Source organism: Cyprinodon tularosa, unplaced genomic scaffold (genome assembly GCF_016077235.1).
Source record: "Cyprinodon tularosa strain WSP-4 unplaced genomic scaffold, ASM1607723v1 ctg878, whole genome shotgun sequence".
NCBI classification, from domain to species: domain Eukaryota; kingdom Metazoa; phylum Chordata; class Actinopteri; order Cyprinodontiformes; family Cyprinodontidae; genus Cyprinodon; species Cyprinodon tularosa.
In genome coordinates, this window is record NW_024039649.1 from 78,220 (window position 1) to 213,951 (window position 135,732).

The 135,732-nt window shown below is 40.9% G+C and overlaps 1 protein-coding gene across 3 annotated transcripts; it reads right to left on the reverse strand.

Annotated features, from left to right (window-relative positions):
* Window positions 1-3,852: 3,852 nt before the first annotated feature.
* LOC119775559 (potassium voltage-gated channel subfamily C member 1-like) lies at window positions 3,853-114,176 on the reverse strand. Of its 3 annotated transcripts, none has more exons than XM_038273578.1 (5): window positions 113,634-114,176; window positions 60,251-60,382; window positions 58,778-59,639; window positions 51,858-52,070; window positions 3,853-5,659 (listed from the first exon to the last, which is right to left on the reverse strand). In XM_038273578.1, the coding sequence occupies exons 1-5, from the start codon at window positions 114,174-114,176 to the stop codon at window positions 5,646-5,648; spliced, it is 1,764 nt and encodes a 587-aa protein (XP_038129506.1). In that variant the 3' UTR covers window positions 3,853-5,645. The 3 variants fall into 3 exon arrangements, with proteins under 3 accessions (XP_038129506.1, XP_038129505.1, XP_038129504.1); XM_038273577.1 differs by lacking the exon at window positions 3,853-5,659 and adding an exon at window positions 11,030-11,380; XM_038273576.1 differs by lacking the exon at window positions 3,853-5,659 and adding an exon at window positions 12,683-13,542.
* Window positions 114,177-135,732: the final 21,556 nt, after the last annotated feature.

The window sequence follows — 135,732 nt, forward strand, 5'->3', positions numbered from 1 at the left end:
AGATTGAAACAATCGGGTTATTGATCTGAAGTTAGCTTCGACATTCTTGAAAATATATACAGCAGTATCATAATATTTCACATTGTATGTCTGGTTTTTATTACAAAATATTCCTGAGAAAGCTGCTCTCTGCTGATTTTTTGTCATTATGCCATTTTTAAAAGCATCTGATACAAAGAAAACTGCAATAAATAGCAACATAAAATGACACAGTTCAAGCAATCATTCAGCCACCCTGGTTGCATATGAACTAAATGCTACAGCTTACGTTTTGCAGATATGACATAACGTTTAAGTTTGCAAACCTCATTGAACTCCTGTTTCCAAATTTCAGAACCTGAAAGTCGTCGTTCTGCTCGCCGAAGCAAGATTGCAATTATCCCATCACATTAAAAGGTGCAAAGCTCACCTGTTTCCAGTATGACCACCAACAAAGCTAGATGTTTGTTCGTTTTACCCAGAATCCACCCTGATCTCAATATTTTTATAAACTTTCAATGCAAAAGAATTAGGAAATACTATCAGAGTATGTTTAGCAAAAATACTGCAATTCTAGAAAGACTTCTTTAGCCCTTAGCAGGAAAAATATTTTACATTTTTGTTTATTACTGCCAAGACATTTTTCAACATGATTTCCTGAACTTATTTAAGGAAAGCAAGCAGTTTGGGAGGAACGAATACATTCACACCGCACACGCTTTGGGCAGCAGAAGCATCCGCTTTACATGCTAGGTCAATGGTTGCTGCACATCAAGGCGCGTCATAAGGTCCTGCAGCGCCTCATGAGCTTCTGAGGAACGTGACGCGCTTCACAAGCAGCAGATACTGGAGTTGGAAAAACTGAACTGTAGCTTCTGGACGCGCCGCATCAACCAATCAGAGAAGCAGATCTGGGAGCTGGCAGGGAGTCAGACGCAGCACTGCTGATGCAGAGCGCTATGATCACTCCTCTGAAACAGTTTATTAACGCCTAAATTAACTTCAAATGTAGAAACCTGCCGGCAGAATATGTTGGCTTTTATTATCCTGCTGCCTGCAGTTTGTAGCACAGACCTGAAAAACGCTAACATCTACTTCCAGCTGCCACCAACAAGAGGGGAAAACCCTGGAGAGGCGAGCGGGCCTGAGGCAGCTGCTGCTGGGGATTCCCAGTGACAGCGCAGCGCCGGTATGTGGGGGTCTGAGCGGCTCCCACAGAGAAATAATCTTTGAAGGCAGGATGGTAATCTGGATGAACTGACTGCACAGACCATGTTTTCAGGAGGACTTTCTCACTTCAACATAGATTCTAACTACTTTTTACCCGCTGATCACAGCTAATATAGCAAAGCTGCTCTCTGGCATCGAACACAGGAGCAGCAGAAGCATCTGGACTCACTTTACTGGACGGCTGACCTTAATGAGAAAAAGCCTTAAAAATAAAGCAGCAGAAGCTTTTTTGTTGCTCAAAGTGCGTGCGGCGTGAATGTAGCATTAGGCTACATAGTTGGACAGTGTGTCGAAGCTTACCCTCGCGATAAAAGAACAAAAAAGCACAAAATACTTAAAATATCATCAAACTTCAGGTCAAAACAAACCGTCTCTAGATTAAACCCAGATTCAAACCCATGAGCTGCTGCATATTTTCCTCCAAGCTCTGATCAACAACCTAACTATGAGCTAATGTCCGATTCACTGGAAAAACAATCTAGAAATAAGTTAACATTTCCTAAATTAAGTGTATTTACCCTTAATTTGAGTAGGTAAGTTAGATAGTTTGCCAATAGGATGAGTATTTTTACTCTTAAAATAAGATCATTAGATAATATACACTTTAAATAAGAAAACACAATGCTTTGTCTAATTTTAAATGTAAATTGTCTTGTTCCATTGGCAAAATGTCTCTTTTACCTCCTCAATCCAAGAACAAATGCACTTATTTTAAGAAAAAAATGACTTATCTAGATTTGGATTTTTTTTCCAGTGGTTTTAAGTCTGAAACAGCTGAATCAACATTTGCAGTCAGTTCATTATGAAGAGAAGTAGCTTTAAAAAGGATGATTTGACATCTAATCCAATGTTTTTATATATAAGGGCTTAAAACTGCACCATGTCTCTTCTGTTGCCCCATTTCTGCCCGTTGACCCAACCTTTAATCAGCTTCCTGCTGCCCAGGATTATTTCCAGACTATGGAAAGGCTTCGATCACAGAAAATGACTTCACATCATTAGTTGGTGAAGCAGAGATGAATGCAGAGCATGAAACGGTCAAACTCCACTTTTATACTATGAAAAAAAGGGGAGATTTGAAAACATTAATTAAGGAGAAGCTCCGCCTCCTTGTTGTCCCACAACTTTGAAGCTGAATACAGCTTTGCTGATGTTCAAAGCACCGTCAGGAGAAGCTCATGGCTCAGAAAAACATGAAGAAATCATGCTGTGAAATTATGGAACCAACGAATCCAAAAAAATACGTTCCTCTGATATAAACTTTTCTTAAACTGAGTTTTCATCCAAACTGATCGCCTATCCCAGACATCCTTTCTTTTTTTACTTTTTAAATCAACATCTCTGCCTCTTATGTCATTTTTCCATCTAGTATCTCATTAATTTGCTGCATTTGAACAAATTAGCAGCTCAGACACGCAACTAATCTCAATAAAATGAAATAAAAAGCTCCGTTCTGATCCTTTCTGCACTGCTAAAACCATCTAGAATTAAGTAAACAAATTCTTAAATTGAGTGTATTTACCCTTAACTTTAGCAGATAATTAAGATGCTCTGCCGACGGAATGAGTATTCTTACTCCTAAAACAAGATAATTAGATAATATGCACTTGAAATAAGACGAAGCAATTCTTTTTTTCTTATTTTAAATGTAAAATGTCTATTTCCATTGGCAAAGTATCACATTTATCTCCTCAATTCAAGAAAAAATGCACTTAATTTAAGCAAAAAATACTCAATTTTTTGCAGCGTGCAGAGACGATCTGTTCAATAAAACCAACAACTTCTTCAGCTTCCTGAAACCAAACCTGTCCTGTTTTTGTGTTTATTACTTATTTTCAAACTACGTTTATGGTGCAGTAAGCAGCAGTATGGGGAAACGCCCGCCTGTTACCAGGAAACATCTGAGTTGATCTTATTTCACTAAAAATCTCCCTGCAATTCCAAAGCCTGTTTGACAGCAAAGAAACGAGCTCCTCTGAGTGCTGGCAGCAACATTTACTTTAAATATGTCTTTATTTTAGATCTAAAGCTTTATTTATGGATATCTAGAACGAGGTTCTCAAAGTGGGGGTCATGAAATGGTTTCTTGAATCATTGTGGAAGTATAAAGAGTATGGAAGTAAATAGATGTATTAATGTATCTAACACATGATTTAAGTGTTAAATATACCATGAAAATCTGAAATGTAGCATTAAATACTTAAAATACATTAAAAATCATGAACTTAATATCAGAAAATTAAGTTTGTATAAAAATGAATGTCAATATTAAATCAAAACATTGACATAATTTTCAGACTTTTAAAAAAGGGCAAATCTGTTGTTTTGATATCTTTGGCGTCAGAAACTGAAATGTTTGGAAATCCCTGATCTGGATTTACCACTTTAGGCGAATAAAGTAAATACACTGCAAAAAAAACTAAATATTTCTTCTTAAAATATGTTCATTTGTTCTTGAATTGAGGAGGTAAAAGAGACATTTTGCCAATGGAAGAAGACAATTTACACTTAAAATAAGAAAACACAATTACATTGTCTTATTTCAAGTGCATATTATCTAATTATCTTACTTTAAGAGTAAAATTACTCATTCCATTGGCAAACTATCTCATTTACATACTCAAATTAAGGGTAAATAAACTTAATTTGAGAAATCTTTACTTATTTCTAGATCGTTTTTGCAGTGTAAAAGTTTTAATAATCTGAAAAATATTTTAATTCTCCTTTTCATGCCAGATTTCTCAGTTAGATTAGTGTGTTTGTTTCCCATCAGGGCCTTTCTATCATTTCATGTCACCAGAAATCAGCTTTATTATGGTATTTGAGTTATTTTAGCTGATTTCCGACACGTTGTAGAGTCAAACCAAAGGAAATCAGAAGCCAAACGATGAGAAAACAACAAAAAAAGGAAGATTAGGATAAAGGGAGCGCAGACACTCGAGCGATCAGTGGAAGCACAGTTTAGTCTGATCGGGTAGGCTCGCCTGTTACTGGCACAGACACACAGCTGCCATCGGATAGTCCAAGGTGTTGAAAAAGGCTACAAGAAGAAGAAAGAAAGGAGGAAGAGGAAAGCAGCCATGTTGGAAGTAGTGGTAGCAACAGAACGACGGTCCAGTACGACCACAATAAATGTTTGCATTGTTCTTTTTTGAAACAAAGGGTCTCCTTGTTACGATGAAGCGCTCTCCTGGTTTGTCATCATTTTTTAAGCGTGGAGATCTTATTAAATAAAAAAGACAGTCTGTGGTTTTTAAACACAAAGTAAACACATTTGAATATTTCAAACTGTTATTAATAAGGAGAGATCAGAGTGGCTTGCAGAAGTCATGCAAAGTATTCATGCTGGTAAACAATGCCTGTTCGTCATTGTCATGTCTGTCCCTAGAAAAGCATAGCATAGATGTTCTCCTAGTATGGCTGATGACCTGCTGTTCTGTCGTCTTCCACGTCCTGGAGGAGAACGGTTCTGCAGGGCGTCTCTTCCTCTTCGCTCACTTAAAGGACGCGTGTCTTCATTCATTACGTCTCCAGAAAGTGCTGTTTCCTGTACAATATCTTCTTTTTTCACCAGCAAGTCAAAGGGGTTCAAGGCAAATGATGCATCTTTTTCTAAAGGTACTTAGTAGAAAAAAATAGATTTAATCCCTCCATGACATCTCATTTTTATTCATCCTTCTGATTGCGTTTTTCTGGATTCAGTTGTTATAATTCATGCCATGCAACATTTGCTAGAGAGGCGGAGCAGTTTCAGCGCTGAGAGAGGGAGCGGAGGAGGTGCGGGAAACATGGAGGAACATCCGGGAAAGACCTTTCAGCTAGCCGTGGAAATGTGAATGTTCCTGCTTGTTCCATCTCATATGTTCATCCAAGCGTCTTTCTTTGGTTGGAAGTTGGAGAAAAATGGAAGAGATCGTGACTTTTTTTAAATTTTACAGGAAACCAGCAAAGGCTGAGGAGATTGCTTCATCTTCTTCCAGCTGCTACCCTTCAGTTCTCTCCTATGGGTCCTTTAGCTGAGTGCAGGAAGCTTTGCAAGAAGCAGTACCTGTAATTCGTCTGCGTTCATACAGATTCAACAGTTAAAGGAACTAAAACACACTGGTGGGGTTTACTTCAAATCAAACACGTCATCATTAAAGCAATAATGCTACAAAACTGTGGAAACGTTGACTTCCTGGTTGATGATCTGTAGAGACGTGAAACTGTGAAGCTTCTTCTGTGCTTTGCTTCAACGTCTGCTTGGAAAGAGATTAAAGGTCTCATAGCTTTAAAATGTTGGGTTTTCTTCCTGTTTGAGAACAAAAGCAAACTCTTTTCTCTTCTTTGAGCTTTTCTTTCAGTTTCTACATGGAGACATATGAGGGGGGAAGTGGAACAACAGAGCTGGAGAGATTGACTGTTTTCCTCTCCATGATGAGGAGGCGGAGGTGGAGTTAGAAGCTCAGCACTGCAGGGAGAAATTAAGACAAACATCAGTCAGAAAGAACAGAATCAGAACTCTTTATCCTTTAAACACCAGACTGAAGGGAAATGCCATTTTTTCATAGTAGTAAAGTCAAATTTTTTTTTTTTTTTATCCATTGTTGAAAAAATCACAATGTGTTTCCTTTGGTTGAATTTTAGCTGAAAATAAATGGCATCCAGTTCTGGTGTAGATAAAGGTCCGATAAAGGGACACTTGGATGATGAAAGTGGGTAAAATAAAGCTTTGTTTTTTTTTGACTTATTATGGAAAATATATAGTGAAGTTAAATAGTTTGGCAGCAAAGATAAAGACTAAAAATATGCTAAATATCTGAACGCATCTAATTGCTGCCACCAAATACCAATCAGACCCAGAGAGTCAAAAACATTGCAATTATTTTATCCACCATCACATCAATTATTGCCTCAGCTGTAAAAACAACACCCAGTATGAAACCACAAAACATGCAAGACTTTTTGCCAGAAGCATCAAACCTAGGTTCAATTTTGTTTCTCACTATAAAGAGATTTTATGCTAAAGTTTGGGAACACTTGATAAAGATGATGATTAAAAAGCTTTGAAATAAAAACATTTCATTATATTCTGTTTAATCTCACACTGTAAAAAAAATCCAACCTTCTCTCTGGAGGATTTTTGCTTTGTTGTGAGCAGAGCATTTAAACGGAGCGCCGCGCGATTCCCGCTCACCACTAGGAGGAGTTCGCTCAATCGCTCCGCCTCTCGAAGTTGCGCCAGGACGCTCCATGCACACTGAGAGGCTGATGGCCCCTCGTTACCCCCCCCGTATACTACACGACGCACGATCAGGCGGAAAGTCGACCCAATCTAATAATTCTCGCACGACTGGAAAAATCGTCCCGAAAAGGGCAAAAAATCGTACAGTGTACGCCCGGCTTAAATGTTCAGAAAGGCTGAACGGCTCAGGCACACCTTTTTTCTGGAAGCTCAGGCCCCGTCCACACGAAGCCGAACCCTGGCCTAAACGCACAAATTTTTCACCAAACCAGCCTCTCATCCGTACGAAGCCGGCGTTTCGGGGGTCTGTAAACGATCTTTTTTTTATTCAGCCTTCAGAGTGGGAAGATTTTGAAACGCCGTTTTCGCGTTTCCATCTTTAAGCTCTAACCGCATTTTTTTTTTTTCACGCATGCGTCATAGCGTCGCCTCTAAACACGCATGCGCGACACAGTATCGCAACAACAATGGCGCCGTACTGTGTTGAATGGTTGCTGCTAATGCTACTCACCCTGCTGTCGGGCTTACAACAGAATCTTCTTCTTCTGGAATATCTCCAGGAAGAACAGAGCAATATCGACGACATAGTTCAGCACCTGAATTTGACTGAACCACCAAAATGGACCCGCAGGGCAACCATGTATAAATATTAGTGCGCATGCCCAACATTTCGTCGCCTATTTTTGCTTTGGCACCACAGCGCCACTTACAGGCCTGGCATACATTTTGCAGCGTTTTCATGCATTCGTGTGGACGATCACATTTATTTTACGTCTCCGTCTTTACCACAAACGTTCTGAAAAATATTAGTGTTTCGTGTTCGTTTTGACTTCGTGTGGACGGGGCCTCAGTTATTTAATTAAATTCTCCCTAAAACATATTTTTTTTTTTTTTTTTTTTATAATCACTCCTTCGCTGCAAAGAGACGTTTAACCAGGAGGCGTCACTCTTTCAGCAGGAGTTTTCCCTGTTTTCCTCCAACCATGTTTCTGTTAGACATTAAAATTAGATCTGTTTGCTGAAACAGAAGCTGATTTTAGCTGCACTGCAAAAATCGGAAATCTAAAGAGGTCATTTTGTCTTGAATTGATGAGAAAACTTTGCCAATGGGATAAGAAAATTTACATTTACAATAAGAAAAAATATTCCATTGTCTTATATCAAGTGGATATCATTTTATTATCTAATTTTAAGAGTAAAAATCCTCATTCCATTGGCAAATAAATTTATTTACCTGCTCAAATTAAGGGTAAATACACTTAATTTAAGAAAATGTTACTTATTTCTGAATCTTTAGCTCCAAAATAAAATGTTTTATCATCAAAATAACAACAAGTAGTTCCATCACGTCAGACATTTTTCAGACAAACTTTTCATTCTTAATCTGATAATTTCCTCCTCATACGTTTGAACTCAAAGTAAAGGTAGGATCAGTGTGAGATCAACCAAAGTAACTCACTATTCACATCTTTATCAACATTTAGTTAAACTAACTCTAAACTGGAGAGATGCTGCTGGCAAAGAGTCCGTTGTGATAATTACAAAGCTAAAGAAAAATACAGAATTGCATTTTTACTTTACCACAGGCACACATCTTTAGAATGATTGTTCAAGAAGCATCGCTTTTATAATCTGGTTAAAAACCAAAGTAACAAGGAAGGAAATTGGCTGCTGATAATAAGCTGATTCCAATGCAGAGGTTTTGTGTTATTGTGTGACCTTTGTGGCATTATAGTAAAATAAAAAATGACCTCAGTACGAAGCTCCCAAAGCAAACCCGGCATGCAGGAACACCAGAAACAAAGCTTGGCTGTTACACGGGTTAATGCCTCTCTACGCCACACAAAGAATTCAAATGCAGAAGTCATTGAGGCGGCCGGTCAGTTCTCTGAGAGGACGACAAAGACCAAAATCTACCAAACTGCATCAGAGTTCAGTTTTTATACCAGAGGACTTCAGCCGACCAGAACCAGGTTGAAGAAAATAAACCCAGTAGATGGAGGGATGATAGATTAAAGTAGTGGAAGAGCTGCGGCTGTAAGCCCGAACTGCATCACGTCAGTGATCGGCTTTAGTTTGGTTTGCTCACATGACCTTCTGCAATCAATCAACCTGCCACCGTGAGATGGAACAAGCTGGAGGTGGAGTTTGGGAAAAGCTGTTTGGTCCTGGTTCGGAGCAAACAGAGGAAAGGAAAAGGACAATGAACACGAAACCAAATGAAGGGAAACTAAAGTGCAACGGCAGAACACGACCACAAACACGAGGTGAGGACATACAACGGAAACAGTGTGCTTTCCATTCTTACATGACGGGGCGCCAATTTCCCTTTGTTTTCTTTCACTTTTCCTTCTTCCTCTCCTTTCTTCCCTGTTGCTCCGTTGACAGGATACTCAGAACACATCAGTTTAAAAGCACCGCTCTCCTTCTTCAGTAACATTTCAGTCCAGTCCATCATCACTTTTTCCCTTCCTGTCTCCTCCTTTGTTTAGTCCCCTTTTTATTGGACATCTTTTCCTTGTGCAAAGCATTCATGCTACTGTTAAATGGTTTCTATCTGTATGAAAGGCAGGAGTCTAACAAAAGTAATATTCTGTGATTTGTGGAGGGAAATCAAGGGGACTTCACAAGAGGCCAGGAGGCAGGATGCATACATGTACAGTGAAGGTGACATTGATCTGGCATAAACATGCAAACATGTTTATTTTCTTACATATGATGCATCATTTGGGGAATTTTACAGAAAAAAAATAACATTAAAAGATATGTACCTGAGTTATCAATGCATGAAAACAAAAGAAGCTGAAGAGTAACTGCCTTAAACCGCCTTCCAGCAATGCATCTTAGTTCCTGCAGAAACTACTACAAATACAACGTTTATATTATCTAAGACATTTTTTTATCTTTATCACATCCAGGATCAAACATTTAAAGTCTGTTTAAATTTTGGCAGAACTGTGGCCAACAGTCAGAGGTAACAAAACGCTGCAAACTTCTTCTAAATCAAATCAAAATGACAGAGAAAAATAAGAAGAGCAGTAAAATGGAAAAGAACCCAGATCTGCCTCAGAAAAACCAAACAGTTTCCTCTTCTAACACTCTATTAGCAACAAAGAGTGAAGTCTGATGAACTCTTCCATGGCTGTACAATATTTCAGCATTAAAGTGAATAAATGAAGGAAGCAGGAGAGTAAAAGCAAATAAAACGATGAACGATTTAAGAGGAAACTTTGTTGAGAAGCGGCGTCGGAAGGAGACAGTTTTCTCTTTAACTTGCAGCAGAGGATTAGAGATGACATTTTTTTTTCTTCTTTTAAAGTTTCTTTAGTTTCTTTACATTAGATTTCAGCTTTTTTCTTTTTCTAGCATATATCCAAAAAAATAAATAACTTTCTGAACAGTTTTTCTTATATAGAAAAAGCAAATAAAAAGTATCTCAACAGCAATAACAAAGCAGCTTCATAGCATTTACTAGAAATAGTGCCCCTTCCCATCCTAAAAAAATAATTTAACCCCCCCCCCCCATGTCCCTATCCCCGTTACAGTATCTAGGCTGATCTGCTCCCACCAGCATGCATAACTTCCAGTCGTCCCTCTTTTTCTTGCATTCACTAAGGTTACTTTGTTCCGCATGCCGCTGAATGTTGCACGACGCTTTAACGTCTAAATGTTCTATAGAAATTCCTTATGCTTGAAACTAAAACGTCGAACCTGCTTACGTTATTATTCACATATTGGTGTACCTGTTGCTCGCGTTGGAAGACCATGCAGAAGCTACATATTTACAGAGCTGCAACAAGCAGAGCCATCTGGTAAAGTGACCACCGTCGTCATGACGACCAGTTTAGCGGAAGACAAGAGCCGAAAAAAAAAAAAAAGGAAAACTGGAATTTTTGAGAACTAAAAAATAAACAAACTGAGTGTAAAAATATAATCCTCTAAATAAACTGAATTTATATCTGATTTAAGATTCCTAATGATTTGTAGAAATCTGGTGTCCAACTGTTTAAAAAAACACAGGTTTGTATGTTTATTTATATTTTATCTGTTTCTATGACATATTAAATCATAGATTTAATAAAACACAAAAAAGAAATGAGCTTTTTCTTGCATATCTAGTTCTAATATTTCTGGTGGAGGTTTCTTCCTGTTCAAAGGGAGTTTTTCCTCTCCACTGTCGCTACAAGCATGCTTAGTGTGAGGGATGGCTGAAGAGTCAACGAGTCGATGCAATCAGCTGGTTTTCCTTAGATAGAAAACTTTGAATCAATCTGACTGGATGAACTGGTTGAACTGGAAAGTGACCTGAGATGACATGATGTGAATTGGCGCTATAGAAATAAACTGAATAGAATTGAATACTGTTTAACTCTATAAATCATCTTGCTGTAAACTGTTCCTAATGGATGAGTTTAGCCCGGCTGGCGTTCCACACCGTGGCATAATTAGCTGTTCAATTAGCCGTTTTTTAACATCGGTATTAAATTTTTAACCCTTTTTTTAACCTTTAGTTTTATTATTTTAGGTCTATGTCTCTGATAAACATTAACAAATGTTTACCTTATTTAAAACTGATTCTTTTTCTCCCAGAACAGAAGAACAAAAATTAAGAGTTGGTCAATTTTAGTCATCAAGTCTGATTAAACAAAAAAATTGTACCAAAATTTAAACATCAGAGAAAAAAAACACAGTAAATTAAAGGTGAGACAAATGGATGCTACTGAAGGTCAAAGGTCAGTTTTTCAGTAAAAGAAGGTTGCATCTCTGTTGAGAGGTAGATGCAGGTCAGGATTCCCCTCAATCTGCTGTAATCCCTTTAATCTCAGCTGCTTTTCAAATATTGCTCCTTGTTGTTTCCTTCTTCTTCTTCTTCTTCTTCTGCTGTGTGGATCCTGCTCTTCTTCTACCAGGGGCTGTCGCTCCAGTAGCCATTCATGGCTCCTCCGACTAAAGCAGTCGCACCCGGAAAAAAAAAAAAGACAAGATGGACAGACAAAAAAAAAAGGAAGGGTGGGGGGATGGGGGGTAGAGTTTGGGGTAAAAACAGGGGAAGACAGAGAAGCCATAAAGGGAGAAAACAAAAAAATTCTGATTCTGGTTGCAGATTCCAGCAGTAATGCTCAGCATGGCAGTGGTGGGAAGTGAAATGTAGATCAACTCAGACCTGTGGAAAAACCTAGCTTCCCTCCCCAATGCTGAGCTGTACGCTCTGAAAACGTTAGAGCATGTTTACGTCTGTTTGAAGGACGAGCAGAAAATCAGACTGGAGCTAAAACAGCAGCTAAGACGGAGGATCGATTCCCCGGATTAACAGGAACGTCGCCTGATGCAACTCGCCTTAACCTCTTACACCCTCAGGGGGTATAAATACATTTCTGCCTGACAAAAACACACAAAAGTAAATAACTTATAGCCTCACAGCTATTAGATTTAAGAAGAAACTTTTGGTACGTCTGTAAAGGTAAGATGTCATAGAATGGTTTTCTGGTCAGCACCATTGTAGCTTTGACCCTGCCTGAACTATTAGGGACAAAATAAAAAATATTTTGCATTTTTTGAACCTCGCCAAAATTTTCTTTGAAATAAACATTGCAAAACACTACCAAAATATTATTTATAGCACAAAAAAGTAGTACAGACTTTTAAATCTAAATGTTGTGTAAAAATATACCAAATTTGGACTCAATCAGATGAATCATATTTATTTTAGAATGGTATTAGTGAGAAATTTCTTAGGCGGAGAGGCCATTTTGGCACATTTATCCATAAATGTCACCAAACTGTGCCAAATATGTTTTTTACATCAATACTGGGGGTTTGGTAAAATTACGAGGTCACGTAGCAGCTGGACCCACCGGTGGGTCCGTAGGGTTCAAGGGGTTAACGAGACATCAGGCTGAAACCAATCGTCATGTGACCACCTGTACAGCTCAGCGTGTGGAGGCGTGCTCAGGTGAGAGGGCAGCTGATGGGGGTGGAGCTCTGATAAATATCTGTCGATACATGAATGCACTGAATATGTTCCTGTGTTTCCCAGTGGGAATAAAAAGGAATGTTGCATGCACCAGCTCTGCAGTGTTAACCCCTCTCCACATTAAATCCTAACAGCTTGTGACACACAAGAAAAAGCTCCTCAGCTCTCCCTATCCATCAACCCATTAACCCTCAATAAAATGCTTGTTTCATTAAATATTTTAATTCTAACTCAGATATAATTAAACCTGCTCAGACTTTGTGGCTTTTGTCTCCATAACATAAAATAATTTCCTCTAAAACCTTCATCTGCTGCTGTTTGGATGGTTTAATATTTATCAGCTAATGTTGGAGTTTTTTTTTATTTTTTTAGGAAAAACAAAACTTCCTTTGACTCGTCTCCATTTTACTGCATCACCGTAGCAACAAACAATCATAAACTATTGTCTTATTTAAGGTGCTGAGGTGCTTCAGTTAAGAGGTTTCATCCCTAAACGGTCTCAGTTTTTAATCTCCACTACTATATATATATATACACCGTTACTTTGAAAATGCAGCTAACATACCGTAGTTATTTGTTAGTTTCCTCTGAGTCTCAGTATTAATCATAGATTCTTTTTTTTTCTAAATTCACATCTTATTTTGAAGTATTTCAGTTATAGTATTCTTGCTTTTTGGGGTCATGGGAGGTCAGAAAAAGGCAAGAATGAGTACAGATTGACTACAGGAGAGCTTACTGTTTTTAATCCTAGCTAACCAAGGCTATATCCCTGTGAGTGTTTCAGTTACTGAGTGTATTTTCGAATACATCTGCAATCGTTTATATCCTTATTTTGTCTTACAGCTAATCTCTAGAAGTAAACAGTTAAATACAGCTCTGGCTCAGATGTTTATGTTCTGAAGCAAATAAAGAATGAAAGTTTTATTGCTTTTTGTCTTCATTTGCCGTGTTTTCTTCCCTGCCGGGTTTGTTTTTTGGCCAAGCTACAGGATGGAGGGGATGGGGGAGTGGCATCGCCTCAGGCCAGACGGCTCAAAGGTCTCAAAGGTGGAGTTGGTGATCGGCGTGAGGCGCAGCGGGACCCCCATCGTCCCGGAGATGTTATTCAGACTGCGGGACTTCTCATAACCTGTGACTGCATCCGGTCCGCGGGGCCAAAGGCAATGGTAGAAGCAGAGTGAAGGTCGTTCGGGACAGATATTAGAGGGTGATTATGGGAAACCCAAGGTTTGGAATGGAGAATATTTATTGATGTGATGTTATGATGGCGTTGCATATCAAATACAGGAACCATTTGTTACATATGAAAGAAAAAACAAAACAAAAGTTCCATTCAAAGCACATTTGTTCCAGATTGAAAAGGGGTATTTGTTGAAAAAAGACAGATGGATGGAAGGACAAACAGATGAGAGACAAACACAGACAGACAGACAGACAGACAGAGACAGGACAATCTGTCAGTTGCCATTATATTAGAGAGCTAAGCAGAAATGGCACACTGCAGACCAAAGGTGTGTGTTGAAGGCGGCCGATGCTTCGTCAACATGGAAGCATTCACATATTTTCATTAGTTTAGGCTCTTAGGTGGCATCTTAGAGGAGACGGGCACACTGGAGCATTTAAATCATTCAAAGAACTGTTATTAACTTTTCTTTCCACTGTTTTAGCATCTAGAAAAAAAATGGAGGAAAAAAAAACTCACTTTGAAAAACAATGAACAGGATGGAAGGACAGACAGAGAGAAGAAAAGACAGACAGACTGACTCCTCACTGTGAAAAAACACCAGCGGGATCCACATTATAGCAATTATCCCAAATTCTTCTCTTTTCTGGTTTAGGTTTTATACTTTTTGTTTTGATCAAACGAAAACTGAATGACTAGCTAAATGTAATATTTGGAAAAAAATATTTTGTTACTTAGAATAAGATGCTCAAACGAACAAAAACAAAACAAAAAACAAAGAAAAGGATCAAAAGAACAACTCAGATGTTTGTATTTTTAATTTATTATTGTTCAGATGAATGGATGTTAAATATTTTTTTATCTTAAGGAAGGGAGCTGCAAGTGGAAGCACAAAGACTGAAGACGTTTTCAGTCTGATGCAGATTGTTTATGTTTACCATGTTGATGCTTTTCCTGAAGAAAAACTGCTGTGAAACCCCAAGTTACCTCTAGGGGGCAATGAACCATCTGCTGACTGGCTTTAATATTGCATTGCTCCTTATTTTCTTAATAATAATGAACCAGCTGATGCTAAAATGCACTTGAATTGAAGGACAAGCAAAGCATGCAAAAACAGTTACATGCAGTGGCAGCTGGCCAATAGAGGGCGCTAGGTGCCAATAGAGGGCGCCGCCCCACTCACTCAATGACCCTGATTAAGACATAAAAAACACATAAAAATTTTAATATAAAATTAAAAATATTTCGAAATATATTAATATATATTTTTAGGTGTGTAAGATAAATATTTAATTTTTAATCACGAGTGATGCTGTTTTATTCGTTGTCTGATTAGTGACGTATCCAAAGTAGTGCAAAAACCTTCACCCAATAGACTCTGGTAAAATGTTTTCTATGCGCAGCAGCTGCTTTTCAAAGCAAAGATAGGAGCGTCCTGATGAGCAACTTTATTTTAAACCTCCTCCCTCCACAGCGCTGACGTCACATCCGTCTGTTATAAACTGCAGCTGATTGACAGGTTTATAGAATTATTTAGCTACAAGGCTAGGCTAACTGCATGCAGCGAGGCTAAGGCTTTATTCTGATTTCCCTGCCTCCTTTTAATAATCCCAGGATCTGACCCAGTCCTTATCTATGCTGAGCTAGCATAGATAAGGACAGCTACAGTAGCAGCCTTTCAAAATGGCCCTTTCCAGTCAAACGGCAGCTGAACAGCAGCCCACTTCCCAACAAATCACAGAGGAATTTTTATTCTGACTCCAACCTTTCACTGAATTACAGGGTCTGACCAGGAGATGGCGCTTCTCTAATAATGCCTAAAAATCATGACAGAAAGAATATTTTACGACAAAGATTGATGTTTAAATATGAATCATAGGGAACCAGCCAAGGAAATTGTGGAAGTTTTGAATGGCTACTACTGTATGACTGATTTAAAGCACTTTTCAGAACATTTTAGAATTTATTATTTTTTTTGTTGTGCTACCTTAGTATACATTTATACTAAGGCGACAGTGGCGTTGGATGTTCGAGTTTGCCCTGAAATCGAAGGGTTGACGGTTCAAGCCCCGACTCTGACTTTCAGTGTCGTTGTGTCCTTGGGCAAGACACTTCACCTGCGTTGTCTACTGATGGTGGTCAGAGGGCCCGTTGGCGCCAGTGTACGGCAGCCCCGCTTCTGTCAGTGAGCCCCAGGGCAGCTGAGGCTACAATGTAGCTTACCACCATCAGTGGGTGTGTGAATGACTGAATGACTGTAGTGTAAAGCGCTTTGGTCAAGTCTCCTGACTTAAAAAAAGGCGCTATATTAGTACATGCCATTTACTATTTTACATTTTATTGGTTTTTGGTATACGTCTGCTTTGGAGCTATAGCGCCCCCTTGAGGAATCTCCACCCTCCCCACTGATTACATGTACTCAGCTGCATTGCACCATTTTTTTGAACTGATAAAATGCAATTTGGTTAAATTTTGTTGAATTAAAAAAGGAACCTAACTGAAGGGTGAAGTGTACTGTGTCGAATCAAATGATTGCTGTTCATGTTTTTAACTGCTGGGCGTTTAGTGATGGATGCTTTCTATAGGAAAGTAAAGCGGTCCGAGCCATCCCTGAGACAGTCAACACCACTTTTATTTTATTTATTTTTGTTGTTGTTGAAGGAACCAAGGGCAGGCAGGAGGTCCGAGGAGCATTGGGAGTTTTATGAAAAAACAAAACAAAAACAAGGCTAGAGAAAAAGAAAAAAACAAAACAACCAAAACTAAGTTGGTGAGACTAATAGGTGTGACACCTATGACAGGAGGAACATTTTAAGATAAGTGCATGAAAGAAATCAGCATTTATAGGCTACATCCACACAAAGCCGAATAACAAAAGTTTTTTGTAAAGATGAGAGTAATAGGCGTTGTAATACTTCTGCCACGCCACTGGGTGGCATACCAATTGTTTTGCCCAAGGTTAGTTAGAAATATTTCTTAATAATTTAGTTTAAAAAGAAACTACAGTATTGGGTTATCTGTATTTTATGTTGAAGGCTGATTTTGAGTTAGCAGTGCATTGAGGGTAGCAGAGGCAGTGGCAGTTAGGAACAGAGAGAAAGCCTGCCTATTAATGTAGAAACTTCGCCTCCTGTGTCGTCAATCTTTGCTAAAACTTCTGAAAGCAATGGCTTTTCACTCAAAGCTTCCATTGAGCTTCACACAAAATTAAATAAAATTGTAAGAAGACAGTAATAAAGGAGCAAGACGCTTGGCTTCCTGGCTCATGAAAATTGAGTTTGACTTGCTGTTAATCTGGGTTAAAATACACAGTGTATCCAACACGTAGTGATAACAGTAAACCAGGTCAACCAGTAAACCAGGAGGTAAAGCAAGAAGAAACGGGGATTAAACAATGAAAGCAGAAGAACAAACGCAGAGACAGAAAAGCTAAATGTATACGTTTATAATCCATGATAAACTAAATAGATTCTGAAACAGGAATTTCAAAACTGCAGCTCTGCAGTCCACTGTGCTCTGCATGTAGGCGGTGCTGAGGTCTATGTTTGCAGCAGGTTGTGATGATAGGGGTGTCAGGATAAAGGTGCTGCGGGGCATTGGAGGGTCCATAACAGAACAAGAAAAGATGCAAAAACTGCTATGACAAACCAAAGACCACCGGGACAACAACACTTAGATCTGCCAAAGAAGCTATCGCAAAAAAAAATCCCAAAATCCAAATGATCGTACCTATCTGCATCCATGGAGGCCAAGAAATGGGACAATTGCTGCATTTAGTATGGTTTCGTCAGTCAGTTGGTCGGTCGGTTGGTTGGTCAGTCGGTTGGATGGTCAGTTGGTTGGTTGGTCGGTCAGTTGGTCGGTCGGTTGGACGGTCGGTCGGTCAGTTGGTAGGTCAGTTGGTCGGTTGGTTGGTCAGTTGGTTGGTTGGTTGGTCAGTTGGTCGGTCGGTCGGTTGGACGGTCGGTCGGTCAGTTGGTCGGTCAGTTGGTAGGTCAGTTGGTTGGTTGGTCAGTTGGTCGGTTGGTTGGTTGGTCAGTTGGTCGGTTGGTTGGTCGGTTGGTTGGTCGGTCAGTTGGTCGGTCGGTTGGACGGTCGGTTGGTCAGTTGGTCGGTCAGTTGGTAGGTCAGTTGGTTGGTTGGTTGGTCAGTTGGTCGGTTGGTTGGTCAGTTGGTCGGTTGGTTGGTCGGTTGGTTGGTCGGTCAGTTGGTCGGTCGGTTGGACGGTCGGTTGGTCGGTCAGTTGGTCGGTCAGTTGGTTGGTCAGTTGGTCGGTTGGTTGGTCGGTCAGTTGGTCGGTCAGTTGGTTGGTCAGTTGGTCGGTCGGTCAGTTGGTCGGTCGGTTGGACGGTCGGTTGGTCAGTTGGTCGGTCAGTTGGTTGGTTGGTTGGTCAGTTGGTCGGTTGGTTGGTCGGTCAGTTGGTTGGTCGGTTGGTTGGTCGGTCAGTTGGTCGGTCGGTCAGTTGGTCGGTCAGTTGGTTGGTTGGTTGGTCAGTTGGTTGGTTGGTTGGTCGGTCGGTTGGTTGGTCGGTCAGTTGGTTGGTTGGTCAGTTGGTCGGTTGGTTGGTCGGTCGGTCAGTTGGTCGGTCAGTTGGTTGGTCAGTTGGTCGGTCGGTCAGTTGGTCAGTTGGTCGGTCGGTTGGACGGTCGGTTGGTCAGTTGGTCAGTCAGTTGATCGGTCAGTTGGTCGGTCAGTTGGTTGGTCGGTCAGTTGGTTGGTCGGTCAGTTGGTCGGTTGGTTGGTCGGTCAGTTGGTTGGTCGGTCAGTTGGTCGGTTGGTTGGTCAGTTGGTTGGTCAGTTGGTCGGTCAGTTGGTCGGTCAGTTGGTCGGTCAGTTGGTCGGTCGGTCGGTTGGTTGGTCAGTCGGTCGGTCAGTTGGTCGATCAGTCGGTTGGTCAGTTGGTCGGTCAGTTGGTCAGTCAGTTGGTCGGTCAGTTGGTCAGTCGGTCGGTCGGTCGGTCAGTTGGTCAGTCAGTTGGTCAGTCGGTCGGCTGGTTGGTTGGTCGGCAGTGTTGTTTTTTTTGTCAACAATGACAGTTACTTAATTGACCCTCCTTTTCTATATATATAAATCAGTTATCGCTATATATAGCGATAACTGATGAGCTAAAGATGGATCTTTGATGACGAAAACATGACGACTCATGAGTGAGTTTTCGTTGCTAAGACTAAATAAAAAGTCAGCAGGTGGTCAAATGTTTAAAATGGATGATTGTGCTGTAGACAAGCTGTTAGACAAGTTCAGCAGTATTAGCTTTGCTCCTGTTTGGCCACGCCCACCACCTGCCGTGCAGCGGTTCACATTCTGCATGACCACAGATGGACCTTGGCAGCAGCAGAGGTTGTAAAAGTAGGCTGGAATAGTCCGGTCCGCTATTAAATTCGTTTTTGAGCGGCTTAGCTCAGACTGCATTGTACGCTCCCCCCTTATGGTTCGCTCTCAGCAGTATGGCTCTTCCTGCTCTCGCTGCTTAATAAACTATATGTGGCTGATCATCCTCTGCGAAGCAAAAAAAATCCCTTTGTCTAACTATCTAGATTTTTTTTTTATCCAGCTCCCAAGAGGTGATGCAAGACCATCTTTAATTTCTACCTAAATTGTATCAAAAGCAAATATTTCATTGCATTCAGTATTTTTTTAGATAAAGACCCGAGATTCTTTTTTAGAGTAATTAAAATCTTATTGATCTGTGTGTAATGCATAATTCATAGTAGATCAGGAAGTGTTTGCTTTTGGATGGAAGTCTTTTTTTTCTAAAACTATTCCTTTATTGTACATTTTGTTAGCACTTCCTTGTTATTTTAACAACTTTTGTGAGACACATGAAGTACTAAGTAATTACACTTTCACTGAGGGACCTGTATTTTTTCTGTAAGAATTTTAATCATTTGAAAAGTCCTGTATTAGATTGAGGACTCTAAGAGCTGTTTTAGTAGCAGGAACCGACCTCTTCATCGCTGTAGAACAGACTGGAAATGAGATTCAATGCTGCATCATGTATGGAAAAGAAACCTGAGACTCATTCCTCTTCAGCATTGATCTTTCTTTCTAATGCCTCTCTTAACCCATCTCCCACTTCTAGAAATGGACATTAATCCAATTCCAAAACAGCCTGTTGCTTTGCCTTTAAAGGTTCTGTAGTTGGACGTATGAGCCTAGATAAAAAGCACAGGGGTTGTGCCATGTATTGGTTTGGTTGCTTTCTGACAAACTCTTTAATGGTTGTTGAACATCTTATGAAACAGCTACTTTTTGCTCACTTTGTGGTTTTCCTTGAATGTTATGTCTGATGATAGATGGTCAAACTGGTTGCAGTGGCTGGGCAGGAGTGAACATATGGACAAAACTGTTGGTACCCTCTTCATAATGAAATAAATGCCCACAATGGTTACAGGTATAACTTAAAACTGAAAAAAGTAACAGAAAATAAAAACTCCATAAAAATAAACAAATGAAAATCAAACATCGTTTTTAACCGTGCTTTAAATGAACCCATGAAACAGGCCTGGACAAAATGACCAAAGGGACGTGTTAAATCTAGGTGTTTCCACTAATTAGCATCAGATATGTCTACAATTTAGTGATCAATAGATCAGAGGAGGGAAAGAAAACTACTGACACTGATGTTAAAGGTAGACTATCAGACCATCTCCAGGCAGATTGTTGTTCCTGTAGCTTCAGCTGCACAGATTATTCAGGAATTCCAGATCCATGGGACTGTAGCCAAACTCCCTCCCTCAAATAATAAACAAAGCCAGACTGGAATTAATCAAAAAATTTGTTGAAAGTCAACAAAGCTTCAGGGCGAACATCCTACAGATGAGTAACATCAGCTCTATGTTATAAAGATCACTGTCCCTACTCTAAAGCATGGAGGAGGCTGTATTATGTTCTGGGGCTGCTATGCTTCATCTAGCACAGGGTGTCTTCAAACTCTGCGAGGTTCAAAGAAATTGAAAGACTATCAAGCGATTGTAGAGAAAATGTGCTGCAGTGTCAGAAAGCTTGGTCTTGCAGGTCATGAGTCTTGAACAAGATAATGACCTAGAAACGAACGGCTGACAGGAAAACTCAGTAAAAGCTTAAAAAAACAATCCACTGGACTTGGTTTCCAAGATTTGAAGACGTTTCTCCACCTCTCCAGGAAGCTTTCTCAATTCAAATGTCTGGATCCGCAGTGAGTTTGAGTCTTATATAGACAAAGCCTTGTATCGCTTGGAAACATGCAAATGGACACCAATGAGTGGGTCGTTTGGTTCCATCGTTAGCCTGCAATATCTGAAACCTGTCTATGATTCTGAAGGTCGGTCGTTAAAGGGGGGGATTTTCTCCTGTAACACCATAGACAGGTTTCAGATATTACAGGCTAACAATGGAACCAAACGACCCATTCATCGGTTTCAATTTGCATGTTTCCAATCAATACAAGGCTTTGTCTATATAAGACACAACCTCACTGCGGATCCAGACATTTGAATTGAGAAAGCTTCCTGGAGAGGTGGAGAAACGTCTTCAAATCTTGGAAATCAACTCAAGTTGATTGTTTTTTAAACTTTTACGGAATGACTATGACCTGGATGACTGGGAATCTTCATCAGCATACTGACAGGAAAACAATGAACTGTTCTCTACGAACTCTGACCTCAAACCTACTGAGCATCTTTGGAAAGAGCTGAAGGCAGCCTTCAAAGCTGAGACTCCTGGAGAAGGAACAGAATAGCTGCTGAGAGGAGCAGAGGTCTGACTTACAGGAACAGGAACCATTAATGGCTGCAGGTCGCTACCCGGTGCCGGTAGCACGATCCGTACCTTCAGCTCATTTGCACAACCAGATCACCCTCGATTTCATTTTGTACAGAAGACCTAAATTACGTTTTTTCCTCCCTAAAAATAGTAAGCATACTAAACTATAATGCGTTAAAGGTTTAATAATATATCTTCTTAGAAAATAAATGTATGTATTAAAATCCTTTCTGTTTTATCACTCCTCTGTTCCTGATCTATAAATGAAATGGGATCCTACGCTACTTCCTAGAGCTAATTTTTTTAGCTTTGGATTTAAACATACAGTAAGTTTAGTCTTTTTGAGCTGTATTTTTTCCTTTCATGTTAACATTATGGTATACAGTGCATAATCTAAATAAAGAAACTACTAAAGTGCAAATAAACTAACCTGACTCCGCCAGATGGATTTGCTCCGCATATCCATCTGGAAACCTTCCGTTGAAGTAATTTTGGGAAGGGGCGAAAATACTGGTTAGCTGATTGGCCTATGCTGGTGATAGACGGGCCAAATAAACCAATCAGATCAACGAAGCATATGACGTACTAACAGAGCGACGACGAAGAGGAGCCAATTGATAGATCAAACTCTTGCCGAAACCAGTCGGGAGAAGAGCAAAAACATCTTTTCCTCTGAGAAAAGCCTCCAGAGCAGTGTTTTGCTCTTCTTTCAGTGAAGAAATACTCTGTAATTCCCATAAAACGTGCTTGATAGCCACGCTGACGCTAGTTTCATCGGCTGAAGCCGCCATGTTCTTTAGACTGAACTGTCGCGCTTCTCGTTGCGTCACACATCAACCCGCCTCAAAGCCAACGCTGATTGGACGTTCGTTTGGTGAACGGCTCCAAATTGTCTTCAACGGAGAGTCTCCAGACTGACTAGCGAGTGAAACCTTGAAAGCTCGCGAGATCAGGATGGTCTCGCGAGGCTACAAATAAACATGGTTCAATCATATTTTGCCGGACTGCACTGAACATGTACAATGAGATGTAGAGAGAAATGTGTATTAGATTTCTTTAGTAATTTAAGGACAGAACCAAGTCATTTTAAAACCATAGTTACATTATTTATGGCGACATGGATGAATATCTGCTTGCACCTGGGCAATGAGCTGATGGTACGAACTGTGCTATGGGTACAGATCAGGTACTACCAGCATCCATCCATCCATCCATCCATTTTCTTCCTCTTTATCCGGGGCCAGGTCGTGGAGGCAGCAGTCTATGCAGAGATGCCCAGACTTCCCGATCCACCCCCACCTCCTCCAGCTGCTCTGGGGGGTCCTGAGGCGACACCAGGCCAGCTCAGAGACGTAGTCCCTCCAGCGTGTCCTGGACGTTCCAGAGGCCTCCTTCCAATGGGACATGCCTAGAACACCTCCCGAGGGAGGCGACCAGGAGGCATCCGGAACAGATGCCCGAGCCTCCTCAGCTGGCTCCTTTCCACGTGGAGGAGCAGCGACTCTACTCCGAGCTCCTCCCGGGTAACTGGGCTACTCACTCGATCTGGAAGGGTGCCCCCATTTTGGCCACTTGTATTCACGATCATGTCCTTTCGATCATTACCCAGATCTCATGACCATAGGTAACAGGGGGGGAACGTAGATCGATCGGTAAATCGAGAGCTTTGCACCCCCAGACTCAGTTCCCTCTTCACAACTACAGTCCGATCACTGCTGACGCCGCACCGATCCGTCTATCGACCACACGCTCCATCCGTCCCTCAGTCCTGAACAACTACTGTTGGTTCGCCTCCAGCAGCGAAGCAACATATTTGTCCAGGCCTGTTTCATGTTTGTTTTTAATTGTTTATCATGTTGATCCCTGGTTGAGAAGTAAAGTCTGACTTTTATTTTGTCCATTTTCCTACATTTTTATTTATCATTGTCAGATTCAAGTTACTTCTGCCACCATTGTGGGTTTATCTGAAATAAGCTTAGGACATCAGGTGGTAATATTCTTCTGCTCTTACTATTTCACCTTGAATCTTGCCTTTGCTTTGTCCTCCAAGTGTCATGAATCACACCTGTTTGGATTTTTATTGTTTGCACTTCCCTGTTTTCCGTGTTGCCCATCACCTCCCATTTGTATTTAGGTTGCTGATCCTACTATCTTCTTCCTTGGTTCTTTTTTATCATCACCAGTTTCTTTTGCATCTGTATGTTCATTGTTCTTCATTTTAAAAATGCATTAAACAATTAAACAAAGAGAGGAACAAGGCAACAAGTTTAGAGGCCATCGTTGCATTTCAGTAATTCAAAGAGAGAAAAATATCCTTGGGGTAAGAAAATGAGGTAGCAGCTATCACCATTCTTGAGGTTAAAGCTATTGATTCTACCTCCAACTAGAATGCTGTTTGTGCATCAGGGGTGCAGTAATAAACTGCGTGCCATGCAGGCAGTCTCCGAGTCTAACACCTTACCCCGCTGAGTGCAAGGATCAGCAAACCCTCGCACTGGCACACCTCCAGCCTGCTTCATGGCTTCAGGAAGGACAGCGGCTCTTTTGTCTGGTTAAATGGTTGAGTTGACCTTGTCTTTGAAATACCAACACCTGCTGTATGCTGCCTCCAACTCTTGTGTTCAGACCGGGCACATTTTCAGCATCCAAACGTCTGATTTACAAAGACTATGGAGGACGGTGGTGGGAGGTGCAGCGCTGCGTCCGAGTGTCAGGAGCATCGCATCGGAGCGTTCTGGCATCAGAACGTTCAATGGTGGAGTTCACTAAATTTAACTTCAACATCTAAATTTAGATGTCTGCCTGTTTTCCAGTGTAGTCCTGTTTCTCTGACTGTGACTAACTGGATGTGCTCTCTTCATCCTCTGACATGGGAGCTGGCTCGGAGCTCGTCTTTTGTATGCTTTTATCTGCCTGTACAGTGTCCTTGGGTGTTGTGATAAGGCGCTTTCAAATAAAATGTATTATTATTATTATTATCGTCTTTTGTATGCATTTTGTATCTATGCTTCTTTTTCTATGTCTGCTTCTGTCTCCTTGAACCCCAGTGGGCCTCAGCAGATGGCGCTCACACTGAGCCTGGTTCTGCTGGAGGTTTCTTCCTGTTCAAAGGGAGTTTTTCCTCTCCACTGTCGCTACAAGCATGCTTAGTGTGAGGGATTGCTGAAGAGTCAATGAGTCGATGCAATCAGCTGGTTTTCCTTAGATAGAAAACTTTGAATCAATCTGACTGGATGATCTGGTGAACTGGAAAGTGTCTTGAAATGAGGTATGTTGTTAATTAACGCTATAGAAATAAACTGAATTATATTGAACGCCGGAGCATCAACCAATCAGAAAAGCTGATCCAGGAGTTTGTTGGGAGAGACAGACTCTACCTGCAAGCTGTCCTCGCTTCTGCAGCATTCTGCAGATGAAAAATAAATAAATATCAAGGCATTAAACTCAACAAGTTAAAATAAAGCTGGAAGAATAGATTGTTATGTGTAAGAACACAGAGCAGCTCTGATCATTATTGCTGCACTAAAAAATTTTTTTTTCCTGAACTAAGGAGAAACTGTTTATAAATACCCAAATTAAGTAGAAATTAGGGCTGGGCAATTAATTTGCAATAAAATCACAATTTAGCATAATGCTAATTTTCAAATTGCAAAGGCACTCATTTTAGTCACATTACATTTAACAATAATATTGATTTAACTTTATTAATGTCACACTGGAGAAATTCCCCTCTGCATTTGATACATCCCCTTGGGGAGCAGTGGGCTGCCATTGTGCGGCGCCAGGGGAGCAGTCTTTGCTCAGGGACCGAGAGTTGCTGTCTGTGGGTGTGGGGCTTGAACTCAGAACCTCTGGGGGCCAAGCGCAACGCCCTAACCACTAGGCTGCCACTTCCCTTAATAGTAAGAGAAATTAGGCAGCCTTTTAGGTGGCAGCTTAAAATAGTTTTCCCACGACACAGAAGGAAAGAGACAGTTGCAGGAAGTAGGAACTTTTTCACAGAAAGTTTACAGTAAAGTCCTGCAACAAGATAATGAAAGAACTGAAACTCTCTAGTGAAACATCTACATATTTGTGCTTAGTGTGAAGGGCTATCGCAGTGAAATTGGCTGAAATTAATCGGAATTTAGAGTTTTGGAAAAATAATTCAGCCCTACTAAAATTGTCAACAACCAGCCAATGAAAAATATTCAATTGTACATTCTGGTACTTGCAGTTTTTACCAAAAAATGTTAAAAACTCTTTCTATTCACTTCCAGTCAATAGGAACGATAGCAGGAAATCCCCCACATTTCCAGCGCTGTTTCCCGGTGATACGCTGGAGGTCTGGAGCTCCCAACAAGAACTGCAGATTTTAGTGGGATTTTAATCCTGATGAACGGATGAACAGAGGATGTTTTGGAGGTGGACTTTTTCACTTCTAAATGGGTTAAAACTATCTAAAACTCTCTAGCTTGAAGCTAGCAGCAAAACATGTGCCTTAGGAATATCCTGAGATTCCAGCTAAGCAAACTTCCTGTCTTTTTCTATGACTTCGCTTGTCTGTCCTGTATTTTTCCCCAGCATGCACCAGATGCACTTGGAACACTGTGTGGTATTGATATCAATGGCACCATGTCCTCCAGTCTGCTGTGTACTGGTGTAAGTATAGCCTTGATTAAAGTTGAGAGCACAGCACTTTATTCAGTCTAGATTTCTGCTGCTCACAGTGGTTGCACGCAGGACTGCCTCTGCCAGTTTGACTGCTTAGATTCTATAAATTAAAGTTTTCTTTTTGGATTTTTCTCCATATTTTTCTCAGTTAAAGGCTCCTCCAGGTTCAGTGTAATACAGATAACTACAGGAGATCCCTTCTACCTACAGCCAATAACACGTACAATCCACATTTACCGTATTTTCACGACTATAAGGCGCACTTAAACGTCTTTTTTTTCCCTCAAAATGTGCAGTGCGCCCTATGGTGCGGTGCGCCCTATGTGGGTTGTAACTGCGACTTTTGAGACCACCTCATTGAGGAGATGATGAAAGAGTGGCTGAATGTAAGGAGACCAGGTGTTTTATTTTTTCCACTCATCACCATCGCTGTTAATATGTAACTCCATGCGTGCCCATCTCACAGCTGATGTGAAAAACATGGGGAAACAAATTAACGCTGTGCTCGCTGTTCAACCGCTCGACATCGGTGTGAACCGGACCCAGCAGGTGCAGCAGAAGCAGCGAGTTTACATGCAAAGTCAATGGTTGACGCGCGTATAGGCGCAGCAAAAAGTCCCGCAGCGCGTTTTGAGCAGCAGGAGCGTTTAAGCATCTGCCAACGCGCTGCTGCTGCTCGAGATGGAAAAATTGAAGTTTTGCTGCTGGACGCGCCGCATCAACCTCAGACCCCCACATACCAGCGGTGCGCCGACAGGAGAAATCCTTTCATCAGCAGCCTCTAGGCTGGGCAGCCTCCGGGTTCACGCGGTGGATGGTAGGTGTTTTTCATCTAAATAATTTAAACTGCAGGCACCCATAAAAGCGAACATATTCCGTCGACAGGTTTCAGGATTTTAAGTTAATTTAGGAGTGATCACAGCGCTGTGTCATCTGCGATGTGTCTGTCTCACGGCCAGCTGCCAGGTTTGATTAATACTTTTTAATAAATACATGAATAAAGCACAGTCATACTCAGTTTTGCCCCCGCTGTATTTTTAAATACGCAGTAGAGGTATTTAAAGGTAGTAGAGGACATGTACCTGTATATAAAAAACGCGCCCTATAGTCCGGTGCGCCTTATGTGTGTGTTAAATACAGAAATGGGACACATAACTGAGACTGCGCCTTTTAGTACGGTGCGCCTTATGGTCGTGAAAATACGGTAAAAGTCCTATGAGATACGATACGATAGCATTTAATTTCCCTTTGGGGTCAATAAATACATTTTTCATTGAACTGAAATGAAAAAGCCCTGACTCTGTTTGACTTTCTGACAATACCTGCAGACGGGGGCATAAAGAAGGGTGGCAAAAGCAAAGCAGGTGGATTAGTAGTGCTTGTGAACAACAAATGTTGTCCTCCAGGACAGTCTAGATATTGAACTGTTGCCAGGAACTTTTCATCCATAATATCTACTTTCACCATTATTCTTGCAACTGCCTAAGTTCCATCATTAGCCGCTGCTGAAACTGCGTGCAACGCCTTTAGCACAGATGGTGCTGAGCTGAAAACAGCTAAACATATTTGTGGCAATAACTATATGGACTAATGTGGTCAGAAATAAAGAAAGTAATCAACAATTCTTTTATGGATCAAACCGATTGAAATCAGGAAAGAGCAATCACTAGGTTCAGTTAAGGAACATCCTCAGCATTCTTCTCTCCTGCCCAGAGTCAAACAGATATCCCACCCTCCTTTGACCCCATGCTTCCCCATCACACCTGAAATGTTTTATCTTTCATTTGTGGATCTTTGTGTTTTGTCTGTCCTCTAGTGGGTGGCCACTAGAGGACAGACCACTGGAGATTGACTGAACCTGCCATGTCCACACATACATGTTTAATGGCTGATATATACTGGCGTGTTGGGATGTAGCACTGGTCTGTGCATACTGTGTGTGAGTCCATAGAAGCTCTGTTCCCTTTTATATGTTAGGAATCCAGTTTGTATGGTCTTTTTGTGTGTTTCCTTATCTCCACCACCAGGAGGTGCCCTGTCTTCGTTGGGCCTCCCTGCACACCTGCGGCTCATTGGACTATTATCTGGAGGAGTATTTGAGGAGTAGGCTGTCACTACCTCAACATGAGAGTTTGCCAGTTTTGGGTACTCTGGCCAAGCTGAGATTAGCAGAGTCTAACCTGAGCTTTGTTTCTCTGAGACTTATGTTGTTTTTGTCTTTGTTCTTTGACAGGAAGCCTTCCTGCACTACTGGATACCTGGACCTTCTCCCCCTTGAAGGAAAAACTGTGTTCAAACTGAGAAGGGAAAAACCTCCACATAATCTGTTCAAGTTCCCAGCGGAAATCCGGGTGACAGTCCGCTCCTCCGGGTCCTTCATGCAGCTTGCTTCTATGCTTCAGGGTTACAGATAGCTATCCTCTCAGACCGGCTCCAATATGCGCCCATATCCTGTGTACTCTTAAAGACACCAAGGCTGTCTTGATTAGATGACCTCCATACACACCCTGACATCCACAATGTGAAGGAAGGCCATCTACTCTGTCTAATCTGACTAACAAAATAACAATGCACATGATGTATAAAAGAATAAACCTAAGAAACGAATGTCTACTTGTCCGCTCTCCTACGTGTTTCCTATTCTCTGGATAATCCCACGTAGACTGGATTCAAGGATTGACAAGAGCCCCCTCAAACGTGAGTCCCTCTCCTGCGTATATTTAACAGCAGCCAAAATTCCCTCGGTCCCTGAACTGATCTCTGTGATCTAACCCTTCTGACTTCCAGTTCCGGTTCACCAGTTCACTGAGTTCTAGATCCAACCCCAGGCCTCATACCACAAATAAACCTGTTAAACTTTTCTCCGTGGTCTCTGAGTGGTTTCTCTGCATTCGGGTCAGATTCCTTAAACTGATCGTGACATTATAGTTGGAACAGATGTAGATGCAGTACTCACGTAAACCACAGAGGGACAGTGATAAACATAACGAGCAGAAAGGCAGAAAAAAGAGAAGAAGCAGTAAATGCACTTTCAAAATGGCTGCACACAGAATTCTTTATTTAAGAATTTATGATTATTGAAGAATAGCAGCTGTGTTTATGGCAGCTACACAGAAATATACAGGGGAATAAAATGGTAGGTTTACCTGATGCTTCATTACCTTGAGTAGAAATGTTGGCTATCCAAACTAGACAACTTTTTACCTCTACTTCTTACATTTTTTGCAATTATCTCTACTTTGTACTTCTTACATTTTAAAAATAGACTCATTAGTTTTGTTTCATTTAAGATTATTTCTTTTATGGCCTGAGAATGTTGTGACTTTATTCTCATAATGTTATGACTCTAGCCTGCCTGTATTACGCCATTGCAGTGGCCGCTGGACAAAAGAGGGCGCTAGGGCACCGCGTCACCCACCCAATGACCATGATTAACACATAAAAATTTTATATATATATATATATATATAAAACTTAATTTTAAATTAAAAATGTAAACATCTCGAAATATTAATATATAGTTTTAAGATGTGCAAGATAAATATTGAATCTTGTATGACTACTAAAGTGTCATTTCATTTTTCGTCGGATTAGGGATGTATTTCCGCCCTGGGGTGCAATAATCTTTGCCCATTGACTCTCATTAATTGTCTCTCCTCTGCAATACAACCATATAGGATGGCCCTGAGCGCATCTAAGCAGGAACCTGAGGTGACAGGAAGTGTATTTGCTAATATCTCCCTCCAGAGCACAAATTCCTTTTGCGGGTGATTGACAGGTCGAGTGGAAGGATTTGGAGAGGCATTGGAGAGAGACAGAGAAATGGTGCAAGAAACGTCCTTTTCCAGGAACTAGTTTAGTTCCAAGGCTAGGCTAACTGCATGCAGCGAGGCTAAGGCTTTATCCTGCTTTCCCTGCCTCCTTTTTTAGCCGTCAGGATCTGATCCAGCCTGGATAAAGACAGCTAGGACTGATTTAAAGCACTTTGCAGAAAAGGCCAAGAAGAATGAACAATCTGGGATTCACATGGACAATAATAGAATATAGTCGACTTTTTCTAGCCTGGGTGCCATTCCGAACTTAGTCCTGCCTGCAACGTTTGAGGTCGGGAAGTTCGGTCTGGCATTGCTCAATAGTAGCGCTAGTATGCTAGCACAATGTCTGGCGGGCCAATCAAATTGTCAGGGCGGGCTTTATACGATGATGGACAGATGATCAACAGTAACGTAATCAACCACGTCACCAAAGCGCGCTTGGGTGACAACAACAATGGCTGCCGCTGGAGAGTTTGGGTGAGTAGATTCTGCTATTAGGTCTGTTCTAGAAGATATCGACAGCAAATAAATTTTAACAGGAACAGAGAAACGCGATCACGGCTCATCTTCTTATTCTAGGCGTTCAACTGCACGCTTTGATTTTTGTGGACAACAACTATGCCTCGCTTAACATACGTCACGCACTCCGTTGCTCTTATTGGTTGTAGGTCTATCCAATTGAGTGCAGAGGCATTTTTTCCAGGTTCGTTCGAAACACGCCCCATAATCACAGCTCTATGGAGCAGTATCAGACTCATTCTGACTAGAATTGAGTAGGACTACGTCAGGCTATACTTTTTCTAGATGTTTGATAGTTTGCATAGTTGCTCTTAAATAAGCACATTCTCAGAAAATAAATAGTTTTTATATATATTAAAAAATACAAAGCTGACTAATTATTAAACCGGTTCATTTTTTTTTCACAAAGCCTCAGAAGGGCAAGATGTATGTACAAAGAGTAAACCTGTACAAAAAATTATGTTTTAAATGTTTTTATGATGTTTTTTGTTGTTGACATTCATATAAATATACTGGTGTGATAACTTAGTATATGTTTGATTGGTTTTAGGTGTACGTCTGTTTTGAATTTATAGTCTCCACCAGCGGCCACTGCGCCGTCGTAACATTTAGTAGATTCATTTGGAACAATAAAAAACGTAGATCAAGACTTCACCTGCTGTATCTACCATATGAGAGAGTGGGATTACAGCTTCCTAATCTTAGACTGGATTACAGGACTGCACAGCTGCAGTCAGGTATCTTCTATTTCTCAACTGATGCACCATAAAAAGTGAACAATTCATGACAAACCTTATATCAAATCTGTATCTATATTCTGCAGGCCCAAAGCAATTGAAAGAAATGGCAAAAAAAAAAAAAAACCTATGAAAGGTACTTCTCCCATCTCTCCTTTTTCACCTATTTGGGGAAACTCACACTTTACGGCAGGAGGAGCTGATGGTGGTTTTAAAAATTAGGCAGATAAAGGTGAAAGAAAAACGGGCAAACCTTTATAAGGATGGAAACCTTAGCAGTTATGGCAAACATAAAACATTTTTAAAAACATTTCATTATGACGGTCTAAAAACAGAGTGAATCTGAACCACCACTGTCAGACCTAGAGAATATTGTCATATCTCTCTATTCTATGCAGCTTTATTAACATATGATGAGGAATCTAGATGCATGGAGGTCTGACATCCAAGAAGAAATGCAAGTGGCAGACTGGGAAAATGGCTGCTTAAAAGCAGTCAATTAAAACCAGGATGAAACGTATCCAGTATAAGTGGTGGATAAGAACCTACGTAACCACGCTTAAATGAAATCACAGCTCACCTGACATCCCAGAGAGCTATATTAAATGTTTAGAAGAAAAGGGCACTTCCTCTTTCACTGTGAGTGGGCCTGTCCAGACGTACAGCAGAATTGTCAAAGATTGATGGAGCAAATGTACTTGCTGAGGCTGAAAGGTGTGCTTTGGGTTTACATCCAAAGAACGGGGGTTTTAGTACCAACCAGGTAATACTCACTGATCGGACTCCTGCAGGAGAGCGGTTTATTCACCCATGTATTGGAAGCAAAGTGATATACCACCTCCTTCACTTGTGGGTGAAGGAGATGGCTTGATGCAGCGTACGTGAAAGAGGAGAGGAAGTGGAATTTGAAGAAATATGGTCGCCTTTAACTGAGTTTCTCAGACATTATCCTTTTGCTTAGTGCCGAGGTCTTTTTTTAAATTTGTGTTTATTTAATTCCTTTTTTTATTGAGTGCTGTGTATTTTATTTTTAACCCTTTCTTATTTAGATTTGTAAACCTTGGGGATGTGTTTAACCGTATTTAACATAAATCTTGTTGATTGTGTCAATATCATTTGCGTTCACTGAAATATAAAAATTAAATAAATATAGTGTTAAAAAACAAGTATATATTTCTTTAAAAGTTTTAAGTGAAGAAAAAAGTTCTTGGCTCTCAGCTGACAGTTGCCAGAATTTCTCAACTTATAGCTTTTTATTACAGAGACGTATTTTGCTAAGTGTGTATTTTTGCAAAGTCTTTCAGCAGCCTTGATCTGAGCAGAAAGTTTGATTTTGTTTTTTGTTTTTTTAATCTAATCGTCTGGCTGTAGTTTAACCTTACCTCCACCAAGGAGGTTATGTTTTTACGGCTGTCTGTCTGTGGGTCTGTCTGTCTACAGGATAACTTGAAAAGTTATGGACGGATTTTAATGCATTTTTGTCAGAGGTTTCCCTCATGCTAAGTGACAATCCATAACTTTGTGATCCAACGAGGATCCACTGAGGATCCAATAAAGATCCACTGTGGATCCACTTAAGATTTACTGGGGGTCCACTTAGAATCCACTGAAAATCCATTGAGGATTGAAGATCCACTGAGGATCCACTGAAGATCCACTGAGGATCAAAGATCCACTGAAGAACCACTGAAGATCCACTGAAGAACCACTGAAGATCCACTGAGGACCCACTGAAGACCCACTGAGGACCCACTGAAGATCCACTGAGGATCTACTGAAAATTCACTGAGGATCAAAGATCCACTGAGGATCCACTGAGGATCCACTGAAGATCCACTGGAAATCTACATAAGATTTACTGAAGATGCATTAAATATCCAATGAAGATCCACTGGAGATACAACGAGGATCCACTGAGGATCCAATAAAGATTTACCGGGTGTCCACTTAGGATCCGCTGAAAATCCATTGGGGATAAAAGATCCACAGAAGATCCACTGATGATCCACTGAGGATCCACTAAAGATCCACTGAAGATCCACTGAGGATCCACTGAAGATCCACTGAGGATCCACTTAAGATCCACTGAAGATCCACTGAGGATCGAAGATCCACTGAGGATCCACTGAGGATTTAAGATCCACTGAGGATCCACTAAAGATCCACTGAAGATCCACTGAGGATCCACTGAAGATCCACTGAGGATCGAAGATCCACTGAGGATCCACTTAAGATCCACTGAAGATCCACTGAGGATCGAAGATCCACTGAGGATCCACTGAGGATTTAAGATCCACTGAGGATCCACTAAAGATCCACTGAAGATCCACTGAGGATCCACTGAAGATCCACTGAGGATCGAAGATCCACTGAGGATCCACTAAAGATCCACTGAAGATCCACTGAGGATCCACTGAAGATCCACTGAGGATCGAAGATCCACTGAGGATCCAATAAAGATCCACTGAAGATCCACTGAGGATCGAAGATCCACTGAGGATCCACTGAGGATCGAAGATCCACTGAGGATCCACTGAAGATACACTGAGGAGCTAATGATCTTCAGTGGATCTTCAGCCCTACTTGCTATTTCACATTCTGCCCCCCGATGGAGCCTCAGAACGTACTCGGTGGATCCAGTGCAACACCCCAGACTCTGATAATTTTATTGGCTTTAATTTGGTGCTAATTAATTTCTACTGAATTGTCCTCAGCCATTAACTATTCTCCCTCCCTTGTAGCAAATCCTGACTGTTTCCTGACATCAGAACTTTAACTTTTAATAAATCCTTTGAAATTGCTCCCCTTGTCTGGCTGAATTTTCTCTGTCATTATCAATTCTTGTAAAAACTGCAGGGTAAAGTTGAATTAAATGTAAAAGATTAGATAAAATGAATCTTTATTCAAGTCACTAATGAAATCTACTCCGTAAAGCTATTAATAACATCTCCTAAGTCATGAGAAACACACCAAAATAAAATCAACTTTGCATATAAACAGCATATATATCTTTTTTTTTCCATCTACCAGCATCATGTATTATAGATGAATAAAATGTCAACAAATATTTAATAGTAAGTGAATATATTTCACCAAAATACAAGTAAGTTATTCAATTGTAGAACATTGCTATAATATTGCCCTTTTTTTGACGGCTCCACTTGGCTTGGTTCTATTCCGCCTCTCCAATTTTCAAATGCCCTGACATAAGGACAGAAAAAAAAGACATGGAAACATTTGAAAATCGGTGAGGTGGGTTAGAACGAGGTCAACTGGAAAAGTAACATAATACAATGGATTTGTTAGTTTACTCAAGTTACAAAAACCATTTTGCGTTGGCATGCGACAGCTTGGCAGAATGTAAATCTTTATAAAGAGCAGCCTCTTTGCACATAACTGAGAGATCCTCCTTCTGTTCAGCACAATCAACATTTTTTAGCATGTCTGAAACTAACTTGCTGATACTGCAGCAAAAACCTTCAGGTGGCATGATTGTTTATTTAAGCCATAGTCAGAGCCGAATAAAAGCAAGCGCAAAAATGATACTGGCTGTAGGTATTACTGCACATAGCTTAAGCCACAAGGTTAGCTCTGGCTCCAAAACATTCTTACATTTTATCAGGTTTTAACCATCAGTTTTTTCAAAAGAAACGCAAGAGCCAAAGCTTATATTGGCAGCAGATCTGCAGTGCTGTGACATGCACATACCTCCACTGGTCAGACTTTAGTAACACAACGTAGATGAAGAGACTGAGGGGGATAGCCTGAAGACGGAACGATACAGGAATGTTAGAAGTTCGTGGGAAAGAGGCGACACTTGGGAAGATACAGGGGTTAAGGTCATTGGAAAGTGAATCAGTGTGCCTGTCAGGTGAAACCAATCATAAATCAGTTTCTCTTCTTCAGTAGAAGGCAGACCTTTTTTAAAAAGCAAATAATACATTTGGAAATCATTTGGCCTTTCAATTACAAAAGACTCGCAGAGAAAGTGAAAAGTGGTTTCTGGCGTACCAGATTCAGAAATGGTTTGTAAGGCAAGGCAAGGCAAGGCTAATTTATTTGTATAGAACAATTCAGTACAAAGAAAACACAAAGTGCTTTACATGATTCAAATATATGAAAATAAAACAGAATCAAAGCAAGTAGGGAAAAAAATGTACTCGTCATTAACGTCATGTAGCTCAGGTATGAGCTACATTCATATGTTGTGGCTGGTGAAGGATCGATTCTAATTAAGTCACTCAGTGAACACCTTACAATCTGAAACTAGACCATCTGACAGGTTGGAAGTGACTATCAGAAGCTAGACAAGTGCTTAGTTCTAATTCAGCAACTGCGTCCTCCGAAGGCCAGATTCGTCAGCCGGTTACATCCCTGCTTGAGATTCTTTATAAATAAGATTAATGTTATTAAAAATAAGATCATTAGCACTCCTCTATCTATGATTGGTTTATCTCTGGAAGGTGAGACAGCATTGAGGTAGCCATAGAATCTGAACCGGGTTTTAGACTGCTTTGATCCAGTTGAACTTTCAGAGTTAGCAAAATTATTGTCTTCATCTAAGCCTTCAACTTGTATGTTAGATCCAGTTCCAACCAGGTTATTTAAGGAGGTATTCCCTTTGATCTCCTCCTCCATTTTAGATGTGATTAATCTATCTCTGTTCCAGGGATATGTACCAAAGGCTTTTAAGGTTGCTGGTATTAAACCTTTGCTTAAGAAACCGTCTCTTGACCCAGATGACTTGGTCAATTATAGACCTATATCCAATCTTCCTTTCTTATCCAAAATTCTTGAGAAAGTAGTTGCCAAACAAGTGTGCGATCACTTACACCATAATGAACTTTTTGAAGAGTTTCAGTCTGGCTTTAGAGCTCATCATAGCACTGAAACAGCTCTGGTGAAAGTCACTAATGATATTCTCATGGCCTCAGATAATGGACTTGTATCTGTGCTCGTCCTGTTGGATCTTAGTGCTGCATTTGATCCAGTTGACCATAATATTCTTTTAGAAAGACTTGAATATTTTGTTGGAATTAAAGGAACAGCACTAGACTGGTTTAAATCTAATCTATCTGATCGATTTAGTTTGTTCATGTTAATGATAGATCTTCAACACGCTCAAAGGTTACCTGTGGAGTACCACAGGGATCAGTGCTAGGACCAATTCTCTTTACTTTATACATGCTCCCAATTGGTAGAATTATTAGACAGCATGGGATTAATTTCCACTGTTATGCTGATGATACCCAGCTATATCTGTCTATAAATCCAGATGAAGCTAACCCATTACATAGATTACAGGCATGTCTTGAAGACATAAAAACCTGGATGACTCTTAACTTTCTCCTTCTGAATGCAGATAAAACAGAAGTTATAGTCTTTGGACCAGAGTCTCTGAAAAAGAAGCTGATTAGTCAGTCATTTCATCTGGATGGGATTAAACTGATTTCAGATAATAAAGTAAAAAAATCTTGGTGTTGTTTTTGATCAGGACCTGTCATTTAAATCCCATATCAAAGAGGTTTCTAGAATTTCGTTCTTTCATCTGAGGAATATTGCAAAAATGAGAAATCTCCTGTCCAGGGGTGATGCTGAGAAACTAGTCCATGCATTTGTTACTTCAAGGCTGGACTATTGTAATTCTTTACTATCAGGAAGTCCACAAACTGTAGTTAAAAGCCTTCAGCTGATCCAAAATGCTGCAGCCAGAGTTCTGATGAAAATGAAAAAGAGAGATCATATCTCTCCTATCCTGGCTTCTCTTCATTGGCTTCCTGTTAAATCCAGAATAGAATTTAAAGATAGAATAAATAGCACCCAGAACAGTAATGAAAAGTTCGGTATCCATTATTTGCCTGCTTGTTGTGTCAACTGTAACGGTTGCTATGCAACAGAGCGTACAGACCGTAAAACCTGGAGAAGGCTGGACCTGTTTGAATCCATAGCCAAAACTCCTCCAGTCTCCTTATTTTCATGGACCTCCAAGGACCAGGTTTACCTGGACTGGGTCCTCAGAGGACGCAGCCGCTGAAATCAAGCACAACCAAGTAATCCTTGACACCGGGAAAAATAGATAGCAGAGAAACTCAGTAATACTCAAGACTGAAGAAACTTTTTTGAGTTGATCTGTGATGATGCGTTCAACCCAAATGAAACAACAATAAAATGGCACTTCAAAAAGGTATGTATGTTTCATAATTAGAGATTAGAGTTTACAGAGACGTTTTGCTTGAACACCAGTCATAGGTAGTCTGAAAGGGAATACAAGTGTGTGTGACTGGTAAGGCCCACTGTCACAACTGTGTAGTAACTTTTAAGTGAGTAAGGAGCTTTATTTGGGGTAACTGACCAGACCCTGATGGGAGGATAGTAGCCAGTAGTGTGTACCCATCATTACTTAAAGGACAACGAGATGTTTTGGGGATAAACATCTTGAGACAATGAAGACAGAGCTATGGAGAAAGACAATGAGCTTGTCAGGACTCCTGTTTTTGTGTTTCTGTGTTTGTCTCCCTTCATCCACCAGGAGGCGCCTGGTTCTGGTCTGCCTCCTCACACACCTGCTGATGGTTTCCTCGTTAAACGGAGCGTTCTTAAGCTGCTGACTGCCACTACCTCGACACCAGAGTGTTTGCCAGTTTTGGGTACTCTATCCAAGCTGAGTTTTTTGCTGAGTCAAGCTGAGCTTTTGTCAACCTGAGTTTAACTTTGTTTTTGTCTTTGCCTCTTGGCAGGAAGTCATCCTGCAAACTGGATTTCTCGTACCTTCTCTCCCTGGAAGGATCAACTGAGCTTCAAACTGAGCTGGTGATCAAACAGGAGCTTTGGATCCACTTTCCCCAAGAGATTGTTTGAGCTTCACACTGAGAAAGGGATTATTCTCCACTACGACCCGATCAAGTACCGCAGGAAATCTGAGTGGCAGTCAGTTTCTCAGTTCACCAACTTTCAAACGCATTCTGGGTAAACCCTATTCCGCCCTCCACCGAATCAGACAAACACTGGAACTACAGCATACAGACTGAAGTAAAGGATTCAACAACTTCTCTGGAAACGTGAGTCAGCAACCAAATCCTCTTCCCCAAATTCTCGAGTCAAATTCCCCACTGAGCCTGAACTAACCGCTGTGTCTTCCCCTCACTTTACAGTTCCGGTTGAGCAGTGTTCAGAGCAACACTTCTCCCTCTGCTAAACTTCTTCAATAAAACTCGTTAAACCTTTTCCCCTGGTCTCTCTGAATTGGTTACTCTGCATGTCCGAGCTTTAGATAAAATCATCACAGCTTCCAGAGTCGCAGGAGAATGGGGCTAACGCAGATCAACTCACGATGCCTACTTTCAAAGCTGCACCGACTTCCCATCCAGCAGGCACTAAAAGGGACGAATACCAGACATTGGCATTATGAGTAAAGATGTTCCAAGGAGCATGACCAGTGCCTCGCATCAAGACAGTTGGAGCATCTGCTGATTTATCATCCCAAGGAAAAAGGCATACACTTCGATGTGAAAACATGGCACAGGGTTAGACTGGTGCTGGTGCCTATTCGTACCAATGTCTAAAAAAAGTAAATGGATAAAATGGTGGGCTAAAAAAAATGACAGCATACAGCACAATGGTGAAGTATCAGAAAAGGCGGGGCTTAATTGGTACCTGATAGATAAGAGATTGCTGCAGACCTGAACTGAAGGGCCAGCTCACATTGAAAAACATGAAACAAGCAGTTTTAAAACAAAGACAGCTACAACCAACTGCACCCAAACCCGATCCAGTGAGGGGAACCAAACCATCGACCAGACGGAGAGAAGCAAGGATGAGAACTCATGGGATCAAGGTGAGGACCACCAGAGGTGTCAAGAAACTAAGTATAAATACTTACTTACCTTACTTAAGTAGAAATGTTGGCTAACTATACTTTACTGGAGTAATTATTTTTTACAGAAATTTTTTGTTCTACTCCTTATATTTTTTGCAAATATCGAGTCAATTTAAAAATAGACTTGTTAGTTTTGTTTCATTTAAGCTCATTTTCGTTATGGCCTGTTGGTAGTTAAAAAAAAACACCTAAAAAATTAGTTTTCAAGATAATACAAAGTTAAATTAGACACTTTTACCATTAGTTATAAAATGAACAAATGAAGTCTAAGGAAATTATCTTCTAGAACTTTAGAAAAATGTTCCTTTAGATAAAACAAATCTGTCTAAATTTGTCTTTAATAGGGTAGTGCAGTAAAGCTTCTGTCCTTAAGATTTTCCTGCATTACTTTTACTTTCATATTTTAAGTTGTCATGATCTTGGTGCTGATGGCTGGCTTGATTGCTCATTTCATTGTCTTGGATGACACGCCACTTCGCAACATCGCATAAAGGTCCGGGTCAGTGACCCTAGACTGGCAGACCGGGGGCGGTGGTTCCCCTGCTTAAGTGTCCGGCTGATGGTTGAACCTTGGCTTCAGAACTGCCAATGGGGTTTTCCTCCTGGCCCTGGAACAGTGGACCATCTCTACAGCCTCTGCAGAGTACTTGAGGGTTCATGGGAATTTGCCAAACCAGTCCACATGTGAAATACAGAGTCGGGGGCCATTTACTAGGGGCCATCCGGTCTCTGTGTAAGCACAGCAGAGCCTGGTCTGCATTGCCAGCATTATGGCTGACCTGTTACAGTTCATGTTGGACTCTGCCATAGCTGTCCACTGTCAGCAGTCCTGTTCATAACCTTAATGTACAGGATTTCTAGGTGCAGCAAAGGGCCGAAGGGGGTCTGGTTCGGGTACCAGCAGATCTCATCCCTGCTTTTTGCAGATGAAATAGTTCTGCTGGCTCCCTCCTGCCCAGATCTTCGGCATTGGGGTGGTTCACAGCCGAGTGTGAAGCGGCCAGGATGAGAACAAGCTCCTCCAAGTGCAAGGCTACTCTCCTGACAGGAAAGAGGTGGCTTGTCCCCTTCATGTTCGATGAGAGTTCCTGCCTCAACTGGAAGTGTTTAAGTATAATGGGGTCCTGTTCATGAGTGAGGAGAGAATGGAGCGGGCATTGATAGATGGATCAGTGAGGCTGCTGCTATAATGCAGATGCTGCAACAGTTTGTCATGTTGAAAAGAGAGCCAAGCAAACTGAATTCTGTCAGATAAATAATATGTAAACTAGCCTAGTTTGGTTCTCATCATTCCTATAAAATGCTCAAGCCTTTGCAAAAGAATGTTATAATAAACTGTCTCAAATGTAGCACTGAGATCTAACAGGACAAGTACAGATTATTTGATGTCAGATTATCAATGGATTATCAAGTCTATAAGGTGAGGCCATGGGAATATCATTAGTGACTTTAGTGCAATGGTGAGCTCTAAAGCCAGACTGAAACACGTCATATAGTTCATTATGGTTTAAGTCGTCACACCCTTGTTTGGTAAAGACTTTCTCAAGAATTTTAGATAAGAAAGGAAGTTTGGATATAGGTCTATAATTGACCAAGTCATCTGGGTCAATATTACAGCTACCTTTAATGCCTGAGGTACATATCCCTGTAATAGGGATAGATTAATCACATCTAAAATTGAGCAGGATATCAAAGGGAATACTTCGTTAAACAATTTGGTTTTAACTGGATCTAAAATACAACTTGGAGGCTTAGATGAAGACAATAATTTTGCTAACCCCAAAAAGGGAAAAAACACAACATACAATGTTCTATGTACAATGGTGCAGTTCAAGAAATAGGAAAAACGTCACAAATCTCTTTTGTCCAGAGACAAACAGATGTCCCTCCTTATTTAGTAACAGTAATAATAATAATGTTCTTTATACAAAGACGCCTTTCAGAGCTCTCAAGGACTCTGTAATGCGCCTCATCCATTAAACTGAAGCCTATTTTGAATAGTTATGCTTTTCTTTTTTTTAAGCAGCATAAGAATGCAAAAACAAGATAAAAACAGCACTAATTATAAATCACCTGAACAGGCAGTTAAAGAGACTATGCACGTTTGGAACAGATGGGTTTAGACGTGAATAAAAAAAAGGTTGGAACATTGCCTAGTCCAGAGGGAAAGAATTCCAGAGTTTGGAGCAGAACGAGGGAGAGCTCTGTCCCACTATTATGCTAAGCCAGGCAGTAGGAACATAAAGATAATAATAGATGAGGAAGATCTAAGGATGCAGGAGGGCATACCGATGTGAAGGAGATTAGAAGGCTAGGGGGTAAGCAAGATTGTGGCAGCTAGCCAATAGAGGGCGCTAGGGCGCCGCCCCACTCACCTAAGGACTTCGATTAAGACATAAGAAAAACCAATAAAAATAAAATTATAAAATTAAAGTATTTTAAAAAAATATTGATATATTTTTTAGATGCGCAAGATAAATATTTAATCTTTATTCACTAGTGAAGCTGTTTCATTTGTTTTTTTAGATTTCCCCCGAATTTAAATGTCATATTTAAATGTAAAATCATTATGGCTTAAACATGTATATAAATGTAATCTTTATCAGACCATATTGTCCCAAAAGTTAGAAAATTTCTATTTAAAAAAGAAATCCTGTCTTAAAATCTGTGGGTGTTTTTTTTCCGTTATCTTCTGCAGGCCAGTTAGTTCTACGTCAGCCTGAACACCTAAATTCGGCCAATCATATATCAACGTAGCCTCGTGAGACCATCCTGATCACGCGAGCTTTCAAGGTTTCACTCGCGAATCAATGGAGACTCTCCGTTAGAGAAAATTTGGAGCCGTTCACCAAACGAACGTCCAATCAGCGTTGGCTTTGAGGCGGGTTGAGGTGTGACCTGTCTGGGTTCAGTTTGTCAAGAATAGCCCACTTTTAAGTCACTAACAAAGTGACTTAAAAGTGGGCTATATCCCTGGCTTTAGGTCGGTGTGTGCTGCCTACTGAGGCGGATATGGACCTCAGTGATCTCGGGCTAATTGCAGCCATAATGTCAGCCAAATAATCAATCAATCAATACCCGTTAATCAAAAAGTGACTTTTAGATGTTTTTAAGTACACCTTAAAAGATTATCTGTGTAATAATTTCATCAAGATTATGATTGTGCCTCTAAATAGGTTTAGACCAGTCTGTCTGCTAAGTAGCTAAGCTAACCGGGCGGCAGTAGGAATTTCCTACTGTCTGTATTATTTAGGTAGCCTCGTGAGACCATCCTGATCTCCCGAGCTTTCAAGGTTTCACTCGCAGATCAGTCTGGAGACTCTCCATTAAAGAAAATTTGGAGCCGTTCACCAAACGAACGTCCAATCAGCGTTGGCTTTGAGGCGGGTTAAGGTGTGACGCAACGAGAAGCGCGACAGTTCAGTCTAAAGAACATGGCGGCTTCAGTCGATGAAACTAGCGTTAGCGTGGCTATCGAGCAAGTTTTATCGGAATTACAGAGTATTTCTTCACTGAAAGAAGAGCAAAACACTGCTCTGGAGGCTTTTCTCAGAGGAAAAGATGTTTTTGCTCTTCTCCCGACTGGTTTCGGCAAGAGTAGCCTGGCTTGTGGTTGTTTTTTCATCGTCGCTCTGTTATTACGTCATATGCTTCGTTGATCTGATTGGTTTATTAGGCCCGTCTATCACCAACATAGGCCAATCAGCTAACCAGTATTTTCGCCCCTTCCCAAAATTACTTCTACGGAAGGTTTCCAGATGGATATGCAGAGCAAATCCATCTGGCAGAGTCAGGTTAATATCAACGGTCATCTGTCAATCAAATTTTTTTTTCGGTCATAGCATCTAGATTCATGTGTCGCAACTAATATACGCAACGGTTGAAACCAGAATCCTTTCCTTTCCCATTGAGTTGCGTCCCAGTGTTCACGGGGATGGACGTCTGTGTCTTCGGCAGGCGTATAGCTAACAGAACTGGCAGCGTTGCGAGGCAAGGGCTCAAACATGTACGGCTGGAAGCCTTCTACACCAAACCAAGCTTCTGCCGCCCTGGCGTCCTCTTCCACAACATCTTCGTCCCCGCTTTCCTCCTTTAAATAAAAAATGGATGACGGAGGAGACTCATCCACGACCTCCGACACTAAACTCTCCTCCTCTTGCATGTTTCCGCTGTCCATAGCGTTCCTTGACAGCGTCGTTTCTAAGTCACCAATTTAGTGCTACTTGGTCCCAATGGAATTTTCCATTGGGAACCTGCTAGTACTAAGTTGCTAACTGGTTAGCAAGATGCTTCCCACAAACCGGCCGCAACCAAACTTGCTTGCGGACCTTCGGTCACAATAATCCCGCCCCCTTGATAATCGACCAATCACATTCACTTTATTCACTCGTGTAAAGTCGGGCACCACTGGGAGAATTCGGAAATGCAACCGTTGGAACAGCTGCTTCCCTACGACTTTAAAAGTTGTCCATGCGCAGCATCAAAAGATAGGACCATCCTGGGGAGCAGCTCTCTTGCTCCCAGAGCTGAAGGCAAATTTATTTGCACGCCACCTCCCGCCAAAGCCCTGACGTCACAACCGTCTGTAAGAAAGTGCAGCTGATTGACAGGTTTATAGAATTATTTAGCAACAAGGCTTGGCTAACTGCATGCAGCGAGGCTAACGCTTTATTCTGCTTTCCCTCCCTCCTGTTTCAAACATAATTCATGTTAATACCTTGATATACATTTGATAGATTTTTGCTATACACCTTTTTTGAAGTTATAGCCCCCCTGGAGAAAACTCCACCAGCCGCTGTGAGTGTAGAGCTACCGGGATGTGACTAGAACAGGATTCAAAAATGAAAACTACATTCTGGAAAATTTGTAGTGTCCATAGTCAAGGCAAGAAGAAACAAAGCTGTGAATAAGAGCAGATGCAGAGTACCAAAGGAAGAAAGGCACAAAGACAATTCATATTATGAGGATGAAAAAAGGCAGAAATTTAATATTTGTGGGATGACAGGTAGGAGTTCAAGAATGACACACTGACTCTTATCCTGGAGTAAAGGAAGGTCTGGGGAACTGTCAAGTAGAGAAACTGTGGTAATATGATTTTGTTTGCTCCAAAGATGATCTATTTTTTTTTACTTTTCAGTTAAAGAAATGTTCTAGGAGAATCCTGGTTACTGGGGGTTATGGAGGAGGGTGTTGAAATGTTTTATGTTCCATTTGTTCTCAACCAAATTTGGGAGATATTGTTGCTTCCTTTACCACCCGCTTACACCTGTCTGTCTCCAGAGGCCAGGTGAAAATACATATGGTCAAATATTATAGACCTTATGTCTTCAAATTCTACACACCAGGGTAAATTGGGAGTTATTTAAAGTGCCTTTACTTTATGAAGCAAAGTAATGCTGTGTAGTAATTGCAAAAATGAGAAATCTCCTGTCCAGGGGTGATGCTGAGAAACTAGTCCATGCATTTGTTACTTCAAGGCTGGACTATTGTAATTCTTTACTATCAGGAAGTCCACAAACTGTAGTTAAAAGCCTTCAGCTGATCCAAAATGCTGCAGCCAGAGTTCTGATGAAAATGAAAAAGAGAGATCATATCTCTCCTATCCTGGCTTCTCTTCATTGGCTTCCTGTTAAATCCAGAATAGAATTTAAAATCCTCCTTCTCACATATAAAGCCTTAAATGGCCAAGCTCCATCTGATATCAGAGATCTGATTGTTCCTTATGTTCCTAACAGAGCACTTCGCTCTCAATCTGCAGGTTTACTAGTGGTTCCTAGAATTTCTAAAAGTAGAATGGGAGGCAGATCTTTTAGTTCTCAGGCTCCTCTCCTGTGGAACCAACTACCAGTTTTAGTCCGTGAGGCAGACACCCTGTCTACTTTTAAGGCTAGGCTTAAAACTTTCCTTTTGATAACGCTTCTAGTTAGAGTGGCTCAGGTTATCCTGAGCTATCTCTATAGTTATGCTGCTATAGGCTTAGACTGCTGGAGGACATAGGGACCCCTTTTTCATTATTCTATCTCTATTCTATCACTCTGCAGAATCTGTTTGTTCAATCTCTAACGTTCTGCTCTCTCTGCTTTTTCTCATAGTAGCTTCATCTGGTCTGTTCCTGTTTGGCTGTGACTGCATCCTGGAGAGAAATATCAGCTGTGCTGCTGCCATCAACACCTTTGTTTCTAGATGTTGGAGATCAGCCTGTTTTCCAGTGCAGTCCTGTTTCTCTTTTTCTATGTCTGCTTCTGTCTCCTTGAACCCCAGTGGGCCTCAGCAGATGGCCGCTCACACTGAGCCTGGTTCTGATGGAGGTTTCTTCCTGTTCAAAGGGAGTTTTTCCTCTCCACTGTCGCTACAAGCATGCTTAGTGTGAGGGATTGCTGAAGAGTCAATGAGTCGATGCAATCAGCTGGTTTTCCTTAGATAGAAAACTTTGAATCAATCTGACTGGATGATCTGGTGAACTGGAAAGTGCCTTAAGATGACATGATGTGAATTGGAGCTATAGAAATAAACTGAATTTAATTAAATAGTAGCCTTTTCATGTTTTGGCATCCTTTTTATTTTCATTGTTGAATGCAGAAGAAAAGTTAGTTCACATAAATGGTAGGTGCAGTGTCGTGTTACATCACTACAAATAATATGAATATTTTTACATGGAGGGAGTGGGCAGTGGGCTGAATTGTTCAACTGGAATTATTCAGGAACGCTTCAATGTTGGTGGAGAATATCAAGCCTTTAAATCAAATAATTTAAGTTTGAGGGAATCACTAGCAGATGGTGTGAAAGTCCATGAACTGAATGTCCGCCCTAACCCCTAAATCCCTCCATCACTATATAGAGCGGGAAATGAACATGAACTCAGTTAACTGACCGTTGGAACCGTTGGCCATGTAACTCCGCCTCCTTGCAAGGCGCCTGCACCATTTTTGTTATTTGTCGCTGTCACAACAAATCCCATGATGCTTTGCGAGGAGAGCTCTCCCAAAGCATTCCAGAATACATATGCTACTACTTTTCAAGGTGCATTGTGGGAAATTTCAATTCCACCACTTTTTCATCCACTAGACATTCATCCACTATCTAAATTAGAGTAACCACTATATAGTGCCCAGTATAGTGATCAGGGCGGACGTTCGGAAAAAAGCCCTTTGTCTAACAATTCTAACAATCTTTTGTGATTTTATTAAATGGAGTCTAAAGTAAATGAATCTGCGACTCAGGTCTAGACTTGATTTTATTTACAGGTGTAACATGGATTTCGGTACAAGCGCTTAAATAGCAGAGGTTTGTTGAAATCGATCAGCATCTGTTGGTGTGCTGAAACGGTAGAATTATAAACAAATGTAGAAATGTTCCTTCACCAGGGTGTTCTGCAAGAACACTTGGCAGATAACTGACTAACGACTGGTTCCTCAAATCCCACATCTAGGAACTAGAGTTTGGTGGAAGGCCTTTAGAAACCGAACACATCTTTAAGACCCTCTTTAATGACGCCGCAGTAAGCAACTGATCAATGTCTCACATGATGACAGCAAAATATTATTTGATTCTGGCTGCTGATAGGTAACAGAAGAGTAATAAATAAAAAAAAGGATAAATACCAAAAAGCATAAATCAGCCAAAGTTATGGAGGAGTTTGCTTCAGCCATTTAAAGCTACTGTTCCTCCACCAGCGTGTCTTAAACCCAAAGTCCCTGCTGATCTACATTACTTGTGGGGGTTCACTGTATGTGTGATGGAGGAAAATGTTTCTAGTGTGAAAACACTCTCAGATGGTGGTTAAAGTAGAAAACTTGAATACGTTTTGTTCATTCATTTAGGTAGAGGTGAGAGTCGGGGGGATTGATTAAAGATTTGGGATATTAGTTAGGGTGATCATGTTGACATGCATGTATAACAGATCTAATCCAGAGGTGTGTCGGATGCAGAGTGTGTGGAGAATAAAGAGACTGATCCTACAAAAAAAAAAGGAGGAATAAACAGGGATTACTTATTTCTATAAGACTTCCACTACTCTTCCTAATCAAGAAGGACAGTTTTTGTGAAAGTTGTGAAACTTCTAATCACTTCTGATGAAGGTAATTTCCCAAGCCCATAAAAAGAGCCATATTAGGCCAAAAAAACAACAAAAAGATCTGTCTGGAGCCGCAAAAAAGTAAAAGTCCTATATAAGCCTCCTAAGGGCTCTAAGTATCTATGCTTCTTTTTCTATGTCTGCTTCTGTCTCCTTGAACCCCAGTGGGCCTCAGCAGATGGCCGCTCACACTGAGCCTGGTTCTGCTGGAGGTTTCTTCCTGTTCAAAGGGAGTTTTTCCTCTCCACTGTCGCTACAAGCATGCTTAGTGTGAGGGATTGCTTAAGAGTCAATGAGTCGATGCAATCAGCTGGTTTTCCTTAGATAGAAAACTTTGAATCAATCTGACTGGATGATCTGGTGAACTGGAAAGTGACCTGAGATGACTTGTGTTGTGAATCGGTGCTATAGAAATAAACTGAATTGACTTAAGTATATATTAGCCCTCTATCAAAATGACTAAGTAGGCTTAAATACAAAAGCATTCATGATTAAATGTTTATCCTTTGGAAAATGACCAGAGATGGGAAGTAACGAAGTACAAATATTTCGTTACTGTACTCAAGTAGATTTTTCTGATATTTTTACTTTACTTTACTACTTATTTTTAAGCCGACTTTTTACTTCTACTCCTTACATTTTTACACAAATATCTGTACTTTCTACTCCTTACATTTTAAAAAATTGGCTCGTTACTTTAGTTTTGAATCATTTCAATGGAGTTACCGTTATTATTTTTCACGTCATCAATACCAAATTCAATCTAATTGGATGGGAATCTACGTTGCATTTGACGCACCACTACAAGATGAATCGACAGATTCGGCGGTATTCATTGGCGTCAAATCATTGCAGCTTGGTGGCGGTGGCGTTAGCATAGTAGCATGGACGACGAGATGATTGAAAATGAACACAACGGAGATCTAGTCCTATTGGCAGACATCCATTTAAAATGTAGGCAACGGCATGAAAAAAGTGGTTTCTACTTTTACTTTTATACTTTAAAGGAGAATTCCGGTTTTTAACGCTTTTAGCCCATTTTCTGTAGTGTCCAGGATGAAATCGAATGATCGACACCAAAATTTTGACAATTGGTCCTGTCTCTGCTTTTTGGCTCATGCAGAATCCCCCCCTGGCTGCTTCAGAATGGCTTCCATAGTGCATGTCCGATAATGTCCTTAAAACAACCTTAAACGTTCTTTTTTTAAAATATGCTACTCACCGGGTCGTCAGCGCTGTTCAATGACGTTCCAAAAAAAGTTTCGTGAAGAAAAACCGTTCCTGTCTTGTTTTATTTAGCATTTTGTAAATCCCAGAACTATTTTTTCCGATACATCACAACCGCTTATAAACTTCCGCTTCCCGTTCGAATCTGAAGCGTTGCACACTCCAGACCACTAGTTGGCGACGGTATCCTCTACCGTCAAACTCAAAGTCCAATATGTCCTCCTCAAGAATCCACCTTTCGTATTCCATTTTCAGAGTTTTTTAAAGTGTTTAACAGAGACGTTAGCACCTCGACGTCGGAGTACACAGAGTGAAGCAGAAACACTTGGGCCTTGCGAAAAGACTACAACTAAGCGTAAACAGGCCCCATTTCTGTTTCCGGTGGCGGAGGGATATTGACTATTCCAACAGAACTCAATGGGATTTACAAAATGCTAAATAAAACACTACAGGAACGTTTTTTCTTTACGAAACTTTATTTGGAACGTCATTGAAGAGCGCTGACGACCCGGTGAGTAGCATATTTTAAAAAAAGAACGTTTAAGGTTGTTTTAAGGACATTATCGGACATGCACAATGGAAGCCATTCTGAAGCAGCCAGGGGGGGATTCTGCATGAGCCAAAAAGCAGAGACAGGACCAATTGTCAAAATTTTGGTGTCGATCATTCGATTTCATCCTGGACACTACAGAAAATGGGCTAAAAGTGTTAAAAACCGGAATTCTCCTTTAAGTAAATTTACAAGCCTGTACTTTGTTACTTTTACTTCAGTAAAGAGGTTTAATCAGTACTTCCACTTTCGCCAGAGTATTTTTTAACACAGGTATCTGTACTTTTACTCAAGTACGGAAAGTGAGTACTTTTGCCATCTCTGAAAATGACACCATGTGACTAATCTATTTGCAGCTTTAAGTTTACCTAACCTTACCGTATTAATGAATTATAATTTCTTGCATCGATGGAATTCCAGAAATAAAGAAAATACTAAAAAAAAAAACTGAATTTTCAGTATTTGAAAAAAAAATGGAATATACCTAATAGGACTCCTGTAATTTCAAATCTACACGTGGAAATAAATTGCAGTCCTCTTCAAACCACAGTAACGATTCAATCCTCATTTTCCCTCCTTATCGGGGCAACAGCGCAATAAAATGCAGCGTGCAGCAGCAGCACTTTGATAAGGTAAGTAGGCTATGGAGACCAAAATATTATTTAATCACAGGTCTCTGGTCTTTTTTACAACAGCCACCTGCCTGACACCGTGCCGCGCCGTGACACAGGCTATGACGCAAACTTTGTTGACAGGAATGTTAACATTTATTGTTAAATTGTTTTGTTTAAATGTATTTTTATACACATTTTTACACCATTAGAAACATAAAGACGTTTTTTTCACCTCCTGCACTCTATATAAAAAAATAAAATAGCCCTAAAGGGGGTGCTAAAGAGCCACATGTAGCTCCGGGGCTGTGGGTTGCCAACCCCCGGCATGGGGGGACTGATACGCAAGCTTTAGGGATTTTCAAATCGAACATTAATTATTAACCTTATTTATATTCAGTATCAATGTACATGCTTCATTTTATTTAGATGTGCTTTCTGATCATTATTTTTTTTCCTTTTTCCTTTTTTTTTTTTTTAACAGTGTCTTGTCTGGCAATGTGGCAATAAGAATAACTGTCTTGATGCCAAAAAAAGGGCCAAAAAAGATTTTGCTTTCTGATGATCTTTCATCCATGTTAATCTCTCCAGATTACTGTAATCCATATATTTGCTGCTCAAAGCAGGGTTCCTGCAGCAGAAGGCAAGTTAAATTCAAGACTTTTTAATGCCACTTGAAGTAAAAATTTAAGACCAAATTCACAAGAAACACAAGAAAAACCTGCTTGCGACAACTTAACCCAAAGGTTTATTTTAACATAAACCACTGCACTAATGTTACAAATTTTGAAAAGCTTATGACAGATATATTTGAACAATTATTTAACTGAATTCACAAACTTTGTTATAGCAGGGAACAAAACTAATCCGTTTTAAAGCCCCAACATAACCAGTGCTAAGTCTTTTTAGCAGCTATTTTTCTTTGTATGGTTTTCTTAGTATGTTTGATTTGGTGATAAGTGGAGGCGTTGCAGAGACAAGGGTGGAACTAAACTGAGAAATACCGGCTGTTTCTCTGTAACTCCATTTTGACGCTTTGTGTTTCGTGCTTCGCATGTGCGACTCCACTGCCTTAATTCCCATCGTTCTGAGCTTGAATGACTTCTTGCATAAATCCACTGAGCCTCATGTATGTTCCCTGGTTTTAGCCATGGAGAAAACTCTTGGCTGGAGACAATTTTGGTTACATTTACACTTGCTCATATTTTCCAGACAAAAAGTTAATGGCGCATCTCCCAAATGTCCCGACAGCAACAACGCTTTATTGGTTCCGCTATCGGGACGGAACCAATAATGGAGAGCCGTTATTTTTATTTTTTCCCCCCCAATTTTAATGTTTTTTTTTAGATTCCAAAAATAAATCATAATAAAAATTATCATATTTATAATGTTTTAAAAATTAAGACCTACGAAAGACTGATTTAAGACATTTTAATACCAATTAAGGCCTTAGTTTTATTTTGAAGAATTCAATGCCTTTTAAGACTTTTTAAGGACCTGCGGGAACCCTGTCAAAGGTAAGATCAATAATCTTTAAAATATGGATTTTAAGACACTGTGAAGATACAAAAGACATTGTGCATCCTTTAAAATGTATTTAGTTATCTTATGTATCTTAATTTAATTTCCATTTGATCTTTCTGTGTAATAAATAATTATTTTGTTGAATGTGTGATTTGTGCTTCATCAAAGGAAAGACAAAAAAAAAAGTGCTAAATACCAAATTATGTCCAAATAATTACAGAGGATTTATATTGTTTTTCACTCTGATTTAAAAAATGCTCTGCTTGTCCAAAATACTAAGAATGCTTGACATGGGAAGACATTCATATCATGTATTTTTAATTGCTGGTAATTCCTGCGTCACAATTTTAAGTGATTCTCCCAAACCCAGCTAAGCTCTTTGCTCTCGGTTCTTATCCCAACACCTCACAAGGTTTAAGGAATGTTCTTTTAATATATATTCTAATATTATCACCAAAGTCTTGTTTAACTTAAGTTAGGTATTGAAACGTAAGTGCTAAAGCTAGTATGAGTTTAATGGATTACTACAGAACTTCTAAATTAATCTTAGATATTTATTTTCAGGGCAGAAAGACAGAAAGAAAACTTTTCATTTTTGAATAATTCTGTTTGTGTCACAAGATGGGGCGTGTTAGGTGGAGTGGTCTCAAGGGAGTCACACTGATTTAGGTGAGCTGTTACACATAAAGATGGTTCTTGGTAGAGAACTGTGATCAGGTATGTATTAACAGAGCTTCTATAGTAAAAAGCAGCTTCATTTTATAGAATATGTTTATCTCAGGATGTAGGTATAATATTTGGAATCTGCTCTTGTCCTGTTTTGTGTTTTACTACATAAGCATGTTTGTTCACAGTACATGTAGAGTACGTATTAATAAAGACATGCATGTTGTACCTGTTTAATGTTCTTAGTCTGGTTTCCCTCTTCCTCTCTTACCTTTCCGAACATTCCCATCGGTGGTTCGCTGAAACTCCCCAGCACTCAGAAGAAAACAGGCACGGTCGTGTGGGTATCGTTCACGGCTGGTGTTGGAGCCAAGTCCTCCGGTGACCGGACTGCGCTCGTCCCCAAGAACCTGGTCTATGGTAGGACAGTCCTCATTGGCCAGAGCTGCTGCATTAGTGGCTGCGTCGCCATTCTGCTTAGAGTCTTAGAAAAAAGGGGTAAAGGAGATGATGGCAGTCAATGAGCCAAAGCAATCTGATGGTTATCCTTAAAAAGATAGCTCTTAACCAATCTGACTGAATGGGCAATATTAAATAAACTTAATTATATTAAACTGACAAAAGGACAAATAATCAGTTGCCAAAAGAAAATGGATAAAAGACTAAATTAAAGTTTAAAGAGAAAAAAGAAATAATTGCAATGTTGCTCTGACTCAGTTTTCATTTATTTAATGAGTTACTCTATATTGTAATAGTGATAGGAAGGATCTCCTGTTGAGGTCTGTATCGCACCGGTTCAGGAGAATCTTTGACTGAAGACATTCTGTTGCTGTTTAATTGTTGCCTGATGAGGATAAAACTATGGGTTGTTAACAATGTTCTTTGTTTTATAAAGAATTTTTCTTTGTGAAATCATCTCCAGAGTTTCTTGAACAGAGCTTTTTGAGCTTTTTTCAGCCTCTGATGCTGTTATGCCAGGCGGTGATGACAGAAGAGATCAGACTCTCCATAACAGACTGATAGAGCTGATTTAATAGTCCAAATAGCTATGGTTTCCTGCCAAGTTCCAAATTCCCACCGCTGGAGTGGCTCCCTTCTTTCTGCTGGGATTGTTAGTGTTTACTGTAACTCCACCAATTTATTGAAATACAGAGTATAACAGGTTTGCACTCTGGAAGCTTGGGGTGTGGCCTAATGACAGATCCGACCCTAGTGACATACCAATGGACCAGTCGGTTACGTCGGAGGACCTGGCAAGTACCCGTCATGGGCCAGTTAAGGACCAATCACGGAAACGGGGGAACTTTTTTAATCGCTTCTACTGCAGCATGTTTCTGCAAACACAGCTTCCTCTAGAAGTCCAGTCTGCTCTGTCCCTTTTTGGAGACAGCTTCCCGGTTGTGTCTCCAGTCCAGGTTGTTGTCCAGGTCAACACCAACGGATTTCTACTCCTCCTCCACTTCTCCTCCCAGGATGTTAACAGGATTTAAGTTGTTCCTGTTTCTTCTGAAATCTAAAATGTTTTGTTGACATTCAGGATCAGATGATTGTTTCCACACCATGCCACAAAGCGCTTCACCAGCTCTCTGTACTCATCTTCTGCTCGTTCTTTGATGCTCCCAATGACTGCAGAGTCATCCAGTATTTCTGCAGATGACAGGACTCTGTCTGGTCCTGGAAGTTAGAGGTAAACAGAGGAAAAAGGAATGGAGAGAGTACCGTCCCCTGTTCTCCTGACCACCTGGTTAGATACCTGACCCTTCAGTCTCACAAATTGTGGACTGTTTGTAAGATATTCGTACATCCAGCCAGTTGTTGATGCCTCTGCCTGACTCTTCAAGAGTTTCTGACAGAGTAAATAAGGATGAATCAAGTTAAATGCACTGGAGAAATCAAAGAACAGGATCCTATCAAATGCTGTCTGCCTTGTCTACGGTCAGTCAATATGCTGCTATAGGCTTAGGCTACTGGAAGACATTGGACACTTCATTGTTCTACTTCATTCCATCTCTATTGTCCAGTTCTGCAGTATTTGTTTGTTGAAACCAGTGTTGTGGTCAAGACCACCTAACCCGAGACAAAGACAAGACTTTTAGTGTCCGAGACCAAGTCAAGACCAAGACCAAGGGAAGTCGAGACCGAGTCAAGACCAAGACCAGCGCCAGTATGTGACAATAAAATGTGAAACATGATCAAAATCACAAAAATTGATCTAAAAGACCCACATTCACATAAAAGCACCTAGATATTTAACACAGAGAACTGGACTAAACATTAACATCTTCATTTAGTACTTCTGTGTAGTAATCACAGAATTTCAAACAATTAATCAAAGTCGATCAAAATTGTATTTTCTCTGCCGTTCATGAACAGTACATACATTTATGTTGTTTTTAAATATGCTATTTCAAAACAATGTGCAAAATTCTGTAAAATGTGTAAAACTGAAAAAAGAGCCAATAATTTTCTTGTTTTTCTCTCATATACAGATTAAAGCTATATTATATAACTTTCCTTAAATAAATCTATATCTGTCACCAAGTTGTGAAATATGTTATGAGACAGATAATTTGTTGAAAGAAATAGATTGATCTCCTTCACTGCATTTACCAATGAGACGGGTTATTGCTTGGATTTGAATCCAAGCATCCAATAAAAAGAAGGATCTTAAAGAAACTGATAATATTCTGATGATTAGCGTTATTTCCACAGTTGTGGTCTTGAGTCCTCAGCGCCCGAGACCGAGACCAAATGCGGTCAAGTCCGAGACAAGACCGAGACCATCAAAAAATGGTCTCGAGACCAAGACAGGTCTCGAGTACTACAACACTGGTTGAAACCATAACTTTCTGTCCTCTTTTCTTTTTCTTGTGATAGCAGCTTCATTGTGCATGGTTCTGTCTAGCCGTGACACCATTTAGTCCCAGTTCTCTCCTAGTCATAGCTATGCCCTCAGCTTTTACTGGAACTAACTGGATGTTCTCTCATGATGTTCTCTCATGATGTTCTCAGCAGCTTCCATTAAAAGAGCTCTGTCTGTCATAACATCTTATTTAACTTACCCTTTGGACTTAATAAGTATGTCTCTCTTGTCTGGTGTTTTGGCACTCAAAACAGCAATTATCAAACCACCGTTTAAAAATGGCAAAATGTATTTTGCAGAACTACAGGCCTATCTCAAATCTTGCTTTTCTCTGTAATATTATTGAAAAAGCTGTTCATTGCTAGACCTGCTCTTAGCAATGACCAGCCGCCCTTAAAACTTGGAAAACTGGAAAACTTGGTCTTTCTTTCAGGTACAGTATCAAACATTAATTCCTACTTGTCTTCATTTTCCTATTATCTTTGATTTCATTAACAGTCGTGTGTGAGTGCGAGTAATGCATCTTTGCCAGAGAGGATCTTGGTGGAGTACCTGGGTAGCATACGCAGGTGGAGCCCATCAGTCTGGGATTAAAAGTGCAGCAGAGCCTTCATTCAGTGCTAGATGACAAACGTTACCGTTAGTCTCTCTGCCCATCTCTTGTAACTTTACTAGTTGTTTGCTCTCTCCTGTGAATTTGCCAGAAGTAGCACAGTCCTTGTGTTTGCGGTTTTCTCTTGTTGGATTTTAAGAAGAATCTGTCAGGGTTCCTGTGTGTAGGTTAGTGCGAGTTGTGCATATCTAATACAGGGAATCTTTGTGGAGAACTTGGGTAGCCTGCACAGGTGAAAATAATCTTTCGGATCATAGTGCTGGGCTTAAAGGAGCACCAGAGCCTCATTCAGTGCTGGTTTCTTGTGTGTGTTGAAGATGTTAGTTGCTTTCTAGTCTCTTGCGTCCCTTGAGTATTTTCCTGACATTTATTGGTTTTGTTTGGTTTTAAGTATTTTGAATTTTTGCCTCTGTTTCCCTTGGACTTATGTTTAACCATCCAAACTCATCCATGCCTACTTCTCTCTGCATTTGGGTCCTCAACACCTCCACCCAACCTGACAGAATCAGTTCCTCTGTGGATTTACCTGCAGGTTACCTGCCTGCCCGCTCCGACGTTCATCATTTCCTGCCCGGCTCTTCAGGGAGGAGAGAGTACAGCCAATGATTTTTTTCTGCAGTGCTAATGACCCTTTACAGAGCTTCTTGTCTGTAGTAGGGCAGGCAACAAATCTCACAGTATGCCATACATCAACAACGGATCTATGGTACCTCGGTAGGAGGACACCACCAGTCTCTCCTCTAGGTGATTCCTTCTCTCCACCCAGGATGTGAACTCCTTGCTGTGCCTTTTTAACAGGTGCTGCTCTGTTGACTGTCCTGAGGACTCACCTATCCTTGGATAGGTGAGTCCTCAGGAATTGGAAACGGGCCAGTCTGTTGACAGACTCGGGTGTCCGCCAGTTGAACATTGACCTCCTGTGCATTCTGAAATCAGTAACCATCTCCTTGGTCTTCAGCTACAGTTGGGTTTTTTTTAGCACCACTGTAGCAGCTCCTTGTGCTTGTAGAGGGCATAACAAAAGGAGTCTCAGCAGACAGCCATGGACAGAGCCAACGTCAGGGTGGAGGAGTGGACCCCGCCACCCTGACATTGGCTCCACCGATCTAGCGTTACAACCTGTGGTCAGTTAATAAAGTCCTTGATCCAGCAGCACATACAGCCAGAGGGTCTAAATCCATGTGAAACAGCTTTTCTACCAGGATGTCAGTGCTGTTGGCATTAAATGCTGAGCTACAGTCAACAAACACCATCCTGACATCGGTTCCTCAGGAGTTCTTGATGGCTCAGGGAAGAGTAAAGGGTCTGTGGACCAGTTCGCCCTATAGGCAATTTTCTTAGGGGTGCTAGAAAAGAATCATCTCAAGGACTTCCTCACCAAAGACATCAGTGTCAGTGTTCATTGAGGTCTTTAATGGCTGTAGCTTTTCTTTTATACAGGATGGTACTTCAGTCATGGATAGGGATAGGGTGAAAATCCCCGTCCGGACTCCTGCCAGTTTCTCTGCACAGGCAAAACGCTTCTGGTCCTACCACTTTTCATGCTTTAACCGCCTTTAGTGCATGCCTCACCTGTTGTTCCTGAAAGGGTGAGAAATTTTGGTCTTCTATGCTCTGCAGGTGAAGAAGCTGTTAGGTTCTTCTGCTAACAAGGCATCTTCATTGATCTTTGCTGATGAATTAGCGTTGTATTTCGTCTATGCCAGATCCCTAACCATGTCTTCTGTGGGTGATTGTTCTAGAGGTGAGACTTGACCTTCCTCTTGTAAGCCTCCTTTGCAGCTCTTGATCTGTTGTACAACATAATGTCATCTGATTTAAAGGTAAAGATATGTCCTTTTAAGGGCGGTTTAGCCTCTGTGCAGCAGTTTGTGATTTTTATGGTTGTAGTGAATCTCTTCCCAAATAAAACAAAACAGATGTTTGTAGATTTCAGAGGCAACAGGAACAAATCGAACAACATTATCGTTGTGGGAGAGGAAGTGGATGTGGTAGTGGAGGAGTACTCATACCTCGGGATTTACCTGGACATTGAAGTAGAAGGGACAGAGCTAAAGGAGGAAGCGTAGGTCCCTCAGAGTTATAGCAAGAGGCTGCTTATCCTGTTCAAGTCTGTTTATATCTGCTGCCATCATCGTATTGGCTGGCAGCATTAGAGCAGTTGCCTTAAGGAAGCTTAACGAGCTAATACAGGACAGGTCTGTCTGGGAACTCCTCTAGAACCTCTGGAGATCATCAGAGGAATTCTATATGAAACGAACAACGGGAAGTCCATTCTTTTCAGAACACTTAAAAAACAACAGGGTGTCTTCAGTCAAAGGCTTCTAAAGGCCACTATTTAAGATCCTATTCTATAAAGCCATTAACTACACTCAAAAAACACTGAAAGTTACAACCTTTAATTTCCCTTTTGGACCAACAAAGTCTTATGAATTTACGGATACGTCTTTGTTCAGCTCCAGTGAGTGCCTTGCACACCTGTCATTAAGGAACAAACCGAAGTAAGGCGGATTGTTCATTTTGGTTGTTTGGGAAGATCCTGGTGTTACTAATATTTTAAGAGCAGGGAAGCTGTAATGCCAGGCTAACCAAAACAAATGACTTGGTGTGGTGCTAGCTAGGAGTGGGCAAGCTTAAGGCGGGCATACACTGTAGGAAGTTTAGCCCTTTTTGGGCCGTTTCTCCAGTCATGCAAGTTTCTTGGATCGGGCTGAGTTTCAGCCTTGCAGCGTGTCCAGCGTCGTGTAGTATACAGCGGGTAACGAGGGGCGATCAGCCTCTCATGACCACCTGCCGATAAGGAATCGTAATGTTGGGAGAAAATCAAATATAGCTGAAATTCAGTCAGCCGTCATGAGGCAAATCCTGCAGTTTAAGCAGAGCTATGAGCCGATCTACCAGAACCTCGAGCACTGCACATGTGCAGTGGGAGTTCTAATTCTTAGAGATTGACGAGTCCAATCAGCGCCATCTGTCGGTGCTGAGTCCGACGGGTGGTTTTTGGACATACAGTCTGAGCAGGTAGATCAGAGCATCAGGTCATTGAGAGTAAGACATGCATCGTGAGCTATGAACTTTCACACCTTGGGGTTTCGTTGTACAGTTTGAGCTGTATCTGAATATAATGATTGAAAATATCAAACAGTGCATGGGTCAACAACCCCTTGTTTCTAGTATGACTACCCACCCATGATGGCTTGGATGGACTAACACTGATGTAAGGATAAAGCACCGCCATAATGAGGGGCCAGAGACCAAGCATGACCTTTGTGCATGTTTCTGTTTATATATAATTTAATAATCAAAATATGATTTTTAATTGGAGTGAAAATTGTCCCAGAAGAGTGAGAGAAACATCTCATAAAAAGTCTCCTTTATGTAAAACAGTTGGGTATTAGACGCAGACTAGAATAGGATCTTTTTGTTTCTTATTTCTCAAAAGAAACATCAAAACTAAATTTCTCTAGCAGGGTCATTTCTTACCCCGCCCAAAAGGGGTCTCAATAGGGAAATAAATGAGCACTAGTATTTATTTCTCCAAAAAATGATAAAACATGAGTAAAAAACATGTTATGACTCACTTTAAAACATTATCAAAGAATAATTACAGTTTTCTTCGTCAATAAATATGAAATACTTTTTGATGCATTTCTCCTTACTGTTCTAAATTCCTCAGTGGCATGCCTTTTATGAAGGGGAATGCGATCAAACTTACCTGCCCTGTTTATTTCAATGATCTCTTCTTGTGCCAGTGGGCAGTCTCCTGCACCCATCATGCTGCCAGATTCCACCATGCCTGGCCCGAGCACATTGCCCATTAATCTATGTGGAGAAGCAGTTGCCATTGCTAACGCATCTGGCTTGCAGTAATTGGGACTTCCCGGCTGTGGTGCTCTTGGGATGTGCTTGTTCCTCTTCTTTGGAAGCTTCTGCTTGGCCATGGCCAGTGAGTAGTACATCCCAAAGTTGTTGACAATGACAGGCACAGGCATAGCGATGGTGAGCACACCCGCCAAGGCACATAGAGCACCCACTAACATTCCAGACCATGTTTCAGGGTACATGTCTCCGTAACCAAGAGTGGTCATGGTCACCACAGCCCACCAGAAGCCAATAGGAATGTTCTTAAAGGTGGTGTGGTTAGCGCCAGTCGGGTCATCTGGGTCAGCTCCGATACGTTCCGCATAGTAGATCATAGTAGCAAATATGAGAACACCTAACGCCAGGAAAATGATTAGCAACAAGAACTCATTGGTACTCGCCCGCAAAGTGTGTCCCAAGACCCGTAAACCGACAAAATGGCGGGTTAGCTTGAATATACGCAGGATACGGACAAAGCGTACCACACGTAGGAAGCTCAACACATCTTTGGCTGTTTTAGAGGAGAGGCCACTGAGTGCAACCTCCAGGTAAAAGGGAACAATAGCCACAAAGTCTATGATGTTAAGGGCGCTACGGAAGAACTCTGCCTTGTCGGGGCAAAAGATGACACGGGCCATCACCTCAATAGTGAACCAGATGACACAGACACCTTCCACATATGTCAGCCAGCCGTCGGTGACAACTTCATAAACAATCTGTAAAGTGAATGAAAAAAAGGATTAGAAGACTTAATCATTTAGCAAGAGGAAGGTTATTATGGGGTGCCATTCGGAAAGTTAAGCAGTAAAAAAGTAGGAGTAATATTTATAGTTATTTAGCGTGTTTTAAGAGAAGAATTGGTTAGTTATTCCTTCATTTATAAAAATCAAAGTTCTAAAATAAATATTTAGATTGTCAGTTAAAAAATCTGTCAGCAAGTTAAATATTTACTATCCAAACTAAATAATTATTTTAATTTAAGATTTATTTTCCAAACTAAATACTTTGTTTTCAAATTACATATTTAGTTTGTTAGATAAACATTTAGCTCCAAATTAAATATTTATTCAACAAACTAAATATTTAGCTAGCTTTGCGCTGGCAAAATATTCACTTTGAAAATCAAATGTTTAGTTTGTTAAATAAATGTTAGGTTTGGAGCTAAATATTAATTTAAAAAAATTAAATATTTAACACTAAACTAAATATTTACAAATGATCATATAATCCTTTAACCTTTAAAGGAATAAGGCAGTGCTGACCTCTAAGTATATGATTTAAGCGCCCACATTTGGGCAGAACATTTTGGATAATATTGCTGCCGTACCTCCTCACGTGTTACGTTGCCAACGGTGACGTTCTCCGTCTTGTTGTAGATGGTGTTGAAAGCCTCGTGGGTCTCCAAGCAGAAGGTGGAGATAGAGAGAAGGATGAAGAACAGCGAAGCAAAGGCCACGTACTGCATAGAAAGAAAAAAAGGAGACAATGACAAACTACAGATGAGTTGCATTATCACCTCATACTTATTTATTTACAGCCAGCAACAATTTAAACTCAGTCCCTTGAAAAAAAAAACATATGTCTTCAGTTTTTTTGCAGAATTTTAATATTCATATTTTGCTGACTTGGCAGAGGAGAGTTTGAGCCATTGCAGTATTTGCAGTACATTAAAACTGCCAAAAGATGGCACAAATAACAAAGTGATTAGAGGAGAGGAATCTTTTTAATTCAGACAATATGTGCTGACCAGATAACTACAGAGAAAACAGCCCCGAAACAAGGAAAACAAAGGTTATGTAAACACATTTCCAAAAGCCTCTGAAAATAGAAGAAACATTGTGGAAAAATAAAACTAATAGATGAAAAAAAATATTCTGGAAAAAATATATTCTATAAGACTTTTAATCATAAATTAACCAATTACCTTATGAAATGAATACCTTTTTTTGTTTATAAGTATTCACATGCACACACACACACACACAAACTCGCACTATTAGGCGTTTTTTATGGTGTGCCATTAGGGTAGCTTGTTCTGCAGCACTTCTACTGCAGTCTCATGCCTCCAGCTATCCCTCACCTCACTCTATTATCTGTATGTCTATACATTCAGTGAATAGAAGACATGAAAAAGTACATAAACATATTGAGAGCAACTGGAAATGATTACAATAAGATATATAACTCATTGCAAACATATGATTTATATCTTTCATTTTTACCAAATGAGTGTATAAGATGCAGCGATGGACTCAAAACCATGCAGGTAGCAAACAGTCAGGATGAAGGTTTAAATGTTTAAATGGATTTAAACTCAGGCAGGATTCAAATTAACCAGAGTTATAACACCGAACAAGCAGCAACAGCTTTGGCATCAGCAGCAATGTAGCATCTATTTCATGCATCTAAAGCTCACAGTGTAAAGCTGGTGCAGGTAACTTTAATCCATTTAATCTATTTAATCCTGAAGTTAGTGATAAAGTAGGCAGTTGCTTGGGCCCGATATGATTTCCAGTGTGCAGGAGACACCACTGGAATCAAACCACAGACCCAAGACATGAGGACAGGGGGATTGCTGATATCTGCATGCACTGGTGCAGGAATGCGCATCGCTCTGTATGCACCCAAGGTAAGAAATGCATTAAAATTCTTCAAAAGTTTAAATATTTACACGCTTCTTATCCGTGTGAGTCCCGGAAAGATGTGGTTGTTTGACAGATTCCTTAAAAAAAATCATGGTTTTGACTCCTTTTATCCAAACTTGTCAGTGACGGCATCTTATCAATCACCTCTGTGGCTATTCTTCTAACGTTACACCAAACTGGGTTAATAAAAACAAATAAACATTATAAGGAGTGCTTGCTGTGCTGAAAGGAGTCATCTTTGGAATGATGCAGAGATTTGCAGTTTTTTTTATTTACAATTATCTCTGAACTTATATCAATTTTTACCGTATTTTCCGGACTAAAACGCACTACTTTTTTCCCACGCTTTGAACTATGCGGCTTTTACGAAGGTGCGCCTTTTCTGTGGAGGTTTACTAAACGCAGGATAGAGAAGTTAAGTTGTAAATGAAAGGATAAGGGACTAATTTTCATTTAGCACAAGATTATGCTTCTCATGCTTTTATCTTTATTTCTGTTAGGTTTCTGTTTCTGTTATGTTTTTCTTTTACTCCTTGATTTCTAGTGTTTAGTTTTCTTTTCACCATGTTTCTTTATCCTAGTTATTCGATTATTGTTTTGTTGATGTTTTCTTATTGGTTCCTGTCTTCCAGCTTTTCATTTGTTGTCCTCTGCTGCCCTCTTGTGTCCTCTTTCTCTTGCTCTGTTTTCTGTTCTGCTCTCACCTGTTTTCAATCCCCTCATCAGCCCTCTTCCTGTCTCTGTCCCCTTTAAAAGCCCTCCCTCTTCAGTTCCTGTTTGCTGGATCCTCGTCTTACATCTCATCAAACCTCTGGTCAGTTCTCTATCTTCCTTCCTTGTCTCTTCCTGGTTCTTAGTTTTTGGTTTTTCCCTGATGTCTCCTAGATTCTGGTTCTTAAGATATTTTTGTTGGATTTTTGACTCCTGCCTCAGAACCTGAAAACCTATTAAATCACTTAAATTCATCTCAACCAACTCGTCTCTGCATTTGGGTCCTCTAACCAACACCCTCAATTCATGACAATTTCAAAATATCTCTGAATGTTTGATTTCCACCCTGATCTACATTCATCAAATAAACATCCAGAGACGCTGCTTCCTGATCGCTAATTACAATAAAAAACAGTTCTAGGTATAAAGCAGTAGCTCTGTTGAAATGAGAAAATAATCATGAAGGACATAACATGGAAATTCCGGTTCTTTAGGTTCGTTGTTAGTAAACGTCGATCCAGGGAAGTTTTTTAAAAAACGACACCATTTCTGTATGTAAGGGAGAGGTCCCGCCCTGCATGACCATATTTACATCACACCTGTGCATTAAACAGACAAATATCTTTAAGATGTTGAAAGAAATAACTTTAATAGGATAAAAAACAGGTTTAGTTGACACAGAAAGTTAACTGCTTGGAACCTTCAGAATCTGGTAAAATCTTCTTCTTTATTCTCAGGATTTTATGTTTCTGCGCCTTTTTCTAATTTTGTGCCGTTTTTCTCAGTTTGAGCTCCAGTTTTGTCACGGCGCCTCACATATATTAAGTTTCACACCAAAATATTTTGGTGTAGCGAGTCGACGCCCTAAAGGTCGTCACCGCTTCGCTTATTTTATTAATTTTATTGACTGATATCTGGACTCCCTCACTGTAAAGATAAGCTTTACCCAAAAAAGTGAAGGTTAATTTAATTTATCTACATTTTAGTAAAGTAAATCTAATATTAATCAGAGGTGTCATATAACTAAGTCCAAATACTTTATCTTACTACAGTAGTAATGTTGGCTTTCTATACTTTAATGGAGTAATTATTTTTAGACAACTTTTTTTTTTTCTCCTTACATTTTAAAAATTAGTTTTATTTAATTTAAGCTCATTTTCATTCTGGCCTGTTGGTGTTTAAACAAAAATAAAAACCATCAAAATAATTAGTTTCATCCAGACAATTGATTTCTTTGTGGTTGGAATCGGTGCTGCCCCAACTTGTTGCTCACCACATACCAAAATAAATCGTTTTTTCCAGATGATGCAAAGTTAAATGTGACGCTGTTACCATTAGTTATAAAACTAAGAAAGTAAAGTCGAAGGAAGTTATCATCCAGAATAGTAGAAAAATGTTCCTTTAATAGAGTAGAGCAGTAAAGCTTCTGGCCTTAACTGTTTTTCTTGCATTACTTTTACTTTTATACTTTAAGTAGATTTAAAAATTGTACTTTTACACTTTTACTGAAGTAAAAAGCTGAAGTTGATCCTCTAACTTCTATAAAATGTTTTTAAACAGCAGGATTTAAACTGGAGGAATACACTTTAATAGTTTGACACCTTTGCTAGAACCTCTCTGGACAGCAGACAGAACATCAACAGCTTTACTGTTTCCTGCTTCCTAGTATGGAGTAAAAACAAATGAAACTTTTGCTCATCATTAATTTCTGCAGGTGTTTTTAAGCATCTTCCAGCATCTCTAAAAGCTCTGCTGTGGTGAACATGTCCATGCTGTGATGAGGGACAAACACCTGCTGTAGATCTTCCATCAGTCTGTTTACCTTTCTGCTTCTAATTGTAGAAAAATGTTCCTTTAATAGGGTAGAGCAGTAAAGCTTCTGGTCTTATCAGTTTTTCCTGCAGTACTTTGACTTTTACACTTTTACTGGAGTAAAAAGCTGAAATCGATCCTCTAACTTCTATAAAACTGTTCAAAACAGCAGAATTTCTACTAGCGCTGGATTAATAAACATTAATACTTTTGACACCTCAAATATTAATAATTATAAAAAGAGAATGTAGGTCAAATCTATACTACAGGTACTACTGGATGTTTCGGACCTTCTCTCCCTGGAAGGATCTTCGGAGAATCAAGCTGAGCTGAGGATTCAAGGGTGTGATTCTGATCAACCCTTTTCCCCAAGGAACGACTGGGGCTTCTCTCTGAGCAGGGGATTCATCTCCACAACAACCCGTTCAAGTACCGCAGGAAATCTAAGTGGCAGTCAGTTTCTCCATTCACCTACAAACAACCGCATTCTGGGTAAACTCTGTCCGCCCTCCATCGAACGAGACAAACACTGGAACACCCCCACACCGACTGGAGTCAAAGAATCATCCATTTTCTGGAAACGTGAGTCTGCAATCTATTTCTCCTCTTCAAGTTCGAGAATCTAATTTCCCACTGAGCCTGAACTAACCGCAGTGTCTTCCCCTCACTTTCCAGTTCCGGTTGAACAGTGTTCAGAGCTACACTGGATTCATCACAATCTTCTCAATAAACCTATTAACTTTCCCCTGGTCTCTCTGTATTGTTTTCTGCATGTGGGTCCGAGCTCTTGATAAAATCATGACAAAAACACAAAAATAAGAACGCAGTAAACCAGCAATTACCTAGAAATACACCTTCCTTTTATTACTTCTCTCTATATTCCTTTATACATATAAAGGAAGTAATTGTATCAGTTTTTTAAATAATTGTATTTCTATATAAGGAATATTTATTTAGTTAATATTTTTTGTTCAAATTTATTCATATTCATAGTTTTTATTTAGTTGATTTTTTAATCATTTTTTTATATGTAATGTTTTACTTATTTGGGCTATTATTTCATTTTGAATTGGTGAGTTTATTGTTTTAGATTGGGGAGCGGTGGCCTAGTGATTTAGGGCATAGAGCCTGGAATCCAGAGGTTCTGAGTTCGAGCTCCACTCTGGGTCCCTGAGTAAGACCCTTAAGCCCACACTGCTCCCCGGGCACCCCACAATGTCAGCCCACTGCTCCCCAAGGGGAGGGGTTAAATGAAGAGAGTGAATTCCGCTACTCTGTACTTGTGACAATGTAATGACAATGAACAGCTGGAAAAGATAATTAAATGCAAAAATGCTCCATGTAGTTATTTCCTGGGACATTTATATTCATGTATGTCCTGATATATCTTTGCTTCAAACATTCCTCAGGAATCGCATCACAATAATAGTGAAAACCACCAAGTGTTATTTTATCACCTGCAGAGTTGAATATAACTCTGTTTCAGCTAACATCCAAAATTAGTGGAAAAATTACTTTAAAGCTATTCTACAAATCAATCCACTGGACTTTGTTTCCAGGTTTGAAGACGTTTCTCTTCCATCCAGGAAGCTTTTTCCATTCAAAATGTCAGAAATAGCGTTTAGTTCCAGGTTTTATCCAGCAGCCCAACAAAGCCTGGTTTTAGCTTAGAAAACATGCAAATAGAAACGGATGAACGGGTCCCCCCCTTTGGAATGGGGGTCGTTTGGCTTCTTTGTTAGCCTGCAATGCCCCATACCTGTCTATGTCTCTGAAAGGGGGGTCGTTAGAGGGAATAGTTGGCCTGGCTGAACAGGTGAGGTCTTCTGTTCTCCTGTAAAGAGGTTGGAGCTGCGATGATAGCGGGAAGGAATCAACTCTATCGCTGCATTGGAGGTTTTTGAAAGCTGAAATCTGAGTCCCCCCCCCCTATGTTTAAGGTTGGTTTTTCCTTCTTAACATAGATGGCTTCCTTCACGCTCCTCTCAAACCACCTGTCTTCTTTGTCCATAATGTGAACATCCTGGTCAGAGGCGTGCACAGACATTTTGGGGGGCAGGTGCTCAGGAGGGGGGGAGGGCACTGTTTTATTGTCAGAATTCTGACTTTTTTCCAGAACTAAACTGAAATAAAATTTAAAAATCAGTTAACTTATATTTTTTTTCAGTGGCCCTAATCCTCTTCCGTAGATTTCCAATTGCAAACTCTACCGAAATTATTTGTAGCCTATGTGGTCGTCCTCACGTTATCTGTCATTGACTTGGGCTACAGTGTAAATCTTTCAGAATCAGAATCAGGTTTATTGCCATTGTTAGTGAAGGAGTTCACAAACTAGGAATTTTTTTGTGGTACAATCGTGCAACATGAAACATATAATATGTAAATAAAATTATCAAAATATCTAAAAACTGTGGGTATACGTCATGCAATAAAATAGAATAATATATACACTTAAAGGTACACTATGCAACCGGTGGAGATTTTCCAGCGAGGCTCTCCCCAGAGGGCGAAAGTAAAAGTGCACTGTCGTAAATATGCTCAGCTGTTCTCCTGGTTTCTCAGTCAAGCCAGGCGCGTTGTTTTGAGCTTAGCAGACAGACGAACGCAACGAATGCACACATTGGACGCAGCTGGCGCGACAGAAGCAGCGAGTTTACATGCAAAGTCAATGGTTGACGCGCGTCAAGGCGCAGCAAAAGGTCCCGCGGCGCGTTTTGCGCAGCAGGCGCAGCGCGTCTGAGCAGCTGAAGCCGCGCGTCAGGCGCGTTTAATGCTACGTTCGCTTTTATTATCCTGCTGCCTGCAGTTTGGATTATTTAGATGAAAAACACCTACCAGCTGCCTCGGTGAACCGCGAGGAGGCGACCCGGCCAGAGGCTGCTGATGAAGGGATTCCTACTGACAGCGCACCGCTGGTATGTGGGGGACTGAGCGGCTCCGACAGAAAAAATATTGAAGGCAGGATAATAATCTGAATGAACTGACGGCACTGATTACGTTTTCAGGTGTATTTTCACACTTAAAAACATATTAAAACTACTTTATTCCCACTGATCACAGCAAATATAGCTGCAAGGCAGAGAAAGGATAGTGAAGCTCCGCCCAACGCGCGTCAGACACACTTTTGCACCGTGCAGCCAGAGCAGCAAAGCTGCTTCAGCCGCGCGTCAGAACTTACTGGTACAAGCAGTAAAAATGAAGCAGCAGACGGGATTTTGCTGCGTCCGGTGTGAAAGCAGCACTGCACAAAGATCGCCACTGTGCTAGCAACGAGTATGCTTTTAACTGGGGGCGTGTAGCAGTTCTCGCCGTAAAGCAAGACCGACTCTCGCGAGACTTCTGAGCCTGTGGGTGCGGGTCGAGGGCTCCTGGATTATATTTACCATGCACCAGAAAATATTTCCTTTACCGTTTTCCCAGGACTCTTTCCAATACATTGCAGTGATGCAAAAATGATGCTGAAATTATTCCAAGATGCTTAATTCTATGGAGCCTACAGCTTCAAAAACAGTTTTAAAACACAGTTACTTCCTTATTTTCACTAAATACAAAAAAATAAAATGGTCTGTTTGAGGACCCGGAGTCGGCGCTATGACTTCAGACTCACCTCAGAAATGCCCTCCATGTGTGTCTGACATACCAGCATCCAAGATCAGGCATTGGACGGCTTTCTGAAGCTCAAAATATGTTCCATATAAATGCTGCATTATCAATCCTCAGAAATCAATATGAATTAATGAACATTAATCCATTAAGAATTTAATATCTCTTTTTTAACACAGCTCTTTGTGTTTCTCTATCAATGACAGATTAGTTATCATCCCAAACTGAATCAATGCGATAAATGCTGAAGGTAAAGAACAATACATCTTAGTTTTATGGAGATCTTGATAATATAAATAATAATAACTATAAAAGTCTTACATCATGCATGTTAACATGTGTAAGTGTGTCTGTCAGGCTAGCAATGAAGGCGGCTGATGGAGTGTTGTTTTTTTTTAGTGCTAAGAGAGCCCACCAAGTCCCATTTCTTATTATGATGATCTAATTTAAAACTTCTATAAAGAGCTGCCCTAGATAAACTCACACACACATAGATGCATATCTAGGCAGCTGTGGCTCACCGGAGAGAAGTAAGTGCCTCACATTTGGGAGGTTGTGAGTTTGATGCCCCCTGCCACGAGTCAAAGAAGTGTGCTCGGGCAAGTATCTCGTTCCCAAGTCGTCTGAGAATATTTAAATGAAATTGTAAAGGCCTTAACTGTATGGAGTCAGTGACTTTTAACTCAATGCATAACAACCTGCAATGATCATGACTCTGAAAGCTGGGCTGATTGCTCATTTCATTCACCTGCTTAACTCTGCCTGGTTTCCAATTACCGCTCATATTCTGCTTCTTTATATACGGCTCAGTCCCAGCAATCAGGGCCAGATTATTGTTGCTGTTGTTGAGGTTTAGACCATTGCTGACACCATAGTTCATGTTCTCGTTCTCGGGGCCAGTTGTTAGAGAGCTTTTTAGTGTTTCTGTTTCCCTGATCATGTCCTGTCTCTTATCTACTGAGCATGCCATGTTCCTGTCTTGGCTCATTGGGGAGTTTTAGCATACCGTAGTTCCCCTGATATCCTGACTTGTTCTGCCTCCAAACTGCTGGACTTGCTGTTCCCATCTGAATGATCTGCCTGAACTCTCTGTTGGACTCCTGGAACCTTGAACCAGCGTGTTCCTGTTCTGATCGGAACCCCTGATCGGGTTACGGAGTCCTGGACCTTTGAGCCTTCCTGTTCTGATCTGTTTCCCTGACCTGGCTCGGACTCATGCCTGCCCTCTGGGATCTGGCTCACTCTAGGTTGCACCCACCGCATCTAATTGGCAGCCCTCCGACTGGATCCTGTTTGTTCTATGGAGGTGGACTGAACTGTCAAAACGGAGTTTCCAGTGATGGGCAATCCACAGCTGCTGTAGATCCACAGCCAGCTTCTGTGATTCTGTTTTAAATAAACGCCTTTGAATTATCCCACTGTCTGGCTCGACTTGAATACTGGGTCGTTCTGTCCCACTTCATGACACAACCAGTAAAAAGTTGTTTAGAAAATGTTAGTTCGGCTTCATCAACTTTCAAGTTCCAACAAATCCAAACTCAGACTACTTCAAGCTCCATCTTATATCAGAGATCTGATTGTTCCTTATGTTCCTAACAGAGCACTTCGCTCTCAATCTGCAGGTTTACTAGTGGTTCCTAGAATTTCTAAAAGTAGAATGGGAGGCAGATCTTTTAGTTCTCAGGCTCCTCTCCTGTGGAACCAACTACCAGTTTTAGTCCGTGAGGCAGACACCCTGTCTACTTTTAAGGCTAGGCTTAAAACTTTCCTTTTTGATAAAGCTTCTAGTTAGAGTGGCTCAGGTTATCCTGAGCTATCTCTATAGTTCTGCTGCTATAGGCTTAGACTGCTGGAGGACATAGGGACCCCTTTTTCATCATTCTGCTTCATTCTATCTCTATTCTCCCACTCTGCAGAATCTGTTAGTTCAATCTCTAATGTTCTGCTCTCTCTGCTTTTTCTCATAGTAGCTTCATCTGGTCTGTTCCTGTTTGGCTGTGACTTCATCCTGGAGAGAAATATCAGCTGTGCTGCTGCCATCACCACCTTTGTTTCTAGATGTTGGAGATCGGCCTGTTTTCCAGTGTAGTCCTGTTTCTCTGACTGTGAGTAACTGGATGGTCTCTCTTCATCCTCTGACATGGGAGCTGGCTCGGAGCTCGTCTGCCTGGCTGTGTGTTTCCTGGACGGGGCCGCCTTTTAAAGTTGCCTTTTGTATCTATGCTTCTTTTTCTATGTCTGCTTCTGTCTCCTCATTAAAATTCCCTTTTAACTCCTTGATATAAGGGAGTTTTTCCTCTCCACTGTCGCTACAAGCGTGCTTAGTGTGAGGGATTGCTGAAGAGTCAATGAATCGATGCAATCAACTGGTTTTCCTTTAATAGAAAATTTGAATCAATGTGACTGGATGATCTGGTTGAATTATCTCTGTAAAGTGATCTGAAAGGACGTGTTGCGAAATTGTGATGTAGAAATAAACTGAATTCAATCTAATTCACTTAATTGTAATTTAATCTAAAACATTCTTACCATGAGAACTTTGTAGCTACATCAACATTCGGTTCCATTAAAGGGTCACATCTCCAGAAAACAAACTTTCATGATATTATGGTTTGTCTTCTTTAAAGACTTAATCCCAAAAAAGTGTGCTGTGGTTAGAAAATACTCTAATCCACAATTCAAGAAATTACAAGAAACCTCTGTAATCCAGGCAACACTTATTTAAACTTGAATGCTGTTGGAGAAATTTGCTGAATGAGTTTTGTGGGTTTTGTCATTGACATAATGGATGAGTTTAATACTAACCAACCATTAATAGCTGAAGAGCAGCAAAGATTGCAGCTTTTAGTAGGTCATCTTATACATGAGAGTGAATGGAAATGAAGTGGAAGGATGAACTAGAGAGGCTGAAGCATGTCAGTCACTCCTTAGTGCTGAAGCCCATCTCGATCTGTCTGTAGAACCTTCCACTTCCACCGGGAACATTCTCCTCCTTAGCTATGTCTGAACTCTGTCCCCGTTAACAGAGCAACCCTACTCTGCAAAAGCCTTCTAGATATAAGTGAAATTTTCTACATTAAGTGTATATAGCCTGAATTTCCCCACATTGTCAAGTTTGCGGACAACACTGTCATTGTGAGCTTGCTGGATGACAGGGAAACAGCACATGGCCCCATCATGGATGAGCCATGCTGGAACTGAATGTCACTAAAACAAAGGACATGTGGATTGATTTCAGGTACAAGACCTGCAACCCCTCTACAACCATCATATAGGCTTACGCTCATATTCATCCTCTGCACTGCACATATGTTTTCAGAAAAAATAACTGATATTTAGTGGCGGCTGGTGGATTCAAAACAGACGTATACCAAAAGCCAGTCAAACATATACTAAGTTATCACACCAGTATATTTATATGAATGCCAACAACAAAAAAACATTATAAAAACACTTTATGAAAACAAAACATAATTTCATCTACAGGTTTAATTTTTGTCCATAAATCTTGCCCTTCTGAGGCTCAGTGAAGATAAATCTATGTTCTCCATGGTCCAATATTGTGTCACAAACTTAAAAAAATAATGAACCACTTTAATAATGGAGAAGCTATTAGTCAGCTTTATATTTTTTTAATATATAAATACTTTCTTAGAATGTATTTATTTAAGAGCAACTATACAAATGAACAAACATCTAGAAAAAGTAGACTAGATTCTATTATTTTCCGTGTGAATCTCAGATTGTTCATTCTTCTTTGCCTTTTCTACAAAGTGCTTTAAATCCGTCCTAGCTGTCTTTATCTATGCTGGATAAGATCCTGACATTTGAAAAAGGAGGCAGGGAGGCAGGATAAAGCCTTAGCCTCGCTGCATGCAGTTAGCCTCGCTGCATGCAGTTAGCCTCGCCACATGCAGTTAGCCTCGCTGCATGCAGTTAGCCTCGCTGCACGCAGTTAGCCTCGCTACATGCAGTTAGCCTCGCTGCATGCAGTTAGCCTCGCTGCACGCAGTTAGCCTCGCTACATGCAGTTAGCCTCGCTGCACGCAGTTAGCCTCGCTACATGCAGTTAGCCTCGCTGCATGCAGTTAGCCTCGCTGCACGCAGTTAGCCTTGCTGCATGCAGTTAGCCTCACTGCATGCAGTTAGCCTCGCTGCACGCAGTTAGCCTCGCTACATGCAGTTAACCTCGCTGCATGCAGTTAGCCTCGCTGCACGCAGTTAGCCTCGCTACATGCAGTTAGCCTCGCTACATGCAGTTAGCCTCGCTGCATGCAGTTAGCCTCCCTACATGCAGTTAGCCTCGCTACATGCAGTTAGCCTCGCTGCATGCAGTTAGCCTCGGTGCATGCAGTTAGCCTCGCTGCATGCAGTTAGCCTCGCTGCACGCAGTTAGCCTCGCTGCATGCAGTTAGCCTCCCTACATGCAGTTAGCCTCCCTACATGCAGTTAGCCTCGCTACATGCAGTTAGCCTCGCTGCATGCAGTTAGCCTCAGTGCATGCAGTTAGCCTCGCTGCATGCAGTTAGCCTCGCTGCACGCAGTTGGCCTTGCTGCACACAGTTAGCCTCGCTGCACGCAGTTAGCCTTGCTGCATGCAGTTAGCCTCGCTGCATGCAGTTAGCCTCGCTGCACGCAGTTAGCCTCACTGCATGCAGTTAGCCTCGCTACATGCAGTTAGCCTTGCTGCATGCAGTTAGCCTCGCTGCACGCAGTTGGCCTCGCTGCACGCAGTTAGCCCCGCTGCATGCAGTTAGCCTCGCTGCACGCAGTTAGCCTCGCTACATGCAGTTAGCCTCGCTACATGCAGTTAGCCTCGCTGCATGCAGTTAGCCTCCCTACATGCAGTTAGCCTCGCTACATGCAGTTAGCCTCGCTGCATGCAGTTAGCCTCGCTGCACGCAGTTAGCCTCGCTGCATGCAGTTAGCCTCCCTACATGCAGTTAGCCTCCCTACATGCAGTTAGCCTCGCTACATGCAGTTAGCCTCGCTGCATGCAGTTAGCCTCGGTGCATGCAGTTAGCCTCGCTGCATGCAGTTAGCCTCGCTGCATGCAGTTAGCCTCGCTGCACGCAGTTGGCCTTGCTGCACGCAGTTAGCCTCGCTGCACGCAGTTAGCCTCGCTGCATGCAGTTAGCCTCGCTGCATGCAGTTAGCCTCGCTTCACGCAGTTAGCCTCACTGCATGCAGTTAGCCTCGCTACATGCAGTTAGCCTTGCTGCATGCAGTTAGCCTCGCTGCACGCAGTTGGCCTCGCTGCACGCAGTTAGCCCCGCTGCATGCAGTTAGCCTCGCTGCATGCAGTTAGCCTCGCTACATGCAGTTAGCCTAGCCTTGGAGCTAAACCAGGTCCTGGAAAAGAACCTGTCGCTGGAAGTGAACCGTCTCCATCTGTGTTTTTTATTTTTTATGTCTTAAATTAAGACTCTTAATCAAGGTCATTGGGCTGGTGGGGCAGCGCCCTAGCGCCCTCTATTGGCCAGGTGCCACTGTTTAGATTTAAATGTTTTACAGTGTGCTACCTTTGATCCAGAAATGCTTTATTTTTTTACCTTCCTACACCCTTATATATCCCAGGTAGGCGTGAACCTAATAGACATGATTCAGCTCTTAAAGATATTGATTATCAGACATTGTGTTTCAGATTATATCACTGAGAATGAGCTTTTGAGGAGGCTGTCAGTAGTGTCTGTAGTTCCAAAAATAGAGGAAAGTCAATTAAATTCCATTCTGTTAAATCCAAAATAGAATCCTTTTCATGTATAAAGCCCAAAATAACCAAGCTCCATCTAATATCATAGATATTCTTTGCTCTGAATCTGCAGGTTTTCTATTCATATATAATCATAAAAAAAGTAGATTGGGAGGCAAATCTTTTAGTTATCAGTTATCCTCAACTTTATGCTTTTTCTAATCACAGTAGCTTCATCTGGTCTGTTCCTGTTTCTCCATCCAGGAGAGAAATATTACCAGTTTTACCATTACACCTTTGTTTATAGATGTTGGAGTTTGGACTGCTTTTTCAGTGTTAAGTCCTGTTTCTCTGACTGTGACTAACTGGATGTTCTCTCTTTTACCCCTTTCCCAGTTTAAACCCGGGAACAATCAGCTTTTAGTGTCAGTGGGAACAGCTCACTACCCGAGTCAAATGATTCTGGTAGTGTGACCTGTGTTCAAATTGCATGCTGTGGGAACATCAGACCCAGACCATTGAACGCAACATAAGGACGTCAACACACCGCGCCAGTCGCTTTTGATCTAACAAGCAGAATCAACTCTGTTTCCATTCGATAAACATGGAGCAGTTCTGGTGAGAGGGATTCAGACAGATAAGAGGGAAACAATAAAGCACACTGACTACGCACTGGCTTCCTTACATGTTGCTCTCTGTTGTTTACTTTCCTGATTTCTGTCGCCCAGGTGACATCATCAACCGAACCCAGCGTGATGGTCTCACCAGACACGCAGCTGCGGGGGGACAGAGGCCCCGCAGCTACCAGCGAAGGGTTAGACCAGATTTTTATGCCAGTTGAAAGGAACCAAATGCTGATCATTAGCAGATGGGCTGAGAGATTTCGCAAAAAATCTAAATTGCAATTATTTTAAACCAGTATTGAGATTGCAATTTTATTTCGATTTTCCTTTTCACTAACCGCAAGCTGGATATTTCACCACAGGCTTTCAGTTTTTGACAGCTTGCTTGTACGGAGTCGATTATTGCAGGATTTTAATTTAGATTTTGATCGAAAAAGTCCTTACTTCTCTACTTCCATATATGGATCTGTGTGCTAGCTACAACTCTCTCTACCTTTCTGTATAGTGACAAACCCACTTCAAGCATTTTAATGCCTTCTAAAGGGCCGGAGTGAGAAATTTACTGTCTAACTCTTGTTAAATATAGTGTGATTAAATTTGGGTGCTTCTACAATTTAAAAATTGCATTTTGTTAAGTTGCGATTATATTGCAAACGCAATTAATTGCCCAGCCCTAGTTAGCAGGTCGACCCAGGTTTGAAAAACAACTTAAAAAGCTATTTTCAATGGGAAACAGGCTTTTTATCCCTTTGACATGAAAACTGGCTCAGAGTTCATCCGATTAACTGTTTCTTTCCCAGACAGAGACCCCTGTGGAGCTAGTTTACCGTTAGCATTTCTCACATAAAAGTATTTATAGATCAGAGCTTCTATGTTCCTTGAATCCCAGTCAGCCTCAGCAGAAGACCACAAACACTTAGCCTGGTACTGGTGGAGCTTTCTTCCAGTTCAAACAGAGTTTAATCTTTGCACTGACAGTGCATGTTCTCTCAGTCAACAACAGCTACTTTCACCCCATGCTCATCCAGGACTCAATTGGCCTCATGGAACAACATTTTCGTATTCTTGTTGTAAATTTCTCTTACATTTTCTCCTACTGTTGGATCTACGAATGCATCACATAATATTTTACAAACTTTCATAACTTAGGTTAACGATTTTATGATCCTCATAAACTTGACGCAGTCCACATGTATGTAAGCGAGCAGGCGCTCCCATAAAATGTAAATTTGCATAATTACCGCCCCAATAGTGCGATCTAAGGATATGACTTCCCATGCTGTCAGAAGGCATTCATCCACAAAAAAGGAGGGGGGCGCTACCGAGCGGGCTATGGAATAGACGTGTGTGTCTAGGCTCTCCAGAACCTTCTTTTCTAAAAACCTTAAACTAGCACTCATCAGAGTAAACTACCATTTATTGGAACTACATAAATTTATTTAGACGCCTCTGCAAACGTTGGCATGGGAAAACATGACAAGCAAAGGACACAATGGCTGCAAGTTGGTCTACTGTATAACCCCTCGAACTCAACGCTATTTCTGACATTTTAAATTTAAAAAGCTTCCTGGATGGGAAGAGAAATGTCTTCAAACTTCCAAACAAAGTCCAGTGGATGTTTTTTTTTATTTACATTTTTGGAATGGCTATGACCCGGATGACTGGGAATCTTTACCAGTTCAGATATCATGTACCTCCATGAGACGCATCTCCTAAATGATGAGGACAATAAATTAAATGAATGCTGGATTCAGTGTATGAGGCTAGAGCTAGGAGGGCTGCAATACTGATCAGTAAAGGTGTTCGTTTCACGCCAATTAGAACAATTAGGACTGATTTAAAGCACTTTGTAGAAAAAGCAAAGAAGAATGAAAAATCTGGGATTCACATGGAAAATAATAGAATATAGTTTACTTTTTCTAGGTGTTATTTGCATAGTTGCTATTAAATAAACACATTCTCTGAAAGTTTTTATATATTAAACAAATATAAAGCTGACAAATTGCTTCTCCATTATTAAACTAGGTCATTATTGTTTTAGGTTTTTGACACAATATTGGACCATGAAGAACATAGATTTACCTTCACTAAACCTCAGAATGAAAAATTTATGTACGAAAAGTAAACCTGTAGATAAAATTATGTTTTGTTTTTATAAAGTGTTTTTATAATTTTTTTGTGGTTGGCATTCATATAAATATACTGGTGTGATAACTTAATATATGTTTGATTGTTTTTTGGTATATGTCTATTTTGAATTTATAGCCCCCCCTGGAGAAAACTCCACAAGCCAACACTAGAAATAAGAGAAATAAAAATTTTCTGACCACATGTCACCAGACATGGAGCTGCCAGCTGCATGTCAAGCTTTTTTGCCAGTGGGAAGGGAGCCAAATGCCGATTGTTAGCGAGTGAACCCATGTTTGAAAAACACCCATTAACACGGTATTTTCAGTGGAAAAGAGGCTATACTGTAAGAATAAAGTCCCTGCCCTTAAAAAATGATTTAAGAGCTGAATCAGAAAGACAGCCCCAGTTTTCCAGGTGTTCTAATTAAATGGTGTGTTCAATAGCATCAAATGCTTGAGAGGAGAACATTCCAGAAGGACAACAACCTCCACACCAGTCCACCTGTTAGGAAACCAGTTTGTGTGGGTTGTTTGTGTGTTTCTTCTCTCTCCACCACCAGGTGGTGCCCTGTCCTCGTTGGGCCTCCCTGTACACCTGCGGGTTGTTGGTTCATTAGTGGAGGAGTATTTGAGCTGTGGGCTGTCACTACCTCGAGGCCAGAGTATGTGCCAGTTTTGGGTACTCTAGCCAAGCTGAGATTAGCAGAGTGTAACCTGAGCTTCGTTTCTCTGTGTTTTATATTGTTTTGCCGTTGCTCTTCAGCAAGAAGCCTTGCGATGTAAGTGGATACCTGGACCTTCCCCCCCTGGAAGGATTTACTGATTTCACACTGAGCAGGGGAAAACTTCCACTTGATCCGTTCAAGTTCCCATCGGAAATCCAAGTGGCAGTCCGCTCCATTACTCCTCCGGTTCCAACGTATGTCTACCTGTCCGCTCTCCAACGAGTTCCCTATTCTCTGGATAATCCCACATACTGGATTCAAGGATTGACAAAAGCCTCCACAAACACTTTCCAGTTCCGGTTCACCTGTTCACTGAGTTTCAGATCCAACCATCATTCACATTGCATCAAATAAACCTGTTAAACTTTTTTCTCCATGTTCTCCGAGTGGTTTCTCTGCATATGGGTCAGATTCCTTAAACCGATAATGACAGAACACTCTGGCCGAACCACTGACCCAGCAGAGGCCATTCAAAGAGCCATTAACCGGCAACTAACAGGCCTAACTAGACATGACAACACCTTGGTTGAATTAGACAACCAGCAGTTAAACCGTCGAGTGTCTGATTTAACCGAGGCTGTCCGTTTTTCTCTCCAGGCTCCGGGTCCAGCCGGTGAACTAGCCCCGCCTCAAGCTAATCAAACAGTTTAAACAGACGCTGAGCCGTCCAGAGACCCCTGAGCAAGTTCTGTGCCATCCAGAGACCCCTGAGTACATTAATGGAGAGGCCTTAGAGTTAAAGCGTGGTGGGAGTTCGTTTCCAAGAGCCCTCAGTGGGCGCTCCAAGCATCCAAGAGCCCTCAGTGGGCGCTCCTCGCCCCCTCCGAGGTTGTTCCAGTGCCACAGTCGGCGGCCCCCTCCAAGGTCGTTCCAGTGCCAAAATGGGTGGTTCCCAAGGTTCCTGTTGCTGAGATGGCGCAGTTGCCTCATAGATGGCGCCCCCCGAGGCGGTTGCAACTGCATCAGAAACGGCCTCCCCCAGAGGCCCTCCTTTGTCGCCGGTCTCCTCCTGAGGTCCCCCTTCCTCTCCGGCCGTAAAAAGACTTTTGTTCGCCCAGCCCTCCGGCTCTGCTGGACCGCCGGGTGGAGGTCGTTGGGGTGGGGGGGGGTGGTGGGGGGGGGGGTACTTTTAGGAATCCAGTTTGTGTGGGTTGCTTGTGTGTTTCTTCTCTCTCCACCACCAGGTGGAGACTAGCCATATCAGAGTCCAAACTTGCATCTGAAGACATCAGAAAATGGCTGTACAGAAAAGTCTCCCATCTAACCTGGTGATGAGAAGAATGTCCCATACATCCCAAAGATTGGTGTGATAAGCTACTTTTCAATAATTCATAAACTTACAGCAATATATGTTAAGATAATGGGGTAGTGGGTGTTGGGATTTTAAGAAAGAAAAAATTTTTTATACCATTTTGACCAAAGATGTAAAATATTCAAAAGTGGAAAAAAGTGCAGTGCTGAATTAAATGCCCAAAGATACATTCAAAAGCTTTCATATCATTTTCAACTCAGTCTGACGTCTTTCTTCATACCTTTTATAATTTTTTTATGTCACTGTTGAAGCTTATGAATCTCTGGGGGGATTCAGGACCAGTACATTTCTTCTGGGATGACAACAATAGCACAGGATAATAGAGTACAATACGGAGCTGTGTGGAGGAAAAGGAGGAAGGAAGGAAGGACAAATGAACGAATGAGACATTAAAGTCTTCTTTGAGCATGACTATAAGACATGACAATTGCAAATGTTGTCTTATTCTTCCACAAAAATTCCCTCCAAGTCTTGCAGGACATCAAATTGCATTCAATAATTTACCATTTACATGCAGAAGTAAAGTGACAAGAATGACTCGATTATTCTAAGAGTTTTACCTTATTTTCTACAACCTGTTTGGTTTTTCATTGGTCACGTCAATCAAGGACATTTGATTGTACTACATGTTGTAAGACAACCCGCACCACACTGTTGTCCCTACATATTACTTTTGTTTTTGCTGTTATGCTAAGCTGATCTTTTTCTCAGTTTATTTACAGCTGCAGCGCTTTATTCCAACCGCAGTGAGAAGCAGATGGAGGTGAATTTGAAAATGTTGTCTTTCATACTTTAAGCTTGTCACATTTGAAGATGTCTTTAAAGCCCCTCTCACACCTTGACGATTTAGACCCGCGTATGCCTGACGTACGACAAATCTGGCAAAAATGCTGGCATACGTTGGATAAGTTTTGTATAAGTTATGAGCACGCTGGAACACTTTGGCACACATCGACATACGGCAAGTATGTTGAGAAATTTTGAGCATGCTAAAGATTTCCCGACGTATGCCAGCGTATGCCATATGTGGGGCATAAGTTACAGGTTATTTGATCGTTGACATACCTTAAATGTAAGTCACTCATAAGTCGTGGTGTCTAGCTTATTCTAAACCTATGAGTTACTTGTGCATAACTTATGCATAACTGAGCATTATGCTGCCATGCATTATGCATAAGTTAGGCTGCAATTGGACATAAGTTCTGGACTCATTATGAATACCCTATGTATACGCCCAAATTTGAAAAAATACGTAGAAAGTTCAGGGTATGCCAGAGTTTTAGCAGATTCTGGGACGTCAGACGGGGCCCTAAGAAAGACAGTACACCTCATAAATTCCTGTCTGGGTTCAGTTTGTCAAGAATAGCCCACTTTTAAGTCACTAACAAAGTGACTTAAAAGTGGGCTATATCCCTGGCTTTAGGTCGGTGTGTGCTGCCTACTGAGGCGGATATGGACCTCAGTGATCTCGGGCTAATTGCAGCCGTAATGTCAGCCAAATAATCAATCAATCAATACCCGTTAATCAAAAAGTGACTTTTAGATGTTTTTAAGTACACCTTAAAAGATTATCTGTGTAATAATTTCATCAAGATTATGATTGTGCCTCTAAATAGGTTTAGACCAGTCTGTCTGCTAGGTAGCTAAGCTAACCGGGCGGCAGTAGGAATTTCCTACTGTCTGTATTATTTAGGTAGCCTGGTGAGACCATCCTGATCTCGCGAGCTTTCAAGGTTTCACTCGCAGATCAGTCTGGAGACTCTCCATTAAAGAAAATTTGGAGCCGTTCACCAAACGAACGTCCAATCAGCATTGGCTTTGAGGCGGGTTGAGGTGTGATGCAACGAGTAGCGCGACAGTTCAGTCTAAAGAACATGGCGGCTCCAGCCGATGAAACTAGCGTTAGCGTGGCTATCGAGCAAGTTTTATCGGAATTACAGAGTATTTCTTCACTGAAAGAAGAGCAAAACACTGCTCTGGAGGCTTTTCTCAGAGGAAAAGATGTTTTTGCTCTTCTCCCGACTGGTTTCAGCAAGAGTTTGATCTATCAATTGGCTCCTCTTCCTCGTCGCTCTGTTAGTACGTCATATGCTTCGTTGATCTGATTGGTTTATTTGGCCCATCTATCACCAACATAGGCCAATCAGCTAACCAGTATTTTCGCCCCTTCCCAAAATAACTTCAACGGAAGGTTTCCAGATGGATTTGCTCCGCATATCCATCTGGCGGAGTCAGGTTATTATTTAGGAGTAATATGGTCAAAACTGTGAGTTCCAGAATATAAAATGCAGTGTTTCACCATCATGCCGATAGGCCGGTGTTACTATAAAGACAGACCAGAAGATTTGGATCTTAACTTTTTGACTTATGCCTTTCTTGACCAGAGCCGACCATAGTGACACCCGTTATACAGCAGAACAAGGCCTGCCCCTTCTTTGTCTCCTACTCCCACATCATTACCACCAGAAACTCACCAACAGTCTTTTACCCATCAAGGAGAAGCAAATGGGTTGTTTTACTGGGAAAAGCAGATCAAGGGAAGGATTCCACATGCTAGTGCAACTTGCATGTGGAAGCAGTGAGGTGGTACAGCCTCTGGGTGGCACGAGCTGTTTGCACCAGTTTTTTTGGGGGGGGGTTTTCACAGTTGCTAAATGTGCAATGCACAACCCTCCATTCTACTGCAAGTAGATGTTACAGCAGAAAGATATACTACTACTAAGTTGTAAAGGAATTCACTTCTTAGAAGCGTTCATCATTTAAAACAATCATTAAAACAACACCCTAATAAATCAATAGAACCACAGCATCATCATATCCCATACCCTGTAAGTCCCAGGAGATGATTGGGTTATGAAAGATTAATGCTTGGCCGAGAATATATATGTTGGAGAATAGTGTTTGTCTCTAGGCCGTTACGACAGCAGCAGGCACAGATCTGAGGAGGTCCTGCTTAGATCTCACCATGACAATTTGACCAGACTTGGTATTTTCTGAGTTTGACCTTGTTAATTACCGTTAGCTAAATGGTAAGGTGTGTGTTAGAGATGTGTTTTGTACGTTTAACAAATTACGGGGAAATCGGTTCAATACATGACACAATATTAAACTGCCAACTCAGGAAGATTTCCTATATTACGGGACGGCTGGCAACCCTAGATATGGTAACCCTTATGCTCATCTTGTTTGTTTATCTGTTGTGAAAATATTTAAACGCACTATCATGCATTCGTGAAGCCAACTTTTTGGCTAGCTGTTCCCAACACTAGTTGTATACTAATAAATATTAAATGCTATTTATTGTTAAATATTACACATTTATACCGCAGGCAATTGCGGTATAAATGGATATGCAATTCATATCCAACATTTTCATGGCAGCCAGAGCCACCCAATTCCAATCTATTCACTTCCAAATAACTTCAAATTGTGCATCTACCACATATGGCAATATCCAATTTTTAAGCATCTTCAGTCTGAACGGTCATGCCACTACTACATCCAACTCTCACCTTATTATCCAGAGATGATCTTATGTAAATGTTGCATTGCTGTGTGGCATCAACCACTGTCCTAATGCGCATTTGGGTCAGATGGTGGCCATATTTAGGACATACAGTTGCAGCCATTCAAAATGGTGGTTCCCAGCCGAATGGCAGCTGAATAGCAGCCCAATTCCCTGCAACTCAAGCAATGTCCCCTCCAACATCCAGCCACAGGAAGGACACTGCAGACGGGCTAACGTTTGCCCTGGCTGCTGCAGATGGGCTAATGTTAGCCGGGGCTGCCATTAGCCACGGAGCTCCGCTGGTTGCCACGGTCCTCTCAACATCAGAACTTTTAAATTACGCACTAAATCGGTAAAATCGCTTTTAACTCTGAGCTCTGTGAGCACTAACCTGGAAGCTGCCAATGCAGCAGTGCATGCTGGGACAGGTGTCAGTCTGGAGAAATACACTATATTGCCAAAAGTATTTGCTCACCTGCCTTGACTCACATATGAGCTTAAGTGACATCCCGTTCCTAATCCATAGGGTTCAATATGACGTCGGTCCACCCTTTGCAGCTAGAACAGCTTCAACTCTTCTGGGAAGGCTGTCCACAAGGTTTAGGAGTGTGTTTATGGGAATTTTTGACCATTCTTCCAGAAGCGCATTTGTGAGGTCGCACACTGATGTTGGACGAGAAGGCCTGGCTCTCAGTCTCCGCTCTAATTCATCCCAAAGGTGTTCTATCGGGTTGAGGTCAGGACTCTGTGCAGGCCAGTCAAGTTCATCCACACCAGACTCTGTCATCCATGTCTTTATGGACCTTGCTTTGTGCACTGGTGCACAGTCATGTTGGAAGAGGAAGGGGCCAGCTCCAAACTGTTCCCACAAAGTTGGGAGCATGGAATTGTCCAAAATGTCTTGGTATGCTGAAGCATTCAGAGTTCCTTTCACTGGAACTAAGGGGCCAAGCCCAGCTCCTGAAAAACAACCCCACACCATAATCCCCCCTCCACCAAACTTTACACTTGGCACAATGCAGTCAGACAAGTACCGTTCTCCTGGCAACCGCCAAACCCAGACCCGTCCATCAGATTGCCAGATGGAGAAGCGCGATTCGTCACTCCAGAGAACGCGTCTCCACTGCTCTAGAGTCCATTGGCGGCGTGCTTTACACCACCGCATCCGACGCTTTGCATTGCACTTGGTGATGTATGGCTTGGATGCAGCTGCTCGACCATGGAAACCCATTCCATGAAGCTCTCTGCGCACTGTTCTTGAGCTAATCTGAAGGCCACATGAAGTTTGGAGGTCTGTAGTGATTGACTCTGCAGAAAGTTGGCGACCTCTTCGCACTATGCGCGTCAGCATCCGCTGACCCCGCTCCGTCAGTTTACGTGGCCTACCACTTCGTGGCTGAGTTGCTGTCGTTCCCAAACACTTCCATTTTCTTATAATACAGCTGACAGTTGACTGTGGAATATTTAGGAGCGAGGAAATTTCACGACTGGATTTGTTGCACAGGTGGCATCCTATCACAGTTCCACGCTGGAATTCACTGAGCTCCTGAGAGCGACCCATTCTTTCACAAATGTTTGTAAAAACGGTCTGCATGCCTAGGTGCTTGAATTTATACACCTGTGGCCATGGAAGTGATTGGAACACCTGATTCCAATAATTTGGATGGGTGAGCAAATACTTTTGGCAATATAGTGTAGTCTTGAGGACAAGTCTGGGGGACAAGTCTGCTCTGATGCATGCTGGGTAAAGAGAGATGGGCGAGAAAAACATCCGGGGACTTTGTCCGTTGTTTGTCTTGTGTTTTTGTTCTTTGAAACAGTTCTGAGGCTGAGGACGTTTTACGAGCACACAAGAACGCACAAGTACAGTCAATTTTTGATCCCTTCTCTGCATTTGACGGCTGGTCTAGGTGGTTTATCAGTTGACGTGAGTCCATATCAGATAATAAATGCTTGACATTAACTTTGGGAGCATATGCATCATCTAACATGATCATCCCAGTGTTTTCCAGGGACTCAAATCTCTCTGCCTTTATATTCTGGTACTTTTGAAACGATAAAAATAATGTTTTAAAAAACCTCTACTACACTTTGCACCACAGTCAGAAAGAAATATCTGCTACCTGGCAACTGAATAGTTTTCTATGATCTTTCTTGTTTTTTTTAAAGACTGACACTATATTTAGGTTTCTAGATATGCTAATATATTACCTTATTTCAATGTGTCATTAAGGCCTTTGCAGTTCCAAGTTGATTAAAATATGAGACCTTTTCAGCTGAGATTGTTGTTATCAATCATGTTTAATTATTGGCAGATTTTATCTTTGATGAAGTCCTCTGGAGTATAACAGTCTGAACACCAAAACATGCCTTTGAGCTAAAACTTTAACTCCCTTCTTCATCACTGAACCACTGTACCAATCTGAAACCATTAGGATCTAAATCCTTAGACACCTGACTTACCAGCGAGCTCCTTAGGTTGTTATATTTTGCACTTTTTTGGTCAGTTTGCTGAACAGTTTAATAAAAAAAAGGTAACAGGAAATTTGTAAGTAGGGAAAAAGCGGTTCCAAACCCCATTTCTTATATTGGAAAAATAAAACGGTTTGTATATACCACAAATTAGACAACCTTGAATTGAACACAGTATGAGAGGAACGGGAGAAATTATAAGCCTTTAGCCGTCATCCAGGTCATAGTCATTCCATAAAGGTTTAAAGACGTTTCTCTTCCATCCAGGAAGATTTTTCAATTCCAAAATGTCAGAAATAGCGTTTAGTTCCAGGTTTTATCCAGCAGCCCAACAAAGCCTGATTTTAGTTCAGAAAACATGCAAATAGAAACGGATGAACGGGTCCCCCCCTTTGGAATGGGGGTCGTTTGGCTTCTTTGTTAGCCTGCAATGCCGCATACCTGTCTATGTCTCTGAAAGGGGGGTCGTTAGAGGGAATAGTTGTCCTGGCTGAATAGGTGATGTCTTCTGTTCCCCTCTGCTTAAGGTTGGTTGTCCTTTCTTAACATAGATGGCTTCCTTCCTCTCAAACCACCTGTCTTCTTTGTCCAAAATGTGAACATTCTGGTCCTCCAAAGAATGTCTTTTGTCCATCAGGTGTAGATGTAGTGCAGAGTCTTGTCCAGAGGAGGGCGCTCTTCTGTGTTGGGCCATGCGTCTGTGGAGAGGTTGTTTGGTTTCTCCAATATAAAGATCAGAGCATTCCTCGCTGCATTGAACTGCAGACACTCTGCTCAGATTAGGTCTGGTGGTTTGGTCTTTAGGATGAACTAGTCTCTGTTTAGGGGTCAGTTTGGTTTGAAATGTTCTGGGATTTTGTGTTTGGAGAAAATCCTCTTGAGTTTTTCAGAGACTCCAGCAACATATGGGATGGAGATGTTTTTGCATTTGATCTTCTCACCGTTATGTTCTGCTGCGTGTCTTTAGGATTTCTTTGCTGATTTGAAGGATGCCCAGTTTGGGGATCCGCAGGTTTGAAAAGCATCTTTAATGTGTTTTTTTATCCTTTGTGCTCCCCTTAACATAAACATATTTTTATATTATTAGTGCCAAATAAATAGTCCAGTAATCCTGCAGTAAGGCAGGCAGCTTTCACAACACTTCAGCACCAAGCTGGATGAACCAACTGATCATTGGAATAAAACATCCCTAAGAACATTTGGTTAATGAACTATGGTCACATAAAAGAGGATAACTTTATCATAATTTGTAATAAAGAGCAAACTTTTCTAATCACTCTTAATTGACAGACTTTTAGTCTTAACATATTTGAAGAAGCATATGCCTCTGTTTAGGGCTGAAACATTTAATCGATTATTTAAATTAACCGTCAACTAATTTAATAATCAATTAATCGTTAACTGCAGTATCTAGATTCTAAAACAAGCCTTTAGCTGACAGAGCGACAGACTTAGAGCAGGAATTATAGCAAAATTGTAAATAAAGTATGTAAACATTTTGCATTTAATATGATAAAAACTTTTTCATCTGTCAATCCGCTCTATCCAGAACTCCTCAAATAAAAAAAGTTTAGTTTCACCTGGTTTAAATTGTTCTTTAAGGTATAGATTATTAATTGACTACTGTAATTTTCGGACAATAAGCCGCGAGTTTTTATCAATTTTTCGACCTTGCAGCTTATATAACAATGCGGCTTATCTATGGACATTTACAGCTAACGGCCACCAGGGTAATACCTAAATCTATGGATTTTACCATCCACCATGTTGACATCACATTTGCTTTAACACACAAGTACGGTAGCCGCGCGTGCAGGAATGCGAAAGTCCTCCTGAAGCAGACTTCTATCGCGAGTGGTACGACAGACAGAACGACAGCGAGAAAGACGGACATTGCAAGCGCAAGACAGTTTGTGTTAAACATAAAAAACCTGCGGCTTATAGTCCGGTGTGGCTTGTATATGTATAAATCAGTGCTGTAGTACTCGAGATCGGTCTTGGTCTCGAGACCATTTTTCGATGGTCTTGGTCAAGTCTCGGACTTGACCGCATTTGGTCTCGGTCTTGTCTCAGGCACTAAGGACTCGGCATTTTATTTCAAGACCACAACTGTGGAAATAACACTAATCATCAGAATATTATCAGTTTCTTTAAGATCCTTCTTTTTAATGGATGCTTGGATTCAAATCCAAGCAATAATCTGTCTTATTGGTAAATGCATGTTTTTTTGTTTGTTTGTTGTTTTTTTTACCGCTGTCCCGCCCACCCCCTTTCACCTGCCCGCAGGCTGCAGCACTTCGATTGAAAGTCACAAGTGGTTGTCTGAGAACGCGATAAGATGCCGGCCAAATCATCGGTTATAAAATTCGGGTATTTAAATCACAGAGAATATATTTGTAAAGCAACATTGAGAAAAAAACGTACAGCGCAATGTAAGTTCTGCAGTGCTTAACTCTCAGAGACGGTAGGTACTACGTCCAACTTATTACTTAAAAGATGTTTATGTTTAATCCTGTTCTGTGTGTTAAATATCTAGGTGTTTTTATGTGAATGTGGGTCTTTTAGATCAATTTTAGTGATTTTGATCATGTTTCACATTTTATTGTCACATACTGGCGCTGGTCTTGGTCTTGACTTGGTCTCGGACCCTAAAAGTCTTGGTCTTGTCTCGGTCTCAATACACTCTGGTCTTGGTCTCTGGTTAGGTGGTCTTGACCACAACACTGGTACAAATCATGCAATTTAGCTTCTGCGGCTTATATTCAGGTGCAGCTAATAGTCAGAAAATTATGGTAATCAAAAAAATAGTCGACAGATTGATTTGCTAAATAATCGTTAGTTGCAGCCTGACCACTGTTAAAAGAAAAAATATTTAGATAAAAAGCTTCATATTGGAACCTTTGGAATTAAAAATGTGTATTTCTGTCTTAGATTATTCAGTTTTTATTGTAATTGCTCACATGGGCGTAGGTTTGCATAGGGACAATAGGGACATGTCCCTACCAAAATGATGGACTGACCTACTTGTCCCTACCAATAATTAGATGTAAATAACGTGTTTATAATTTACAATACAGCGTTACTGCAGCAGGAGAGGAGTTCTGGATGGAGAATATTGACAGACAAAAACATGTTTTGTCTAAAATAGTTTTACAATCTTGGTAAAATTACTGCTGTAGTTGGTCGCTCTGTGAGCTAAAGATGTTTTAGAGTCTCTATACTCCAGTTAATGATTAATCCATTGCTAAGTTTGTTAAGATTTTTTCCATAATTGAATAATCTGATGAATTGTTTCAGCCCTAAATAAAATACATGAAATGAGTTAAACAGAGTAACTACAGCCCAGATGTACAACTTGTAAATTAAAGTTAATATATTAAATGCTCAGTGTCAGTTCCTCTTTTAGTTCCGTTGCTCATGAAAATACAATAAATGTATTTGGCATCTCTTGAATCTATTATTTTGCTTTTTTTTTTAGAGAACATTTAAAAGATAAGAGTGGGTTTTAGCTCTCTTTACCTCTGCCCATTTCTATATATTCAAAAGAAGGAGGATAAATCCACATATAACAGAAATATTTAGACTATATTCTGTTAAACAGGCACAGATTTACCCTCTGTCTTAGTCGCTGGTAATTTTCAAAGTGGAAAAAAGTCCTATTTCCTCATTCATTAGAGCCAGTTATGCTTCAGTCATTGATAAACAGCATCTAGTGTGTTTGGTGCTTTTAAAATGTGTATAAATGTAGCAAGAAATGCTGCTTTTCTCTTTAAATAAAATACACTTTTCACGTCAAGCATAGAAAAACGAGCATGCATATTTTTGCATAGGACCAATGAAATCAGACCAATAGTGTCCCTACCAAAGGGATTGCTCATATATCTAGAAAGTAGACCATAATCTGAAGAAAACATGTTTTTGATTCTTTTCTTCACTTCTAATCTCTATTATTTCTCCCGGATTCACAGCAAATGTTGCACAGAGACGTATTACTACCATGAAGTGGTAAACATTTTCCTGGGATTAATAAATTAAACTTAATTTCCATTTTAACTGAACCCATTGGTGACTTGAGTTGCCTGTGAAGAGTTTGGCCAAGATGAGAACCTGAACACACCAATAAAATCATTATGAGACGCAGGAGACAGATGTGATAACCCTCACTGCAGCCCCTCCTCCCCACCTCAGCTGTTAGGCAGGTTTTCTTTCTCCTGCAGGATTATTGTTTTTATTAAACATTCAAACCAAACAGTTTCCTAGAGTCCATCTGCACATTGGTCCTGCCTTTATACTAGAACGAGGCGTAAACCCAGAGTGGACCTTTGCTTTATTTTTTGTTTTATTTCTTTAATTTTCTATACTGTTTGTTTTTTATTTATTATACACTCACCGGTCACTTTATTAGGTACCCCATGCTAGTAACGGGTTGGACCCCCTTTTGCCTTCAGAACTGCCTCAATTCTTGGTGGCATAGATTCAACAAGGTGCTGGAAGCATTCCTCAGGGAGTTTGGTCCATATTGACATGATGGCATCACACAGTTGCCGCAGATTTGTCGGCTGTACATCCATGATGCGAATCTCCCGTTCCACCACATCCCAAAGATGCTCTATTGGATTGAGATCTGGTGACTGTGGAGGCCATTTGAGTACAGTGAACTCATTGTCATGTTCAAGAAACCAGTCTGAGATGATTCCAGCTTTATGACATGGCGCATTATCCAGCTGAAAGTAGCCATCAGAAGTTGGGTACATTGTGGTCATAAAGGGATGGACATGGTCAGCAACAATACTCAGGTAGGCTGTGGCGTTGCAACGATGCTCAAGTGGTACCAAGGGGCCCAAAGAGTGCCAAGAAAATATTCCCCACACCATGACACCACCACCACCAGCCTGAACCGTTGATACAAGGCAGGATGGATCCATGCTTTCATGTTGTAGACGCCAAATTCTGACCCTACCATCCGAATGTCGCAGCAGAAATCGAGACTTATCAGACCAGCAACGTTTTTCCAATCTTCTATTGTCCAATTTCCATGAGCTTGTGCAAATTGTAGCCTCAGTTTCCTGTTCTTAGCTGAAAGGAGTGGCACCCGGTGTGGTCTTCTGCTGCTGTAGCCCATCTGCCTCAAAGTTCCACATACTGTGCGTTCAGAGATGCCCTTCTGCCCACCTTGGTTGTAACGGGTGGTTATTTGAGTCACTGTTGCCCTTCTATCAGCTCCAACCAGTCTGGCCATTCTCCTCTGACCTCTTGCATCAACAAGGCATTTCCGCCAACAGAACTGCCGCTCACTGGATGTTTTTTCTTTTTCGGACCATTCTCTGTAAACCCTAGAGATGGTTGTGCGTGAAAATCCCAGTAGATCAGCAGTTTCTGAAATACTCAGACCAGCCCTCTTTTGGCACCAACAATCATGCCACGTTCAAAGTCACTCAAATCACCTTTCTTCCCCATACTGATGCTCGCTTTGAACTGCAGGAGATTGTCTTGACCATGTCTACATGCCTAAATGCACTGAGTTGCCGCCATGTGATTGGCTGCTTAGAAATTAAGTGTTAACGAGCAGTTGGACAGGTGTACCTAATAAAGTGGCCGGTGAGTGTATATTGTGTTTATGGTGCATTTTATGGTGTTTGTATTTCTGCTTTTGTGCAGCACTTTGATCATTTTTGGGGCGACAGCGGCTTCAGATGTAGGAGTTTGCCCTAAAATGGAAGGGTTGATGGTTCAAACCCCAGCTCTGGCTTTCAGTGTCGTTGTGAGAGTGAATGACTGAATGTAGAGTAAATCGCTTTGGTCAAGGCCTCTGACTTGAAAAAGTGCTATATGATCACAGGCCATTTTCCATATAGTTTGTTTTTTGAAGAGCTATAGAAATAAAGTCGTATTGGATTATATGAAGGCTACTGATGGCCTCACTGATCTTTTATTAGTCAATATTGTCTATATGTCATGGTTCTCCCCTTTTGGGACTCTAAGTTTTTAGTTATCAGTTCTTCTGTTTTTTTTATCTTTGGTTTATTTTTCATTACAGGTGCTGGTCATAAAATTAGAATATCATGAAAAAGTTGATTGATTTCAGTAATTCCATTTAAAAAGTGAAACTTGTATATTATATTCATACATTACATACAAACTCATATATTTCAGATGTTTATTTTGTTTAATTTTGATGATTACAAATGACAACAAATGAAAATCTCAAATTCATCATATCAGAAAATTAGAATATTGTGAAAAGGTTCAAAATTGATGGCCCCTGGTGCCACACTCTAATCAGCTAATTAACTCAAACCACCTGCAAAAGCCTTTAAATGGTCTTTCAGTCTAGTTCTATAGGCTACACAATCATGGGGAAGACTGCTGACTTGACAGTTGTCCAAAAGACGACCATCGACACCTTGCACAAGGAGGGCAAGACACAAAAGGTCATCGCTAAAGAGGCTGGCTGTTCACAGAGCTCAGTGTCCAAGCACATTAATAGAGAGGCGAAGGGAAGGAAAAGATGTGGTCGAAAAAAGTGTACAAGCAAGAGAGATAACCGCACCCTGGAGAGGATTGTGAAACAAAACCCATTCAAAAATGTGGGGGAGATTCACAAAGAGTGGACTGCAGCTGGAGTGAGTGCTTCAAGAACCACCACACACAGACGTATGAAAGACATGGGTTTCTGCTGTCGCATTCCTTGTGTCAAGCCACTCTTGAACCACAGACAGCGTCAGAAGCGTCTTGCCTGGGCTAAAGAGAAACAGGACTGGACTGCTGGTGAGTGGTCCAAAGTCATGTTCTCTGATGAAAGTAAATTTTGCATTTCCTTTGGAAATCAAGGTCCCAGAGTCTGGAGGAAAAGAAGAGAGGCACTTCATCCACGTTGCTTGAAGTCCAGTGTAAAGTTTCCACAGTCAGTGATGGTTTGGGGTGCCATGTCATCTGCTGGTGTTGGTCCATTGTGTTTTCTGAGGTCCAGGGTCAACGCAGCCACATACCAGGAAGTTTTAGAGCACTTCATGCTTCCTGCAGCTGACCAACTTTTTGGAGATGCAGATTTCATTTTCCAACAGGACTTGGCACCTGCACACAGTGCCAAAGCTACCAGTACCTGGTTGAAGGACCATGGTATCCCTGTTCTTAATTGGCCAGCAAACTCTCCTGACCTTAACCCCATAGAAAATCTATGGGGTATTGTGAAGAAGAAGATGCAATACACCAGACCCAACAATTCAGAAGAGCTAAAAGCCACTATTAGAGCAACCTGGGCTATCATAACACCTGAGCAGTGCCACAGACTGATCGACTCCATGCCACGCCGCATTGCTGCAGTAATACAGGCCAAAGGAGGCCCAACTAAATACTGAGTGCTGTACATGCTCATACTTTTCATGTTCATACTTTTCAGTTGGCCAACATTTCTATAAATCCTTTGTTTTTATTGGTCTTCAGTAATATTCTAATTTTCTGATATGATGAATTTGAGATTTTCATTTGTTGTCATTTGTAATCATCAAAATTAAACAAAATAAACATCTGAAATATATGAGTTTGTATGTAATGTATGAATATAATATACAAGTTTCACTTTTTAAATGGAATTACTGAAATCAATCTACTTTTTCATGATATTCTAATTTTATGACCAGCACCTGTATATTCTAGCAGTCTTTAGTTACTCTCTGCTGCCCCCTTGTGCTTGTTTCCTTTCCCCTTGGCTTCCTTCTAGTTGGCTCCACTCACACCTGCTCCATAGTTGGCTCATCAGCCCATCCTTTGTTCCGTTTCCATAATATACACCACATCTGCAGTCACTCTGTAATGGTTTGTTGTTAATGCAGGTTGCTTCCTCGTCTCTGACTCCGCATGTGAGTTTTTCTAGATGTTTCTTATTTTTGCGTCTCAGTATTTTGTATGTTGGATTTCTGCCTCAGTGTTCTCATTAAATCTACCAGACTCACCTCTGCCTCCTAACGTCTGCATTTTGCTTCTCAAAAACTTCCACCCAACCATGACACTATATGAACGATAACAAATAAGAAAACCTGTGGAGTGGATTGTGATTTGGTGACATAGCAACAGGCGAGTGTGGTTCCACTGAAAAAAAAAGCTGCTACCCCAGGTTTACCTTTACATGTGATCTATCCTTGATTTATTTATTGTATTTTTTAAGAGGAATTGCCTCTAAAACCCTTAACAGGTTAATTACAGATTGCCTCAGTTACAATGAACTAATTAGAAGCATTGATGGTTCAAAGTGACTTGACAAGTCAGACTGCTAACACGTAGCACTCAGGTTTAGTTCAGCCCATTATTAACCTGGATCACATACGATCTGTTATGCAGCAGAACCTTCTAAGCTGATTGGATGAAGCGACATCAAACACCTGCCAAGAAAACGTTGCTTTCAGCCAATAAATAGAAGCAGACGCCATGACAAACCGCTCATGGCGTCTGCTCCGGCTGTTTCTCTTTGAGATAAAATCGTTAGGATAATATCTCCCGCCTCAAACCTTAACACTATCATGTGAGTGAGATTTAAGCTGGAGCTTTACAGAATGGATTCCCTCGTGTTTCTGAACTGAAATATCACGAGAATTCAGCTTGGAGGCATCATGTCAACTCAGTGCCATGTTTTTACTCTGGGAGGAAATGAAAACAATTGCATATGTTATTTTTTTTTCCCACTCCATCATCCTCCACCAGAAATTCTGATTGAAACAGAAAAACATTTATACATTAGAGGTTTTTCCACCCAGCTCTCATGCAAATTTAAATCAAACGTTTAAAATATCAATTTCAATTACATCTGAATTAGATGCCTTTCAATCAATTTCAGCAAATGAATCAGGCGATGCTACGCATCATGTCGTCACTCGTTTAGGTCCCATTGGGCGGGGATAACCAGGAAGTAGAGCTAAAGTTGATTACTTTGTCACGTCAGCCAGGATTAGTGACGGTGCATCGCACCTAGAGTCGTAGAGAAATCTCAATTCAATTCAGTTTATTTCTATAGCGCCAATTCACATCATGTCATCTTTCCAGTTCACCAGATCATCCAATCAGATTGATTCAAAGTTTTCTATCTAAGGAAAACCAGCTGATTGCATCGACTCATTGACTCTTCAGCAATCCCTCACACTAAGCATGCTTGTAGCGACAGTGGAGAGAAAAAACTCCCTTTGAACAGGAAGAAACCTCCAGCAGAACCAGGCTCAGTGTGAGCGGCCATCTGCTGAGGCCCACTGGGGTTCAAGGAGACAGAAGCAGACATAGAAAAACAAGCATAGATACAAAAGGCAACTGTCAACCAGCTCCACAGGCGGCCCCGTCCAGGAAACACACAGCCAGGCAGACGAGCTCCGAGCCAGCTCCCATGTCAGAGGATGAAGAGAGCACATCCAGTTAGTCACAGTCAGAGAAACAGGACTACACTGGAAAACAGGCCAAGCTCCAACATCTAGAAACAAAGGTGTTGATGGCAGCAGCACAGCTGATATTTCTCTCCAGGATGGAGTCACAGCCAAACAGGAACAGACCAGATGAAGCTACTATGAGAAAAAGCAGAGAGAGCAGAACGTTAGAGATTGAACTAACAGATTCTGCAGAGTGGGAGAATAGAGATAGAATGAAGCAGAATGATGAAAAAGGGGTCCCTATGTCCTCCAGCAGTCTAAGCCTATAGCAGCAGAACTATAGAGATAGATCAGGATAACCTGAGCCACTCTAACTAGAAGCTTTATCAAAAAGGAAAGTTTTAAGCCTAGCCTTAAAAGAGAGAAAGAGAAATGCGATTCTACTGTTGGCATTTAGGATGGCGGCCTCAGTCAGGTGAGGTTAATTTGACATGGGAACTGTGTTTCCATCTTCTCTCTTGCTCATTTACTCTTTTTTAAAAGTCACAAACCACCTCAAGTAGACATAAAAAAAATTCTTTTAGCAAAAATAAGCAAAGTTGATTAGAATTCTTCGGGCTGCTCAGTGGCGCAGTGGGTAGCACTGCTGCCTTGTAGCAAGAAGGTTGTCTCTGTGTTGCCCTGTGATGGACTGGCGACCTGTCCAGGGTGTACCCCGCCTCTCGCCCATTGACTGCTGGAGATAGGCACTAGCACCCCTCGCTACCCTCGCGTGTCAGAAAATGGATGGATTTGAACTTCACTATTTCCATCAAGATCTTCAAATGTGTTACTTCAAAATGCACTTGATGGAAACTAGTCTAATTATTAGTCTAGTATAATTCCTAGAAGATTTTTATGTTTTCAACCTGGAAAAACAAACAAAAGTTTATAGAAACATCTCAGACACCCTGTCTACTTTTAAGGCTAGGCTTAAAACTTTCCTTTTTGATAAAGCTTCTAGTTAGAGTGGCTCAGGTTATCCTGATCTATCTCTATAGTTCTGCTGCTATAGGCTTAGACTGCTGGAAGACGGAGGGACCCCTATTTCATCATTCTGCTTCATTCTCTCTCTATTCTCCCACTCTACAGAATCTGTTAGTTCAATCTCTAACGTTCTGCTCTCTCTGCTTTTTCTCATAGTAGCTTCATCTGGTCTGTTCCTGTTTGGCTGGGACTCCATCCTGGAGAGAAATATCAGCTGTGCTGCTGCCATCAACCCCTTTGTTTCTAGATGTTGGAGCTTGGCCTGTTTTCCAGTGTAGTCCTGTTTCTCTGACTGTGACTAACTGGATGTGCTCTCTTCATCCTCTGACATGGGAGCTGGCTCGGAGCTCGTCTGCCTGGCTGTGTGTTTCCTGGACGGGGCCGCCTGTGGAGCTGGTTGACAGCTGCCTTTTGTATCTAGGCTTCTTTTTCTATGTCTGCTTCTGTCTCCTTGAACCCCAGTGGGCCTCAGCAGATGGCCGCTCACACTGAGCCTGGTTCTGCTGGAGGTTTCTTCCTGTTCAAAGGGAGTTTTTCCTCTCCACTGTCGCTACAAGCATGCTTAGTGTGAGGGATTGCTGAAGAGTCAATGAGTCGATGCAATCAGCTGGTTTTCCTTAGATAGAAAACTTTGAATCAATCTGACTGGATGATCTGATGAACTGGAAAGTGACCTGAGATGACATGATGTGAATTGGAGCTATAGAAATAAACTGAATTGAATTTAAATCTGGTTCCAGTGCCATCGGCAGCTAAAGAACACAAACGGTTTGGTGGAGGAACGTCACCTGAAGCTCGCCCCATGTTTACCTCTTTCTCTGCCAGAGTTCCCAATGAGAGAAAGAAAGGAGACTCTGTCGCAGCGTTATCATGCAAAGCATAAATGGGGGAAGGGAACCCAGGTGGATTTATTGCATCAAAACAGCCGAATATAGCATGCTGGGGGTTAGCGGTACTAAATATTTAGAACAAAAACAGTCAAGATTACAGATTTCTACTACTGTCAGAAGGGGGGGGTTTAACTGTGCGTCATCATCTATCCTGCAGAGTTTACTGTCCTCGCTCCTCCAATTGGTGACTGTAAAAGATTTAGCATTATCTTCTGATAGATAGAGCATCAACCAACATGTTTTAAATAGATCAGCTAAATCTGTGTCCATCCAGGCGAATTTTCTAACCTGATAGACTTCAGTTTATGCTTTCAGTGGAGATTCATCTAAATGCTGGGATGGACGACCGAATCAAAATGCTTCTGAATGTCCTTCTCTGCCAAAATGTGAGGCAAAAAAATATGAGTGGCACAACAGTAAAGGACGGTTAGTCGAAAGTGACCCCTATCCTGTTCTCTTTTTTTGTCTCGCACTGCTTCGCACTCTGAATTTACTACTTCGACTAAAACACCTCCCATTCTGTCACCCCCTCCCTTCTCTGGGTTCCTCTCCTCCTCATTCTCTGCAGCACTCTGGAGCGCAGTCAGCTACTATGGAGACTGCAGTATTACGCTATAGCACAAGCAGAATGGGGGGGATGGGGTGGGGGTTGGGGGAAGGAGCAGGTGTAAGGGTGGGGGGGGTCTTGGGTTGGTCCAGGGAAGAGAAAGACATGCAGTAGAGACTTGCTGTAAGGGACTTGATAATGATATTAGGCTCTGCAGCTCTACGTTTGGAAACAGCAAAAGGAGAAACGGAGAGAAGAGTATGGAGAAAAAAAAAGCAAAGCCAGACTTTGAAACAGTTTAGAAAAGATCTCAGTCCTAATAAACAGGTTTTATATTTTGTGTTTTTCCATCCGTCCTAAACTCAGCCTTATGATGTAAAAAAAAACAAAAAAAAAACTATTACAACCTTTGCAACAATCATCCACCTTCTGGATCATTTTCTCCATAGTTTGTCTTTTTTTTAGAACTGATCTATATTCGGTCATCTTTAATTTTTCCATGTTCTAAACTAAACGTATTAGCATGCACAGCACACCCGCACCTTAAATGGCAGAGCTGCACTGATGGCTGGCACCAACAGGGCTCATTTATCTGGCTGCCACCATGTGCAGAGCATCATGGGAGACATTTATGCCGTTTGGGGACGAGTCAAAGTTCCTGAAGTGAGAATAAAAAAGGGACCTTTCCGAACTAACAGCCTAACAGGAAATATGCATGTGCAAATAGTGAGCATATTGCAGCTAATCTACTAATGTAACTTGCACAAAGGTCAAAAACTTTCACAGACCGCCCTCCTTAAATGGGGAGTTTGCGTTTGTGACCGAATGTCAGCATCAACGCTTCGATCCAGCCGAGTGGATTCATTTGGTATTTTTCAAAAGCAGCCGCAATATTCAACGCCACAGAAGACGTTTCTCATCACTACCAGGAGAAAAAGCAGGCAGAGGAGACCAGAAAGGACAGAAATTAAAATAATAGTCAGACGACGGTGTGGGTCGTTCAACTGATGCAACCAGTCAAGGTCACTCACTTTTCTATCTTTCACTTTTTCGGTTGATGGAAAAGATATTTAACATTTTCTTTTTACATAATTTTCTACCTGAAATCAGTCATGAAAAGGGAAATAAACGGAGCTGGATCTCCACCTTTCTGTTCCTCTGCAGTAAATGTAGAATTATTTATCCTGTAATGCTGACAGATTTCAGATACTAAAGGTAAACTGTCATACATACTGTTTGATAAAGCTTCTAGTTAGAGTGGCTCAGGTTATCCTGATCTATCTCTATAGTTCTGCTGCTATAGGCTTAGACTGCTGGAGGACATAGGGACCCCTTTTTCATCATTCTGCTTCATTCTATCTCTATTCTCCCACTCTGCAGAATCTGTTAGTTCAATCTCTAACGTTCTGCTCTCTCTGCTTTTTCTCATAGCAGCTTCATCTGGTCTGTTCCTGTTTGGCTGTGACTCCATCCTGGAGAGAAATATCAGCTGTGCTGCTGCCATCAACACCTTTGTTTCTAGATGTTGGAGCTTGGCCTGTTTTCCAGTGTAGTCCTGTTTCTCTGACTGTGACTAACTGGATGTGCTCTCTTCATCCTCTGACATGTGAGCTGGCTCGGAGCTCGTCTGCCTGGCTGTGTGTTTCCTGGACGGAGCCGCCTTTTACAGCTGCCTTTTGTATCTATGCTTCTTTTTCTATGTCTGCTTCTGTCTCCTTGAACCCCAGTGGGCCTCAGCAGATGGCCGCTCACACTGAGCCTGGTTCTGCTGGAGGTTTCTTCCTGTTCAAAGGGAGTTTTTCCTCTCCACTGTCGCTACAAGCATGCTTAGTGTGAGGGATTGCTGAAGAGTCAATGAGTCGAACTTTGAATCAATCAAATCTTTGTACTAAACTATTCTCTCTGTCTCTATATGTGGACATTAAGCTCTAAAGAGAAGCGTCATCTCCTGGTCAGACGCTGTACTCCAGTGAAAGAGTCGAGTCAGAGAAAAAAATTTTGGGTTATTGAAGGGATTTTGCTGGGATTTGTAGGGGAGTGGGATTCCATTAAGCTGGCGTTTGACTGGGAACGGCCATTTTGAATGGCTGCTACTGTACATATATATCATGAGGAGAAGTCTTGAGCAGCACGCCGCAAAGAAAGCCGCAAAAAAAGAGAAGTTTGCTTTAGGTACACTACGTTATTAAATTAAAATTTCTAAAATAAATCAAATAAATTTTACCACGAATCATTATGACAACATTATGTTTGCTTCGTATCTATTTAGTCTATTTAATTTCTAGAGTTTAATCTGATACAACCTGTTCAAAGAATTACTTTACTTATGATTTAGGTAGCACACACACATCATGAATCCTTTGACAGAATTCAAATGAGCCATTTTAATCTAGATTAACTCCAAGAATTATATATATATATATATATATATATATATATATATATATATATATATATATATATATATATATATATATATATATATATATATATATATATATATATATATATATATATATATATATATATATATATAAATCAGTCATCATTTTTGGACTGTGGGAGGAAGCCGTAGTACCCGGAGAGAACCCATTCATGCTCAGGGAGAACATGCAAACTCCATGCAGAAAGTACCTTAGCTAGGAAGCAAACCCAGAACCTTAATGCTGCAAAGTGACAGTGCTACCCACTTCTCCACCTTGCAGCCATAATCCTTCATATTAGGATTAGGAAAGAAACAAAAGAACAGTAGATATGTGGGGGATGAGGAAACAAATAAGAATTAAAAATTAAAGAATAAAAATCCTAGAATCCTTTATATTTAGGATTTGTAATTCTCATTTTATTTTTCCTCTGCCCCCAAACTACCTACTGTTTGTTTTTGTTTTTATGTTAAATGTCCTCACTGACCAACTTAATTTCTGAGTCAATATTAAAAAAAATCACATCAATTAAAAATAACATGAAAATGATGTGGATCAGAAACTTCTACAATTCGACACAATTCCATTAGTTTAGATTCTTTAGGCCACAATTTGAATCAAAATCAGTTAAATTCTCTTTTTATTCAAATGTTTAACTGTATTGTATCACGTAGAAGAACCTGCTGATACATTTTAGGCTTTTTTTCTTTTCATCCATATGATGAGCCATCGTATGCATAGGCATATATTTGAGCAATAAATAATATCAGGTAGAAAGATCAAAACAATAATGTATTAACATTAAAGCAAAGTGCATGAAAGCTGAAATTATTATCCTTAATCGGAGAAACAGGAATATCTCAAATCATCCTTTAACAATAACAAACCTAAAAAATAAGGTTTAAGCAAAGTAACACTTATGGTAAATATAAAGTTAAAAAGAAAATGAGTACTTAGAGGTGGAAAGAGGAGAAAAATGCCAGCTGAGAATTCCTGACAGACTGTCACCCAGTAATGAAAAAAGAATGACTTTAAATCAGGTCGACATGATAATAAAATTTCATAATAGATACAGAAACTACTTCATAGCATTTTGGATGCTGTCTGGGGCAGTTATTTCTGGTTAAGACAAATAAAAAGTGTTCACAAAATGACAAACTTAAAGGTATAGCTGAGGATTTTTGAAAAAAAAATGTACATGCACAACCCTGTACCCGCTCCCCAGAGCGACCGCCTATTAAACTTGTGCAACAGCGTGCACAAGCCCATTTCTCCTCGTGCACGCTCTGTTTAAAGGTTGTTGTTTGCATCGCTCATACAAGCCTAGTTTCCAAAAGATTTGCAATTTTTCCAATATGTCAGACTCACCAGCGGTAAGTGAAAATGCGGAACGTAGGACGGCCTTACGTAAACATATCACCAGAATGATTGACAGTTAGGAGGACCACTTATTTAGATGATCCACCCGGAAAAAGAGCATCTTCCACTATAGCTTTAAGGACGGATTAGTCTGTGGAAAACCAAAACTGACCTAAAAACAAAAAAAAAAAATAAATGACTACAAGGTTGCTTGTAGTAAATTAATATTTTGGAAATAAAAAAAGAAATCAGTTAAATGAAATAACAAAAAGTGAGTTAGTTATTTTTGGTTAATTCGAAGTGTATTGGTTTATTTCAGGGATGCAAAGAGATGATTAACTTGCCATTAATTGACTTGATTAACGGTTTATCGGAGGCGGAGTGGCAGCCTAGTGGTCGGAATCCTGAGGTTCTGAGTTTGAAACCCACTCCCACAGACTGCCACTCTGGGTCTCTGAGCAAGACCCTTAACCCCACTCTGCTCCCCGGCTGCTGCACCATGGCAGCCCACTGCTCCCCAAGGGGATGAGTTAAATGCAGAGAGGGAATGTCTGCAATGTGAGATCAATAAAGTGAAGTTAAAAATAAATGAATAAGATAAAAATTGTCCCAACTGATTAATTGATAACATCTGCTAAATAGAGTCATTCAGTATGTATTTAATACAGATGGCAGCACTGTCATAATCCTGGCGCTGATGGTTGGTTTCACTTCCCTGCTCACCTGTCTAATTGGTCCTGCAGCTGATCACCTGGTTCCCGCAGCTATTTATGCTGTTTGCTTTCCTACCATCATTGCCAGATTATTCATGTTTCGGTGAGGCTATCTCTACCGTTCAAAGTAAGTGCTTTGTCTTGTTGAATTCTGATCAGCGTTGTGCCAATGGATTTTTGGTTTTTGCCCTTTTTCCTGCCTGTTCTGCTCAGTGTGATTTTTAGTCAGACTGCCTGGATTCTGCTGGTTACCGGACTTGGACGCGCAGACAGTCTTCCCCCAGGTTCCTCTCTCTCTGAATTGGAATAACTAGGGATGTACGATATAATCGGCCCCCTATCGGTTTCGGCCTTAAAACTGAATATCGGACATCGGCCACCCCACCGATATTTAACCCGATATTTGATCAGCTTCTGAGTTTCTAAAGTCTAAAAAAAAAATAAAAAAAATACTACTTCTTCTTCTTCCTCAAAAACTTCTTTTTTACAGACTTAAAAACTTCTGAAGACGAGGGAAAAAATATTGATCCATTAAAATATCCCAATATCTTCCTATGCTGATATATTGCCATTTAAAAACACCATATCAATCTCTTTTACTAATGAAATATTGCTATATGTCATCGTTATGCTACGAAATCCCCCGAAAATTCACCAAATGTTGCCATATTTTTATATGTTGATATATTGACGCGGTATCGATCTATTTTGCTAACAAAATCTCACAAGAATTTGCAAAATATCACGAGAGTTTGTAACAGAACGATGAAATTTCACGAGATTTTGAAAGTAAAATAGATGGATACCGCGTTTTTAAAAATCAATTTGATATCAGCATATGAAAATATATTTGAATATATTATTTTTCAAAGTGTCAGAAATGGATAACAAAACTGCTATTTTCAATGACTACTTATTTTTGTCCAGCTTTAACATCGGTATCGATATCGGTTATCGGCCACATGAGTTTTAAAATATCGGCATATCGGATATCGACCAAAATCCCAATATCGTGCATCCCTAGGAATAAACTCTCAACCAGGTCAGTGACTTTTTCCAGTCTTGTTCAGCTCAACATTCTTGTCACTGACCTGAGTTTCCTGTCTCAGCACAGAACCAGATAACCCTCCCCGAGGAGTTTCCACCGCTCTCTTATTGTTGATCCTTTCAATAAACTTGTTTTATTCCAGTTTGTCTGCTGAATATTGGGTCCAGGGTTAAGCAGCCATTATAACAACAAACTGTGGAAAGATATAATTATGTAGTATTTCTTAATTCATAATACAGTAAATGTTATGGAGAGATTCTGTTGATACAAGAAAGAAAATCCAAGTTTTTCATAAAATGGAAGCTTTTTAAACAGTGTTAGTCACTAATTAGATCAATTAATATATCGATAACTTGCTTCCCTTTATTTCTAAATCTATTTATATATTTATACTTTTGTTTTTAAGTTTTTAAGTTTTGGCCCTCCACAAAATTCAGCCCTCTCATAAATATATAAATATATATAACTCACTTCCCTGCCTTTTAAATCAGAAAAAAATAACAGTATGAGGGTTAATATGTTTGATTTACCTATACGATTATTTTATCTAATTATATTTGCTTATATGGAGTCTAGGCGGAGGTTCAACTGAAAAAACTGTTGCTTTCCTTCATCCACCTGCGATACAGCCAATCAGCTTTGAACCAAATCTCCACGAAGGCCAATCAGCATCCAAAGTTCATCTTAAAAGGCCTCAGATCCGTTCTGTCTGCTCCTGTGCGCAGTTCTTCCCAACGGGGAGTTTTTCCTCTCCACTGTCGCTTCATGCTTGCTCATCATGGACAGGTTCTCTCAACCTGTGTTATCCAGCTGGACTTCCATCTTCCAGGTCCCTGAGTGAAGCTCTAGTATCAGCTCACGCAGTCCACTGGATCTCCCCATAAAGCTCAGCAGACCGTCTCTCCAACCAGCAGTCTACAGACTGACCAACTCCATCTATCTCCACTCCACCACCAGTTTCAGGCCTGGAGGGAAACAGCCCAGTTCTTTGCTCCTTTTCATCCATATCTATCAAAATTAAGCGCTACGTTTCTTGCTGGGTGCAAAGACAAAGTAATTGTATCAATAAATTTCTCTTAATTGTCTTTTGTCTTCGTGTGAGTTTTTCAGATTGAAGTTTATTCACTGAGTTTCCATTTTTCTGTCAATTAGCTAATTAAGATAACAATAAATTAATCAACTGAATGACATTTAAAGACTCATTCTAACTTGGATCTGACTCATGTTAAATATATTGGTTACAGTCTAAGGATTAGTTCTGCTGGAGGTTTCTTCCTGTTCAAAGGGAGTTTTTCCTCTCCACTGTCGCTACAAGCATGCTTAGTGTGAGGGATTGCTGAAGAGTCAATGAGTCGATGCAATCAGCTGGTTTTCCTTAGATAGAAAACTGAATCAATCTGACTGGATGATCTGGTGAACTGGAAAGTGTTTTAAGATGACTTGTATTGGGATTTTGGCCGATATCCGATATGCCGATATTTTAAAACTCATGTAGCCGATAACCGATATCGATACCGATGTTAAAGCTGGACAAAAATAAGTAGTCATTGAAAATAGCAGTTTTTTTATCCATTTCTGACACTTTGAAAAATAATATACTCAAATGTATTTTCATATGCTGATATCAAATTGATTTTTAAAAACGCGGTATCGATCTATTTTACTTTCAAAATCTGGTGAAATTTCATCGTTCTGTTACAAACTCTCGTGATATTTTGCAAATTCTTGTGAGATTTTGTTAGTAAAATAGATCGATACCGCGTCAATATATTCAACATATAAAAATATGGCAAAATTTGGTGAATTTTCGGGGGATTTCGTAGCATAACGATGACATATAGCAATATTTCATTAGTAAAAGAGATTGATATGGTGTTTTTAAATGGCATTATATCAGCATATGAAGATATTGGGATATTTTAATGTATCAATATTTTTTCCCTCGTCTTTAGAAGTTTTTAAGTCTGTAAAAAAGTTTTTGAGGAAGAAAAAGAAGTAGTGTTTTTTTTTTTTTTTTAGACTTTAGAAACTCAGAAGCTGATCAAATATCGGGTTAAATATCAGTGGGGTGGCCGATGTCCGATATTCAGCTTTAAGGCCGATACCGATAGGGGGCCGATTATATTGTGCATCCCTAGTCTTTATGTCATAATATGTGTTTATTTATAAGACGTCCATAGATCTTCATATTTACGAACCCTGGCCAATAGGAGCCGTCGCTCCATGTTTTTCCGTATGGAAATGTCCACATAGTTACACGTTTCCCCAGGAGTGGGGTGCGTAAGTTGGCTGTGCATCGCTACGCAGACTTCACCGAGGGGTCAAGCATAAACCAGCCTTTATGCATTACACATATATTAACAGTTACAGCTGTGCATGTTTGTGCCCATCTAAGTTCAGCATCTTCCCTACCATTATCCAAAGGCGGCGTTCTGTCAGCTGAGCCGCGTGAGGCCAGCATACGCTTAGTAATACGCATGATGGTTATTAGCGGCTATCAGTCCCATAGAACGGCTTCAGATTGTGCCAGTAGGCTCAGTAGGTTGTTATCACAGAGTCAATCCTAACCCTAAAGTCATTCCTTTTCCTCCGTGGAATTAATAATAATAAAAATAAAATGATCCGCATGTTGCTCATATTAAACAAACTAAAAATAAATAAATCTCATATCCTGTCAACTGGGTTGTAGAATCCTCTCCCAATAAATACTTAATTCTCTGTAAAAAAAAAAAAAAACCTGATCATTCTTTAACAAGATCAAACAGACTTGCAATGGGTTTTTTTTAAGCTAATGTGTGTAGCGGACCTAGTGAATTTGTTTGCTCTCTTATGGACAAAACAACATCAAAAACTGGACTAGATTGGGAGATAAAACAGCGTGATTGGCTCACTCTGAGCCCGCCGACAACAGACTCACCCTTACCAAAGCTCCATCAAGAAAGACTATTGGCTGTCCAAAAAGTTGCTAAAACTCGGTAGATGACATCACCGATTTTCTATAATTCATTAAGGTTTTATTTATGGTTATGTTTATTATTTATGGTCTAATGCTGTGTTCACACCAAAAGTGTTATGAGCGTCAAAAACGCGTAAATGCAGAAATGTGGACGCTGGATCAAACTGTGGTCCAGCTGCTTTGATGCTTCGACGCTCTGGATGTTTATCTGCTCTGTTCTGTAGCTTCAAGCTAGAGAGTAATAGATAGTTTCTAGACGTTTTTAAGCGAGAAAGTCCACCTCCACATATCCTCTGTTCATCAGTTTATAAGGATTATAATCCAACTAACATCTGCAGTTGGTGTTGGGAGGCGGCGCTGGAAATCCCCGCTGAAAGCTCTCCGCTGCCTGTGGGGGATTTCCTGCTGTCGTTCGTGGCAGCAGGAAGTGAATAGAAAGAGTTTTTAAGGTTTTCTGGTAAAAACTACAAGTACCAAAATATACAATCGAATATTTGATGTTTTAGTGCAGCAATAAAGATCAGAGCTCACTCTCTGTTCCGTCTACATAACAATCCATTCTACCAGTTCTTTTTTTTAACCTTTGGAGTTTAACTCCTTGATATTTATTTATTTTTCAAATGCAGATTGTCTGCAGAAGGGATGACAGCTTGCAGGTTGTGTCTGTCTCCCCGAAAAAAACTCCTGGATCAGCTTTTCTGATTGGTTGACGCTCTAGCGTCCAGCAGCAAAAGTTCAATTCACTAAACTCCAGTGTCAGACGCTCCAACGCGCTGCTGGACCACTCAACACTGTCCCCGATAGACTTTGCATTTAAACCAGACGCTTTGACGCCCAGAACGTGCCCAGTGTGGACGCAGCATAAGAAAATATCAAAAATCAGCGGAATGGAAAGTGAATAAAATATATGTAAAGCTAAAGATTAACTCTAAAAAGGATTTTCAAGTTTTAAGTATTCAAAAATGTTTGAACTGAATCAAAACTATGCATAAATGTTATGATATCAAGACACTAGAGGCACACCCAGTGCATGAGACTGTGAATGAATGTATTTCAGTGCAAAAATTATGAAAAAGAAAACAAAAAACAACATAAAATACTTTATCCAAATCCCACTTTTTAATCCAGGGGGATCAGTGAAAGCGTTTAGATTGCAACTCATTTTTAAGAGGAAACAGAAGATATTTGCTGTTTTCTTTCTGGCTGCAGCGACGGTTTGCTGCTGAGTCTGACTGCCTGTCAGTGCTTTGGAGGAAGAAGGAGCCCGCAGCAGCTCTCACTGCTGGATGAAGAGGGAAACTAAGAGCAATCAGTGCTTTCATGTTGTTGTCAAAGTCTAGAACAACACAGGGAAAACGTCGCTATATTTATCGCTAGTTGTTTTTAAAGAAACGTCAACAAATAGGTCTGAAAAGTGCCTAAATATAATGTCAATGTCACTAATTTGGCAACAGTGAGCAGCGAGAGAGATCAACCTTTGGAGGCAGGTGTGGGAATATGGAGGTTCACAAGGATTCCCAATAATCAGAGAGATTTTCTACCCTCTAAAATGCAGCATCATTGCAGCACCGATGGGTTGATCTCATATTTTACATCACTTAGAGACATAAAGAAATAGGAGGATTCTAACTTAGCAAAGATGCTAAAGGAAAGAATAAATGTTTGGTTTAGGGCAGAGAAGAAGAATAAACCGTTTCTCTTTCCCAACATTCCCATCTGGAAATCGTTTCAAGAACCAGAGATGGAATATTATTTTGGAAAATTTTTGGACGAAAAGTTGAGCGTTTACCTCAGAAACAAATTAAATGCTAGAGATTCCTCCTAACTCAGAAATATGGAAGGTAATAAAATCCATTCCATCTGTTTTCCCAGTGAGAGCCAATAAATATCAGGCTTTCTAAGCTAGGGGTTATAACATGATGTATAACAGTGATGTGCTTGAGCTGTTGGAGGAAAATGGGACAGTAGTAGCCATTCAACATGTCCCCACTTTTCTTGGCTGGCCATTGGTTGGTCCCTGGCTGGTCCTTGGCTGGTCTTTGGTTGGTCCCTGGCTGGTCCTTGGCTGGTCCTTGGTTGGTCCCTGGCTGGTCCTTGGCTGGTCTTTGGTTGGTCCTTGGCTGGTCTTTGGTTGGTCCCTGGTTGGTCCTTGGCTGGTCTTTGGTTGGTCCCTGGTTGGTCCTTGGCTGGTCTTTGGTTGGTCCCTGGCTGGTCCTTGGCTGGTCCTTGGTTGGTCCCTGGCTGGTCCTTGGCTGGTCTTTGGTTGGTCCCTGGTTGGTCCTTGGCTGGTCTTTGGTTGGTCCCTGGCTGGTCCTTGGCTGGTCTTTGGTTGGTCCCTGGTTGGTCCTTGGCTGGTCTTTGGTTGGTCCCTGGCTGGTCCTTGGCTGGTCCTTGGTTGGTCCCTGGCTGGTCCTTGGTTGGTCTTTGGTTGGTCCCTGGTTGGTCCTTGGCTGGTCTTTGGTTGGTCCCTGGCTGGTCCTTGGCTGGTCCTTGGTTGGTCCCTGGCTGGTCCTTGGTTGGTCTTTGGTTGGTCCCTGGTTGGTCCTTGGCTGGTCTTTGGTTGGTCCCTGGCTGGTCCTTGGCTGGTCTTTGGTTGGTCCCTGGCTGGTCCTTGGCTGGTCCTTGGTTGGTCCCTGGCTGGTCCTTGGTTGGTCTTTGGTTGGTCCCTGGTTGGTCCTTGGCTGGTCTTTGGTTGGTCCCTGGCTGGTCCTTGGTTGGTCTTTGGTTGGTCCCTGGTTGGTCCTTGGCTGGTCTTTGGTTGGTCCCTGGTTGGTCCTTGGCTGGTCTTTGGTTGGTCCCTGGCTGGTCCTTGGCTGGTCCTTGGTTGGTCCCTGGCTGGTCCTTGGTTGGTCTTTGGTTGGTCCCTGGTTGGTCCTTGGCTGGTCTTTGGTTGGTCCCTGGCTGGTCCTTGGCTGGTCTTTGGTTGGTCCCTGGCTGGTCCTTGGCTGGTCCTTGGTTGGTCCCTGGCTGGTCCTTGGCTGGTCTTTGGTTGGTCCCTGGTTGGTCCTTGGCTGGTCTCTGGTTGGTCCCTGGCTGGTCCTTGGCTGGTCCCTGGTTGGTCCTTGGCTGGTCCTTGGTTGGTCCTTTGCTGGTCCTTGGTTGGTTCTTGGCTGGTCCCTGGCTGGTTCTTGGCTGGTCCCTCACAATTCCTTTTTAAACATCAATCTTTGTGCTAAAATTTTCTTTCTGTCATGATTTGTGAACATTAACCCCTTAAGCCCGGCGGGCCAGGTCCCGGGACCAACTGATACCTGCTCATGTTTATCTATTTATAGAAATAGCCAAAACACAGTCAGATGGTGTTTCATCCACACGCCTTTCCAATGGGGCTGTAACGTTTCTAAAACATATTTCAATGTATTTTTTTCACAAGTACTTTCTGTTCTATAGCTGTGTAAACAAATAAAATGAGATTTAAAATTCCATCTGACATGTGTCACTCTGCGGGAGTAATGCAACAGCAGGTATTTATTTTTAGCCCCGCCCCATAATGGCCGACATGGTTGGAAACTAGAGGCTCAGGCCTTTCCAAGGAGGGGTTAAAGGTAATTGTGTGACCATTTCACAGGCATGTGATGCATAAGCTTGCTCAGTTATTCTCATTTTCTGTTCAGTTTGGTGAAAAAGTACATTTCAAGGTAACAAGGCTAAATCTTAGGAGCAAAGGATTTGCCTTATGCAGAAGGTCTCCATTATACACAAGTACAGAGTATTGAAATTCACTACTTTAATCACCTATGAATCAGACATGATGACATTTAAAATAGTGGTTCCACCTGAAAAATGTTTTTAATGCCTTTCTGTCCTACAAATACAAACAATTGTATTTCCAATTTATACTTTTGGAGCTGTACTTTATTTCACATATGTAATTTCAGGCGAAATTTGGGGATTTTGCTGGGAGTTGCAGGGAAGTGGGCTGCCATTCTGCTGGCGTTTGACTGGGAAGGGTCATTTTGAATGGCTGCTACTCTACTAGGATTGAACAACACAACATGAATATGTTGGCATTGCAACATCAGCATTTGCAATATTTATGTAACAAAGGACTGTTTAGAGAAACCGATGGTGAGCAAATGCCAATAGTTACGAACTTACATCAGATGGAGTTTCAAACAGGAGCTGCTCACAGCCAAGACAAACGTTTAAGGTCAGAGTCATGGATGCCTAGATGAGAAACAGAATAAAAAAGAAAAGAAAAACACACATAATGCAAACCTAAAATCTTCTAATATCATGCAGCCGTAATGATTATGTCTCCAAAAATCAGAAGGCTGGAGAGGGTGCAACAATTACCACAACTGCCCCCCAATGCAAGCAGATACGGTCATCATACCAGAGCTCAGGGGAAGAGAACTAGACTGCTGTATGATGGTTCAAGTTCCTCTTCAGATGAAAGGAAAGGTTGCATTTTATTTTTAATCAAGGTTCCAAAGTCTGGAGGAAAAGTGGAGAGGACCTGAATAGAGGCTGCTGAAGTTCGTCGTTAAAGTCTGATAATAATAATAACAGTTTGAATTCTGAATATGAGCAAACTTTTCCTTTAACCCCTCCCCTTGGGCAGCAGTGGGCTGCCATTGTGTGGGGCCCGGGGAGCAGTGTGGGGTTAAGGGTGTTTGCTCAGAGACCCAGAGTAGCAGTATGTGGGAGTGGGGCTCGAACTCACAACCTCAGGATTCCAAGCTCTATGCCCTAACCACTAGAGGTGAGTATTGGCTTGAGTGTTGCGATTCGATACATGTCGCGATACTTGGGTCACGATACGATATTATCATGATATTGCAGTATCACTATATATTGCCATATTTTCCCCAGCTATCAAAATCAAATGAGATAAAACAGCAAGTGCTGTATATTTTCATCAGAAAATATTGATGAGGTATTATTATCCATGTTGTTTGGGGTTTTCTTCCACTGTGACTGCCTCAAATCGAGATTTGGTGCTGCACGCACAGTTAAAGGGCTCCACAGCGCTTTCTGCCAGAGTGGTGGTGCAGAGGTAGCCCATTTTCCCATCGATGTTTTATGTAACAATTTTTTTATCCATACTAAGAAGTTTAAGATCGATATTATATTGGGCAGCCGAATATCACGATATATCGCCAAAACGATTATTTCCCACACCCCTACTTACCACTAGGCCGCCACTCCCCACTGATGGACTTTCTACTTATGTACGAAGCTGAAAGCTGGGAAGCCATGAGTGAAGCTTGGCGTTCCAGTCCAGGAGGTTCTGTGTCCAAATGGCTCAATCACCTCCTCAGTCTGAAGTCAAGTTCCCCAGAGACCCAACGATGTGACTCAGCACTAAAGCAAAGACACAGAACCTCCAGGACTGGAACATTTTAGAGCACTTCATGCTTCCTTCTGTTTGCAGCCTTATTTGAGGAGAAAATTTTATTTTCCAGTAGGACTTGACAGCTTCCAATACCGCCAAAGGTAGGAAGAAGAAGAAAGAAAGAAAAGATTTCAGCTTTCAAAAACCTTCAATGCAGCGATAGAGTCAATTCCTTCCCGCTATCATCGCAGCTCCAAGCCCTGTACAGGAGAACAGAAGACCTCACCTGTCCAGCCAGGACAACTATTCCCTCTAACGACCCCCCTTTCAGAGACATAGACAGGTATGGGGCATTGCAGGCTAACAAAGAAGCCAAACGACCCCCATTCCAAAGGGGGGGACCCGTTCATCCGTTTCTATTTGCATGTTTTCTAAACTAAAACCAGGCTTTGTTGGGCTGCTGGATAAAACCTGGAACTAAACGCTATTTCTGACATTTTGAATTAAAAAAGCTTCCTGGATGGAAGAGAAACGTCTTCAAACCTGGAAACAAAGTCCAGTGGATTGATTTTTAACTTTTTTTGTAATACCAAAAGGTACCAACAGCCAGTTCATCGACCAAAATGTTACTGCGCTCCTTTAGAAAGCAAAGAGAATCGCTCCAAAGGAGAATCCACTGACAAGGAGGGACAATCCAATAATGCTGAGGAGCTAAAGGTTGCTTTGAAACGATTTCCGCTGTTTAAATGAGCCGGTTTTATTGGTCCCATGTAATATTTTCATTAATGATAATCATCAACATTAAGGCTTAAAAAATTATACTCCATAGAATTTCACTGAGTTTCACTTTCTGAAACAACCAATAAAATAATTTTATTTCTTGAAGAAATTCCAAAATGTTCCGATGCTCATGTAAATATATGGATATTTATTTATCTGATTCTGTTTATTAAAGAGAACTTTATGGTGTCAGGGATTGCTGAAGAGTCAATGAGTCGATGCAATCAGCTGGTTTTCCTTAGATAGAAAACTTTGAATCAATCTGACTGGATGATCTGGTGAACTGGAAAGTGACCTGAGATGACTAGATGTGAATTGGAGCTATAGAAATAAAATGAATAGAATTGAAATAAGCTGAATGTTTTGTGCACATGTTTTTTAATTAAGCAAAGATGAGATTCAACAATACTCAGATCTAATTTAAAGATAATCAGGAACTTCTAGTCTTTCCTAAAATGAACTAAAGTAATCAGGTCGGAAAACCCATCTTTTCAGATATTTCTATCGCCTAGAAAATGTTTATTTATTTTTCCTCTTTGCTTGGTGATGTATGATGCTTTTCTTTCCTTTTCCTGCTCTGCACCTTTAGATGTCTTTGGAAATGTTCCTTTAAGGACTGATCCATCTGATACTCTGATACTGTTTCCTCAGTATTTCCCTCTAACCAGTCCAGCACCAGTTCCTCCAGTTTGTGCAGATCACAGGACCCTTGAGATGACGTGTGTTGTGAATTGGCTCTATATAAATAAGCTGAATCAACACAGACTGCCTTCTGTTAGAGAAGCCAAATTCCCATGGCTCAGAGAAGATGCTTAGGTTTGCTGTCAGGTCTGCAGGCTTCATATCATAATATCTGATGCACCGGAACCAGGCAGAATGTCTCCCAGAGCAGTTCAGCTTTATTCTGGGTCAGGTTGGAGAGATAATACACTGGAAAAAGGGACTTTTTGGTGAGGTAAGCTCTATTAGAGAATTCGTCATAATTATTGCTTTGGATATTTAAGCTTCAGTAAGAATTGGAGCTTCAGAAGTGGAATAGAATATTTTTGTTACATAAAACATGAATTTTGGGGAAAGAGTTTTACTTAGATTTCCTTACACTATTTAATATTTAATAGCAGTGGCTCAGGTTATCCTGAGCTATCTCTATAGTTCTGCTGCTATAGGCTTAGACTGCTGGAGGACATAGGGACCCCTATTTCATCATTCTGCTTCATTCTATCTCTATTCTCCCACTCTGCAGAATCTGTTAGTTCAATCTCTAACGTTCTGCTCTCTCTGCTTTTTCTCATAGTAGCTTCATCTGGTCTGGTCCTGTTTGGCTGTGACTCCATCCTGGAGAGAAATATCAGCTGTGCTGCTGCCATCAACACCTTTGTTTCTAGATGTTGGAGCTTGGCCTGTTTTCCAGTGTAGTCCTGTTTCTCTGACTGTGACTAACTGGATGTGCTCTCTTCATCCTCTGACATGGGAGCTGGCTCGGAGCTCGTCTGCCTGGCTGTGTGTTTCCTGGACGGCGCCGCCTTTTACAGCTGCCTTTTGTATCTATGCTTCTTTTTCTATGTCTGCTTCTGTCTCCTTGAACCCCAGTGGGCCCCAGCAGATGGCCGCTCACACTGAGCCTGGTTCTGCTGGAGGTTTCTTCCTGTTCAAAGGGAGTTTTTCCTCTCCACTGTCGCTACAAGCATGCTTAGTGTGAGGGATTGCTGAAGAGTCAATGAGTCGATGCAATCAGCTGGTTTTCCTTAAATAAAAAACTTTGGATCAATCTGACTGGATGATCTGGTTGAACTGGAAAGTGACCTGAGATGACATGATGGGAATTGGAGCTATAGAAATAAACTATAGAAATAAACTGAATTTAATTGAATGTGCTCCAGCACCACCTAGTGTCTATCTGTGCACGTCCCTGCGTCTGAGGTCAAACCTGAAGAGTTGGACTAAATGCCTGAGTTTTCCCAGCAGAACATTAACCCAAACATCCCTGTTGTTCCTTAAGTCACAGATGCAGAAACCAACCAGCTATCTACCACTGCAGCCTCATACGCAACAATCTGCAGCGCCGTGTCAAACTCACTCAGCCACTTATCTTACCCATTTTACTCCAGTTTAACACAGCAGCTCTGAGGACAAACTGTTCGCTGCACAACATATCCCCCGACCCCCCTCCCCCCTAAAAAGATATCTGCAATTGAGTGGAAGCAGTTTCTATAAAGAAAGTCTCTTTAAACATGAACAGCAGTATGTGTCTCTGATGTCATTTATAGCAAATAATATTTTTTTAAATCAGCCTGCTGTGACCTTTAGATGGAAGCGTATGCGTGTTACTCTGCAGTACAGACTTAGATCTTCCTCAGCTAAAAAGGTCTTTGATTGTTCCTTTGCACTGTTTCATGTCGTTACAGCATCCCGGGAAATTTTCTCAGTATTTTTATTTCTTTTATCTGCGTTTCAACTTTCTTTTATATTTTGATTTTATTTCTCGGTTACAATAAAATCGATAAAATCAAACGGAATCAATAAAAACCGTTCAGCTCAGATTGTTATAGAAATGATTCTAACATAGAGAGAAAAATAGACTGAATTTAAAAAATAATATATGAAAATATTCCCACACACCACCAATCACCACACTTACAAAGTCAACAAAGTAAACATCCAACCAGAGAGAAAGTCTGAGTATCTCCCAGACCAGCTGCACTGACACTGCTGTGGGGAAACATGAAAGCAACTGCAGCTTGTTTCTGTAGTGCTAAAGGTTTAAAAAAACCGCATTAAATCTAAAATCTAGGAAATGTAGACTCTTGTTGAATAGAGCGCCCAGAAATGTAGAAAGTCTCTGGAAAATGAGCACAGGAGGGGATCAGATCTGAGAGATCAGGACCTTGGACAGCTCCCCAGTCCCTCAGAGGGCAACCATGCAGACATAGACCTGAACCGATTAGAACCGCCGGGTAACCTAACAGGCATGTTTCTGCACTGTGGACGGAGGCAGGAGTACCCGGAGAGAACCGCTGCATGCACATGGAGGACATGCAAACTCTCCGCAGAGCACAAAGACCCCCAGAAGCTTCTCGCTGCCAGGCAGCTGACACCCATCCGACCACTCACCCGGGCGTATTTGGAAGAGTAAGGGTCCTCGAACAGCGCCCACATCCTGGGCTGCCATACTTCCCACCAAGTCGCTTTGCGGCCGTCCTCCTGCATGCACAGCCGCTTGAGGTCTCCGTCCACCCCGCCGGTGAGCGCCGGATCATCCTCCGGTACGTCTGGCTCAGGAGTCTCGAAGCTGTCCAGGGCTTCCTCTGCGTCGCGGTGCTGCCTGTAGTTCATCCAGCAGCACGCCTCCACGTCAGTCTCATCAATGCCCCAGAAGGCGAGCTCCTCCTCGAACAGCGGCCCGCAGACATCATTGGGGCAGTGCAGCTTCCCGGTGCGGTAGTAATTGAGGATGAAGGCGAAGGTGGCCGGGTGGCGGTCGAAGAAGAATTCGTCCGACTTCGGGTCGTAGTCGAAGTTGCTGTAGGCGTCAGGCTCGGTGAGCCAGGACAGGCGCGTGCCGGGCAGGGTCTTTAAAGTGCTCCGGTAGGTCTCGTGTCGGATTCCGCCGCAGTTTATCACAATCTTCTCGCTGTCTGACGCCGAGCAAGTCATGGCTGCCCTGGGGCATGCTTCGGTCCTGCGCCCAACTGCAGTGGATGGTGCTGCGCCTCATCCACCGTCGGTCGCTGCTCGCTTCTCAGTCAGGACGGCGCAGAAGAAGGAGGCCAGCAGTATCCGCTGAAGAGGAGGAGTTAGTCTCAGTGTGAGGGAGAGAGAGAGAGACTGAACTCTCTAGAGAGAAATAAAATGGATGAATTGTATATCATCTGTTGATGAAGCTGGATTCAAACAGTTTTCTTTCATTTCACTGCATCCGTTACAGAACAAGATGCTGTAAAAACAGAGATAAACCTGCAGGATGTTCAGTCTATAAAATGTAGGCAAGGGGATTTTATTTAATGGTTTATTCAGCTTTTCAGAAACGGCCTGTCAGCTGGCTGAAACAATTGATTATTGAATCAATTAATTCAATAATCGCTTAATCATTAAACCTCTATAGGGCACTCAGTGAAATACTTTGAAAATCAAAATTTCAAGCCAATTATTGGAATCCAGGACAAGCAGGGGTGGATTTAGGAAATTTGGGGTCCTAGGCAAAGACAGGCAGGGGGCCCTCTGAATTGAGAAGACAACACATCAAACTGCCCCATTCTCCAGATAGAGAAATGTTAATAGAACAGACATCCATTATCTGTTCTAGGTTGTGTCCCTCTCTTCTTGTCCCTTTTCTTCTTGTTTTCCTCTCTATGTTTTGTACTCAGCTGACTTTTCATGCTGTCTCTAAAGGAATGAAAGATTTTTTCCAAGCACTAAGCTCACTTAGCTGATTGCTCCTTCCTGTGTTTCCAAAAAGGCCAAAGTAAATAACCCAGTCCTTCTTTTCACTGTAGACAAGCCATGATCTGCTTATCTGTTCTCCATTTTTCATTTGGATGAAATAATAGCTGCATGAATCATGACAGCAGACAAGATACAGGAGAGCAGGAGGCGGGGTTACCAATCTACTCGCTCTGGGGAGCAGAGTTCGCTGCTTTTAGATGTTGTCTCCAAAGTCTCCAGTAGCAGAAAAAAGTCTCTAGATTTGGCGCTAGGAGCTTTTTAGAAATCAAAGTGCTAGAGGGGTCTGAAAAGTGGCTAAATATAGCGACTAAAGCGCTAAGTTGGCAACACTGCTCTTTGCATGGTTTGTTTTCAAATGGTTTGCTGCTGTCTGTTTGGACCTTTCTGAACATGTGCAGCAAATGGACTGATTGTCATGATTTATTTAGGGATCTGACCCAAAATGCAGAGAACCACTCAGAGAGCAAGGCAAAGGTTTAACAGGTTTATTGTGGTAAAGGTTGAGGGGTTGGATCTGGTACTCAGAGGGGGGGTGAACCGGAACTGGAAGGGAGGAGGGAAGTTCACAGAGGTGAGTTCAGGTACCGTGGGAATCTTGGATGCCGTAAGGATTACACTGGTAAGGGACTCACGTTTGGGGACATTCTTCTCTCGCTTCGAATCCAGTCTGTGTGGGTTGACCTAGTGAAGAGGGGACTCGTTGGAGAGCGGACAGGTAGACCTTTGTTGGACCCTGAGGAGTTGAGACACACTTAATATTATAAGCGTTTTGATGGCATTTTAGTCAAAATGTATTAATCAAAAACATAATTAATGTGCACAAATATTACCCATTACTTTTGTAACATTTAATAAATCAGGGTATTTTGATAACAAAAATGGATGTCAATGTAATAACAAGAACCACCAACTTGCCCGAATATTTTTAGAAAAATAACAAAAGTGCTTCTATAACAAATGAAAAGAATAAAAGAAAAACATTTTTTTTGGTACAACATAACCTTAGAGGCATTAATGCTGATACTGGCACTTACATTTTTTGTTTATAAAACCTAAATGAATTGTTAAATAGACTTATTAACTTTTTAACTTTACTTTTTATTTTTTCCTTTATCTTTTTACCTTTTTTTCTTGACTTGTTAACTTTTTTCAAATTAATTTAGAGTAGGTAATGTATCATTCAAGGGCTCATATAATTGGCAAAACAAGATGTACTGCCATGCAACAGTATCTATGCTGAATGGCTGGATATAGATCTTGTTTAGCTGACAGAGGGACCCACTTAGATCTGCAATTTTGGTATAAAAACATATATAAACATTTGCATTTAAGATAAAAATAAGTTTTCCTCTGTCAATCTGCTCTATCAAGATCTCCTCAAGTTGAAAAGTTTGAATTTCATCTGGTTTAATATCATAAAGCCTTCTCTGAAGAACCTTTGGCATTCAGATTATTAATCGACTCATCGAAACATAATCATCAGATTAATCGATTAATCATTAGTTTCTGCCCTACTGTCAGCTTCTTGCAGCCTTTTCTAAAAACAGAAAAAACCTTAAAAAACAGTAAAATTTAAGCAATAAAAACAACTTCAATGCCCAGACAGGGGTACTGCCATGATTTTGGGGCCATATGAAAGACATTGATATTGATATCCCACCCACAAAAAAAAAAAATGTATACAAGCTTTAGAACTGCTATGAAGATGCACTAAAGAGTATCTTTCACATTTTCAATGTAATTTTTATTGTAAAATTTCTACAAAGGAAAATTATCAGAACACGAAAAAGTTAAATATACATTAATTAAGTTGCATAAACTGGTGGATAAAAAACTTGGATGGTCAATTTAATTATGCTTTGTTTCACTGTTTATTGCTCAAAATGAGAGGGAACACATAAATTATTATTTTATTGTTGGATTTTCTTTTTATATTTGAAATATCTATTGGGACATATCTTTTCCTCTTCTTGTGGGCCCCCCCTCAATCAAGGGCCCTTAGAATCTTCCTGACTTTCCCCCCTAATACGGTATCCCTGTGCCCAAATTTTATTAGTTTTTTGACAATACATAGTAAAAAGTAACAAGTGTTATTTTTTAATTTAATTGAATATAACTGTTAACATTTGGTCCCGCTCCAAATGAATTTAAAATTTCCTCTATAGCTGGTGTCAGATTCTCAGAGTTCATTTTGCTCATGTTGATGTCAAAATCAAGAATACCTCTCAGAGACTGGCAACAGGGGGTCCGCAACCCCTAGGGGGTCCACAAAGGTCCTGCATGGGGGTCGCAAAAGTTTTGATTAGACTTTTTTTGTATTTGCGCCTCCAATTTTTTCCACTAATTGAAATGTCTTTAAATCCACATTAAGATCATTTGAACAGACTGTAGTAAACAGATAAATGGAGGCAGAAGATGTCCTTCAGTCATCAATGCTCACATTCAGCGACACACAGGAGCTCTTTCAAGCTGGACACCGTTTCATTCACAACACCTGTCCCATCAACCAGGAATCAGAAACACTTTAATAATCCCAGGGAGGGATTACTTTAGTTACATTACTCCATCTGTAATAGAGGGACTATAGGACCAGGTTGATAGAACACTATTTCATACCATATATATATGATTAAGGGGTCCCCGCTCCATCTCGCCATAGAGAGTAAAAGTTACTCTGCATGAATGTCAAATTTACCCCGATTATTAACTTTAGTCAGAAATGGGAAGTAACAAAGTACAAATACTTTGTTACTGTACTCAAGTTGATTTTTCTGATATTTTTACCTTACTTTACTACTTGTTTTTACTTTTTACTTCTACTCCTTACATTTTTACATAAATATCTGTACTTTCTACTCCTTACATTTTAAAAAATTGTCTCGTTACTTTAGTTTTGAATCATTTCAATGGAGTTACCGTTATTATTTTTCACGTCATCAATACCAAATTCAATCTAATTGGATGGGAATCTACGTTGCATTTGACGCACCACTACAAGATGAATCGACAGATTCGGCGGTATTCATTGGCGGCAAATCATTGCAGCTTGGTGGCGGTGGCGTTAGCATAGTAGCATGGACGACGAGATGATTGAAAATGAACACAACGGAGATCTAGTCCTCTTGGCAGACATCCATTTAAAATGTAGGCAACGGCATGAAAAAAGTGGTTTCTACTTTTACTTTGATACTTTAAGTAAATTTACAAGCCTGTACTTTGTTACTTTTACTTGAGTAAAGAAGTTTAATCAGTACTTCCACTTTTACCAGAGTATTTTTTAACACAAGTATCTGTACTTTTACTCAAGTACGGAAAGTCAGTACTTTTGCCATCTCTGACTTTAGTAGATTTACACTCAGTATAGTTATGAAAAATCCATTCAGAGTTAAATAGGTTAACTGTGATTTTTTTTACACCCAATTTTTGACTTTATCAATATTTCTTTTGTTCATTTAGAAGTTGACAAAAATATTTGAATTGTTTCTGTGATTTAAATCTGCTGGTTGATCATGGAGTGGTGGGGAGGGGCGGCCTAGTGGGTAGAGCATAGAGCTTGAAATCCAGACGTTCTGAGTTTGAGCGCCGCTCCTACAGACTGCCACTCTGGGTCTCTGAGCAAGACCCTTAACCCCACACTGCTCTCCCTGGGAGCCGCACAATGGCAGCCCACTGCTCCCCAAGGGGTTAAATGCAGAGAGGGAATTTCTCCAATGTGAGATCAATAAAGTTCAAGTATTATTTTGATGCAGAGTTTTTTAAAGCAGCTACTAAGCTGACCTGTTTCTAGATAACAGGAACATTCAGCTGCATCAGCTCCCTTTAACTCAGACAGATGAGAACTAAGACGGTTCAAGGCCAAATACTGCAGATTTCACTGCAAAAAATCTAAATCTAGATAAGTCATTTTTTCTTAAAGTAAGTGCATTTCTTCTTGAATTGAGGAGGTAAAAGAGACATTTTGCCAATGGAACAAGACATTTTACACTTAAAATAAGAAGACACAATTGCATTGTCTTATTTCATGTGCATATTATCTAATTATCTTATTTTAGGGTTAAAAATACTCATTCCATTGGCAAACTATCTCATTTACCTGCTCAAATTAAGGGTGAATACACTTAATTTAAGAAATTTTTACTTATTTCTAGATTGTTTTTGCAGTGACGTTTGCGCAATGGGCTCCATCAATGTCCAGTTTTTACAGTTATTTTTTATTTTTATTTTTATTTATCCTTTATTTAACCAGGTAATACCCATTGAGATTAAAAATCTCTTTTGCAAGGGAGACCTGGCCAAGATAGGCATCAAAATTACATCACATCATTACATGCGTACAAAGACACACACATAAAAGCCAAATATGCACTTACAATAAAATTTCAATTAAAACATTGACACGTGAGGGAGTCCAACTCAAAATATCTCATTCTCAGCTTAAAAGTATTCAAAGGAACCAATTTACTAAGTTTCAACTTATTTTGCAGCAAATTCCATGTAAAGGGAGCAGAGTAAGCAAAGGTCTTTTTACCCATGTTAGGTACAAAAATAAAGGTTTAGCTGCTCTTCAAGGTCATTGGAGGAAAAAAAAGCATCTGTAATCAAATAAATTAAGAGAGCCTGGTATGACTTGATTAAAATTTGTTTATCTTACGTTCCAGTATATTTTCTTGACTAAAACATTTTGCTGTCTGGTTTTCACTCTTCCCTGAATCACCTACCGCTATCGTTCAATCTAATAAAGCACTTCAGTTAATTAGAGCACAGCAAAAGGAGTACAGAACAGCTATTTATGCTCGCTAAACATTCTCTCTCTTTTTTTCTTTCCAAGATTGTCCCTGTACCACCAACCAAAGGGGGGGGGGGGGACAGAAGCAGAACGATATCTGCTGAGCATCACAGAAAACACAGAAAATACTGCAGACCATCAGATCATTAGGGTTTTTCATTTTCTTTCTCTATCTTTCCCACAAAATGCGCCTTCTTTTTCCCCGTTAGTCTTCGCCATCATCTTCACTACCCCCCACCACCGCCTCTAAAGAGAAAAAATACACACGCTTGAGTATACACACACACACCAAGCCCATACCTTCCCCTCCCTACTTAGCTCTGCTTTTCTCTGGTGCAGAGCTAATGTGCTGTGTCGGTCTATTGAGAAAAGCCTGCAGCACTGTGCTGCACACTACAGTGCGAGTTCCAGTATCACAAGAGCCACACACTTACAATCTGTAGTGCTATAGCTTTTTCAGTGTAATGCTCTTCACCGTGCACACGCTCCTATGCTGCTATCCTCTGTTAATGATCCAAATATGATTATTATCAGCAGATGTAAGGAGAGGATAACTTATTTACGCTATGCAGTCAGTTGTGTTTGGTGAGGCCAAAAATAATCTGCTATACGCCTCGATTTGGGATTCCTTTTTTCTGTCTGCAAGGTTTCTGTGGAAAGGCTAATGCAGTGAGGAAGGTTGCAGTGTGCCAGCCTCGCTCTTTACTGACTTGCTAAATGAAGAATGCAGAGCCCAACATTAGCTTACCTTCGTAAAGCTGATCAGGGTAGTTTCTGCAAAGTGTAAACACATTAAAAAGGTAAACCACACTCTAACCAGTAGAATAAGGTGAGATAAATAAAATACTTTTGCTGTATTTTTATTTTTATTTTTTAACAGTGTCCTGTCTGGCCATGTGGAAATAAGAATAATTGTCTTGATGCCAAAAAGAGCCCAACAGATTTTGCTTTCACAATTGGAGCAGTACGGCTATTGCCATAGTGTTCCGCTTGATTTATGCATATAAATACCTTTATTATAATAATGCAAGGAGTTTTACAGATTATATGGACACTGCAATGTAAGTAGAACAGGAAAGGAAAAACAGGAAAAAAGAAAAGATGAAAGAAAGAGATGGAAAAAGAACTTTTGCAGTATTTCCTTGCCCAAAAAAAGGATGCCTAGTGAACTAAAATAACACACAAATAGTGCTCTGCATTCAATCGGTCAAATACTGCATCACTACTTCTTTTTGCGTTGGTCGATCTGTGTTTAATTTTATCTTTTCTTTAATTTTTACATCTTTGAGTTCCTCTCACATATAAGCACATTAAAACACCCATTTTCTGTTGCTGTACTTTACATTTGTATGTCTTCCTGTTTTACAGGGTTTTGCTTTAATGGTACAGTAAGGGTCCACTGGCCAAGCTCTATCTTAGCACCACTATCACCTACAGTGCTATCTCCTGCAAAAATAATCTAGAAATCAGAAAAAAAATCTTAAATTAAGAGTATTTACCCTTAATTTGAGAAGGTCAATAAGATAATTTGCCAATGGAATGAGGATTTTTACTATAGGCTTAGACTTTAGATAATATGTACTTAAAATTAGTCAATGGAGCTGTTGTTTTTTTTTTAATTCTAAATGTAAATTGTCTTGTTCCATTAGCAAATTGTCTCACTTATCTCCTCGATTCAAGAACAAAAGCATTTAATTTACCGTAAGAAAAATTGACTAATCTAGATTAGGAATTTTTCCAGTGTAGTGTGGACACTGAGGCAGTATTGGTATTTGCTGAGACATGTCAACAGAACCACAGTTCTAAAACTGGTCGGACTGTATCTGTTATACCCTTATTTCTTATTATTGTTTATTAAAACAAGGCTCTAATTAAAGCTAAGAACATTTTAGATAATATGACATAGAGATATGTTCCCTCTTTAAATCTGAAACTAGAACTGTTTAGTGTAGTATGGACGGCGTGCTGTTCTATAAAGATACTGCCATTTGTTTTTAGCAGTTCAGGTTGCCGGGTTGTCATTATTTTTTCACAGTTTGCTGGTTTCTGGTGAAAATTTTCAAACTACAGGCCAATGAAATAGGCATCATGTGACTCCTACCTTCAAGGTTGGACTGGCCATAAGGGAGCACCATTCCCCGGGGTGTTGCCTAGTGCCTGACTTGCTGAGCTATTGCTGATTGGCGTCTGAAAGGAACATTAGCTTTGTTCTGGTCCTTCTGGACTTCTGCAGTTCATACGGCTCACTGGTGTTGTGTATGGGGATCTGTCCTAGCCTGGGGACAGCCCCTCCCTTTTATTTCTTAAGTTGTAAGTAGTGTCAGGTCGGTCTTTAACAAGGTTTTCCAATTAATAGATAATTTTTATGAATGGAATCAATATAATTACTTGATTTATTCGTTTCTCAGTTTACTTAAAATCATCGCAAGCGAGTAGTGAGGGAACTTCCCCGTACTATTAACACAACGCCATCCGTTACTCCAACCTAACAGCTAAAGCTAGCTAACCTTAGCATAAAAGGCTGTTTAATGTCTTTTCCAAACCACCTACTGGATACACAGAGAAATATTGTTAAGGAGTGATTCACCAAGCTGTACCTACCGACAATTGATGATTTCCCAATAACCAGCTTATTCCCGACATTTTGATCAGTTCTCTGCCCTTTTATTCTATTCAGTGTTAGATATTGATAAGGGAATTATAGCGGGCCATTAAAACATTCATGTTGACACTGGAAGCGATAGCCAAAATGTAGCCTTTCAGGATTTATTGTACTCAGTTACCTTTGTTCAAAATGTCCATACAGCTACCCATAGTTATAGTCATACATTTGATCTTCCGGTGACGTATCCCTGGCATTGATTGTGAATAAAGAACTGCATTTCCTCATAAGCCTGTTTTATCTGACCATAACAAGTATAATCCTAGTCTTCCACAGATTTGTAGCTCTCCTGTGCTTTCCATACCCCACATCTTTAGAAACAGTAAGTTCTTTTTTAATCAGTGTAAAATTAATAAAGCAAAATCATCCCAATTCTTCCAAATATGATTAAGTTATAGATGCAAACTTTAGGAGGGCGTACCATCCCATGGTGTCTCTTTATAGGCTTTTTGGTGGATGTTATGTTTGTTTCTAAACATCATGCTGTTGTTATTATGGTTTAGTTAAATTGCATAAAGATTGTTTGCTTCTCGCTGCATCAATCTGATGTGGGCTGTGCAGGTGTCTGTTTTCCACTGATATTTTTCTATCGTTTTTATTTCTAGAAGTCAAAATATGTTCACAGGCTCTCTCTCCGCAAAACAGAACAACCACATTTTTTGCATGAGTTTTTTTCCTGACTTTCTAACATGCTAAACTTAGATGCAAAAGCTGCACACCTAATCAGTTTTAGATCTGAAGCTGAAGACAGAACCCCCATTGCGCAGCCCTTCTATTTCTATATCTAACTTCTAAACTCTTATTCTCTCAGATGAAAAACAAAGTAAATAGCAAGGGAACCAACTGCGAAGCGGCCAGGATGAAAATTTGCTCCTCCAAGGCAGAGCCAATGGTTCTTGACCAACAAAAGATGGCTTTTCCCCTTCAAGTCTTGGGTGAATTCCTCCCTAAAGTGTAGAAGTGCAGGTGTCTTGGGCTGCTGTTCGTGAGTGAAGGAAAAATGGAGCAGGAGATTGGTGCGGTTGCTGCTACAATACAGACCGAGCCTGACCTGTTTTGGTGAAAAGAGTGTGGAGCACAATTGCAAAGCTCTCAATCTAGCGGTTGGTCTATGTTCCTACCCTCACCTAAGGCCATAAAATCTAGAACATGACTGAAAGAAGAAGAATGTGGCTACAAGCAGCTAGAATAAGCTTTATCCCAACCTAGAGAGAGGGTTATAATAGAGCTGCATCGCATTTCTATCCTGAGGGATCAACAGGCTGAGTCGCACCACAGATCAATACATAAGTCTAACAAAGTGTGAGGTTGTTGGTTTACTGTTCATCAGCGAGGTACTTTTCAAACTCAATTAAAACTCAATATCTTATTTTACTAAATTATCACTTGGCAAATGTCATTTTATTTTATTTTTTCAGTTTTATTTGATTTGAATTACTGTGAATTTATCATTTTCTTTAATGGGAGGAAATTTAAACTTTCAAGCACACCTGCATCTGCGTTAGGTCAAAGGGTTAGGAGGACTTTTTCTGTTGAGATACTGAGAGATCATGTTGTAACTGAAGAGCTGTAAAAAAAAAAAACTTCAGAAATTAGTATCTCACAAACCCCAATTCTTTATATAAAGTTAAATTATCACACATCAGTCTACTCTTTTGAAAGGTTCTAGAAAATACAATTTATTCTTGGACAAGTTTGTTATTCAATTCTATTCAGTTTATTTCTATAGCTCCAATTCACATCATGTCATCTCAGGTCACTTTACAGTTCACCAGATCATCCAGTCAGATTGATTCAAAGTTTTCTATCTAAGGAAAACCAGCTGATTGCATCAACTCATTGACTCTTCAGCAATCCCTCACACTAAGCATGCTTGTAGCGACAGTGGAGAGGAAAAACTCCCTTTGAACAGGAAGAAACCTCCAGCAGAACCAGGCTCAGTGTGAGCGGCCATCTGCTGAGGCCCACTGGGGTTCAAGGAGACAGAAGCAGACATAGAAAAAGAAGCATAGATACAAAAGGCAACTGTCAACCAGCTCCACAGGCGGCCCCGTCCAGGAAACACACAGCCAGGCAGACGAGCTCCGAGCCAGCTCCCATGTCAGAGGATGAAGAGAGCACATCCAGTTAGTCACAGTCAGAGAAACAGGACTACACTGGAAAACAGGCCAAGCTCCAACATCTAGAAACAAAGGTGTTGATGGCAGCAGCACAGCTGATATTTCTCTCCAGGATGGAGTCACAGCCAAACAGGAACAGACCAGATGAAGCTACTATGAGAAAAAGCAGAGAGAGCAGAACGTTAGAGATTGAACTAACAGATTCTGCAGAGTGGGAGAATAGAGATAGAATGAAGCAGAATGATGAAAAAGGGGTCCCTATGTCCTCCAGCAGTCTAAGCCTATAGCAGCAGAACTATAGAGATAGCTCAGGATAACCTGAGCCACCCTAACTATAAGCTTTATCAAAAAGGAAAGTTTTAAGCCTAGCCTTAAAAGTAGACAGGGTGTCTGCCTCACGGACTAAAACTGGTAGTTGGTTCCACAGGAGAGGAGCCTGAGAACTAAAAGATCTGCCTCCCATTCTACTTTTAGAAATTCTAGGAACCATTAGTAAACCTGCAGATTGAGAGCGAAGTGCTCTGTTAGGAACATAAGGAACAATCAGATCTCTGATATCAGATGGAGCTTGGCCATTTAAGGCTTTATATGTGAGAAGGAGGATTTTAAATTCTATTCTGGATTTAACAGGAAGCCAATGAAGAGAAGCCAGGATAGGAGAGATATGATCTCTCTTTTTCATTTTCATTAGAACTCTGGCTGCAGCATTTTGGATCAGCTGAAGGCTTTTAACTACAGTTTGTGGACTTCCTGATAGTAAAGAATTACAATAGTCCAGCCTTGAAGTAACAAATGCATGGACTAGTTTCTCAGCATCACCCCTGGACAGGAGATTTCTCATTTTTGCAATGTTCCTCAGATGAAAGAAGGAAATTCTAGAAACCTCTTTGATCTGGGATTTAAATGACAGGTCCTGATCAAAACAACACCAAGATTTTTTACTTTATTATCTGAAATCAGTTTAATCCCATCCAAATGAAGTGACTGACTAATCAGCTTCTTTTTCAAAGACTCTGGTCCTAACCTTTGAGCATGAGGAAGATCTATCATTAACATGAACAAACTGAATTCGATCAGATAGATAAGATTTAAACCAGTCTAGTGCTGTTCCTTTAATTCCAACAAAATATTCAAGTCTTTCTAAAAGAATATTATGGTCAACTGTATCAAATGCAGCACTAAGATCCAACAGGACGAGCACAGATACAAGTCCATTATCTGAGGCCATGAGAATATCATTAGTGACTTTCACCAGAGCTGTTTCAGTGCTATGATGAGCTCTAAAGCCAGACTGAAACTCTTCAAAAAGTTCATTATGGTGGAAGTGATCGCACTCTTGTTTGGCAACTACTTTCTCAAGAATTTTAGATCAGAAAGGAAGATTGGATATAGGTCTATAATTGACCAAGTCATCTGGGTCAAGAGACTGGGTCAAGTTTCTTAAGTAGATTTTTAATTACAGCAACCTTAAAAGCCTTTGGTTCATATCCCTGTAACAGAGATAGATTAATCATATTATTTTTCACTTTGTTTTTATCAGATCATGACCCCACAGAATCCTCTTCTTTGTGTCTTTGGTTACTTGGACCCTGTTTCCATTTCAGAAAAAACAAACAAACAGTTAAACCAATGTGAAACATATGGTTCTCCCAGTAATGTTCATTTTTCTCTTCTTATCCCTCTGATGCATCTGGCCTCTGCAGAGGAGATTTTAAATATAATATATTAAATACAATTTAAATACAATTCTCTATTAGTAATGTGTTCTGTGGTAGTACTACATATTAGCCACTAGAGGACTCTATTGCACAGCTCAGGCGTGAGTTCATCACTACAGCTAAATTTCCTCTGCATCCAAGAGGGCTGATTAAAAAACAGCTGTGTGGTTTAAACATCTTCTCAGTCCTTCTGTTTTAGAAACGTAAGAGGTAGAAAACATGTGATGATATAATCTAATATTTAAGAATCTGGTATGCAACATGCATGCCAAGCTGTAGCTGTTTGTTTTTAAGAACTGTTAGGAGATGAACAGGCTAATAAAGCTGTTTTGTTTTGTTCCTCCATGACGTATAAAGAATCAGATCAGCACTTTGAAAAATATATCTAAGCCCAGTTATGGATCTAAGTTCAAATCTATATTTTTTTGTTTATTTTTCAAAACTATTATAAAACAGATGAAGAACACATGACAAAATATGTAGAACATGTTTTTATTTTATTTTTAACCTGTAATAACACAGACCCATTTGACCTTTCATGAAAATCCTAACACTTTTAAGTTATATTACCTGGATAACACATTTATGATGTTTTATTAAAATGTATTATTTTGTTTTAAAACTACTCCTTCAATTAAAAAACAGCCTCTCATATTGAAGCTTGTTTTGAGAGCATTACTACAAAAAACATGGGAGCATTAAAGAAGTTCTATCAGCGAGGAATAATCAAGGGATCATTATTTATTATTTATACCTAAAATATGTTCACAGTGATTTAATGAATTTAGCGTTAATCAGTAAAAAAAAAAAAAAATGATAATAATAATTTTCATCGTGTTCACTGAGTCTGGGAGCGGCCATTTTTGTCCAAATATAGTAACCCCTCCCTCCTGATCCTCCACGGACGGGTTGGTCGTTGGATCGCCAACTTGAAGAGGGAGGATTTGCCATCGAACTTCTGGCCAGAGAAAAAACCCGTAATATGTAGCCAACATTTGGAAGAAGAATGTTTTCAAGATGACTTGGATAATAGCGCTTTGTGACAAACACCAGATACAGCACTGGGACTTGATCAACAGCCGATACCGCACCGTGACGTCACTAACCAGTAGGTGGCAGTAGTGTTCTTTGACAAACATGGATGCCTCCAGTAAAGCACATTCACATGAAAATTACTCTGAATTAAAAACACTGATCATTTATTGAACAGGATGGAATCATTTCAGATTTAACGAACTTTCAGAAGTTTGGATTCTGAATATGAGCGACTTTTCCTTCAAATACCAACAGGCCATAATGAAATTTAGTTTAAATGAAGCCAAACTTATAAGTCTATTTTCAGAATGTAAGGAGTAGAAGTAAAAGTTGTCTCAAAATAGTTACTCCAGTAAAGTATAGATAGACAACATGTCTACTTAAGTAAAGTAACAAAGTATTTGTACTCTGTTACCTCTGATGAAAGGACGCAGAACTGTGAAGAAAGTTGAGAGAGAAGAATCCAACTTTGCTTTCCATGTCTTCTAGATGTCCTTTAAGTTGACAACAGTGAGCAAAAAGCATTGATTGTGATTCTCCAGTCTGATGGGAAAACAGTCCCATGAATGATGAGGGATCCTCCAACCCTCACATAGAAAAACATACAGACACCGAGTGAATCAAGGATCACACTGAATCTATGAATGAGGTCAACATAAACATAAGAAAAATTAGCATGATTAATTATGTCTTTTCAGTGGATCTGATTACCTTACATTGCCCTAAACATTGCTGAACTTTACTAGGTGGTTACCTTCATGCTCATTATCATTCCCCGTCTGAGTTCTGAAGTCATGGACCTGAGTCTCTATTTCTACCGAATATCCAGCAGCTGACAAGCAGTCGCACGTTTTTAATAAATGCTTGTTTCTGAATCTCATCTGTGTCCTTGAATTCTGGGTCCAAAGTTCTGAGCTTCTGACAAAAACATTTTCAGGCTCAATGCATGTAGAATGAAACCGAATCAGTACTTTGATTTCTCTTATTTCTTTAATTGATTTTTATGTCCCATTTTGCAGAAGTTAATGTTGTAAACGGTTAAATCCTGCAGAATCTCAATGTTTGCCATAAGCTGTCTGAGCCAGGCAAACTCATTTAGGAATAAGATGTTTGTCTATCGGTGTAAACTTAGTCAAAGCTACTGCCCCATTAGAGGAGCAGTTAGGCTCTAGAAAGCAGCTGGTACATTAGATACCAGACATGGGCAATGTGGTGTCAACGAGTCATCTCCATGTCATGTATTTAATCTACCCAGCCAATTAACCAGGTGAGTCCAATCTGCACAGGTTAATTCACGGTGAAGATTGGACTCACCTGCTTCAGTGGCTGGGTAGAAAAAATACATGACATGGAGATGACTTGTTGACTTCACATTGCCCATGTCTGTTAGATACACAAGGGAGAGCAGCAAGAAAAGGAAACCGAGATCATTCAAATGTTTAGTTTATGTCCTGGAAGGACAAAAGCCCCCAGATGCTAAATTAGAACAGTTCCAAAACTCTTATGATCTTGTTTGGTTTGGTTCTCTTTTCTTACATCTGCATTGCTCTGCCCAGAGCTCATTGTCTCTAATCATTCCCACCTGTTCCTGCTTCTATTTAAGCTACCCGTTCCCAGCAATTGGTGCCAGATTATTTAAACCTTGATTGAGATTAAGTCTAGCGTATCCTGTTGTGTTTAGTCTACCTTATCCTGGCCTGTTTCTGCCCCTGGACTTCTGAATATTGGTTCTGTTCTGCCTTTTTCCGGATTGTTACCTGGATTCTTCGCTGCGTGCTTTGGCTGCTGCTGGTCGCTGCTGCTCTTCTGTCCTGAAACTGCGCTACCTTAAGACAGAGGTCAAAGAAGGAGCATAGCATTGGTCAGTCAAAGAGGTGTTTCAGTTGTATTGTTCAAGTATCTCGGGGTCTTGTTCACGAGTGAGGGATGGGTGGAGCGTCAGATCGATAGACGGATTGGTGCAGCGTCAGCGGTGATGTGGTCGCTGTATCGGACTGTCGAGGTGAGGAGGAAACTGAGTGGGGGGGGGGGGGGGGGGCGCAAAGCTCTCGATTTACTGATCGATCTGCACTCCCACCCTCACCTATGGTCATGAGATCTGGGTAATGACCGAAAGGACTAGATTAAAAATACAAGCAACTGAAATTAGTTTCCTTTGCAGGGTGGCTGGGCGCACCCGTCCAGATCAGGTGAGGAGTTCAGTCAGTAGTTGTTGCTCCTCCACATTGAAAGGAGCCAGCTGAGGAGGCTCAGATATGTGTTCTGGATGCTTCCTGGTCGCCTCCCTCAGGAGGTGTTCTGGGCATGTCCCATTGGGAGGAGGCCCAGGACACGCTGGAGGGACTATGCCTCTGAGCTGGCCTGGTGTCGCCTGGGGTCCCCCAGAGCAGCTGGAGGAGGTGTGTGGATCGGGGAGTCTGGGCATCTCTGTCAGGAATCCAGTTTGTGTGGTCTGTTTTGTGTCTGTTTCTCCCTCCACCACCAGGTGGTGCCCTGTCCTTGTTGGTCCTCCCTGCACACCTGCGGCTCTTTGGATCATTATCTGGAGGAGTACTTAAGCAGTGGACTGTCACTACCTCGACGCCAGAGTGTTTGCCAGTTTTTGGTACTCTAGCAATGGTTAGATTAGCAGAGCTTAACCTAAGTCTTTGTCTCTCTGAGTCTAACCTTGTTTTTTGTCTTTGCCTTTGGCAGGAAGTCCTCCTGCATACTGGATGTTTGGCCTTCTTCCCCTGGAAGGATTGTTTACCGAGTTCACACTGAGCAGGGGGAGAAACCTCCACATGTGCCGTTCAAGTCCCTCACGGAAATCCAAGTGACAGTCCGCTCCAGTGCTCCTACGGGTCCAAAGAAAGTCTACCTGTCCACTCTTCAACATGTTCCCTCTTCTCTGATAGACCCACACAGACTGGATGCTAGTGAGAGAAGAACCCCCCCCCCCCCCCCCCCCCCCAACGTGAGTCTCTCACTAGCATTTTCCATACAGCATTCAAGATTCCCACGGTTCCTGAATTAACCGTTGGGATATCACCCCCAGACATCCAAGTTCCTGTTCACCAGCTACCTGAGTTCCAGATCACACTTCCCCTGTACCCTCATCCCAATAAACCTGTTAAACCTTTTCCTGGTTCTCTGGGTGGTTTTCTGCATCTTTGGGTCAGACCTTTAAAACACACCATGACAATCTCTGCTTAGACTGCCGCCTCCGCGACCCGGCCCCGGATAACGTGGAAGAAAATGGATGGATAGAAGATCCAAATTTGGATCCAATAGAAGGTTACCTTTCCAGCTGAGAGGAAAAACGGGAAACAGTCTAAGGTTTCCCACCTGGGTCACTGTTACAGCTTTAAATGATGCCTCTCGCCTTTTTGTACCATTTTTCAGGTTTGTATGTACTTGTACAACTTTTTATTTGCCTGTTCGCTCTACAGCGACTCCACCATGAATTTCCAAACTGGGGTAAAAAGAAAGATATTTCTATTCTATCCACTCCTGCTTGGCCCTTTATATTTCTCCATGAGATGCAGCTGATAACGTCTATAGAAGCAGTCTGTTCTCCTCACATCATGTTCTGCTCTGCTCTATAGCACAGGGGTGTATTTGACCAGATAAAAATCATTTTGCTTAAAGGTTATCAGAACGCTTATAATATTAAGTGTGTCCCAACTCCCCCCTCCTTCAGTGTCCACCATATTGGATCAGTCCATTTGCTGCACATGTTCAGAAAGGTCCAAACAGACAGCAGCAAACCATTTGAAAACAAACGATGCGAAGAGACGAGCAGAGAAGAGAAGATAGAAGAAAGATTAAAAGAAGCTACCCTAGCAGTGCGGAAAAGAGGAGAAAGAAGGAGGAAAGTAGAAAGCTGCTCTCAAAGTTACCTAAAGTGACTGACTTCAGCTTCTTCACTGCAGCAGCGGCTAAAACCAGCAGCAAACTCAGCTTTAGAGATGAACAACTAGTGAGCTTTTAACCATCGAAGGAGACGTCCCCCTATATTACTAAGTATTAATTACCATATTGAAGATGGCTCATTTTAAAATTAAGTTTTGAATATCAGGCTTTTGGATGTCCTTTCTAATGGAGACCTGAGAAATGGAGACGGGCTCATATTTACGTCCAGCTGTTACTTCATCCAAATGAAAAATGGAGAACAGATAAGCAGATCATGGCTTGTCTACAGTGAAAAGAAGGACTGGGTTATTTACTTTGGCCTTTTTGGAAACACAGGAAGGAGCAATCAGCTAAGTGAGCTTAGTGCTTGGAAAAAATCTTTCATTCCTTTAGAGACAGCATGAAAAGTCAGCTGAGTACAAAACATAGAGAGGAAAACAAGAAGAAAAGGGACAAGAAGAGAGGGACACAACCTAGAACAGATAATGGATGTCTGTTCTATTAACATTTCTCTATCTGGAGAATGGGGCAGTTTGATGTGTTGTCTTCTCAATTCAGAGGGCCCCCTGCCTGTCTTTGCCTAGGGCCCCACATTTCCTAAATCCACCCCTGCTAGAGCAGGTATCAAAAAAGCAACCGACAGGCTGGAAAAGGCAGTTATTCACATGCTGGGAAAATGTTCAGAGTGGATCCAACTGAAATAAATGTGGATCTATTTAAAACCAGGCAGAGAAACTTTAAAGAGAAGGTAAACATCGACCCAAATTTAGAGTTCAGAACTGAGTCGTCAGAGTAGAAGGAGCTTAGAAATCCTTCACTCAACTTATCCAATTCTTCCCTCTTCCTGGATTTGAACCACCAGCACCACCTCAGCAGACCCACCTGCTGTCATCCATCTGATCCGGGACCGGGACAGGTCTGCAAACAGGTGCAGAGACTGGCAGGTCCAACCTGCTCAGAGGATGGTGGACCTCTGCAGTCACTTCTGCTTCATCTCACCGTATTGAAAAACACTATGCCTGCAGGGAATCACTTCTGATTCCTAGGAAGAACCCTTTCACAGAACCTGAGCTTGTTCCCACACATAGAAAGTGTTCAGAGGCTGCAGCCAGATGAGGAAACACTAGGAGTATGACCTTCTACAACAGCTACTGGCCATCTAATAAACCAGTGATTCCCAAACGTGGGTACTCGACCCCTACTGGCCATCGAATGCATTGCAAGGGGTAGCTTCATGAAAATATTTCATTTATGGGATCTGTTCTACTTTGTGAGGACCCAACTGAAAAAATAAAACAAACTTTTTTCAACCCCAAATTCCATTTTTCTTATATGTTTAAGTTCGCCTTCAGCTTTGACAAACATCCAAACCAAGTAGAGGAACAGACTGGATGTAGAGAACAGTCTGGCATCAGCTGTTTTCCATCATTCGATCTCATCCAGCAGCTCAGGTGTCATGAATCATGAAAACAAAGTAAAACAAATGGAGTCATTCTGACTATAATTTTTTTTTTCAGTATTTTATTCCCAGTTCATCATGTTTAAATGTGATTATAAGGGAGTTACTCTGAGGTGCTCCAGTTTTATAAAAGCAGATTTATAGTATGATTTTTTTGTATTTATTTTTGATAGCTTGGTAGCTTCCAGGCAACATATTTATGTTGTTTCTGTTATATGAGTTGGAAAGAATAACATTTCAAAAAATTAATTGTTTAAGTTAAAAAGATTAAATAGAATACTTTTCTTTTATAATCAGTTATTGTATGTTCCACTTTTGGGCAGTCATCAATAGTTTTGACTGAGGTGTGGGTACTCATGGTCAGACAAAGGTTTCATGAAACGAGCATTTAACATCTCTGCAGACCCCACACATGCTGGGTGTAAACTGTTCAGAGTTCTACTGAGTCAACTGACATGGTTGCTTGGCAACAGAGCATAGAGGCAGTTACCGCCTCCTTATTTTCACAGCCCAGTCCAGGTAGGCTGGGTCCTTCAGAGGATGCAGCCTCTGGATCCGAACCCTGCAGAGTGTAGGAGAGGAAACCAGCCCCACCGTGACCCAGAGGGATACGCTGGAGAAGATGGATGGATGGATGAGGGATGGATGGATGGTGTTGTGCCATATGCCATGATCATACTTTTTGGACATTGGGAAGCAGTGTCCATATTTCATCCTGATAGGATGACCAGAGGAGAGAACGCAGCTTTGGTGGATAACAGCTGGGGGAATTCAGCAGCCCCCCCTTTTTTCAGCAAAATCAGCCACCAGCAAGTCACATGGGAACCACCAGAGGTGTGAAAACCTACCCCCTCTCTGTGAAGTCAGAGAAAACCACAGAGCACGCAGGATTCTGCCTCTTTTGCCTCTTCACTCTTTCTCCCTCGTCTGATCCAGCCTGCTTCTGCTCCTGCGCTCAAAGCTGGGGCCCACTGTGGCCCACAGTGGAGATGCGGGCCCCAGGGGAACCAGATCCCCAGAACCATCGAGGATAAGTCGAACCCTTCAGAACCAAACTGCTGCAAACAGAACTTTTGCAACACATTTCTCTTGAGTTTCAGAACTTACAGAGCCAAACTGGACGAGGAGCATGCCCTGGTGTGAGACTGAGAGGACCCCTGCTGTGAGACTGAGACAATGAGTCCCTGACTGCAGAGCTGCAAAACTGGATGAAACTCAAGCTTTCCAAATGGACATGGAAAAAGGTTTGCAGGTCTGGCATGATTAGGGACAGAACAAGCAATGTGTCTTTTGATGATGCTAATCATATCGTGTGTTTACTGCGGAGTAAATACAACACTAATTGATGCTAAAGAATGGACTGCATGCTACGCTATGCTACAGGAATATGTGTTGAGCTGTTGCTAAAGCTAGACAAGCTTTATTCACTAAGGATTTAAACACTGATGTAACATTAGTGTTCAAATGTTCCTCAGATGCTCATTACATTTCCATTACCAAGTCTGACCAAGAGTCATTTAGTGGAATCCTGATGTCTATTCGCTGCTAGCTATTTCAAAGAGCGTAAAGAATCATTTAACTAAAGGTTTTTGGTTCTTGATTAAGCAAATCATTCAATAGAACATTATTTGGCCAAATAATGTTTTATTCACCTCATGGATTTGCATTGTGAATTGATCTGAAAACATTCCAATTTCTTTAAAATTAGTGAAAAGCTCATTTGATTATATCCCAAATTATTCCAGATAAACTTGGTTTCAAACACAGAATCCATCTTAAACTGTAATATGTTTTTCAACTGTTTTCCCCTTCCTCTTTGTACATAGTAGTTAGTTTAGTTTAGTTGAGTTTTACTAGTCTTAGTTGAGAGTGTTAAACTGAAATATGTTTGACTTGGAGCTGAATGAATTTTGTTAATAAATCTTATATTTTGAACAGAAGTTGTGGTGAATTTGTTCCATGTATGTGCAGAAATAACTGTTTGACCATGATTAGTGCTCGAATCACTCTTTCATTCATTGTTCTAACACACAGTTAGTAGGACTGTGTGTCATAAACAGTATATAACAGCTGAAATAATATCTGATTAAATAAGATATTTTACCACCCCTACAGGGGAGGGCAATAAACATCTTAAAGTATCAGAAACATAAATTCCCAGCGGGCTAGGAATATAATTTAACTATAGAATCACAACAATGGGGAATGGATGGATGGATGAGGGATGGATGGATGATGGATGGATGGATGGATGGATGGATGGATGGATGGGGGATGGATGGATGGATGGATGAGGGATGGATGGAGGATGGATGATGGATGGATGGATGGATGGGGGATGGATGGATGGATGGATGGGGGATGGATGGATGATGGATGGATGGATGGATGGATGGAGGATGGATGGATGGATGGAAGATGGATGGATGGATGGAGGATGGATGGATGGATGGAGGATGGATGGATGGATGAATGGATGATGGATGGACGGAGGATGGATGGAGAATGGATGAATGATGGATGGATGGATGGAGGATGGATGGATGATGGATGGACGGAGGATGGATGTACGATGGATGGAGGATGGATGGATGGGTGGAGAATGGATGAAAGGATGGATGGATGTCAGATGTATCTATGGATGGATGGATGGATGGATGGATGGATGATGGATGATGGATGGATGGATGGATGGATGAATGAATGGATGGTTGGATGGATGGATGGATGGAGAATGGATGGAAGATGGATGGATGGATGGATGGATGGATGGGGGATGGATGGATGGATGGGGGATGGATGGATGGATGAGGGATGGATGGAGGATGGATGATGGTGGATGGATGGATGGGGAATGGATGGAGGATGGATGGATGGATGGAGGATGGATGGATGGATGGAGGATGGATGAATGGATGATGGATGGACGGAGGATGGATGGAGAATGGATGAATGATGGATGGATGGATGGATGGAGGATGGATGGATGATGGATGGACGGAGGATGGATGTACGATGGATGGATGGATGGAGAATGGATGAAAGATGGATGATGGATGGATGGATGTCAGATGTATCTATGGATGGATGGAT

Coding starts and splice junctions, on each gene's coding strand:
- LOC119775559 (XM_038273576.1), bottom strand. CDS start 114,176: ATGACTTGCTCGGCGTCAGACAGCGAGAAGATTGTGATAAACTGCGGC. Junction 60,383..113,633: donor ACTCTTCCAAATACGCCCGG/GTGAGTGGTCGG, acceptor CTTTCTATGCAG/TACGTGGCCTTTGCTTCGCT. Junction 59,640..60,250: donor GCAACGTAACACGTGAGGAG/GTACGGCAGCAA, acceptor TTCACTTTACAG/ATTGTTTATGAAGTTGTCAC.